The sequence below is a fragment of the Daucus carota genome, chromosome 4 (genome assembly GCF_001625215.2).
Source record: "Daucus carota subsp. sativus chromosome 4, DH1 v3.0, whole genome shotgun sequence".
In the NCBI taxonomy this organism is placed as follows: Eukaryota; Viridiplantae; Streptophyta; class Magnoliopsida; order Apiales; family Apiaceae; genus Daucus; species Daucus carota.
Window position 1 is genome coordinate 33,397,324 of NC_030384.2, and position 141,983 is coordinate 33,539,306.

Genomic DNA, 141,983 nt, shown 5'->3' on the forward strand with positions numbered 1-141,983 from the left:
GCAATTTTTTTTTTGACAAATAAATAATTTTATTAATACGAAGCGCAAACCCAGCCGTGACAAACTCCGAACAGTCAACTACAATCTTATTGTGAAACAAACCCCAAACTGTCAATTACAATCTGATTGTGAAACAAAAAACGAACTAACCAAATAGTCGTTTTGTTTTCAGATCGCTTAACAAATAAAATATTCATATTATTTGATCTAAAAAGTATTACAATGATATCTCGAGCAATCCAACCTACATCAGTAGTATCGCAATTGACCTTCACATAAGTATCATCTGTAGCCCAATGTTCAGAAATATGAAATATCAGTCAAATCAACTGATCCTGGAGCACCAAACGTCCTCAAAACATGAACAATTATTTGTTGTGAAAAGTGAGCTCTTGCGGTATCTACCGTCGTTCCGAAATCGATGCGAGTCGTACCGATCTCCCAAAATACCGTATAAATCCTTTTCAGATTGATAATCAAACGACACATTAAGATATATAAAAATACAAAAACATAACACACTGACATCCTAAAAGGATGGGCACACACTAACATCCAAAAGATGGGAACACAACCTCGATAACAAGGTACTCAAACAATATTATATTTTGGTTTTATTGAAAAAATAGTAAAATAATAGAGAGGATGAGAGAGCGAAGGCGTAAACTAGAGAGGAAAGAATACCCGACATAATAAGTGATAACACGTTAAGAGAGTAATTTTGATTCAAAAGATTGCAAAAATATCTGTAACAACTTTGTAAAGTTTTACATAAGTTTGTACGCGTGAGGCTTGTGTTTGACGCATTGGTGTTACAAATACTTCATCAACTAACTACTTGCTACATCTGTCAGTTGTCACTTTGTCAGTGACATACGTACAGTGTGACTTAATAAGTCATCAATTCGGACCAGTAACTCAACCGGCCATCCGTTCCGACGAGTAGCATTTATACGAGCCTGGCTGTGTAAATATGGCTGAATGGTCCTGTATTCATTTCTAGAGGATTTACCTATCATCGGGATTCAGCAGAATATTCCATTCTAACGAGTATCTGACTATTTGTATTACTAGCAAATTTGACTACTCCCTCCATTTGAATTGTATACAGTTTCTTTTTGGTAATATTTAAGTATAAAAGAGATAATAGAATCTAGAGTATAAAGGGCTGCTTATAAAAATTATTTAGGGGCATTTGGAGTTTAAAATAAGTGTTTGTTGCTTAAATTAAAAGAATGAAGTAAAAGTTAAGAATAAATTAAAATTTATAAGTGATTTAAGTGTTTTGAAAATAAGTAGAAACCGTGAAACAAGCCAGTATTCTTAACTTTTTTTAAGTATTTACTGACTTTTTACAAAAACGGTACAAAGAGTACTTCTAATTTATAAATCGAGAAGCCGGGCTTTTAAACCCCAACCAAACACTTCCTTAACAATTAATACTAGCATATACTATTCGTAATTTTTATTTAAATTTTAACATCATTTTGGTTGTATTTTAGTATTAATGTTACAAATTTAAATTATATTATATTAACCAACTAACTATATTTTCTCACGAAAATTCATCTTTTACAATTTATTATCTTTTTTATAATTTTTATGCTATTAATATGTGATAATTTATTATTCAATTAATCTTAAATCATGTTTTTCATATTTCGTATATCATCATATATATATATAAAAGATATTTTTCGTGTAACAGATTCGAGTGAAAAGGTTACGCAATGATTCGTGTTTGTGTTGAAATAAAACACGTTACAGTTAAAAAGAGTGTATGAAGGTTCTTGTCATAAAAAAAATTCAAAATTGGATATTTATAAAATCATTTTTTATATTACTATAATTTTTTTATAATATATTATATGATAATGTGCTGTTTTTTTTATCTAAAACTATATAATAATATAAGAGTAATTAATCCCATAGACTTATAATTTTATGAGAAGAGTATCAAATTAAAAATTTAAATTAATTATAGTCATGTTGACTTATTTAGATATGGTAAATATTTTCCGAAAAAACATAGTACTAAGAAAGGAAGATAAACATGAATACTCTCTACCCAGCTGATAGTGACGTGAATTGTGGTCCGTACTAAAAATTTTGTCACTACTGATTTTCTTTAAATAGTTGTAATTAAAAACAACCAAGTTTGGCATCCTTAGGCCATCTCCAGCAGTTGTGATCCAAAAATCCAAATTTGGATCACCAACTGATCCAAATTCTGATCCAAATTTTTGACCAACTCCAGTAGCATGATCCAAATTCTGATCCAAATTATTTTTTGTATATTATATTACATAAATTTTACATTAAACTATATAATCTTAAATATAATTTTTATTCATTATTAACTACTTATATCATATTTCAATAATTAATTTAATTATTTTTTTAACATCGATCAAAGTATCTCAAAATCAAGGAAATGAATATAAAGCTCAAGGATCTCAAAATGATATTAATATTTAATTAATAAACTATTATTCATTAAATATTAATAATCACAAATTAATTTTAAGGCCGATAAACGAAAGATATAGAAATAATCATTATTTTATGATCAGTGAACCGTGGTGATCCAAATTTGGATCAGTACTATTCACTGATCCAAATTTGGATCACTTTTTGGATCACTGCTGGAGGAGAATTTGGGATAATCTGCCCCAAATTTGGATCTTTGATCACTGCTGGGTTTGACCTTAAATGAAACTAATTTCCTTTTTCTCGTTTCGATGGAACAATTTTTCTTGTGCTAATGTTAATTATAATTTGTGGAATTTCCTTTAATCATTTTGTGTATGTTTTGAGAGAAGTTCTGTTGATGTTATTCATGTTTTTCAGAAACTAATAATTTCTCTTTAGAACAAGGAAAACGCAAAGTGATCATAATTTGTTCTCAATTTTTTTTTATCAAAATTTATTTTGACAATGTGTGATTGGTTTCACACTAATAAATACTGAAATTCATGTATGCAAATAAATCACGCAACTAAAATTAATCATATATATGACATGTCATTTGCGAAAAGAATTTGGGACAAATTTTGATGTCAATAGCATCATATTAAAAGAATTTGCGGGTAAAGATCTTTTGATTCTCATTTTCACATTCACATTTTTAAAATGAAGACAAAATTTTGTCTATAAAATTATATTTAAAATATTCTATGAAAATACATATTTTTTTAAAGAATCATTTTGAATTGGAAACAAAATCTTGAAACTATTAGAATTAATAAAGATAAAGTTTAACCCTAATAAACATTTTTAAAAAATTATAAAATATAATTTTAGATTAGGGGTGAGTCAGTGTGGTCAGGTTTAACGAACGAAACGACTTAAGCCTAATTTTACTTATACTAAACAAACCCGTCCAAATTATAAAAAAATTGGTTTGGATTTTAAATCTTATACTTGTAAATAACCGATTCTTCACAATCGAACATGTATGTAATTATATATTATTATATATTTAGGTGGGTGAGTTATATTTTTCTGTTTAATAACACAGCCGAACTGAGAGATTAATTTTTAGTTTTTGAAAAATCAAATCCACACTAAAATGATATTCCCCGTCCTATACATTATTTTTTATCACTTTTAAGGACTCGTTTAAAGTATAATATCGTAATATTTTTAAATACTTTTTTTTCTGAATAAAAGTTTAAAATTTAAACTTTTATTCAAATTTTTTAGTAAAACATTACAAAATTATACTCCCTCTGTTTTTTTTTATATGTCATTTTTGATTTGAGCACGTACCTTTAGGTGTGTTGACTAGTAAAAATTATTATTTTTAATTGATTTTTTTTGTAAATTAAAATTTTGATTATATATTTTTATTCTGAATTTTTTTTTCAAAAATAATAATTTTAACCATCTGGTCAAACTAAAAAATTAAACTTCATGTATTAAAAACAGAGTACATTAGTGCGTAAACATATATAAATGGACGGAACCGTGGGAGCAGTAAATTTTAGTTTGGACAGTTTGAAATAAATGATCTAGATAGCCTTAGAATTTTTTTGATGAAATATAATTCGATGGAGGGGCAAAAATAAAAAGGAGTAAAAGTGCGAGTAGATGCCAGGAGAGTTCCATAAGAAAGAATTGTGTAGAGCGGACCAGGGATCGAACTCCCTCTCTCTCCTCTTTCTCTCTCCCATAATAAATAAACACAGACCGCTTCTCTCTCTCTCTCCCTCTGTATATATACATACAAGACTCTGCACCACCTAGCTTCATTACTTGTAGGGTTCTTGTAATAAACACCACCACCACCACAACCCCATACAAAAACACACACACACAATCTGCGTAGTGTGTGTTCCCCGGCCATGGGGATGTTCAAAGTCCCAGTCATGTGCGGAGACGAAGTCGAAAGAGAGATTGAACAACAAATTTCACGTGACGGAAGCCATTACAGTCTCACCACTACTATTCTCCCTTCTCTCGGCGCCCGCAGCAACCGCCGCGTTCATCTCCGCCACTTCATTATCTCCCCCTATGATCGCCGGTACAGGTATCCCTAATATACCTAAGCTTTTTTTTTTTCGTTACGTAAACATACCCGGTATATCCCGCTCGGTTAGGTTAGTACGCAGTGCAATAATTCTACATAATAATTGTGATGCATTGAATTGATGCTAGCTGTTTGATTATTGTATGTATTGCTTCTAATTTCTTGTGTATTGTAAACTACGGCTTTTATATTCATTCCTGCAATCTTCTTCTTTTGCTTCCCCTTGGCATTGTTATAAAAAGTCTATCATTATTTATAAACTTTGATTTTGACTGTTCACTCTAACCCTACCTCCCAATCTTTGGTAATAATGCATTAGAACTATTTATTCAATTTTTTGTTGGATTCTTGAATCTTTTCATCCTTAGTTTCGACTATTTGATTATTTATTTTTTCCTTTTGACTCTATACAGAAAGCTAGATTTTGCGCCTTTTGTCTTTCTCTGTTGTTTGCATATATAAAGCCACTCATATTTCTGTATACTACAGCAACGAATAATCCAGATGTTACTATGTTTAACTCGCTCTCCACACGGGGTATAGAAGTTTCCGGGCTTGCCTGCTAAAAGATGGTTCGGATGTTGGCTTCGTTTCAGTTGACTTCCTTTAAATCATTAGAATTTTTTAAGGTTTATACAGTGCAATAGTGCATGATTTTTCGAGATTTTATAGTCCTCCATCTGTATGTTTTTGATTGCTTACTTATCAATTGATTGGGGTCTCTTCTTTCCTCCTTTTCTTTTAGCTGCACTTTTTCCTTCTTGTTCAAGCTCACTTTCTTTGATGTATTATTACCTTTTTATTGACTGATAATTTTCCTGTTTTTTCATGCGGTTCTCGCCCTCTGTTGGCTTAAAGTCTCTTCCAACCTTGTTATACTTTTCATATTCCATAGAAATTTTATCTTTCACTATATCAGTTAATTATATTTTACCCGTCCGGTGCGTACTGGTATGTTTGGTTTGGTAATTGAGTTTTTTCCCTTGTCAATTCTTTATTAAGGCTTCTGTGGTATCCAAATACTTTTCAAGAGTCCTCATCACCGACCTTCCCCCCTGCAGTGTTATTGGGAGAGTTTTGTTTTCCTGTGCTGGAAAAAGAACCCTGAGTATAATAATGATAATTATTATACTTCTCACTTGTAATCAGAAAATGGAAGCGCTTTAAGACTATAATATAATCTGTTCCATCGACATATATTTCTTATGGAGGTAGAATACTACTGGACCAGATATACTGCGTCACTAATTCATCCAAAGACTGAAAGAATTGTATTGGTCTATGTCTCTATGATGTCCGCTTTTAATTTTTCCTGATTCGTGTATGCAAATTACATGTGTATTGAATTAAATTTTACAGGTCTTGGGAGACTTTTCTTGTTGTTCTGGTTATCTACACTGCTTGGGTGTCCCCATTTGAGTTTGGTTTCCTTCACAAAGCCAGACCACCACTTTCTATCCTCGATAATGTTGTCAATGGGTTCTTCGCTATTGATATCGTACTCACTTTCTTCGTAGCTTATGTTGATATAAATACCTACCTTCTTGTTGATGATCGGAAGCTAATTGCGTGGAAGTATGCAAGTACTTGGTTGGCATTTGATGTCATATCCACAATTCCTTCTGAATTTGTTCAGCAGATTTCCCCTTCACCGCTCAGGACATATGGTTTATTTAATATGCTCAGACTCTGGCGTCTCCGCAGAGTTAGTTCTCTATTTGCCAGGTACATTATAGTTCTTCTTCTGAATAATGTTAACCCCCCCCCCCCCCCCCATCTCTCGTGTGTGTGATCCTACCTGCTTTTGAATTCATACAGACTAGAGAAAGATAGGAACTTCAACTATTTCTGGGTTCGATGTGCAAAGCTTATCTGTGTAAGTGCATATACTTTTGCATTTAAAATGCCAAATCAGCTGTTTCAGAATAATCTAGTTGTAAAGATCAACCGAGTATTTTTTTTCTCCTTGCAGGTTACCCTTTTTGCAGTTCATTGCTCTGCCTGCTTCTATTATCTTATAGCAGCTCGCTATCATAATGCTGCAAAGACTTGGATTGGGGATTCCAACCCTGACTTCAAGACTCAGAGCTTATGGATTCGCTATGTGACTTCAATGTACTGGTCCATTACGACCCTCACGACAGTTGGTTATGGTGACTTGCATGCTCAAAATACAGGGGAAATGATATATGCCATATTCTACATGCTGTTCAATCTTGGGCTGACTGCGTATTTGATAGGAAATATGACCAACTTGGTTGTCCATGGTACCAGTAAAACTAGACAATTTGTAAGTAAATTTTTGATAATCATATATACTACACAAGATCACAAACTAAAGTCTATTGTACTAGTATTGACATCTAATGCACCATAATGAGATGTGCATCTTATTGTTATGTTTTTTACCAGCGGGATACCATTCAAGCTGCATCTAGTTTCGCTCAGAGGAATCAGCTACCTGTTCGACTGCAAGATCAGATGCTTGCACATTTATGCTTAAAGTTTAGAACAGATTCTGAGGGGCTGCAGCAGCAAGAGACTCTTGAAACTCTCCCAAAAGCCATCCGCTCGAGCATTTCACATTTTCTTTTCTACTCCCTTGTGGATAAGGTGTACCTATTTCGAGGGGTGTCTAATGATTTGCTCTTCCAGCTGGTAATGATATTAAAAGATATCATTGTGTTTGTGTTCATGTGCATGTTTTTTATAGTCCCTTCATCCATTAATAAAAGAAGTTTCTTCTCTAATTAATACCATGTCTATGCTAAAGGTTTCAGAGATGAAAGCGGAATACTTTCCACCCAAGGAGGATGTCATCTTGCAAAATGAAGCACCCACAGATTTTTACATTCTTGTAACTGGAGCAGTAGTGAGTTCTGAATCCTGGAGGTTAAAATATCTTATTTCAATGCTTGTCAAACAATGGAAGCTAATTTTTTTTATTATTATGCAGGATTTGGTTGTTCTTAAAAATGGTGTTGAACAGGCAAGCATACTTTGATATTATGGCATGATTTCTAGTTCTTAATTCTGACATTATGTAATTAGCTGATAGGTGTGGTGTATCATGGTAGGTTGTTGGTGAAGCTACGAATGGTGATCTTTGTGGTGAGATTGGAGTACTTTGTTATAGGCCTCAGCTTTTCACAGCACGAACCAAAAGATTGAGCCAGCTATTACGTCTAAATCGTACCACGTTTTTTAATATCATTCAGGCCAATGTTGGTGATGGGACAATTATAATGAATAATCTTCTTCAGGTCTGTGTGTAGTATACATGGCACATGCATTAAGAATTAACTCTTTCAATTTCAGAAGCAGTACCATCTCACTGGAAAACGTTTTGAAAGACTATTAACTTCATTTTGGTGCCCGACAGCATCTAAAGGAGGAAAAGGATCCCATAATGGAGGGGATTTTACTAGAGACAGAGCATATGCTAGCTCGAGGTAGAATGGATTTGCCGCTCAGCTTATGCTTTGCTGCCCTTAGAGGAGATGACCAATTATTACATCAACTGCTTAAACGTGGCCTAGATCCAAACGAGTCAGACAACAATGGAAGGACAGCTTTGGTAATTTGTGTTCCTTCTTTTGCAGAAAACATTCCATTTCCCATTACTTGATTAGTTAAATGTAAGTTAAATTTAATTAAACACATTTCAGCACATAGCTGCGTCCAAAGGAAATGAGAACTGTGTGTTACTCTTACTGGATTATGGAGCAGATCCCAATAGTAGAGGTATTTATTTATTCTCCATTACTTAATTTCTAAGCCAATTAAATTAGCTTTTAAGAGTAACTTTGGTAGTATAGCTTCTTTTTGCTTCATTATCGAAATTGCCTCTAGTCTCGTTATCTTATGCATGTCCACCCATTTGACAATTTCCTAGGATTTTATTTTTTATGCTAATTAAAATCTTATCAATGATTCCAATGAACCTGATTTCTTTTCCCCCAACCTACATGCAGATTCAGAAGGCAACGTACCACTTTGGGAGGCCATGTTGTCTAATCATAAACAAGTGATCAAACTATTGGCAGACAATGGTGCTCTATTATCATACGGTGACGTTGGACAATTTGCTTGCACTGCTGTCGAACAAAATAATTTGGAACTGTTAAGGGAAATTCTCCAGCATGGAGGCGATATCACTTGTCCCAGGAGCAATGGATTGACAGCCCTGCATGGTGCAGTTTGTGAGGGTAACATCGACATTGTCAAATTCCTGTTGGACCAAGGCTGTTCTGTTGACAAAACTGATGACCATGGTTGGACACCAATGGCCTTAGCTGAGCAACAGGGACACGAAGATATAAAACTTCTTTTTCAATCTTATAAACCGGCAACAACTAAATCTGCTGACAGTTGTCTGCCTAAGGAAAAGCAGGGAGTTCGTTTTCTAGGGAGATTTAAAAGTGAGCCAACAATACGACCCATCACTCATGAGGGGGATGGAGAAGGCGGATCACTAGGACGTTCAAGTACTAGACGTCGCCGTGGTGACAACTTCCACAATTCATTATTTGGGATCATGTCATCTGCTAATGACGAGGATAATGACTTGCTTTTATCTGTAAATCAAAACAGAAGTGCATTAAATGTTAGATATGTAGCTAGAGTGACAGTTAGTTGCCCCCAGGCGGGAGACTTTACAGGAAAGCTTGTGTCACTCCCACAGAGCTTTCAGCAGTTGGGTGAGATCTGTATGAAGAAATACGGTTTCTTGCCTACTCAGGTTCTAATCAAAGACGGAGCAGAGATTGAAGAAATAGAGTTAGTTAGGGATGGTGATCATCTAGTTTTTGTTGGTGACCTCAGGAAGAATGAACAAGAACCACAAAATGGTGGATCCATGAGATGACAGGTACACAAATTGCTGCATCACTCTCAAATCTGTAATACTTCCACTTTTAATGAAAGTTGATTATACAACATAATTGGATACTGATCTTAATCTTACAGCAGAAGAAATATTCGATAAATGAACCAACAACAATGTTCTTTTAACCTTAAGAATGAATAACCAAGTTATCGAGGTTTAAACGCAGTAATGAAATTTTATACACGATTACAATTAAAACCGAGTCCATTTAGTTTAGTAATGCATCTACAACATATTACCTGTTAAAGAACAACACATGATGAGTCTATATTAATTTGAATTCTCTAATTATGTTACATGAGAATATTTTCTATTTCAACTATCAAACTACAAGTTGGTACCAGATATTCGGATAACAGATCAGTAGATTCAGAATCCAGCTTTCACATACTGCACTCTGTTTCTATTTCAATTCCCTCGGGTTTATAGAAGTTTCAGCATTTTCAATCGCTTTTCATGTTCCGAGTCCAGTGTCGGTGAAGTGTAAGTGCCATGAAGATTCTCCACTATGTATTCCTGAAAGATTGTAAAGTATCTTATGATTCAAATTTCAGACATTGACAAAAAGGAGAAGTGAAACAGAGAAAAACAATGCTTAGACTTCTAATCTGGTTTCATGAATAGTATATATTCAAGTTTCTGATGATGTCGTATGATACCAGATGCTCAAATACATTGCTTTTATCCATATGCGTGTGTAAATAGATTCTATAAAGATGCAGATTAATATTATCACCTGAGTAAGTTCCCTCTTGGCGAGGATGTGGTAGTGTCTCTGCCAGATTCTTTGAATTGCCATTGTGGCAGCAAGGAAGCCATATGCAATGCCAAGAATGGCAAAGATGACGACAAAAACAAGAACCAGTGCAAAGCATGCTTCCAGAGATGCAGGAAAAGAATCTAAGATACCCCAACCGTAAAAGCAGTTCTGGCAGCCAGCCATGCGAGGGTCACTGCTATGAAAAGAAGAGCAATGCAGTATGAGCCCAAAGAATCCAAGTAGCACAAGGAATCCCAGCACTCCTGAGAGTTGCATAATCATGGTCAGATTGCAGTAGTAGTTATGGAAGAGGGAAATAACGCTCACCAGTCACGAAACAACTCACAATAGGAGATCACTAGTACGGCACATCAGGTCTTAGTTTCATAACAGAAATCACCCTAGCCTTGTCTTAACAGATAATTCCCTAAAAACGTATTGGGACATATATGCTTCTAACCTTACGCGGTAGGGATAAATGTGTTTCGCTGATGAACTGTTGATAAAATCCTATAAGAAACGAGGAATATGATCAATTTCTTACCAAAGTTTATTGTCAGAGGAGGCTCTAAAAGTAGCTTCCTTCCTCTTTTCCTTTTCCTGTATTACAAAAGCTTTCTTACAAAAAACTACATTTAATTTCGGCACCCTGCCTATTCACCCCGACAATCATATAAATCAAACACAACTAGCATGTCGGACGGCTTTTTCTAAGAATGGTCTATAGAGAGCAGAGACAAAGTTGTAGCACATATTGCATTTTTTTTTCACACACAGAATGACTACTTATTTCAGCTTTGCTGAAGCTATATCACATTTGTCCAATAATATCCGAAAGCATCAACAATAAAGCAATAGGCGTCGCCCTTATAATAATATCATTCTCGATCAATTTTCTATCTATCCATGGGCAATATGTTTCGATGTAGGAAGAGGATGAAATTAACCTATAGTGTAGTAGAATGTTATAGGATGCTTTGAAAGCTTATGATCCCAACAATCATCAAATGAGTTCCTAAAGGCTCCATCCTTATCCAATAGGTAGGCAATACCAGCATTCACTGCAATCAACTGCAAAAAAAAAAAAAAACATTGTTATGGGATCTACGGGAATTGGTTCATTTGGTTGTATAACTTCATCAAATTTTACATTATGAACTATTAGAAGAAACACAGCATGTATGCTTACAGTTTGTACAGCAAAAAACACAAGGCACACATCTCTGGCCACAAAGAGTCGGAATTTTGTTTTACGCCACGAGCCGTCCTCGAACTTCACTACTTGGAGATGAAATTGAGCTTTACAAGTTGTACAGTGTGAGAATGCAAAACCTTCCTGTAAATAAATTGAAAAATAAGTGGGCAAGTTTCAATTAAATGATCGGTATCAAGTAGAAGCTATGAGCGCTCACCTTAACTGAGCGCCAGTGATCCAGGCACATCCGGTGCACAAACTGCTGGGTGCCTTTGCACATGCACGGAGATATCAGTTCATCATCTGAGGAGGAAACAACAGATGCAATGTTAATATTATTAGTCTGATATGACGGAAGAGTAAGTGCAAATAATGTATTAACATAAAAAGCCGCTGTCTGAGTTCTGTACATGTTTCCACCATAACAATAGCAGAAGATTAACAATCATATTTTTCTTCAGACGTGGAACAGAGCAAAGTAAACTAAGCCCCCAGAATCCTTATGATGAACTAATTTAGAAAGCATAACACTTGATGCATATGATAGGGCAATCATCTGCCTGAGTTTGTAAGTACTCATCGATACATGAGATTATTTATCCACGGGGTAGAAACCAAATTAAAAGTTTTAGGGTCTGTTTGGGAGTGCTGTTAAAAATTGCTGTGCTGTCAGAAAAAGTGCTGGTAAAATAAGTGCTGTTGTAGAAATCAGATAACTGTTTGGTAATTTTTTGATATTTGCTTATTTTGAGTTATAATATTAAAAAAATAATGTTTTTGATGAGATTTGATAATGAAATCTGTAACAGCTTTCTGCAAAAGCTGAAAAGCAGCTTTTTCCAAAAGCATGGGAGGACCTGCTTTCTCCAACAGCAGCTTTTCAGCTAAAAGCTGCTGTTCGGAAAAGCTGCTTTTAGATTTACCAAACAGTTTTTCACCTGCTTTTCAGCAAAAAGCTGCTGTTGCTGTCTGCAACAGCAACCCCAAACGGTACCTTAGAAGTCTATCATGAATTGAACATTATCGTTAGTATTTTATAGGAAGATCATTAGCGGGTATCACAAATTGATATTAGAACTGATCTCAAATTTGCACCACTTCCTATAGCCTGAAAATCATTTGCAGCGTAGACTGAGATTTACATTACGACTGCCCAGTACTCCATTCCTGTACTTAAAAAGCACACTTCATTAATATTTCTTCTCTTAACCAGATCAGAGATAATGTCATGCGCAGCAAGATATTCATATAGGATAAAGTCTGGGATATAATGTAGTTCATCCTTCCCTCTGCACTCTGTCTTCCATGAAGCTAACTAACCTCTAAAGGGTAAGAAAACATGAGGAATTTTCCAGATACCACTAACTAAAAGATGGCAGAAACATTTCCAAAAAAAAAAAGGATGGCAGAAAGTAGTGGCTAAAACCAGGAGTTCCAGAAAAGAGGTGAAAACTATATTGTTGGCCGAGACAAAAACTGGCACTGGCTCCGAAAAACTAAAACTGTTCTTAGTTTTCTAGCTTAATGTGCAAATATATATCTGGATGATTGTTCAGAGAGCAAACTGGAGATCCTCAAGAATGTCGAGTGCAACACAACTCTTCTCATGCCAACTCGCCCTTTCATAAACCTCACAGACGTGAATAACAACTGCACAAACCATCTAACCAGTTAAGAGGGACATAATTGTCATAGAGGGGCTTCCCTCCCCGAAGAGGGTTCACTTTTGAGCCGAACTTTGAGCCCTTGGATTTCTATTAGTTAAGCACACTTAAGCCAGCAAGTACATTCTGCAGCTGCTGCAGCGTCATGGATCTTCGATTACTAAATACAATAGAAAATACTATGCCATAGAAAATACTATGCCAGGGACAATTGTGAATACCATAACCTAAAACCCCAATATCAAAAGAATGGCATCAATTAAAAACCTAAAGCCCCAATTATACCTTTATCATCTAACATCAGTGGCCTCCCTCCTCTCCTCCTCTCATCTAGGGTTTGTGCATTTTCAAGTAAATCAAGGGGCTTCCACTGGTTTTCTCCGGTGGAAAGCCCCAACCCCTTCATTTTTTCTTTATTCTCGTTAATTTCCTTTCAATAAAACCCAATCTTTTGGGTGTTTGTGTGTCTCTCCTCTTGGAGTGTGTGTCTTGTCTCTCCTTTTGGAGTGTTTTGTTATGTTTTTGTCTGGTTGTGATTGGGTTCATTTGATGTTGGATCTATTGAAAACGAGTTTATTGATATTTTTGGTGATCTGCAAAGACTGTATTGATTCTGAGACGGTGGTGATTATTGCAAGAGCTCACCTTTCACAATCAAAGATTGTTCATTCTTTACGGGGTTACACTTTCGGCATGTCTATAGCTGGTATCCGGCATGTAGATAGCTGGGGTGCCTTCGGCATGTCTATAGCTGGTGTCCGGCATGTAGATAGCTGTGGTGTCGTTTCTCCAATCTCAATTCATACGATTGTTGTTTTTGAACATTGGGCTAACAATGGGTTTTACGTGATACGGTCAATTGCGATGGTACTATTTCCAGAGATGTTGGTGCAGTTTGGATCATTTGGGATGTCTTTGATTTCGTTTTTAGTTTCAAGAATTTTTAAATTCTATGTGTTAAACGATCAGGAAACAAATCATCTAATTGTTTTTAGTATGTTATTTGTTTTACCACCTGGTTGTATCGGCAGTTGGGGATTTGTCCCGGCTGTATTATATTCAAGTTAATGAAATCTTCTTGCATTTGTCAAAAAAAAAAAAACCTAAAGCCCCAGACAAATTTCAACTTGAAATATAAAGGTAATGCAGAAAATTATTCCCAAGGAACAAAAAAATTCAATAAAGATGCTAGACAAGTAATTCACCATTATCTCCCTCGCACTCGAGGCAAATTCGACAACACGGGACAGAACAATCTTTATCATCATCATCCTCATCATGAATACCATCTTTCAGTATTTGACTCCAACTAGGGGGTGCAGCGACATGGTAATCGCCAAGCAGAGGATCAGAGTAACTAGGGCTCTCATCATCAAATGCATCCAGCTGTAATTCACCATTCATCTTGTGCTCCTATAAACATATAAACAAAACACAGAATGAACTATATATTTATTTTAAAAAAATAAAAAGCATGCAAGCATAATAAATATATCATACCAGGTGTTTGCAAGCAGAGGGAAATGATGAAATGATCAATGGCGTCTACATAAACTAGTTTTGTTCGTTGGCACTGCTAAATTTGACGACAATGGAGAGACAAGAGTCAGAAGACGGGCATAAATTAATCTGATTAATTAAAAGCAATGAATTCTGCGGTTATTGTAAATTTACCCAAAAATAAACAGGATTAAACATATTAATAAATTCTTATTCTGGTTCGATTTTGATATATTTTTAGAATATGGGGAGAATGGTGTATCAATTGGGATTTCTAAAGGATTCTTTTTTAACTATGAAATCCAGAAATAATTTAATTCGGATTTTAAAAAATGTTATATATATACCTTTGATTTGTTTGAGTAAAAAAGAGTTTACCTTTTAATTAAAAAAAACAAAATTGTTCACAAAAAGAGTTTGATTCGAACTCAAATTGAGTTCGAACCTAAAACAACGCATTAAAAAGAGATGGAAATATGATCCATAGTTCCATGCTCAGCTTAGTTGAATAGTAGTTGAGGGTTTCAACTCTGTGATGCATTTTGTAAAAATATAAAATCATCTTGATGCATAAATGACAAATTCTTCAGCAGGGTACATAAATAAGCCTACATAAACCAACATATGAGATCTTGTGTTTTCATAAGGTGGCTACTTCCACAGCTTCCGCAGAGACATGTTCTTCTCGGTGTCTTTCTTCATTACCTTGGCCACAGCCATCTCAAAATCTTCCTGTGTCACATGAACCCTTCTCTCCCTCAAAGCAAACATACCAGCTTCAGTGCACACTGCCTGAAAACAAATGCAAAAAGGAAACTTTCTTTTAATCAACTGGCTAAAACTATTGCGTACATATGATGAGAGGTCAACAACATCATATAGAGATCAGATTCTACATATGCAAAGGTGAGAAAAATAAGCAAGAAAAATAGTACCTTCAGCTCTGCACCTGAAGCACCACCCATCTTTTCTGCTATCTTCTTCAAGTCAATTCCGCGCATCAAGTTCATTTTTCTTGAATGAATTTTCAAAATGTCCCACCGCGACTGTAAATTCCATTCACACAAATCAATACTAACAATAAGCTATCATTATGTTCACAACAAGAAGATAACTTTAAATATTATCAAACCAGGGTGTATTTGTCAGATAATTATAAGTTCATAACACAAATCAACCCTTCTCCTTATTATCTATCAACTAATAATGACATGACTGATGCTACAGCCTACAGATGATAAGACAGGACTGTGCTCTAGGGATGATAGAATTATTATGCACTTGGGCACTAGTTATATTAACTCATTGTTTAGGGCTCCAGTTGTAAGGGTCAGAGATTTTACGTATACTATACAATTGTTAATCTATAAAACTTGATATTATCTTTTCTGATATGTTGATAAAAATTCTCTCATCAAGTGATAACACAGAGTTTTTCAATAAAAATTCTCTAATCAAATAAAATGAAAGGTACACAATGCAATAGGGTACAGAAAGGGAAGGAACTTCCTTTACTTCTTGACCGTTAAGGTTGCTTGAGTTTTAGACATATTATGTTTTACGTTTTGCCATCTTTCAACAGTTGGGATTGCATGGAATAATTGTGGACTATGTGGTATCTGCACTACTTACATCTTCGTTGGGATTTGGAAATTCAATTTTCCTGTCAATTCGTCCAGGTCTGAGAAGGGCTTGATCCAGAATATCAATACGGTTTGTGGCCATCAAAACCTGTAAAAGTAATACTTAGAAGTTGTTGCAATAGAAACACAATAATATCCCAAAACTCAGTGTTCCTCCATTTATTATGTGCACAGAAATTACCTTGATCTTGTTTGATGCTTCGAACCCATCCAATTGGTTGAGAAGCTCCAGCATTGTCCGCTGCACCTCACTATCACCATTGCCACTACCAGATTCCATTCGAGCAGACCCGATACTGTCGATCTCATCCATAAATATAATAGATGGAGCATGCTCCCTGTTAAACAAAATTTCAAGAAAAATAGAAAATGAGGTGCTATGTAATGCCATCAGAAGATGAAAACATAAAACAATCCTTTTGTGTATATCCACTACAACCAAGGACAGATTTAGGTATTAATCTGGTGGGGGCGAAAAGAAAGGTTACTTATACGGGAACCGAACTCACAGTCATATTATAAAAGGTCATAAGCCAGAGAAGTGTTAAGGACTGTAAAAGCATTAAACAAACCAACTTGGTTGGTTTTGAACACAGATTATAAGAAGTGCTGATTGATTTTCCATGAGCAACAAATATTACAGTCTTCAGGAAGTGTATTACAAATATGTGCAATATTTGGAAGTCAATGGGAGCAAGTACCATCCATACACTAAATCTTTCCCCGACTAGAACCCTGTGTTTGATTTAAATTATTTATTTAATTTTGGTATTGCCAGAGCTCTTGGTTTGGTGTTGGGAGCTTTAGTATGTGAAACATCCCACGAAGAGCTGACGAGGAAAAAAAAAGAGATGAAATGAATAATTAAAGAGTGTCAAACTCAAACAGACCTGGCCATTACGAAAAGTTCTCTGACCATTCGAGAGCCTTCACCAATATATTTCTGGACCAATTCAGAACCAGAGACCCTTATAAATGTACAATCAGTATGATGTGCCACTGCCCTGGCCAATAGAGTCTTTCCAGTACCAGGTGGTCCATAGAGTAAGACCCCCTGCAGAATATTACAATACAAAGCAAGTTTATAAAGGAAAAACAAAGGATATAAATAATCTTAAGAATTCTGGTAAGAAAAAGTACTACCTTGGGCTGAGCAATCCCAAGACTCTCAAACAATTCAGGATGCTTAATTGGAAGTTCGATGACCTGTAAATGTAATAAAATGATTTTTTCTCCCAATACACACTTAATTTAAAAGAATAATAAACATTTTTATAGACTGTGCATTTAGATCCAGTAATTTATTGTGGACATCCTCAATGGAGCTACAGGTTGATTCCAACAGCAAAAAGTTCCAGGAGCATACCTCTTTTATCTCTTTAATTTGCTGGTCAAGGCCACCAATCATGTCATATGTAGAATCAGGAACTTTTTCAACTTTCATTAAATTGACCAAGGGATCTACTTTACTAGGCAACACCAAATGGAGAACATAGCTGTCATTGCGGAGTGCAACCCTGGTCGATGGAGTTATCTTTGTTATGTCAATGCTTTTGTCAATATCAACGACATATTTTCCCTCTGGATGGACCTGAGGTGAGGAGAACATAAGAGCAAGACAAATGAAGATATAATCAGTCTACCAAGATTTTAGTCAATGGTTGAATCTTGAATATGTCTGGATAAAGAAAAAAATCTAGGATAAATCGACTTCACGATCTTCTGGCATGGAGATTTTATGAAGAGATAGAGGTAATCATGTCTCTAATAAGAAGTAAACTTCAGCAAAAAATGTGAATGATGTTAAAATGCCACTTACTTTAACCAGGACTTTTGATTTACCCATCACTTTAACAACTTCACCAACATATGACCCTGGTTCTTGAAGAAGCTGCACCTCCTCCTTCAGCATTCTTACTGTCCAAATTGGTAACAGACATAATCAATAGAAATATCTATAATATAAAAATTCCGTTGCGACTCCTGTGAAAATGGTAGAAGACTGAATTAATATTTTTCTATATCCCAATTTTAAAACCCCTTGTGTGCATGCCCCTAACAGTACTTCATTCTTGGTCCCTAACTTAGTTTTCCCCAAACTCTATGTTCATCTCATCATAAAAAAAGAAAGGCGAACACGGTTAATGACAATTAAGCTCCTCTTAGCTAATATCCTTAATCAAGAGGCAGTTCATCTGATGTCAATTTTGTTATCCAAGTCCCTAGATTACCCCTTACAACTATTGTGTTCACCTCATACAAAGACTCGATAGACTTTTACATTGCACAGTGTTATCCCTCTCATATATATCAAAAGGCACCGGTTCATTATCGAGAACCAGATAAAAACACATGCATTTGGACATAATATAATTCCTAACTACCGGGAAAAAAAAAAAACAACTCAACCTTTACACAAAAAATTTACCAAATTTTCCACAAATAAAACCTTGAAGAACTCATCGTAACAATGAAACACTTAAAACTACTACGAATTTTACCAAAAAAACAACAATCATCTATCAATTTAGAGCAAAAAATTCTACAAGACACAGAAATATATACATACAAAATCAAGCCCCTGGTTCGAGTCTCAGCGAACAAATAGATTTTTTTTTCTTTTTCATTCTATAACATAGATATAGAACAAAACATATATCAACATTCAACAAGATATAACACACCATTGGACTAAGACGGGGAGTTAATGATACCTTTGGAATTGAGGTCGTTACGCTGGGCCTCAAGACGATTAAGATTGTGAGACTTGTTTCGCACATGAAGCTCAAGATCGTGGAAGTGATGTTGATAGTAGTGTGTTAATCCTTCTCCACGTTTCATCTTCTTCGCTGAGCATCTCTCTTCCTTGCCTAATTCACTTGAATGTATCTCAATCTCAATGCTCGCCATTTTTTATTTTTAAATCTTGATGATCTTGATGATTCAGATCAGAGAATGCTTAGAAATCTCTCTCTGGAGCTTGCTTGGGAAATAAGTTGTCCTTGCTTTTGTTTCTTGGTTCTCTGAGTCTTTCCCCAACCAACAAAACTGCTGCTCTTTTTAATTTGTTGATTTGGGCCTTTGGTAATATTGGGTTGAATTGAGACCCAGAGGATGGCCCAAACTCAAACCAGTTCTCTTCGCCTGCAGTATATGATACACTGTCAGCTAAAGTTTATTGGTCCAGCCCACTCTTTTTAACCCAGATTCTGAATCTACCGTTTGTAAAAACAAGGTTGGCGTGTGCTTGATGAGTTGATGGAAAGGAACGGATGCAATGGAACATGAGATAACGAGATAAATATTATAAAAAAGAATATGAAAAAGAGAGATGCCGAGAAATGATGATTAAATATTTTTTGTAAAAAATGAAGTTAAATGAGAATTATTTTTATATAAATCTTTATTTGATACTATCTCAAAATTAGAGTTTGCAGTTTTGATAGTGCATCTCCAATTAAAAATTTAATTAAAAATTTATTCAAACACACAAATCAATAAAAATTTATTTACAAATAATTTAACAGCCATAAACAATAAACATTTTTTAAACCTTAAGATAAATAATTCTTCATCGAAAACTTGTCTACATAATTTAATATCATATGATAATATGATAAAATATAATTAAAAAATTATATGAAAAACCTGCCCTATAATCATAGTATCATACAGCACACTACCCTGAGTCCTTGACACACTCTCGTTTCCAAATTGTAACAGCTGAAATTCCCCAGTTTCCAGAAGCCTCGTCCGAGAGATATAAAAACCTCAACTGTGTTTAACATCTGCCCCCTTCCAACACACACACACACACACACACAACCTCACTTATACATACAAATTACAAGCACAGACACACAGCAACACTAAACAAACCATTGTTTTATCTCTTTTTTCTTGACAAAAATTCGTTGTTTTAATTCTCTGATAAGTACTCTCTTGTTGGTTTAAGCTTAATTTGTGTTGGGTTGTGTTAAATTTAAAGTTCGAATTTTTAAGTTAGAAATTGAGGGTTGAAAAGAGAGATGGAGAGGATTGAGAAGAAGAAAGTAGCAGTGCCATTGGTTTGCCATGGGCATTCTCGACCAGTTGTTGATTTGTTTTATAGTCCAGTCACTAAAGATGGCTACTTTCTTATCAGTGCCAGCAAGGGTATGCTCAATTTTCCGATTTTTCTTCGTTTCACAGTTTTATTTTTATTCGTTAAAGCTTCGAGATTTTATCAGTTGATTTTAGCTCTATCTGTTTATTATCCCGTAAATGTATATGCTATGCTTTCATATGAGTTATAAATTTATGACTAGTTTGTGTTAATGTTGTCAATTTTGATTGTTCATATGAGTTAAATTTATGTCTAGTTTGTGTTAATGTTGTCAATTTTGATTTTGGAAGTTAATATTACCGCAAAATTTAAGTTTTACATAAACATTTTTTTTGGGAGTAGAATGCGTAATGGAATTTAATGGTGTTGACTAGGGTTTTTGTTCCTAGAAAAGTTTGTTTGGGAATTTAATACTCATTTAGTATAACTCGGTGGCTAATGTTTTGATTAGATAGTAAGCATCGTCGGATTGCTTTTTTTAATCAGATTCCAAGCCAATGCTCAGAAATGGGGAAGCTGGGGACTGGATTGGAACGTTCGAAGGGCATAAAGGTGCAGTTTGGAGTTGCTGCTTGGACACAAATGCTTTGCGTGCAGCGTCTGGTTCCGCTGACTTCACAGCGTATGTTCCTTTATTAACAAATTAACTAAACAAGATATCCACTAAAGAAATTAAATTTTATTGGAGTAAATTGTTTTTTAAATTGCTCAACATAACATATAATCTGTATCTTTTAAATGATTGTATGTTTCCTTCCACATGATCTTTTTGGTTTAGATTAGTCTGTAATCTATTGATGCAAACTCTGGTTTTACTTGAAGGATCTGACTCCAATGAATCAATTACATGTATAGCAACCAGCGAAAGAGGACTAATTGCTTCCTAATTAATATGTACTAGGTTTTCTAAATTACTCCGTACCGTAATTAAGCTATATAATGTTTTAGGCAGATACGATACTTTAGTAACTACAAATACTTCCATCAATGTTATGAGATAGATACCTATATAATATGATGTCTTCCGTTGAGTTGCGTCTATGACTATTATTACGAGCTGTTATATTAGGCTTTAAAGATGTACATTTTAATTGTAGTGAGGAACTTAGCCACACAGACTAGGTTTTTTAAAAACGGGGTGCAGTTGACCTGGTATAGCTTTATTTATATTAATCAACCGTGGGGCCCTCGGCCCTTTTGGCGTAATCTAGAACAAGTTACTTACATCACTTATTTTTTTTATCAATAATATAGAACTTCTAAGAAGTTAAAAACATAACAAATAACAAAAAAAAGTTAAAAAGTTACATTGAAAAATGATAATGTATCGCCTTTTTTTGTGTGTGTGTCAAGTCAGTGTTCAAATATCATGCAAGTACCTTTTTCTAATTTTCGGAGGTCGACATACTAGTTAATTATTAAGTTGCTTTTACAAACTAATCTAAAACTACCTTTTAACTTATTTCAGCAGTAGCTTACTTTCAAGGTAAAAGAAACAAGCAGTAATGAGTAATACAAACCTTTATCGTGCAATATAAGTATGGCCTTGTTATTTCTTGAATATAGAAGATATACAGTTGGCAATACTTCTATGTAATTTATTAAACAAATTTTATGCAGTGGGGTCACTAAATATATCTAAAACTATCCGTAGTCATGTTTAAAGTACCTGCCTAAACACAAATGCTTATCAGCTCATGAGCTATTTTTGTTGTAGTTTTTGCTTGTTAAGCATTGTTCTATTAGGATGGACTGACATATTTTGTGTACAAATGCAATGCAGAAAAATTTGGGATGCATTAACTGGAGAGGTAATTCGCTCTTTTGAGCACAAGCACATTGTTCGTGCCTGCGCTTTTTCGGAGGTAAGTGCCTAAGCTGACGTTCACTGTTATGGATTTTAACCAAGAAAATCAGAATTGTATATAATTTAAGACTTTGTTTGTACTCACTTAAAAAACTACTTCTGTTCTCGTATACTCGGCGAAATTGTAATGTAGTTGTCTGCACTTTCTAAAGTATTATATATGCTAGTACAATTTACTTGCACATTTCAATTGGGTTGGAAGGAGGATATTTTTCCTTATATTATGATGCTTGTAGAATATTGGAACTGCATATGCATGGAAGAATCAGTTTGCTGAGCTAAGATACAGACTAAAGAGTTCGCTTAATAATGTAAACAAGCACTGGTACCAATTAAGAATAAAACTAGTGGCGACTGGTTATCTCATGCTTTGATATTGCTCAGTTGGATTTGTATCTCATACAAAATTTTGTTTATGTTGTGTGTGAGTGGTAGGATTGGATGTGGTGAGAATAAAATGACTTGCCAACCCCTTTCATTGATAGAAAGATATCTCATCATAATCTTAGTCCATAACCTCATCAAGTCCGACATATCATGCTATAATTCATTCCCGGCAATTGACATGGATTATCTCATTCCATTTTTGTAACCAGTAATCTTCATGAATTTTATATCAAATTTTATGATCACTAACAATATCCTCGTTCAATGGGCGTAACGAGGTTTTATAGATCTAATTTCTAGTGATCTCTCCCGTTTCACTCAAATCTCCATTAAGGTTTCTGCAAAATCTTTGTGCATTCAAAGTCCTCGTTCCAATCTCCTTCCATGATCACTTTCATCCTTCTCTTCGTTTTTATCCTCATTATATTTCATTTAACTAAAGTTGAACTGTTATCTGCATTATCAAATTTTATCTTCCCAAGATTCTTTTTCCAAATAAAAGTGAAATATCAAATTTATTAGAATGTTCATAGTTTGTGTTATATTTCTGTATATGTAGCTCTCATTTATATTTCGATCTGTTACAGGATACTCAGTTTCTACTTACTGGAGGAGTTGAAAAGCTTCTTCGTATTTATGACTTGAATCGCCCTGATGCACCTCCTAGAGAATTGGACAAGTCTCCTGGATCTGTCAGAACTGCTACTTGGCTTCACAGTGATCAAACAATATTAAGCTCTTGTACTGATATGGGAGGAGTCAGGTAAGCTTACCTTATCATATAGGCTGCTTTATGTTGCAAAACTAGGTTGTTCATTGACTTTGACTCTCTTTTTCTCTGTTCTTTTTCCCATTTTAGTCAAGCTCACTTTCTGTCCAGTAATATTATGGTTTTCTTAATTAATCGGAAAATTTCAGTTTCTATCAAGTAATCCATTGTTCAATCCAGAAAGTAACTTGTGAACTATTAAAAGAACACTTCTGTTTGGAAATTTGTATATCAATCTATTGTATAGAATTTAGGAGTTTACCATCTATATATGGAATGCAAGTGGACAGACTCTCATTTATGGAACTGTTAATAAGACAGAAACCGTCAGATAGTAGGATTATGAAATAACAAGACACTGCTCTCATGATTGATCTCAAATCGGTAACACTAATGTAAGAATATAAGTATAATCAACACCTCTAGATTTTTTAGTTTTATAAATGATTACCTTTGAATGAGGTTTTGTAGATCTGATTGAAAGATTTGTTTTCCTCAATTCACTTATATAAGTGGTTACATTTTCCAGAAACCCAAACATTGGTATCATCTTTCTATCTTATATTTTAGAATTTAAATGCATAAAGTTAAGTGCGGGATAAGCCACTTTGGCATATTTCAAACTACAAGTCACTTGTTGTATGTGACCTAGTACTAGTACTAATATGATTTTCTCACATCCAAAATTAGGTCTATATTAAGTGATTAGTGATAGAGAACAAGGAATATTGATGTTATACTAAATTAGTACCTTGTTTCGGGGATTAAAGTCTAGAACACAGTTGCTTTTCACACCTTCTCACAAACAGAAATTTGCTATGAATTTGACATTTGGTGCTATTTTTTCTTTAAATTAGCAGGCAATTAGCATTATAGGCAATGTTCTTCTGCTTCATGACACAGCCACACGTTTTTTTTTGTCTTGGTGAATAATCTAGGTCTATTTCTGTTTTGTGCCTAAACATTGTTGCCTTTTTGCAGGTTGTGGGACATAAGAACTGGGAATATAGTTCGTACTCTGGAGACTAAATCTCCCGTGACTAGTACTGAAGTAAGCCAAGATGGTCGTTATATAACAACAGCTGATGGATTCAGTGTCAAGTTTTGGGATTCGAATTAGTAAGTTCAGTAACGTGCTTGTCTGCTGAAATTTTTGTGATTGTCACTCAACTAATTATTTACTTTATTCATTCCAGTTTTGGATTGGTCAGGAATTATAACATGCCGTGTACCATTGAATCTGCTTCATTGGAACCCAAGTACGGAGCCAAGTTTGTCGCTGGTGGAGAGGACATGTGGATTCATATATTTGATTTTTACACTGGTGAAGAAATTGGTAAGTACTGCTGAACAGTGTTCTGTTTTTGACATGCGAATCTTATTTGGTGTTGTTCTCTCATCTAAAATATAACTTTTTTGACTTAAAGAGTTACATCTAGTGTGTTCACGACAAAATTTGAAGATAAATTTGAAAGATAGAAATATAAAACTTGTGTCCACATGTCCTCAATTGGATGGAGAAAATATGAGTTGACATTTAGAATACGACTTAGGAGATGGGATCATTTACTTGTTACGGGATTTAGTAAGAAAATCACAATTGTATTCATCCTACTGTACATGCTTTAAATGAGAACTCCTGCAGGCTGAACCTCGGATACAACATTCATTATGCTTTCAAATGTTTATCAAAAGATAGTCAAATTGATTTCTCTTTTATTTTTGATTCCCATTCTTGTGGCTCTTCTAGAGTACTGATTGCTATAATTGTTTGTAGCATGTAACAAGGGTCACCATGGGCCAGTTCACTGTGTCAGATTTTCACCAGAAGGAGATTCGTATGCCTCTGGATCCGAGGATGGAACTATCAGAATATGGCAAACAGGATCGTTAACTCGCGAAGAAAACGATGTAGTCAAAACAAATAGCTCAACGGGGAAGGTGAGGGCTACAGTAGAAGCGATTCGCCGCAAGGTTGAGGGATTTAAAATTTCAGATGAAGGAAAAACTAAAGATGAGGAAGTCATAGGGAAAAACAAAGATAAGGAAGTCATAGGGAAAAACAAAGATAAGGAAGTAGCTTAAGTAGTTTGCTTTTCTTGTGAAGTTTACTGGAACAGAGTTCAGTTTCCTTTTTATCTTTTAGATTTATGGGGATGCTTGACCATGATGTTGTGTTCTCGGGGCACTGGGTACCGTAGATCCATCATTTAGATTTGTCATTTCATCTCTTTCTCTGGATATAATCATATAAGTGTCATCTTTCTTGAACTAATATATATCAACATGAATTAGGAAATTTTGGGTGATACTGCTTCCTAACCATATATGTTTAAATAATTTCTTGTCTTTAAGTTAGTGAATTTTAAAGTTTTTCATGATTAGGTTGCAAAGAACAAAACCGAAGGAACATAGTATAGAAACTCTGACACCTCGTCTGTTAGTTTTTAGAAAAGTGCTACTGTGCTAGTAGAAAAGGACTCAGACTTTGAATTAAACTGTGCCCAAATTTTATGGTGTTGTAGAGGCCCAAATCTACCACAAAGTGAGTGGATTGAGGCATAGATATATCGGTTTTTCTATGTGCTCATGGGCACACAATAACCGCTACCTCCTTTGCATTTACACCAATTTCACCGATAAAAATCCATTAAGCTCATCAAATTTAGTGTTTATTGTGTGTCTTTGGGCACATGTCAGAAAGACCCGTGTCTCATATACCCCTGTTTCTCAGCCTTTCAGAGTCTCCACAGCTAAACGCAGAAAATGCAGTCTCAAAGTTAATTAACTAGGAGTAGTGTAGTACTAATGTATAACTAAAATAAATATGAAACTAACTAATCTTAACCCTAAAACTTTAGAGTGATGTCACTTTCATTGCTCTCTTCACCATCTTCCCCAGGCACCAATGCCTCTTTGTCTGATTTTCTATCTTTCATTCTCTCGGACTGGTCAGTGGTGTTACCCCTCGCGTCAGACTCGGGGGAGCCATGAATTTGCGGAGAGGGCTGATTGTATATGTGGAGCTGGTGGTGCAAGGTATGGTTGTGTAACTGGTGGTGACCTTGTGCTTGTGGTGCAACTGCAGAATAGTATTCTTGGGGAACTATGTAGTGTTGAGATTTAACATGAGCAGGGTGCAGACCATACAAGGGGGGTGCGCCACCGTGATGGGCAGCAGCATACTCAGATGGGAGCCATATGCCTCCTAAAACGACTAGCTGAGAAGCTGCGGGTCCTGCTGATTGTGGATTCGGACTCGGTCTTCTTGTGTGGAGTCTGTACTTCTGCATGCATAATATATGGAGAAATAAAGTTAGGCAAAACCCAAAAGGCAAGTGCAACTCATCTGAACATGCAGAGTTCAGTCCTGTAGTTTTTTGTTCAAGTTTTGTTTGTGTGTTGCGGGGGTTTATGTATATAGGCAAATGCCCACACACTATATGTCATCACCCACAGCCACCTAGGGTCCACCCTAACCCTCACTCAATCAATCCCGGACCCATTAAAGACTCGTCAAGATTCTATATAAGTCTTGGACCCAGACAGTCCTAAAAGCCAAAACTTGGCTCCATCATGGTGCCACTAAACCCTACCACGACCCTACAAGCCCCACTTAGGCCCCGTCAACGCCTCCATCCCCGCCCCCAAAACTCTTCGCATTCTACTTAACTGTATTAGTCTGTGTTTAGTTTGTATTGGTTTGAGTTTGGTTTGTATTTTAGTGGTTTGTATTGGAGTATGACTCTATGTATATATATACAGAATGAGAGGATGGTGGGAAATTGTACCTGCAAATGGCTTTTAACTTCATCATTAGTTAAACCATCAACTTTCATCACTTCTCTAATTTGTTTTGGGGTAGCCACTACAATTATTAGCAAAAAACTTCACCTTAGATGAACATATATAGACGCTGAGAATCATGGTTGTAGAAAGTAAGTATGATTGACATCCTCTTTACTTTTTGCAGTAAGTCCTAATGTTCTGATTTCTTTACCTTGAGAGCCACCTAACATTTGAAGAGCATTGACAAAGCGGCGATGCAAGTCAGGTGACCAGCACCGCCTTGCCTTCCTGTGAGTCTGTGGACTTGTGGTTGACGTGAAACCATTATTGGTGCTAATGCTTTGTGGATCTTCAGATATTGCTCTCTTTCCTTGGTTACGTTCTACCCATTTCTTATCTTTTATCTCCTTATCAACTGATACTAGAGCTAGATCAGGAAGAGCTCCTATTGTGCAAGGACGTGAGATTCTTTCGTTTGAGAAGGGAAGAAAACCTCCACCATTCCTCTGTTTAGCATCTAACCTTAGCTTTGGAACATCATGAGTTTCTTTAGACGGTGTAGTTGGTTGTTTAGTTGTATCATTTGTTTGGCTCCATAGTTGAGCAGAATTCATCCAGTTAGATTTATTGTCCGACATGTTTGATGTCATCTCCGAGCAGTCTGAGCTTGATTGAACTTTCATGACTAATTCTTCTGCAACTGGACGCTGTCCTTGGCTCGCGCTGCATGTTTGTAGCTCCTGCCTGAAAGTTTCCATGGCTGATTCAACAAAGATGGTCAGCCTATTTATTTTGCACTTTCAAACTAATACCACTGTTAAAAAGAACATGAATATATACATCTGGTACTATCTGAGATCGGCATTAAGCCACTTAGTATAAATAAAAATTGTGCTAGAAAAATCAGGATATATACCGTTATTAAGAAGTTGCATGCAAAGAGGAAGTTCACGCTTGAATGCTTCGATCTCGTTGCATTCCTTTTCAAGGCAGGAAAGGAAGTCTTCAAGCTTTTGAGTTTGAGTTTGGTCGTTAGTTGCAGTAGCCTGTTCAGCTCCAGATGATTTGAGCAGCATAGAATAAGTGTTGTGGGGTTTGCAATGAAGGGTTAACTCTGAGGGCGAAGCCATCATAACTAGCTCGTGTGATGGAGAAATATCTAAGAATAAATGATGTTTAAAGGATTCCTTTAAGCTGGAGAAGAGCTGTGGTAGTTATATATGTGTATGTAGCTAGGGGGATGGTTCTGCTTAACCTTTGGGCTCTGTATGAATTCAAAATCACGATGTAGAAATCGGGTATCAGAACTAATCGGTTGATCCGTCGATTCGGGATTTATCGAAGATTTTTCTGATAAACCAGGAATTTTTAGTCATTCGAAGTGTAATCGATAAAATATCTTTTAAGGATTGATCGGGGATTTTTAGAACACCGATCAGAAGTAAAAAAGCTGATTCTTCCTAATTTACTTTCCTCCATACTTTCACTTTTGTACTCCTAAAGTACTTGTATGCAACAAGATTAACGTCAATATTCTCACAATTCTATTCGAACGAAAAGCCACTATCTGGCTTAGAGGTCATCCAATCCATCTCTTCTACAAGCTGATCAAGTCACCAGCAATGAGATCTGCAGCTTTAAATTAGATTCGTATTCAAATTTCAACGGTTCAAAATTAATATAATTTTATAATAAATATGCAACTTACGGAAAGCATAGCATATCCCCAATCAGTTCTGCTAGCATACTAATCGGTATCAATTGAAAACATAATCTGAATCAAAATTTTCTTTTTGGTTTCAAAAGTTGCATATTGGTTCTATAGTCAGAGTGTAGTGGATGGATGTGAGTTGAATGTGAGAATATCTAATCTAAAAACGACGAGACAGTTATTTCAAAGAAGATAATATTTGGCTTTAAAGGAAGGAATATCTGAGTCTTAATTTCACACTCGAAACTGAGGGCGAACACACAAAGTCACGAAAGCTGGAATCTATCTATACTATCTATACTATACTATAATAAGCCAACATAAGTATAATTTGTAATCGTACAAAATTTTGGTTTGGTCATCTCTTTTGTAACTACAAGTCTGTCACATGTAAACTTCTCTTACTCTTATAATATTAAAGAGTTTTATACCGTTTAAATTACAAACACTTGATATATTGTACAAGATAAAAACTCCACCATTATTCTTTTAAATATAATTTATATACAATATTATAATAAATCGACATTGGTATAATTTGTAGCCGTCAAAAATATATAATCAGTTGGTAAATATAATCGGGTTAAAATCCAATTCATCAATTCTAAAATACTATTAAGATGATGTTAAAATTTAAATTATAATTAATAAATTACGAATTTTATATCCGCCCGTGCTTCGCACGGGTTAAAGGCTAGTGTATAATTATAACAAAACCTCCTCTGATCTTGTTCCAACGCTGGCGAAACAGGGGAAAACACATGATACTAATAATAATTATTATTTTTCTAGTGTGTGCTCACCTTCATATACTAAAAAACAAAATTTTATATATTTGGTTTAGTTTGATTGATTTAGATGTTGTATATGTAGGTGGAAGTCCACCAAGCACTAGATAATTAAAATACATACAATTTCATACTAGCATGTGTTCATATTGAATTAGCAGTTTCTCGTAAAATTATTTCATAAATAATTGATTCATTAGTTTTTTCTGACACAAACCAAACCTTTAACTAAAAAGCTTGTGAAATTAGCTTTTTCAAAATTAGTTTTTTGAATCCCATACCTTTAGTGATCAAACCTCTAAAATATCTCAAACCTCTAGCTTTTTACAAAACCTCTAATTTTCAAACATGTCCATATCTTCCCGCATGGAGTGGAATTGTGTCTTTTTATTATTTGACGCTTTGATTTTTGACACACACTTTTAAGTGTTTTGACTGGATAGTTATATATAAGGGGTGTTTGGCTCAGGCTTTTGTTAGAGCCAAGTTTCTGCCGGATGCCGAGGCCTAGATGCGACCTGAAATAGAGAAGAATGCGAGGGATTGTCCCCCCGATTCACCTCCGGCGTGAGAATAAATTAGTGGCTCAAGAAAGGGTTTAGAGAACTGCAAGCGTAGTAAGTGTATGTGTGAGTGTATGAATGTGAATGATTTACCCTTGTTTTACTAGATATTTATAGGGGGGGGATCCCTGTGTGTAACCGTCCCGCCCGATTCGGAGGGAAGTAATGAACTTTTTAAGTGCAGCGCGATCCTTGCTCCCTGAACGTTACAGTGGTAACGTCTAAGTAATTCAAATGATGGGTTGGATCTCTCTTTGGGCCTCTCGGAGTTGGGCCTAAGTGCCTGTCCCCAAACAATTTTTAAGCCCAGATTTTGAAATTATAAGTTAGAAGCACTTATTTGTACCGTTTGTGTAAAAAGGTAAGAAATATTTATAAAAAACTAAAAATACTTAGTGGGTATTTGGGAATGGAACTTTTGGGGTTAAAAGCCCAGAAGTCCACCTCCTCTCTTTTCCCATACGTTTGGCAAGTGATGTTAAGTGCTTAAAAAAAAAGAAAAAGAAGTCGATAAAAGACGAATTGTAGCTTTTGTGGGTGTTTGGATGCAGCGCTTCTGAATTTAAAAAGAGACATAAGCTCAGTTCCACTTCTTTGCTTACGTTTGGCAAATTATATGAAGTGTTTAAATGTTGTAATAAAAGCCCGAGAAAAAAGTTAGGTTACCTAGCTTTTTTCCAGGACTCTAGCTTCTTTCTGATCTTCTTCCCTGTTGCTTAATGTACCGGATCCCAGGCAATTGTTTAGTCTCATGCTAAAGAAACATTGTAAAATCTGAAGTAAATAAATCTACACACGAGATCATATATACCAGAGATAATTTTTAAAAAAATTAATTAATTCATGACTCGAGATGCATAACAAATCTTAGATTTATTATCATAATTTATTTTAATAATAAAATTTTGTATTTATAAAATATTTCATGTATTAATAATAAAAGGTCTTATATTATTATAATTTATTTTTTAATAGAAACAAATTACTATATTATAAAAATACGAAACTATACCAACTTATAATTAAGTTATCCAAACACTTATAAAACTTTTGGTAACTTATAAGTCACGGTATCCAAACACTTCTGGTAACTTATAAGTTCACACCAACTTCTCACTTCTAATCCACTCCTTTACTTTAAGCAATAAGTCACTTATTTTAAGCTCAGCCAAACGGCCCCTTTGTTTCATGATTTTACTTATTTCTCAAATACTTTAATCACTTATATGTCTCAACTTGCTTCTAACTTCTACTTCATTTTTTTTTACTTTAAGTAAGAAGCACTTCCCAAACGGCCCCATGTTGTAGGGATGTACCGATTCGATACCAGAAGATTAAGTGTGCGTTTGGTTACGACTACTTCCAGCTTCTTTTTCTAAAAATCTAATTTCTACTTTTTTTGACCTATTTGTGTAAAAAGGCAGAAACACTTGTAATCAGCTGAGAATGCTAACTTTTGTTTCAGGACTAATACTTTTTTCTCAAACAATTTAATCACTTATGAGTTTAATTTACTTATTACTTGTAGACCATTTTTTTAATTTAAGTAAGACCTTTTTTTTGAAGTTGCCTAATTTGCCCCTAAGATTATTCGTCCATGGAAGTTTTTGAAGGTCTATTAGTTTTTTTACGTATTTTATAAGTCTTAATTTAATAACTGAAATTACAAATTTTAAAAAATTTTGAATGAGAGTTTGATATATATTTTTTGTTGAAAAATAATTTTAAAAACTAATTGCTATTATTAAGTCAAAACCTGTAAAAGGTCAAAAAGTTTTTAAAATGGATTAATCACATCTTTTTAAAAAATGAATAAACATATATAAAATGAATTAAAATTTATATTCCAAATTTGTTGTCACTCACCTGAAAATACATTAATAGAAAGATAACTCAAAGAGAGACGAGACCGTAATTCAGAAAAAACAGAGCACAAATTTAATCAATTTTCACCAAAATCTATAAAAAAAGCTAAAACTAAACTAATCATGGGATGATAGTGATAGGTGGGTCCCCGCTTCCGACAGTATCCTCAATCAACCTAACCACGTCCAACATCGCCGGTCGTTGATTGGGCACGGTGGCGACGCAAGTCATGGCTATCTGCAGCAGCTTCGCCATCTCTTCTTCCACATCCTCGTACTTCATTAACTCTATATCAAACACTTCTGAAGCCCAGTCCTCTTTAACCACTGACTGGACCCACCGTGGCAAGTCTATGCCTTCCTCCCCTGTTGATGTCTGCTGACAAGGCGATTTTCCTGTGATGAGTTCTAGCAGCAGCACTCCGAAACTGTATACATCTGATTTTAGCGTCGCTTTTCGGGTTTCCAGGACTTCTGGAGCCCGGTACCCTCCGGCTCGGTGGTGGTCGGGGTGGGGGGAGTCGTTGGAGAAGAATGTGCTGAGGCCGTAGTCGATGATTGTGGCTTCGGGGTCTTTGTCGCTGGTGAGGAGAATGTTGGAGGATTTTAAGTTGCCGTGGACTATTTTGCCGAAGGAGTGGAGATGAGCCAGCCCCCTTGCGGCGCCTGTTGCGATTCTTACACGGGTTTCCCAGTTCGGTGGTTCGTTGCCTGATCCTCTGCTTCCTGCAATTAATTGTGTAAGTTCGATATGAAGATACATAATTGACATGTGAGAAGATTGCGAGGTGTTTGTCTTCGTAAAAAAAATACAAGCAGGAGAAGTGAATGACAATGAGCCAACAAGAGCATCTCCAATGAGGGTGCTAACTAAGCTTGCTTAAAATGACACATCATCAAAATTACTATTATTTTAGGGAATTGATAAATAAGCTCCATATCTTACTATTTAAGCTCCAATTTTAAAATTTATACCATATTTTCCCATCATATTGTAGGTGTTAATGCAGGAAAAAAATACAATGGGAGCTTAAATAGTAAAGTTTGGAGCTTATTTATCAATTCCCTTATTTTATCTTCTCTCTATTTGTATTTTTGGCAACTCTTACATAAAATTTGCTTCAATGGTTGGCAACCAAAGTTGCCACATTAAATAAAACAAATATAAGTATAAAAAGATAGGGAACTATATGCTTTAGGATGATATACACACTTTTTTTACATTTTAAGAGGGTGCCAAAAGTTTTCAACTTTACTTGGCACCCCTTCCACTCCAATGGAGAACCAACAAGAGTGCCATGCCACGTCATGCCACATGGCACTTTGGCACTCTTTTTAGCACCCCCATTGGAGTTGCTCTAAGAGCAACTTCAATAATAAGAGTAGAGTTGCCCAGATGTTACAAACTCCTACATATCATGACAATCTTGGTTGCCCATCTATTGGAGTGGAGTTGTATGATTAACCAAAGTTGTTGAAAGTTGACAATTTCCTCATATAGTAAAATCATATATATTTTTTCAAAAATGTATAAATTTTTACCTTTTTTATATTCTTCATATTGTTATCACTTATAAATGGAACCACATTAGCAATTTTTGTAATTACCAGCTATTAGAATAGATCATTAACAGAGGTTGCCAATAGTGAGATAGATGACAGAGGAGATATAATAATAATATATTAGATGATGTGGTAAAGGTTGACAACTATCTTGACAACCTCCACACGAGATGTTCTAATTGATATATTTAAATCGAGAGAATGATGATTTTGATGTTTATCTTTTTAAATGATTATTTAACTATTTATAAGCTAAAACAAACACCCTCATCAAATACTCAGGTTAAAGAATGAAACATGCTAGCAGGCAATCAAATACTAAGGTTGAAGAATGAAACATGCTAGCAGGCAATCATCGATCCATATATGGTCAATTAAGCTGGACCCTAACTTTGTAGTAAGCTCTCCTACTATTGCCTTCAGAGCTATATGAAGAAGCAGACTCGATGTTTTTGCACATACAATCCTTCTATGTATCTGTATCTTACAAACTGAATAACTAATGTCAGTATGTCAATCTAATGTCAGTTAATCCACATATAATTCTGGTCACGATGAGAAGTATAAGATAAATGGTGATTAGTCAATGGCCAATACAGGCTAGCATGTAACAAAGGATCATTAAAGATAAAAGCAGAGAGAATTGACATACCATGAAGAAGCATAGAGCAGCTTCCAGCAGGCATATAATCATAAACAAGGAGCCTTTCATTTTGAGCATAGTAGAAGCCTCTGAGTGGCACTACATTCTCGTGACTTATTGTCCCCAAAACCTCAACTTGCTCTTCAAAATCTTTCTCACTCACCGTCGCATCTTTCAATCTCTTCACTGCCACCACCGTCTCATCATCTATCTCCGCTTTGTACGAGGCTCCATAGCTTCCTTTCCCCAACATCTCCGCAGAAGCCCTCAATAATTCATCCAACTCAAACTTGCGCACTGCTCCATCATTGTCAAAAAATATCAATTTATTCCTCTTTGACCCTCCATCCCCTGAAGTTCCCACAGCCTCCGCAGATAGCCTTGCGGAGGCTGCTTCGCGACGCTCCGTGGCTTCATCACTATCATGCTTTCTCTTCATCATACAAATAATCGAAACAAGTATAAAAAGAAGTATCACAACTACAGCTGAACCGCCTGCAATCGCAATTATCAAGCCTATGGACATCTTCTTCGGTTTAATTTCGGACTCCGGACTGTCATGTGTTGATGATGCGAAATCTGAAGGGGCCGAAATATTAGGTTTACATTTTGTTAACGGACCTCCACAAAGATCAATATTACCGGAAAATGCAGATTGAGGATATTTCTGTAATGTCGTTGGAATCGGACCATTGAATTTATTATTCGACACGTTCAAGTCGACTAAATTTTCTAATTTTAAGCTCGGTATCGCCCCCGAAAATTTATTGTTCGCCATGAACAATCCGGTCAATCTAGTGAGATTATTGATCGAGGGAGGGATTTCACCTGTAAAACTATTAGTAGAAAGGTCTAGACGAGTTAAACCAGTTAAATGAGGCAAACTCGGTGGGAACTCACCGGAGAGCTTGTTTTTTTGAACGTAAAGACTCCGAAGATTTTTGAGATTCGAGAAGTCGGAGGGGAGTGTACCGGAGAGGCCGTTGGATCGGATACTAATGACTCGGAGCTGAGTTAGGTTTCCGAGTGTGTTGGCTGGGATGGACCCCAGAAGGCCTATACCAGGGAGATGTAGTTCGGCCACGTAGGATTTGGTGGGGTCACAGTACACGCCGACCCAGTTGCACGGCGAGTCTGACTCGTTCCACTCGAGGCGATCGGCATGGGGGACTTGCGAGATAAAGGCGAGGAGAGCTTGCTTGTCTTGATGACTCGGCTCCGATTCGACTCGTCGGATCAGAAGCCATGCTGATAGGATAGCATGAATCAGGATTTGCAATCTTCCGTCGCTCCAAACTCCCATTGATTCATACGCCGTCGAGGAACACAGTACCACCTCAGGCCATTTCCATTTTACTTACGACTCCACCCCAGTGTAACTGGAACAATAACACGGACATGTAATTTGAGACGGAATATCAATACTGGACTGACACTCGTAGAGTTACACTAGTGTTAGTGTTATGGGGTAGTAGAGAATAAAAAAAATTATAATAATAATAATATTATTATTATTTATCAAAAAACTAATTAGTAGTTTCTATAATTAAATTTGCAATATGAGTCGTATGTAGTTGAGGGTGAACGATAATCACAAATCACTGAAAAGGTAGTGCTAAATTTATGTACATTCCCAACGAATTTCGCTTGAGATGTTTACCGTTCCCTTCATATCCTCCCCTCTAAACTTGGTCAACACTTAAATCCCGGCCAGCCTTGAATTATGCATTTGCTAACTCTAATTAATCTATATAAACATGTATGCGCGTAAAATATGTAACATCTCTTCTACACAAAAAGTCACATCTGTTCTTCATTTTCTGTAACGTTATTATTATCTGCCTTGATCAATCCCCAAAATGTCGACCTGCTGCGCTGGAAAATGTGGGTGTGGTTCTGGTTGCAAGTGCGGCACCAGCTGCACAGGGTCCGTCTCTTGTACTTGTCTAATTCCTCGAACGACGATTCGTGATAATATTTTTGATATTTGCATATTTACGTATAATAGATTGATTATTGCAGATGCAAAATGTATCCGGACATGATTAACGGCAACGCTTCTGAAACTCTCATTGATGGTCTTGCACCCCAAATGAAGTATGTCATATTTACACGTTTATTATAAAATTTCTTTTCTTTTTAAAAACTCAGTCGGGACTTTATCCTAGATTAACCAACCCGTGGTTGCTTCTACGTATGATATTTATAATGAAAAAATTCGAATTAATTATGTATGCGCAGTTACATGGAGGGATGGGAAAGTGATATGGGAGCTGAGAACGATGGTTGCAAATGCAAGTGTGGAGAGAAGTGCACCTGCAATCCATGCACCTGCAAATGAAATATGGACAACATTCCTCGATTGATATATAATCCTTTTTCACGTCATGAAATAAACTTCGAATTAATTGATATGGTTTTGGTATGGGGTAATTTTTCTTCTTTAATTCTCGCTTTTAGGACGGTGATGGAGTGACTATATATCACAGTCCTGTTAATAAAATTAGTTTTTTTGCTATTATTGTTGGTGTTTCTGTATAGAAGAAGCAGTAATAATGTAAATATCAACTGTTTCAATCGGAGAATTATGTGATTGTATATATAATTATATCCTTAGATATCATTTTGTTTCTATTTCTTGGTTTGAAATGCGAACTACTATGGTAAAGAGTTTACAGAGTGCTCCAACGTTTTTGATTAAAAAAAAGAAGAGAAGATAAATGAAAAAAATGATAAAGCTTTCATTTTTATCTTTAAGCTGGGAGGATGAGAGATAATTTTGAAAAAGAAGAAATGTATGAGAGTATCTCTTCTAATCATCTCATTTCTCGGAAGAAATTTTGTTGAAAAATTGTGAGAACTTTTATCTCTTCCTAGAAGATTTTGAAAATTTCTTGATGGCTCTGGTTTTCCTTGGCACAAGCCGTAGCTGCTCTATTTTACAATAATTCTGTAACCATCATTAGAAGATCATATAAATTTGTAGTTTAAAGCCAGAGATAGCATGTTTTTAAGTAGTATGTAATTTTATAAGATTATGATGCATGGTCCTTCTGAATCTATACCCATCACAAGGTGGATTGATTTTAGTGTTTTTTGTGTGTGTATGTCCGCCTCTTTCCCTTTTGTCGTCCCTCTTTCCTTTTATATCTTGATGGCTCCCTGTTTCTTTCTGACCACCCTGCTCTGGAACCACCTTCCTCTGGGCAGGTGTATAAGTAGGGTCTTGAGCCTACTGTGATTAATCTGGATCACAGTATGTGGCTATGATCTAGTGCATATTTTTATTGCTGCGACAGTTAAAAAGACATGTGATCTTTCCAACTGAACTGAAATAATAAGCTCCCTCAAGAGAAGTGCCTGTGCATCTAATCGGGCTAACCACAGTTGTATAAGAAAATCCCATCATCTAATGTTCGTATATCATGGTGAAAGACTGAAAGTTATATCACAATTATACAACAAGAGTCGGGGCAGATTAACTACAAATCAGATTATATGATCCAACATGTAGAAACTAGATTCTGCCACAAACCTGTGTTTCTGCCAATATGAGAAATCAATTTGTTGAAACTGACACAACGAATTCCTCAAGAGTTTCAACTATCAAGTATATGAGGTTCATAAATCCTATTATCATGAACTATGCGTTCATTTCTTGCTTCTTTTTTGGGAGGACTTGACAAGAGGTTCATAAATCCTGTTATCATGAACTATATATCTTCCGTTTGTTATTGTTGTTTTGGTGGGTGTTGTTGCCGCCCATGACTGCTGAACTCTTTACCTTGAAATTGCATCTCCTGTAAAAGTTGTTTATATTAAGTTCAGCCAGTATGCTAAATAGGTATATGATAGATCACACAGAATACTTCCAAACCGATGATCAATGGTTCCAAAGATAACTACAGCCAGTGTCTTTTGAATTACAATTACAACCGCTGACAAATGATTTCAAATGATTAAAAATTAAATGAGCCTTCCCCATAAAGGATATATAGGCTAACAAAGCTAATTAGAACCATATATATTGCAAAAAGGTTATAGTGCATGATGCCTACAGTATTATTGCAAAGGTTATTACTCCAGTAAAAGTACTAGGTCACCTGATAAGCCCAGGTGATTGCTGCGAGAAGGTAAATTTAAGATTCATTAAACATGCTATCTCTGGCTTTATAAATAAGTAAGAACTACAAATATATATATGATCTTTATGGAATTCTTAAGTAGAGCAGCTAAGACTTGTGTCAACGAAAACCAGAGCCATAATTTCTTTTCTCTTTTTTTACTCGTAAATTATTTGGCAGGAAGATTGACCCCTCACCCCTCATACCTTAGTAAAATCTTGACCCGTGACTGATAGTACCATTATTGAAGTTAAGCCGAGGACAAACAAATTTCACAACTGATCTAATGTATTATTAGTGGACTTCCGATATTTTTTCCAGTCAAATTTCTGATTATTTATAGTGATACTCTCATTTTTACGTTATGTATATAATCTCAAGTACACATACGATGCAATTTACAGACAGGAAGGAGTCATTTTTTCTTTTAATCATTTAAAGATAGAATCTTTTATTTTCTTAGTGATGAAATGTAATTGTGCAATGCATGAAATTTGAGTTCAAATCTTCTTACGAAAATTTTTTTGGGTGAGATGTGTTCAGTGTCTTGTCGTGTCCATTTTTTTTTGAGATATTAGGTTATGCTTTGAAGTTATTGTTTGTCTTCATACGAATCACTATTTCTCTGAAAATAATTTATATAATATTTTGGGTGATCTATAAGATTCGCATCGATTCGATTCTGAGATGGTGGTAGATGCCGCAAGAGCTCACTTTTCACAACAAAAATTTGTTCATATTTTGGTGATATTCGTTGCTTCAACATGAGTGATGTAATTGATAGTTTTGAACGGGCTACAAATGATATTCATGTGAAGGTCAATTATGATGTGAAATGTCATTTTAATACTTTTCAGATTAAAGAATTTCAATAATGTGTTAAGAAATCTGAAACCAATATATGTTTAACTCCTTTTTTGTTCCACCGTCACAGTCACATTGTACTTGATAGGGTTCTGTCCAATACTTGTTTTTTCTAAATGTTTTATATTAATAAAATTATTTATTTTCAAAAAAAATAAAAATTAGATTCACACATATGACTTGTTGACATATTGATACAGTAGTTTATGTTCAAAGACAGTGTTTTTTTTAAGAAAAAACCTAAAATAACTAGTATTCAAGTGGTGTATGTCCAAAATAACATATACCGGATTGTGTGTCCTTTTTAACCGATCAAACTCATATCTGTTGAATGTGTGTCGATAAGACGCTAATTCATTCATCCTTTCTGCACGAATTCTCACAGTACACGTTCAAGTCTTGCGTATATATTAATGACTGAATATTGACCCCACATATATATTTGATATTTATGAATTATAATTTTTAACACCAACGCACCATCCAAATGCGTATGCATGTGCAAGAAGTTTCAACACATGTAAATACCTCAAGTCAGGTTGGTCCCTTTTTTTTATCTATGAGGTACACATTTATGAGAATTGCAAATTGTTTAGAGGACAATGGACATACGCGTATCTTAAATGCGTATTCAGTTAGTGTGCATGCTCAACACGCATTATTAGAATGCGAGTCACTGTATATACGCAAATTCAATATGCGTGTTATTTGTTAAAAATATAAAACTTGACCACGCATGTGTGGCATGCGTATTTGATTTGATTGGTTATTCTGGGCAGCCTCTTTCGTATATAGATATTTTGGATATTCTTTTTTAAAATATGAATATTTCGGTAATTCACCCGTTTTTTTAATAGAAAAAACAAGACCGTGTTAATTTAACGAGAACCTCCGCAAGTTACAAACAGTAAAAAAATAAAAATTAAAATTCCCTTTTATTACCGAAAATAACTTTATTTTGAAAATATTTTCTTTGGAATTATTTACTTAATTTTCTTGGAATGTGTTTTTCCTATAAAATATTTTTCATTAAAAATATATATCGAAAACTTTATTTTATTTAAACAAATTTTTAGAGAAAAATTCCCGAGGAAATTTTAAAAAAACATTTCAAATTCTTGAGGAAATTTCTGAAAATTATTTATCCAGGATTTCCTCAGAAATTTTTCGTGAGAATTTTGTGTGAAAATGTTGTATGATTATTTTTGAGAAATTTCAAGACAAAGTTTTCCGACAAAGATTTCATGAATATGTTCTAAAGAAATGCGGTCAACATTTCTTTAGAAAATTTTTCTTAGAAATTTTCCAGAAAATAGTTTCAAAAATATTTCTATTCTTTGATAACTTTTTAATGAAATTCAAGATAGAAAATATTTTTGAAAAATATTTTCTTGTTCGTGAAGGGAGGAAAGTTTCATCATCGATTTTTTTTACATAAAATCAAATAAACACAAAAAAAATACAAAAAAATCTTAAAATATTTTTTATAAATTCAAATAAACTCACAAAAATTTTTTCTAAAAAATATTGTCTAAATTTCAAACAAACGCAGGAAAAGTCTAAAAAACCTTTTCTTTCAATATATTTTTTGACAGACAAACAAAGCCTAAATTATCTAAATTAATTTTAAAGAATTCCCAAAGGTGAGTCGATTTAATTTACTATGATTATTCTAGAGCAAATAAATTATGGAAGGAAAAAAATAAGATGAATAAAAAAAACAAAATTAGGGCCGTCATCTATTCATCAGTTACTAAACTCGTAACGTATCTTTCATCATCAAATCGGACGGTGCAGACTGACCCGGGAACCAAAGCAAACTTGGCCGATACACAAAAGGATAGCCATCGCAATAGTAAGCCGTTTGAGGTTCAAACCTATTCTATTTTAATCACCTAAAACTTAACGGCCTCCGTTTATCACCGTTAAGTTCCTCGCTACATATCCTCTCTAACTTAACGAAACGTAACGGAGCCGTCGGTGGTCTTTATATTCGTTAGATACAAAAAATTGTATCTACTATTTTCTCTCTTTCAACGGGCGAGTTTTTATTTTCTATGTATAAACCCCCTTCTATCAATCTCTTAACAAATTAGGTTTACATATGAGCGCTTCATCTCAATTAATAGGTTAGATTTCTCTTTCTATATTTGTGTTTTATTACTAATTATTATCATATGTGTTTCTGTGGAGTTAGTTATAATTAATTCAACAGTTTTGGATGATTAATTCGTGTTTAATTACGATTTAATATGCTTTTCTGATCTGTTTTATTGTTCTTCTGTGTGTGATTATTGGTGTTGTGATGTAATTATGATCTGATTGTGGCGTTATTGGAGATCTGAGTTTTCGTTTGTTAATTTTGTTGGAATTGAAGTATGAGTTGCGATTTGCGGCTTTGATTAGGGGGATTGGGGATTGTTGTAGCTGAAGCGGAACGATTTGATATCGGTTTTGTTGGAATTGTGTGTGTTGTGGAGTTTAATATTGGCTTTTGTGGTGTTGGATTGTGGCAGGTTGTTGATTTTGGATGACGGTTGGTCTTTAATGGATGAGCTTAAGTTAGAGGAGTGTTGTTTGGAGAATAAACAATCTGCGGCGGTGTCTAGCTCTTCGGTTTCGGAGACTAGTGAGAGTATTAACATTAAGTCGCCTGGGGTTTGTAGTCCAACGCCTGACTCATCCGTAGCTCAAAGGTAGTGATCTTTTACTCGGTGCTTTGTTGTTGATATAGATATGGATGTCTTGTATGCAGGATTATTTATTGCAAGGGAATTGCACAGTGCATTCAAAATTTCCTGAATTGAATGCTGCTTTGCTTTATTTAATTATGCTCTCCCAAATTTAGTATGTTATCTTAATCTAGCTAAACTATATCTGATTTGTGTATATTGACTAGAGGAATCTAAAGACAGGTTGGAAATAGTGTATTTTGCTATAAACATTAAATACATGAAATATGAATTTTCCCTGTTTCTGTAAAAGTAGAGTGTTTATATGATTTGCTTTGATTTGTGGTTCTGCATGCCCCTGATCATTAGCATATTTCATTACCCTAATACAAAATTTACAAAAGAAAGCCTCTATACTATGCTAATCATCAGCATAGTTCTTTACCTGAGTACAAGATTTAGAAAAGAATGATACTTTATGTTGAATAGTATGGTACTACGCTTCCACTCACAAACCATCTTTTGTGAGGCAAAGGTAATTTTCAACTATCTGTCTTGTTTGTAGTTCACTTCTAACAGCCAGTATGGTGTAGTGACTGTAGTCGTATGTCAATTTTATATGTAATCCACTAGTCAATGATTTTTCAGTCTCATATGGTGCCAGCTTACTTGCTAGCTGTTTGATAATTTGTCAAGAGGAGGAGAAAGATAAAAGTAGGAAAGTAATATTGACATTTGATCTGGATTCTGGACTTCACTGTTGGTATTTAAACCCATATGCATTTGGAGAAGTCAAATGCACACATTTTTTATAACCTTACTGCATTACTATTTTTAAAACCTTGTTTTCAATGTAAGTGACCTCTTGAGGAGTTGCACACTTGCACTCCAGATTAAAGAAATTTTGTAAAGTAGTCCATTGCAATCTAAATCTATTATGTAACCTTTAAAGCCACAAAATTGGTGATAACTTGATGGTTTAAATAAACCTCTTTTTCTGCTAATTTTAAGGTCGAAGCATCAGTATGTAGCATATAGCCCATGTCACTGGTTTTTTAAATACAATACTCATTTAGCTGTTATATCTGTCTCTTTGCAGTTGTCATGCTTGTATTGTATAATACTTTTCTCTCTATTTTTCTAATTTACTATTTTCTTCAGCACTCTACAAATCATGAGGCCATCTATATTAATGTGCTAACTTTTCTTGTAGGCGTATCAGTGGACCAATTCGTCGAGCGAAGGGGGGATGGACTCCAGAGGAGGTAACGCTTTTTTGTTTTGTTTTGCTTTACTTTATTAGGCTGTAATACTACTAAGAAATGGGAGTCTACATAAGTTTACTGTGTCTTATTTTAGTTATAACTGGGTGTGACCCATTCCTGTCACAGGAAATTAAATCAAAGTCATCTAAATAAAGTGATTCTTGCCATTGCATTTTACCAGCTTTACAGCACCATTGATGGTCATTAGTGCTGGTAGATATAACTCACTGAATTTTCGCAGGATGATACATTGAAGAGAGCTGTCACAATTTATAAAGGGAAGTGCTGGAAGAAAATAGGTTAGTCAGTTGTGTTTTGGTACCTGTGGTGATTACATTGTACATTTAAATTACAGGTTACATTACCTATTGTAACTAGACTAGATGTTTTAGAGCAAGTCCAGCAATGTCTTAAATTGATGTCCTAAACCAAAATTTAAGGCATTTGGAAGAAAGGAGTGCTCCAACAATGTCCTAGTGGTGCCTTAAAGCACTAGGATATCCAACAAGTGCCTTATTTTCAAGGCACTACAATGCTTGTCCTAAACCATTTTTATCAATAAAAAATTAGCTTCCCTCCATTTCAACACATCTCTCTCCTCTCATCTTTTCCCTTCCCTGCAATAGTACTTCAAATATGTCATTATTTTAAGAATAAGACATTATAAGGCATGTTGTTGGAGTTTATATACCAAAATAATGTCCTAGATCACTAGGACACTATTTTTTAATATATTTATGGGGCACTTGTCAAGACATTGTTGGCACTTGTAAATTAGTAGTGTATGCCCAAAACTTGTAATCACCGTTTTTCTATTTAACAGTTATTATGCTTATTCCATTTGCATAAAAGCTGTCAGCTGCTTGGTCTTTAGAATAATAGGTTGTATATTTATAAAATTGTGTTATTATCAACTTTGAACGTCAATAAATTGAACCCAGATGTCACAGAATGATGAGTAAGACCAAGGACCTAATACCTTTACTTCATGTCCCTTTCTTCTTTTGATTATGTTGAAATGCCTAACAAACACCAACAGATAATTTGTTAGGCATGGCACTGGGTGTCGCATTACCAGTTTGCCTGCCTATTTGCCTAATTGGTGAGTTTTAACTTTTAATCAATCTAGTTATGATGTACATAATTAAATATGTATGAAATGGACTAGTGCAACCAATCTGCCTTCACTTTCTCTCTAGAATCTGAACTCTGAGCTCTCATCTCTCCGGGTTCCTTCCTATGCTGTATATGTCTCTTATCTCTATTCCTCTGACTTAAGTCTTTATAATTCTGTGCAATGTTGGCCTCTGATCTGTCTTCTGACGACTCAATTTTATAACTCTATACAACTATTTAAGTCTGTTACTGACACATGTATAAATATACACTTTTCAAACAATTAAGACCTAATACTAATTGAAGCTGAAATTCTTACACTTAACAAAAGCTCTGAGTGATTTAATTTGTGAGAATGGTCTTTAAATTAGATTGTAACACCCGTAGAGCAGCAATTACTTGTTTGCTTGCACTTCTTAGTTGTCTCTGTCCCTGTCTCTTGAGAGAAATGAAAGTAAAGAAATGTTTGAAGTTTCTAACATATCTTTTGTATTGTTATTGTTTATAATAAAGGAACCCACAGGGTAAAGCAATGGGATTATTCTACAGTTGCTTGGTTCAGTTTCAATGTATAATAATATTTGATAGAACTCGTAAACTTACATGTTCCTTTTCCACTGAAGTTTATTTAGTTTAATTAAAATTCCACTCTAGTTACATGTATTACGATTATTGTATTCTCTAACATTTTTTTGGTGTTTCAAGTTCTTAGTTCTAATATATATATGTGTTTATATTTTTTGGCAGCGGAATTTTTTCCGGATCGATCAGAAGTGCAGTGTCTACATCGGTGGCAAAAGGTTCTCAATCCTGATTTAATTAAAGGACCTTGGACTCAAGAGGTTGAACCTAATTTCCGCACTCCTACCAATTTACGTCTGTAACTACTATGTTAGAATATTTTTAAAGGAATTAACAAGCTTTCATGGTTTGACATTTATCTATATTTTGTTATTTAAAGGAGGATGTGAAAATTACTGAACTCGTAGCAAAATACGGACCTACGAAGTGGTCACTTATTGCAAAATCTCTGCCTGGCCGCATAGGGAAACAATGTCGTGAGAGGTATATGACATTTGATCTTATTGCATCAAGTATAAAGAATTTGTTGGGAGTCTAATACTCCATAAGATAATAAAGTTTTTTGTTTATTTACGTAATGGTTGTGCATCTCTTTACGAAATTCTGTGTCTATGAATCGTGTTCCACTATAATTTATCATCAGTTATACTTGTTATTGTTCAGTTATACATTTGACTACACAGAGCATACATGGCTTTAAATTACCCCTGGTTGTTTTCTTTTCTACACATTTTTTTTAAATTCTAACAATTCCTGCATGTTGACATTATGGAGGTCATTGTAGTTATCTATAAGATTGATTGTGGAGGATAACATAGTTGCTTTTTTACAGATGGCACAATCACTTGAATCCATATATAAAAAAGGATGCTTGGACATTGGAGGAAGAATTAGCCCTTATGAATGCCCATCGATTATATGGGAACAAATGGGCTGAAATAGCTAAGGTTCTACCTGGAAGGTACTTAATAGCTAGTAGTAAATTTTGAGTTATTGTCTATAGTGTCTGATGCTAAACTAGGTTAGTTTTGATTCCAAGTAAAGCTTGTGCAAGTTAGCATTACAATACTAATGTCACTGAACCACACTCTGCATAACAAATCCTAGATTAGGATTTGGGGAGAGGGGCAGAGTTGGCATTTCTATGAATATAACTGTTTTGACATTCACAGAGACACTGAGAAAGTAGAAAGTACAGAAATTAGCAATTTATACAGAAGGCAAGGGACAGTAAATATTAAACTGTAAATATCAAGCACTTAAATTTAATAACAAGATGCATGCTGTACAATAATGAAAATTAGTTTAAAGGGACAAATTAGTTGAAGAATATATTGTAGTTCATTGGTCAGTTTCACATTCACATTAAGACTTTCATGCACACAGATAATACTACTTGTTTCCTTCAAATAACAGACTTTATTGTGGTTCATTGGTCAGTTTCACAGTCGCATTAAGACTCTCATGAACACAGATGTATACCACTACAGTAGCTTGTTTAAGTTTGTAGTAGCATCAGATATTAACAGATTATAAATCTGCATATCATCCATTTTCAGTTCAAATATTGTTTTTGGTGAAGGACGGATATCAAGTTTTCCGTGTTTTATATTTTGTCTTCCCTTCTTCATTCTTGGTTTTGTTTTATTGTCTCTGGAATTTTCTGTTTTCTTTTTCTTTTTCTTTCTTGCTTGATTGATTTGAGTCTGTAATTGTTTTTGTGATTTTAGTAGTGATAAGACTTTCAAGTAGGTTTCATATCCTTCAGGTAATACTTAAAATTCTTTCTATGAGATTGATTGATCAAAACTATCTAAAAATGCGAACTGCTTTCTTTTTAATAAAGCTCAAGATGAGGAGAAATCTTTTCTTTAATGTATAGGTTTGAGTTTACTGTTTGCAATTCTGACGACTATTTTCTTTTTGCTCCACATATACCTAGCTTCTGATCGTTACGAGACTTATCATAATCATCTTTGCTAGCTGTTCTAGCTGCCAATTTTTAGCCACGTTGTAACCTAGAGGCTACTGAAATCACCATAAATGCTGTATTGGCCAATTTAGTTTGTATTCCATATAGAATGTATTTATGATTACTCACTTCTGAATATTTTTTGCATCTGCAGGACCGACAATGCAATCAAGAATCACTGGAATAGTTCTTTGAAAAAGAAGTTAGAGTTTTATCTAGCTACTGGAAACCTTCCGCCGGCTGCTAAAAATGTCCTTCAAACTAGTGCCAAGGACTCGTATCTTGCAACATCTACTGGGAAAGTAGTCTGTTCTAATAATGTAGGGTCAGAGTCAACTATGCAAACTTCATCAGGAACCACAGAAGTATGCAAAATTGAAGAAGATGGCAACCAGTTAGGATTAATGACATCATCTCATGACATGGGGGTTTCTTTAGGTTTCCTCCATAATGAACCTACTGTGTCTGATCTTGCCAAGTCCAAGCCACAATCATTGAATATAGATGATAATCATGTCTATTCAGCTTCTGAAATCGAGAGCATCAGAACCAATGGTGTAGACAAAGCAATTGCAACATCATCGCCATGTAGGAGTCCGGTATATGGTTCCTTGTACTATCAGTCACCGCTGTTAGAGCATTACCTTGTATCCAACCCAAACAATGTGTTAGAGAGGCACCTTGAACCTGAACCAGTAGCATCGCCTATGAGTAATATCACTCCACCTTCCATGAAAAGCAGCAGTTTGTATGGGTTGACCCCAGAATCCATTCTTAAAATGGCTGCTAGGAGCTTTCCAAATACACCTTCTATCTTACGAAAAAGAAAAGCGGAAACCCCCAAACATTCCCCAGCTAATGAAAGCAGGACGGCGGACAACAGGGCAGTTGAAGGCAGTTCTTTAACTTCCGATAGATTGGGGCAAGGTACCAGCTGTCTGAAAGATGCTCAGTTGCATGACAAGATGTTGTTTGAAAGCCCAGCTTCTTCTATTCCTGTAAACAATGGCAAGTCATTTAATGCTTCACCACCATATCGGTTAAGATCCAAACGTACTTCTATTTTTAAGAGCGTGGAAAAGCAGCTTGATTTCACACCAAGCAAGGAGCAGCAAGACAGTGATGCTAAATCTAAGGAAAAGCCTGCTGTGAATGAAGATTGTTGTCATACGTCTGACATTGGTGTGACCTAGAGGTTAAGTGTAAGTTCCTATTTGACCTACAACTTTTTTACGATTATTATGTCCTGCATCTAACATGGATGTGTTTCGTTCATACCAGTCAAAGTGCACTTTCAGATGGTACTATGGTATGAGTGTTCTGGAGTTGGTCAACTATATTTAAGTTGCTGTTTTATTGAAAAAGAAGCAGAGTTTATTAAAAAATTTGTTTACTTTAAAAGTCCTTTGGTGTTAAACTAAATTTCAAGTTTACTTCAAATGACCTTTGGTTGTAGATGAAATGTTGATTTGCTAAGCTGTTGGCCTGTTAATAGTGGTTCTTGTGCTATTAATTTCTTGGCTATTGTTGTATTGAAGCGCTTGGTAATTGTTGAATCAGGAAGATGGTGGGAGCACTCTTGCAGGCCGTTTTCTCCTCCTGGTCAAAGGCTAAAGATCTGCGATTTAAAGGAGGTGGCTGATGTATCCCTAAGCATTGTCGAATTGCGTCAGACCCAAAACATCAAAAATCTTAAAGATACAAAGGGTCCTATTTTTTTTTTTCCCTCATTGTTAGATTTTAGGTAATAATAGTTCGTTTAAAATTATTTCTTCTGATTGTAATGTACAGATAGAAGCTAGAACCCTCTTGACAAGAAGGGGTTTGATAAATCTTGCTCTTAATAGCTAGCACCATTCAACTTGGATGTTTACATTTACAAACACCGAACATCACATCATAATAAATCCGGAGTTGTGATTCCGTTTGATTTTCCAGCGTTTGAAAATTTGAATTGGAAACTCCTGATAGAAAACATTTCACTGTCCATTGCGTCGCTGAAGTAATTTTAGTGATAACCAAAATTGAGACTTCACGTTTTAAAAATATTGATTAAAATTGATGACAGAAAGACCCAAATTATCTTGTCAATTCAAAACCTCTAATGTATTATTTGGATTTTAAACGCAAACCAATTGTTTAGTACTATGCTCTATGCATAAGGCCCATATTAAAAAAAAAGTTGAAAATATTTGGAAAAGTATTTGAAGTTGAAATATATTTGAATTTGTTTCTATTTTTTCTTGCAATGCGCGCCTACATTTCTTTCTCGCCTACACAATTGTGAACTCCCCAAACTCATATATAAAATCTCCACTCAACTCACCTCGCACATTCATCTTCTCCCCAAACTATTTCATAAACCTCAGGAAATCCTGTTTCAACAACATTTCACTTATCCATGGCTTCCCACACCGCAATTCAAAACGACAATTCTGCTGCTGCCGATGCTAACACCACCGCTTTAGTTCCATTCGAGGTAATATTTTAATCAATCGATATTCATCATCTATTTTTCTCCAATTTCTCGTTTCCGAGCTTCTTAAATCGTTTATATACAACCATTGTCTCCGCCGCAGCCGATGCTTTCGGACCCCGACGCTCCGATTTCGGCGACGCCCGTATCTTTCGTCTTGCCGGAGCACGTGAGTTGATTTCTAATTATTATCCTCTTCTTCGTGTTCGTCTATGCTAGTTTCGTTGTTTATTTGTGTTTAATTAGATTTGTTTATGACAATTAACGGTCTAGCGCCGATTATTCAGGCGGCAGCGAACTCAGCTTCGAGCTCGAGTAACAAAAGGCGAAAGAGAAGGGAAATCTCGGAATTGATGCAGGTATGTTTCGAAACTAAGCAATACATACATCTTCACTGTATCTATCTATGTATCTATCCTGTTACTTTCCCATTCGAGTTGCGAATTAATCGTTAGATCTGTGCAATTTTATTTAGATGATAATAACGAGGAGCTGTACAACATACCCGACCCGTTAGGCCCGCACCCCTATATTTTTGTGTGCAGTTACCAGAATTTTCTCAAAAATTAAAGTTCTAGTTCATTTTTACCGGATAAATGGCTTTATCTGTAAATTATAATTAATACATAATGTATGTTTTAGTAGTATTTAAATAGTATGTATTTTGGCAAAAAAAATAAAACAATAAATAGTATGCATTGGAATTTAATAATTTTATGCGTCACTAATACGACAGTGTATACATATTAGACATACTGTACTACCTTATGGGCTGCTCGTTATTTATTTTATTTTAATTTATTAATTACTTATATTTTTTCTTGTTAAATGCATGCATATGTATAAAAATATTATACTCCTATTATTGAATTAGTAGTGTGATTTTTTTTTCTTAATTCTATCTTTTATCGAATGAAAAAATTATAAACGTAAGACAACTCTCTTCGTCTTCCTCCTCCACCTTTGGAGGACAAGATTACAACTAGGCTTACCATATTTTTCTTCGGCTAATTGGTCTTATGAAAGTTCTCCACCATTTTTGGGACCAGGTTACAATTAGGCATGCCGTTTTTCTTAGGCTAATTGCGCCCGTAACAAATTGTATTATAAGGATATAATTAGCGTACGACTGCCTAAGAATATAAGATTTTATATCATATATTCTGTACAAACAATTTTTCATGAAGGTAAGTGTTTGAACTTGAAGAAAAGACCATATTAGTTGATACCATATTCTTGTTTACTGTCAAGTACAATTAGTCATTTTCACAACTGGTGCAAAAGCCTCTTCATAAATGCTATATTCTTGTTTATTGCCAAGTACGATTAGTCGAGTTTTGTATTTATGGAGTGAGCCATCAGACTTCAGTTTCACTCTGGAGACCACTTACTACCGATTAGCTTGATACTCGGAGGTAAGGAAACAATGTCCCCAGTATGATTTTCTGCAAGAGCTTGAAACTCTGTTTTCATTGCTTGTTGCCAACATTTCTGTGCCGTAACCTGTTTATAACAAGTGAGAATTGAAATAGGAGACAAAGTAGTGGACATGGCTACTGGATTTGAAAAACTATATGTGTATGAGGTTTTGAATTTATAGATCTTCTTCGAACCGGAGGTGGATCACTGGATACTGGTAAATTAGGATCAGATGCGTCGGAGAGAGTCGAATCACTGTAAATTAGGATCAGATGCGTCGGAAAGAGTCGGAGGAGCCGTAGTGGAAGCCTTACGTCTATTATAAACATGACCAAATTTAAATCTTTGTGTTGATGTTGATGACTTGGGAAAAACGAGGTAATATAGCTATAGATGGGGTTGTGGAGTCATTTGTGTGCTAAAAAATGGTTAATTTTCAAAGTAAATTACATTTCTAGACACACACACTCGACGTACATCAGGATCATAGCAAAGAAAACCTTTTTGGGTGCCACCATATCTTAAGAAAGCACATTTGACAGATTGTGCAGTAAGTTTATTCCTTTCATGTGGTTGAAGATGAACGAAGCAAACACATCCGAAAATATGTAGTTTAGACTTTGGAGTAATTTGGTGCCTCTTCAAAGAATCGAAGGTAGGGAGATTTATTGTTTAAGGTGGGAAATGGTAATCTATTAATCAAACAAATAGCGGTAAACAAAGCTTCACACAAAAAATGGGATGAACCACAAGAATCAATAAGAATGGTCCGAACGACATCAAGGATGATGATTATTTCTTCTGGCCAATACCATTTTGTTGTGGAGTTGATGGACAAGAACGTTGTGATATGATTCCCTGACTTTGAAGAATAGATTGGATCTAATTTGAGATATATTTACGCCTGGAATCTGACCGCAAGATTATGATTTTGCAGAAAATTGTGTTTCAATTGAAGCATGGAAATTTTAAACACATGAAAGATCTCGTTTTTAGAGCGAAGAAAATATACCCAAGTGAAACGAGTGAAATCCTTTATAAAGGTAACAAGATATTTGTACTGCTGATGAAAAATTACATGTGATATATATACATTAGCATGTACGAGGCCAAAAGTTTTAGTGGTGCGATTTATGCAATGGAAAATGAAGAGTTTTGCTTTTATCAAGTTTATAAGACGCACAGTCAATGGTATCTTTATTCGAATAATTTGAACCATTATTTACAAGCCGGCCAAATTTTAGGAAGACATCAAGAACATGAGAATTAGGGTGTCCTAACCGTTTATGCCACACTTATTTATTACATTCACCGACATTACATGAAACATAATTCAACACTCGAGAAGGTGATGGGAGTACATGAAAGAGACGTCCCACTTTAGGCCTCTTTGTGTTCATCTTCCCGGACAATTGATCCCGCACAAAGCAACCAGATTTTGAAAATTGAATTGTTGGCCAACATATTTGAGATTGGTGGACAACTTCGGGAACACAAAAACATTATTCAAAGAGGTTGATATATTACCAACTACAATTATAGGTAGAGGTAATGTGGTGCTATTCATGTGATTTGAAGCAGCAGAATCAAAATATCAAGGCTTATGAGAAGAAATTTTATTACCTGATATTCCTAAAGCTGAAAATGCATATTATTTGTTGGATTATACCACAAAAATACGGTGAGGTTTATACATTTAAAGTAAAAATATTTAGTTGAAATTATGAATAAAATTTTGGATATATGATGAATAAAATATTTGTCTTGTATGCCTTGTATCTTCACTCTTTGTCCCACGTAAGTTTTCTGGATTGTCTTCATCTTTGACTGTAATGCTTATCTTAATCCACTCTGCTTGCATGGATTTAGAATGTTTCTGTTTCTTCTTTAGTTTCCTAAATATACTTTCATGTCTAAGAATGTGTAATTTACCCATGTGATATGTCAGAATACATGATCACTCATTTTCAACGGATATTAAACTATACGTTGAAGTATTCTTCTCCGTTAGAATCTTGTTCATCCGTTGATTGATTTACAACCTTTATCAGTTGAAGTTTTATTTCTTATCCATGGATATCTGCTAGCTCTTCATCCATTAATCATCCTTCACTTAGATAAAATTATGTGGAATAAAATATTTACAATTATCCACCCTATTCTATATATCCGTTGATGATCATTGAACTCATATGCTGGTAAAATCAATGACTTATCCGTTGATAAGGATTCTAACTTGGACATGCTACAATGTACTTATCAATTGACAAGTATCCTATCAACGAATTATGCTATCCGTTGATAGTTCTAGAATTTAAACAAATTACATAAAATGCTAAGTGTTATGTTATCATCAAAATCAAGTGAATCCTAAAAGGATTACTATAAGTATATCACTAACATTCATAATAAGTACGTGGTCCCAAGCTTCTAGAAGCCTTAAATGATTTTAGAATCAATTTGATATATGATGAGTTGGTTTCCTAACGAATTATATATATGTCCATATATACAACTGAATACTATTGTACATAGTACGAAGTTTGTAGGGGCTTACAGTTAATTTTGAGGTACTTTGGAAAGTGAAAATCAAAATGTAATGTAATTCTTATGCTTTTAATGCAATTATTTCCACTTATCTTATATGCAAAGTTGTTAAACGCTTAAACTTATATATTGGGATATGATGCAGCAACAGATGGCCATAGAGTTGGAGACAGAACAACAAAAGCGGCCTAAATTAAGAACCATGCTAGCTGAACTTTTTCGGTTTAACTTTGTGCTGCCAAAAGATTATGTTCCGGTGATGGATGATGAGGTGAGTACAATTGGTGCTAGTCTCTAGGGTGCATATATTGAAGTTCATCTATCCATTGCGTTCATTCAAGTGATGGGTGAGAATATTTAGATTTATTGTTTAGCCAGGTCTTCAAATTTACAGAGTATATACAAGAACAAAAAGTCAAGCTGACACTAAAATTCACATATAGCCTTAGGCCATAACAGAATAATGCCAATTTAAAAAGTAAAAAGTACTTGCTCTAGCTACCTTCTTGCTTTATCTAAATTTATATTTTGAGAAAAGAGAGAAGGTAAAGGAAAGAGAAACCACAGCAATAGAATAATGCTTATTTTAGAGTTTGCATGTATTTTATATCTTATTCGAAAGCTATTATTATATTTCTTTTAAATGAATGTTGTGTAAATATATGATGAAATGAGAATGCTGTGTTGTCTCGACATCCATGTACAGATCACAAAGCTTGTATCGCTCGGCCATGAGAATTGGCTTCCTTTAGCTGAAAGGCTGACTGGCTGGACTAAAGAAGTCCGTGTTCGTACCAGCGGTATTCATGATACTGTAATATTTTCTACATCCGTGACGTGAAGTCTTCATTTTTGTGATTATTATTGTTATTGTCATTGTCTTGATATTATTGTTATAATTTATTATTTATGATGCTCTATATGTAAACAGTTTTATTACCATGGTGATAAGAAGTATAGAACTTTCAGAGATGTGAAAAGGTATATTTATCTGGGCTACCCGCCATGCTCGGAGAATGGGGATGATCCATTGGTGAGAGTTCTCACTTCTATCTGATGTCATAATTATATGTCAAATATTTTTGCTGATATGATGTAAAATATATGCATAAACAATTTTTTGCAGGAAAGGTTGGCCTTAAATCAACCTGATCCGAGGCAGGAGAAAAGTCCCTAGGGGTTCAGCATTTGAAATACTAACTGTCAGTTAGCCTCTTCGACTCATTCTCAGGTGGAAGACAGTACAGCTGCCCTCTCCAGCTTCTGAACATTGACTCTCATGATCAAACCTCTCTAGCTAGGAACATGTATACATATATATATAAATTTGTGATAAGCATCATACCGGTACTTGTTTCTGTGGCATGTGGTTAACAATCTTTGAAACATTTTCACCTTAGTTACTAGTATAAGCTGTTGTATTTGCAAAAAATTCTCCCCAGATGGTTCTATGTTTCTCGGTTGCTGCTTATTTAAGGATTGTTAGTGTTTGGAATTCTGTTTCTGTGGCACGTGGTTTAAAATCTGAAAAGACATTTTCACCTTAATTACTATAAGTTGTTGTATTTGCTAAAATTCTCCCTGGATGGTTCTTTGTTTCTCGTTTGCTGCTTATATAAAGGATTGGTTGCTGCTTATATAAGGATTGTTAGTGTTTGGAATTTAATCTGATATTATGTATCTACATATTCATACATAGATTCTATGTTACCCGGACTCGGCTGAAGTGTCCAAACTGGATACGTGTCCGAGTGTCGGACTCGGCAATATTTTGAAAATTTTACATGTTTTTGGCCTAAAATAAGTGTCAGAGTGTCCATATACCCATGTCCGAGTGTCGAGTGTCCGACACGGGTACTCGAGGCAAAATGAAGAGTCCGGGTAACGTAGCATAGATTCATATATAGGTGTTGATTTTTTTTCTCAGTATACCTTCAATTATATATCACTATATGAAGTTTAGGATACATGCAAAATTACTAGCAATGGACTTTTTTAAGTAGTTAAATCTTCCAAAATCTGGAGGCATTAGGAAAAAGCCTTAATTGAATCATAGGCATCCTATCAATGCCTATGATTGAAATTTGAATCATGTTTCTCTGTTAGCGATCTCATATATGCAAGGAACGCCTATAGAAGTTTCTCTGTACTGTGTGATAGGTATAAGTTTGAAATGCTCATGGACGTTCCCTTAATATATAAATTGTTTCAAGTGATAATTTTGTAGGTGCCTTAAAATATCAATCTTCTTAATGATTCACAGTAATCAAGCTGATGCAAATGTAGAGGGATCGTATTTAATGATTTATTTTCTTTGACATCAGATGTGAGGCGGAAACATGAGTCCGGTTCCGCATTTCTGGCAGGTTGAATAGTCTAACATGGCAAATCGAAGTAGAAGAAAAGTTGTTGATTGTGCAGTTTGTCATTTGAAATCAAGAACTGCAGTGAAACTGAATTAGTTCGTCATTTGAAATTTTTTATTGTTTGTGTAAAAAATTAAGAAGTACTTATAAAAAGTTAAGAATATTAGTTTTTGTTTCACAGCTTCCACTTCTTTCTCGAACACTTTAATCACTTATAAGTTTTAATTTGCTTCTAACTTGTGCTTCATTTTTGTTTTACTTTAAGAAGCACTTATTTTAAGCCTTATCCATAATTGAGTTTCTTTTATGTTCATGCGATGTTTCAGTTGGCTTTTGAAAAGATCACTTCACCTCTCGTGAATTATTTAGTTGTCCAAATCCGATTTTCACAAATTTATATGACCTAAATAATAATTCTAACGAGTGTAGTCTAATAAATATGAATCTTTATAATTTATCTCAAATTCTTTCTAATTTAGGATTTCTTATTTTTCTAAGATAAATACTAAAATATAGTTAATAAATATCTAATTAAGTGCAAAATATATTAGTATGAAAATAAATATCACACGGCACACACATACATACAAACATATATTACTTCACTACAAATTTCCTTAAAAACAAAAATAAAAATAAAAAGATTTTTATACCACATCAAAATATAGCATTAATGTCATGTAAATTGATCGTTGAAAGTAAAACAATGAGAAGTCACATCTCGGAAAAAAAAATCATCGATTGGCGGGAAAGATCAAACCAGAAATGAAGAGAATTATGTGGAATCATGTATGAGCTTGTATTTTAATTGTGTGGGCCGACTGCTAATGTTCATTAGATTTCATTTAAGGTTTAGAATAGCTTGTAGTTTTCATTTTAATTTTGGTTCGTATTATAAAGGATATTTGTTCTGATAAACATTTGTGTGATGACACTATAACTAATATTAAGGTGTTTAATCTAGATTAAGTTTATTGAACATGACTCCAGTAGTTGAGCAATTAATATAGTTCACTTATGTGTAAGTAGTTGTTCATATATTAATGATTATACAAGTGTCCTTAGGCTTGATATCATTATAAATTATAATAGCCAGAGACCTGAATGAATTTTCGTAAAAGTATAATGATGTGAATGAAATTTTTTTAAGTTGGATGATCCAATTGCAAGTTTCCGATCAGTTTGAGTGACCAAAACGCTAGTTAACCCTATACTTTACCCATTTTGAATGAAAAACTTTAAATTGGATGATGCAGTAACAAGTTTCAAGATTTTGTTTTTATACTCATTCAAGAACTTGATTATTTAAGTAACCGTATTCTCCATAGTCACAAGATGTGATATATTTATATAAGGGCAACTCCAACCATAAAAAATTTGTAATTAAAAAATGAGTTCTCATATCAAAAATAAAAAAAATATAGATCATCTCACGAAAATATCACAGCCCGATCATACTTTCATTTTATCTATAATTTTATCAAATCTCTAATGGATGACTATATTTGTCGAATCTCTACATATCTTAGCAAATGTTACATCATCAATTACCATATAAAAACAATGCATTCTCCTTATAACAACTTGAAATAATAACAACATGCTATTTTTAATAATATAGCCAATCAATATAGTATGTACCATCAAAACAAAATGTGTTAGAGGTTCAACAAATTTACAAAATATCTTACATCCATTTTAGTCAACCATTAGAATATCTCCAATGTGTTTGGTTATAATGGTTGGCTAAATTAGACATGTATAATATAATGTGAAATTTGCTGAGCAGTCATTTTACTTCGATGATATTGACTATATTGGTTGACTATAATTTAAAAATAGTATGTGATTAATATTTTAAAATGTTATAAATAGAATATATCACTTTAATATAGTAATAAGCATGGTTGTCACGTCGATGAGTCGAGGCGAGTCGATAGACCTCCTGCTAACCGACTAGTCGATAAAAATATAATATATTATTATAAATTATATATATATACACACACACACACACACACACATTTATATATTTGTATTATGTAGTTTAGATTTTTAAGTTCTAACACCTTCCACAATATTTTATTTCAGATTCTAAAAATTAAGAATGGGAAGCGAAAAGAGTTAACAACAAAGTAAACTACTTGCTATCTAAGGATCAGAAGACTTTGCTTTTCGAGTCGGGTCCTTGGATGGATTATAATCTTCATAGTTTGAGTTTCCTGCCATTAGCCTAAAACAAGCAAGTAGTTCTGTACAAGTTCATATAACACAAATTCAATCATACAATTATACAAGCGACAAACATACAATCACTCAATCAGTTTAAAGTTATAAGTTATCACATATATGTACACTTATATAATTATACATACATACAATATACATAGTAATAGTTAGACAGAGAAGAAGAAGAGAAGACGAATTGAAGAAGAGAAGGAGAAGAGAAGATGAATTACCTGTTAAAGAAGCAGTCGTCGTTGGAATAGAGTCGTCGTTGGAATAGAGTCGGCGTGGAATAGGGTTTTATTACACAGACCCTTTCCTTTTTATTTTTATTAAAGATTGACCGGGTTTGGACCGGGTTTGGACCGGGTTATAAACCAGTCGACGACCCGAACGACTTAGCGGCTCGACTAGTCGACTAGTCGACCGCTTAGTCGACCAGGCGGACGAAATATATACATTCATCTAGTCGGCATGTTGAGTCGACAGCCCTTTACCGCTCAGTCGATTAGTCGACGACTAGTCGCGACTAGTCGACCGACATGACAACCATGGTAATAAGTGACGTGTAACCTTCCTACAGATTTCTTATAAGCGTGTAGTGTATCAACAAATATAGAGTAGAACTGTTCATTGTTGGAGATGCTTTTATAGCCAATCCCATTGAATATCTTACGTCTATTTTAGCCAACCATAATTATAGCCAACACCATTTAAAATACTTTAGTCCACATTAAATCAATTTGTCTAAATAACTATACAATTATAAATTATACATCATGGTATTAAACACTAATATTTTATGGACCAACGAACTTGTAACTAAATTCCATTAGATTTAAAGGGAAACTGATACACAAGATTAGGGGTGAACATAACCGACCCAAACCAACCCTTTTTTGAACCGATTAAACCGAACCATTCAAACCCGACAATTAAATGGGTTCATTTTTGAAAAACCCGAATAAAATGAGTTGGGTCAGGTTTTAACATATTATAACCCTTAACCAACCCAACCCAACCCGTTTATATAAAAATAGATAAATTTAAGTCTGGTTTGTGTTAACCATTGTTTTATCTTCCTGTTGTTTCTTCCTCTTATCAAGTGAGCTAATATTTGCATGAAATGTTTATATTTGGTATTGATGACTGTTACTACACTTTGTCAAGTGATTATGTTCTGCTCAAATGAAGGGCCTAACAGTTATGTTATGTTCTTAAGGTGAGTGTTGTTAGTTGCTGTAATTTATTGTTTGTTCCAGTTTACCAAGTCTTGCATGGCCCAATAATTTATTCTCTTACTTTTACATTACATACAAATAGTCATATGCCAGTTCTAGCACATAGAAGTTAAAGCATACAGGGGATTACTGGATTTGATGCCTATTTGGAATCAAATTCAAGTTAAATTGTTCTGATTTGTCCAATGCTTTGTAGTCTGATTGTGCGCCTAGTGTTTTTACATACGTTTTCTGCATACATTTTGCTTATGGTACTAATTCTTAAAATAAGCAGAATATTTAGCATTTCCACATGCTTAACAAGAGCTTGTCTCTTCTGGTATACAGGAATTCAGGGAAGTTCGTGCACCAAAAAATGTTATTAACAACCCGAACCAACCCAACCCAAATTTTAATTAACAAAGTTGGGTTATGAATATTTTTTGTAGCTAATGGGTTAATTTTTTATAAACCGAACTAATTGAGTTGGGTCATTTTATTCTCCCTAACCCAACCGTCCCAACCCGTATTCACCCCTACACAAGATTATGTAATGGTATTGTACCTATGTGTATAAACCGAGCTAATGGGTTAATTTTTTATAAACCGAACTAATTGAGTTGGGTCATTTTATTCTCCATAACCCAACCGTCCCAACCGGTATTCACCCCTACACAAGATTATGTAATGGTATTGTACCTATGTGTATATATATGACATTATTTGGCGAAAACACAAAAAATTAGATTCGAAAAACACAAGAAAACAATGATATGAGTAAATCATATTCAAATTTTAAAATTCATTTACAAAAGAGTACACATCAAATAAACTATCTATTTATCTCCATCTAATACATTACGTATTATGTTATACTATGTTATATTGGGGTTGATTATAGTGATTATACTGTGTTCTATGTATTATGTTAGTTTTGCATATGAGTAATGGATTTTTAAATTATTTATATATCAATAATAGTCATTTAAAATTCAATTGTTCATATGTAGAATAATAATATAAATTAAATTGATTTTTTTATGCATATAAGAATTCCATTAAAAGATAGTGTTTCTATTCATGATCGTAAATATCTTGGTGTGGTATTATATTGAGATAATAGATATAATAATTTATATACGTAACAAATGAGTATATTAATTAATATTAAAAAAAAAATCATATTGAGTGTAATAAATAGTTAAAAATAATATCAGTTTGTATTGGAGAATATGGTGTGGTGTTGTATTGAATAGTAAGTACGAAAATCAGATATTTATATACAAAAATAATGGTTGCTACGCTAGGAAAACGGATTTGAGTAGAATTAAATTAGAAAAAGATAAATTTTTTAAAAAAACCTTACACATTATATTGGAATATGTGACCGATAAAATAATATAACATGTGAACTCTTAAATATATATTCATCGGTCTAGCATGTCTGTGTATATATACATTACATATATACATAATTACATTGCCATGTATCAAAGACATATTGGACTAAAACTGTTATTATATTTCATAATTTTTGGTGTGCTCGAAGATCATACATAGTAAAATATTAAAAATCGAAAATTTATGTTCACTAATTTAAGTTAAGATATTCACAACTTCACTATCCTAAAGATGTTAATGATATCCAAGGACCTTGGAAGAGGACATTTTTTTTAATAAGGGGTACCTTAAATATAAGAATATTAATGGATATTAGTAATCACAATAATAGCTCACATTTATTTTTAATGAGAAGCAAAATTTTCATATAAGAGAATTAAATTATTTAAGAGATGGCATGATTTGTGAAAAAAAGTTTAAATCTTAATATTAATTTTATTTACATAATAGATATTAATACAATAATGTAAAAGTTTGAATTTAAATTTATAATATCATCTATTAAGTTACTTACATTAATATAATTAATTTAAATATCATAGTATTGTGTTTAAGAAAAACCACGATCATGCTTTAGAGTAACTCAATACTCCCCTCATTGAATTAAGCGGAGGAAAGTAGTGTGTTTAATACTCCTCCGTCTAATTTTGCTTTTGACTTATTTACAAGTATTTTAAAGTGTTAAAAAAATTACATTTAAACATAAGTATTTTTTATAAAATTTATATCAAATAAAAATTTAGAATCTAAATTTTTATTTGATATAAGAACTGAATTTTTTTATTGTGCGTAGATATTATTTTTTATATTTAAACCTCATTTAAATTGAGATAGAGGGAGTTGTATTTTATATTATTTAAAAATGGAGAGAAAAAGTGTATAGAAATGAATGCCGCTAGATCGATCTACTATTTACTTTTGACCCATGGACCAACTTTTTCTCTCAACTGTTTCTCTTAATAACGTCCTCACTTTATATCTGTTACATCTTAATTTTGACGTTTCTCTCAACGGTTTTTGTCTGTAACGTACAAAATTTATGAGGCTTTTGTCGCTATATACACTCACATTACTTTCTCCGCCACGAAGTAATAGTTTATATATCCCCAAAACTCAACCCTTACAATTGATTTATCAACTATACAATCTAGCCAAAACTCATCTCCTCCCCTCGAGCTAGTTTATTACTGGTATTGAATCTTATTCATGGCCTGTAACAATACAATTCAACACACTAATGTTGCTGCTAATGTTAACGGCCCTAATTTGAATGATTTAGTTCCACCGGAGGTAATGATTAAGTATATATAACTATATATATATATTATCATTTCATTTTCATTTTCTCATTTGGTTAATTTATGAGGTTTGCTTAAGCTGTTCATAAAGTAAATTTATAAATTTTATATTAGCTTCATATATCATGTTTTTAATTTTTTTTAAGATTATGATTTATAGATTCCTCAACCTAGTCTCGGGAGAATGAAGAGAAGAAATCCATACTCAGAATTGATGGAGGTAAACAAAATATGATCAATATTTTACTCACTTTTATATGTTTCTTGTTGCGTTTTTAATTTTGATTTTGACATCTGACTGTTAGATGTAATTTCTCTATAGTTGTCATCTAATTTTCAGATCCAGTTGTTTTTGATCGAATTTCTTTATAGTTGCCATCAAATTGTTAGATTCAAAGAGATCTAGTTGTTAGATCCAATTATTTTTAATTGATGGGATTTCTTTATGGTTGCATCTAATTTTTAGATCTAATTATTTTTAATTGTGTTTCTTTAGAGGTATTATCAAATTGTTATATTCAAAGATTTAATTGTTTTTCATTGAATTTCTTTAAAGTTGCCATCAAATTGTTAGATTCAAAGAGATCTAATTGTTAGATCCAATTCTTTTTAATTGATTGGATTTCTTTATGGTTGTCATCTAATTTTTAGATCCAATTATTTTTGATTGAGTTTCTTTAGATGTACTATCAAATTATTATATTCAAAGATTTTAATTAGTTAAACTAATGTCATCAAATTGTTAGATAACTAGATAGTGGAATAAAGAATAATCTAAACTAGGACTTTGATTTTTTAATTGTATATATAATAATTTTTGTGGAAACAAAAATTATTTCTTTTGACCGGAAAAAGACAATTATTTAATTTACATAAAAATTGATTTATTTATATAATATATTGTGTGCATTTAATACGTATTAGTATTACTAATAATAAAATAATGCTACTTATTATAATAACAATTAGTTTTTGTGTGTATTATTATTTGAAATTATATTTTTTTTTGATAAGTTTGTGAGTTTTTTCTATTAAATAAGTCAATTAAACTTGTAATTAAAAAAACAAAAATTTCTATCAAATTTAATTTCCTGATAAAAGAATAACCAAAGTAAGTTTGATGAAATCTTACCGATTTAAATGTTAAATTATTATAAAAAAACAATAGATATATTATTTAAATCAATTAACACTCCTAGTGTTCAATTAACTTTCTTTAAATCAATAATACTAAACTAACAAAAAATATTATTTGGTCTGATTTGTTATCCTACACTATCTTATTACGTACATTATTACTTAACGGAGGTGTTCTCTCTGTACATGTCATAAGCAATTAGAGAACTTACATACATAGATGTACTTCAATTTATTATATAATGACCAGATCAATATCAATAGAGTTGGAAATTATTATTTCTTTTCCATAATAATTATATGATTGTCTCTTAGTATTTACTTATAACGCATATATATTTGTTGAAATATGTTGCAGGAACCATCCCCTCACCTAAACACTAGGTTAGAGCAATTGTATCAGTTCAATTTTGAGCTTCCTGAAGGTTATGTTCCAGACATGACAGATGAGGTAATTACACTGAGTATCAGTAATTTCTATAGCCTGTTGCATTCATTAGAGTAGAGTGAAAAATATGTATATATCTGATTTGTGGTCAGCTTACTTTTAATACTCCCTCGGTCCCAATTTAGATAAAATTAATTAGAAGATTTGCATATAATTTTGAATACTGTTTCTAAAAATAATAATTAAGCATCATATGTACAGTGAGAGAGACTATTCATTTAAATGTTTAATGTTGTCAAAATGTATTTAATTAAACAATTTATTGGAATAATGTACAATTTATTGGAGTACCTGTACAGGTATCAAAGCTTGTATCACTTGGTCATAAGGATTGGCTTCCCCTTGCTGAGAGGCTTGAGGGCTGGACCAGAGAAGTACGCGTTCGGATTAATAACGCCCATCGTGATCATGTAAAACTTTCTTAATTACCGATTTTAAATCTTAATCATTAATAAATCATTATTACCTTCTAATATATAATAACATATATATGTGTGTGGGTTGGTGGCTATACACAGTTTTATTATCATGGTGATAAGAAGTTCCGGACTTTTCAAGATGTCAAAAGGTACATCTACCTGGGATATCCCCCTAAAGAGGAGAATGCTGATGAGCCACTGGTGAGAACTATGACTGGACATTATTGTTACTAGTTAAGGAGCTAGACAGTTATGCAGTTTATATATATGTTAAGTAATTTCTCTACTGACATTAATAAATGAACATATTTCTTTTCAGGAAAGGTGGGCGTTGAAGCAACCGGAACCAAAGATGGTGAAGATCTATGGACCTAGGTATCCACCTGCTCGAAATACTGATTCTCAGGCAGGCCCTTCGTCTACTCGTTCTCTTGTGGGAGGCCACAGTGCAGGGGTATCAAGCTCATCCAGGCAGTGACTGGAATGATTAAACCTCGCCAATCCCTGGGAAGCACTTGTTTCCTTGTTTCTGTTGCATGTTTATGCATGGTTTCAGATCTGTGTTTCTTTTAATTAGTAACTTTGATGTTGTAGCCAGACATTTTTTTTTTAACTAGATGGTTTAATATATGTTGTTTGCTGCTGATATAATTGTAGTAATTACGTGGTGTTTGGTTGGGGTAAAATGGTGAATGATCTGGGGAAGAATGGAATGAAATGTTTAGAAATTTCATTCCTTCCTCGTTGCTTTCCCTACACCATGTACTAGAGATCAAGAAATGCTATATTCTCTCCTACCCCAAATTCTTTTCTAATCTCATCATGATAACAATTTTGCATTCACTTAATTCTTTTTCAAAACTTGTGTCCTGTCTCCATTTGTTTTAAGTAATTTTGTTCATTTCTTTCCATTCTCCCCAACCCAACACAACATTAGGATTCGGTGTTTACGTAAAGAGTATGGGTTTATGGATTTACACACACATATATAGGGAGTGATTCAAGTGAACACGTTTTGATCGCGAAAGCAATGAGAATAATGGTTATGCACTTTTCAAAAAGTGCAGAACAATTGTTTTGCAGTTATTTTACTTTTTTAATATTGTATTGTTTTGCAGCAGAACAATAATATTCTCAAGTGTTCTCACACTAAAATGTGTTCTCACAATTGTTTTGCAGTTATTTTACTTTTTTAATGTTGTATTGTTTTGCAGCTGAACAATAATATTCTCAAGTGTTCTCACACTAAAATGTGATATCCGTATAGCACGACCTTATATATATGTGTGTGTAGAGTAAAATTTCTTCGAGACCACAATTATCCTCGAGTTTTGGAGATCAACATCTTAACCCTTCATTTCACTTAATCTAACGGCTGACATTGTGTTAATTTTTTTAATTTCTAATTCCCATTATTCCCATTATACGTACATGCCGTATACTAAATTTGAATAAGGAGGTTACTAGTTTCTAGGAGCAGTTTCATGTATAACGAAAAATATGAATTTCAGTTATGTACTTCAGCCCTTATTTATCTCTTGAGTGTATGCAAACGTAAGCTACATTTTTCGTTCATCACATTTTCTTTCATCCTCCGGATAGACAAATTGTAGTGCTGCTAAAGCATCTGAGCAAATCAACCGAGCAAATCTTCCATCTTTTTTTTTTTCTGTACGAAGCCCGTCTTTTAAACTGTACAAGCCTGACTTTTTCTAATCCGCAACTTTCTTAAGAGCTCTCTTCATTGTATTTTTTGGCTTAATCCTGCACTCTTATGTAATTTAAATGATAGTCTTCGATCTGTAACTGATGATATATGTTTGAGAGATGTGCCGGATATTACTTAGCAGTATAGAAGAACATTGCTCAAAACAATCGTCGTCCTGGACTATTATGCAACTTAAATGATAGTCTCGGGTTTGTAATTGACTATATATGTTTGAGAGATGTGCCGGATAAAACTCAGCAGTAATTTAGTAGAAGAACATTGCTCAAAACAATCATAGTCCTGGACTATTATATATGCAACTTAAATAATAGTTTCCGATACTATATGTATGTATACGGTACAGAGTATTTTTAAAAAATGTTTAAATCATCGATTTAATCTTAGCCGTTGCTTTAACTTGTAATCCAATGGTTACTTCTTTGATCTCCAAAGTCTCCAGCAACCCTAAACTCTCATATCATGTTAAGTGACTAATTTTACTAAAACCTCAAGGTGTGAGGATGAGGGTTTACGAGGATCATATGTGATCAGGTGTGTAAAAACAGATAGTTATATAGCTACATCTTAAAAAGACAATACAGCATGTCTTAACATAATCCTTATTCATGAACATTGAATCTATACTTATAAGTTATTTAATTGATATTAAATTAATTATTAATATCAAAATTAAATTTTCACTCACATGTGCTTAGTCGGGAACCATGTGAGCTGATTGAGTCTGATGATCTAATTAGAGAAATAGAAAGAGAAGAAGTTGAGCAATAAGAAATTTAGGCAATTTAGATCAAAATAGCTAGTACAGAGAAGATTGTTTGTGATAAAGCAAACCCTGGCAAAAAAAAAATAAAACAACCTAATTTATAGTAGTGTAGAAACAGAAGAAGCAACAAACAAAAATTTAAGATAACTAATAAAACTTATAATAGTTAGAAAAGCTCATTACAAGTCAGACTAAAAGTTTTAGTGGTGCGATTTATGCAATGGAAAATGAAGAGTTTTGCTTTTATCAAGTTTATAAGACGCACAATCAATGGTATCTTTATTCGAATAATTTGAAACATCATTTACAAGCCGGCCAAATTTTAGGAAGACATCAAGAACATGAGAATTAGGGTGTCCTATCCGTTTATACCACACTTATTTATTACACTCAACGACATTACATGAAATATATTCAACACTGGAAGAAGGTGATGGGAGTACATGAAAGAGCCGTCCCAATTTAGGCCTCTTTGTGATCATCTTCCCGAACAATTGATCCTGCACAAAGCAACCAGATTTTGAAAATTGAACTGTTGGCCAACATATTTGAGATTGGTGGACAACTTCGGGAACACAAAAACATTATTCAAAGAGGTTGATATATCACCAACTACAATTATAGGTAAAGAGTTACCATCAGCGTTTTTGATATGAAGGCGTCATTTGTATTTTTGAACATTATTTAGAGGTAATGTGGTGCTAGTCATGTGATTTGAAGCAGCAGAATCAAAATATCAAGGCTTATGAGAAGAAATTTTATTACCTGATATTCCCATAGCTGAAAATGCATATTATTTGTTGAATTATACCACAAAAATACGTTGAGTTTTATACATTTAAAGTAAAAATATTTAGTTGAAATTATGAATAAAATTTTGGATATATGATGAATAAAATATTTGTCTTGTATGCCTTGCATCTTCACTCTTTGTCCCATGTAAGTTTTGTGGATTGTCTTCATCTTTGACTGTAATGTTGATCTTAATCCACTCTGCTTGCATGGATTTAGAATGTTTCTATTTTTTCTATGGTTTTCTAAATATACTTTCATGTCTAAGAATGTGTAATTAACCCATGTGATCTGTCAAAATACATGATCACTCATTTCCAACGGATATTAAACTATACGTTGAAGTATTCTTCTCCGTTGAAATCTTGTTCATCCGTTGATTGATTTACAACCTTTATCAGTTGAAGTTTTATTTCTTATCCATTGATATCTGCTAGCTCTTCATCTGTTAATCATCTTTCACTTAGATAAAATTACATGGAATAAAATATTTACAATTATCCACCCTATTCTATATATCCGTCGATGATCATTGAACTCATATGCTGGTAAAATCAATGACTTATCCGTTGATAAAGATTCTAACTTGGACATGCTACAATATACTTATCAATTGACAAGTATTCTATCAACGAATTATCCTATCCGTTGATAGTTACAGAATTTAAACAAATTACATAAAATGCTAAGTGTTATGTTATCATCAAAATCAAGTGAATCCTAACAGGATTACTATAAGTATATCACTAACATTCATAATAAGTACGTGGTCCCAAGCTTCTAGAAGCCTTAAATGATTTTAGAATCAATTTGATATTTGGTGAGTACAATTGGTGCTAGTCTCTAGGGCGCATATATTGAAGTTCATCTATCCATTGCGTTCATTCAAGTGATGGGTGAGAATATTTAGATTTATTGTTTAGCCAGGTCTTCAAATTTACAGAGTATATACAAGAACAAAAAGTCAAGCTGACACTAAAATTCACATATAGCCTTAGGCCATAACAGAATAATGCCAATTTAAAAAGTAAAAAGTACTTGCTCTAGCTACCTTCTTGCTTTATCTAAATTTATATTTTGAGAAAAGAGAGAAGGTAAAGGAAAGAGAAACCACAGCAATAGAATAATGCTTATTTTAGAGTTTGCATGTATTTTATATCTTATTCGAAAGCTATTATTATATTTCTTTTAAATGAATGTTGTGTAAATATATGATGAAATGAGAATGCTGTGTTGTCTCGACATCCATGTACAGATCACAAAGCTTGTATCGCTCGGCCATGAGAATTGGCTTCCTTTAGCTGAAAGGCTGACTGGCTGGACCAAAGAAGTCCGTGTTCGTACCAGCGGTATTCATGATACTGTAATATTTTCTACATCCGTGACGTGAAGTCTTCATTTTTGTGATTATTATTGTTATTGTCATTGTCTTGATATTATTGTTATAATTTATTATTTATGATGCTCTATATGTAAACAGTTTTATTACCATGGTGATAAGAAGTATAGAACTTTCAGAGATGTGAAAAGGTATATTTATCTGGGCTACCCGCCATGCTCGGAGAATGGGGATGATCCATTGGTGAGAGTTCTCACTTCTATCTGATGTCATAATTATATGTCAAATATTTTTGCTGATATGATGTAAAATATATGCATAAACAATTTTTTGCAGGAAAGGTTGGCCTTAAATCAACCTGATCCGAGGCAGGAGAAAAGTCCCTAGGGGTTCAGCATTTGAAATACTAACTGTCAGTTAGCCTCTTCGACTGATTCTCAGGTGGAAGACAGTACAGCTGCCCTCTCCAGCTTCTGAACATTGACTCTCATGATCAAACCTCTCTAGCTAGGAACATGTATACATATATATATAAATTTGTGATAAGCATCATACCGGTACTTGTTTCTGTGGCATGTGGTTAACAATCTTTGAAACATTTTCACCTTAGTTACTAGTATAAGCTGTTGTATTTGCAAAAAATTCTCCCCAGATGGTTCTATGTTTCTCGGTTGCTGCTTATTTAAGGATTGTTAGTGTTTGGAATTCTGTTTCTGTGGCACGTGGTTTAAAATCTGAAAAGACATTTTCACCTTAATTACTATAAGTTGTTGTATTTGCTAAAATTCTCCCTGGATGGTTCTTTGTTTCTCGTTTGCTGCTTATATAAAGGATTGGTTGCTGCTTATATAAGGATTGTTAGTGTTTGGAATTTAATCTGATATTATGTATCTACATATTCATACATAGATTCTATGTTACCCGGACTCGGCTGAAGTGTCCAAACTGGATACGTGTCCGAGTGTCGGACTCGGCAATATTTTGAAAATTTTACATGTTTTTGGCCTAAAATAAGTGTCAGAGTGTCCATATACCCATGTCCGAGTGTCGAGTGTCCGACACGGGTACTCGAGGCAAAATGAAGAGTCCGGGTAACGTAGCATAGATTCATATATAGGTGTTGATTTTTTTTTCTCAGTATACCTTCAATTATATATCACTATATGAAGTTTAGGATACATGCAAAATTACTAGCAATGGACTTTTTTAAGTAGTTAAATCTTCCAAAATCTGGAGGCATTAGGAAAAAGCCTTAATTGAATCATAGGCATCCTATCAATGCCTATGATTGAAATTTGAATCATGTTTCTCTGTTAGCGATCTCATATATGCAAGGAACGCCTATAGAAGTTTCTCTGTACTGTGTGATAGGTATAAGCTTGAAATGCTCATGGACGTTCCCTTAATATATAAATTGTTTCAAGTGATAATTTTGTAGGTGCCTTAAAATATCAATCTTCTTAATGATTCACAGTAATCAAGCTGATGCAAATGTAGAGGGATCGTATGTTATGATTTATTTTCTTTGACATCAGATGTGAGGCGGAAACATGAGTCCGGTTCCGCATTTCTGGCAGGTTGAATAGTCTAACATGGCAAATCGAAGTAGAAGAAAAGTTGTTGATTGTGCAGTTTGTCATTTGAAATCAAGAACTGCAGTGAAACTGAATTAGTTCGTCATTTGAAATTTTTTATTGTTTGTGTAAAAAATTAAGAAGTACTTATAAAAAGTTAAGAATATTAGTTTTTGTTTCACAGCTTCCACTTCTTTCTCGAACACTTTAATCACTTATAACTCTTAATTTGCTTTTAACTTCTGCTTCATTTTTGTTTTACTTTAAGAAGCACTTATTTTAAGCCTTATCCATAATTGAGTTTCTTTTATATTCATGTGATGTTTCAGCTGGCTTTTGAAAAGATCACTTCACCTCTCATGAATTATTTAGTTGCCCAAATCCGATTTTCGCAAATTTATATGACCTAAATAATAATTCTAACGAGTGTAGTCTAATAAATATGAATCTTTATAATTTATCTCAAATTCTTTCTAATTTAGGATTTCTTATTTTTTTAAGATAAATACTAAAATATAGTTAATAAATATCTAATTAAGTGCAAAATATATTAGTATGAAAATAAATATCACACGGCACACACATACATACAAACATATATTACTTCACTACAAATTTCCTTAAAACAAAATTAAAAATAAAAAGATTTTTATACCACATCAAAATATAGCATTAATGTCATGTAAATTGATCGTTGAAAGTAAAACAATGAGAAGTCACATCTCAGAAGAAAAAATCATCTATTGGCGGGAAAGATCAAACTAGAAATGAAGAGAATTATGTGGAATCATGTATGAGCTTGTATTTTAATTATGTGGGCCGACTGTTAATGTTCATTAGATTTCATTTAAAGTTTAGAATAGCTTGTAGTTTTAATTTTAATTTTGGTTCGTATTATGAAGGATATTTGTTCTGATAAACATTTGTGTGATGACACTATAACTAATATTAAGGTGTTTAATCTAGATTAAGTTTATTGAACATGACTCAAGTAGTTGAGCAATTAATATAGTTCACTTATGTGTAAGTAGTTGTTCATATATTAATGATTATACAAGTGTCCTTAGGCTTGATATCATTATAAATTATAATAGTCAGAGACCTGAATGAATTTTCGTAAAAGTATAATGATGTGACTGAAAACTTTTTAAGTTGGATGATCCAATTGCAAGTTTCCGGTCAGTTTGAGTGACCAAAACGCTATTTAACCCTATACTTTACCCATTTTGATTGAAAAACTTTAAATTGGATGATGCAGTAACAAGTTTCAAGATTTTGTTTTTATACTCATTCAAGAACTTGAATATTTAAGTAACCGTATTCTCCATAGTCACAAGATGTGATATATTTATATAAGGGCAACTCCAATCATAAAAAATTCGTAATTAAAAAATGAGTTCTCGTATCAAAAATAAAAAAAAAATAGATTATCTCACGAAAATATCATAGCCCGATCATACTTTCCTTTTATCTATAATTTTATCAAATCTCTAATGGATGACTATATTTGTCGAATCTCTACATATCTTAGTAAATGTTACATCATCAATTACCAGATAAAAACAATGCATTCTCTTTATAACAACTTGAAATAATAACAACATGCTATTTTTAAAATATAGCCAATCAATATAGTATGTGCCATCGAAACAAAATGTGTTAGAGGTTCAACAAATTTACAAAATATCTTACATCCATTTTAGTCAACCATTAGAGTATCTCCAATGTGTTTGGTTATAATGGTTGGCTAAATTGGACATGTATAATATTATGTGAAATTTGCTGAGGAGTCATTTTACTTCGATGATATTGACTATATTGATTGACTATAATTTAAAAATAGTATGTGATTAATATTTTAAATTGTTATAAATAGAATATATCACTTTAATATAGTAATAAGCATGGTTGTCACGTCGATGAGTCGAGGCGAGTCGATAGACCTCCTACTAACCGACTAGTCGTCGACTAGTCGTAGACTAGTCGATAAAAATATAATATATTATACATTTATATATTTTTATTATGTAGTTTAGATTTTTAAATTCTAACACCTTCCACAATATTTTATTTCAGATTCTAAAAATTAAGAATGGGAAGCGAAAAGAGTTAACAACAAAGTAAACTACTTGCTATCTAAGGATCAGAAGAATTTGCTTTTCGAGTCGGGTCCTTGGATGGATTATAATCTTCAGAGTTTGAGTTTCCTGCCAAACCAAGCAAGTAGTTCTGTACAAGTTCATATAACACAAATTCAATCATACAATTATACAAGCGACAGACATACAATCACTCAATCAGTTTAAAGTTATAAGTTATCACATATATGTACACATATATAATTATACATACATACAATATACATAGTAATAGTTAGACAGAGAAGAAGAAGAGAAGACGAATTGAAGAAGAGAAGAAGAAGAGAAGATGAATTACCTGTTAAAGAAGCAGTCGTCGTTGGAATAGAGTCGGCGTGGAATAGGGTTTTATTACACAGACCCTTTCCTTTTTATTTTTATTAAAGATTGACCGGGTTTGGACCGGGTTATAAATTGGGTTATAAACCAGTCAACGACCCGAACGACTTAGCGGCTCGACTAGTCGACCGCTTAGTCGACCAGGCGGACGAAATATATACATTCATCTGGTCGGCATGTTGAATCGACAGCCCTTTACCGCTCAGTCGATTAGTCGACGACTAGTCGACTAGTCGACCGACATGACAACCACGGTAATAAGTGACGTGTAACCTTCCTACAGATTTCTTATAAGCGTGTAGTGTATCAACAAATATAGAGTAGAACTGTTCATGGTTGGAGATGCTTTTATAGCCAATCCCATTGAATATCTTACGTCTATTTTAGCCAACCATAATTTTAGCCAACACAATTTAAAATACTTTAGTCCACATTAAATCAATTTGTCTAAATAACTATACAATTATAAATTATACATCATGGTATTTAACACTAATATTTTATGGACCAACGAACTTGTAACTAAATTCCCTTCGATTTAAAGGAAACTGTTACACAAGATTATGTAATGGTATTGTACCTATATGTATATATATGACATTATTTGGCGAGAACACAAAAAATTAGATTCGAAAAACACAAAAAAACAATGACATGAGTAAATCATATTCAAATTTTAAAATTCATTTACAAAAGAGTACACATCAAATAAACTATCTATTTATCTCCATCTAATACATGACGTATTATGTTATACTATGTTATATTGGGGTTAAATATAGTGATTATACTGTGTTCTACGTATTATGTAAATTTATGTTAGTTTTGCATATGAGTAATGGATTTTTAAATTATTTATATATCAATAATAGTCATTTAAAATTCAATTGTTCATATGTAGAATAATAATATAAATTAAATTGATTTTTTTATGCATATAAGAATTCCATTAAAAGATAGCGTTTCTATTCATGATTGTAAATATCTTAGTGTGGTATTATATTCAGATATTAGGTATAATAATTTATATACGTAACAAATGAGTATATTAATTAATATTCAAAAAAAAAATATCATATTGAGTGTAATAAATAGTTAAAAATAATATCATTTTGTATTGGAGAATATGGTGTGGTGTTGTATTGAATAGTAAGTACGAAAATCAGATATTTATATACAAAAATAATGGTTGCTACCCTGGGATAACGGATTTGAGTAGAATTAAATTAGAAAAAGATAATTTTTTTTTAAAAAAAACCGTACACATTATATTGGAATATGTGACTGATAAAATAATATAACATGTGAACTCTTTAATATATATTCATCGGTCTAGCATGTCTGTGTATATATACACTAGATATATACATAATTACATTGCTCGATATCAAAGACATATTGGACTAAAGCTGTTATTATATTTCATAACTTTTGGTGTGCTCGAAGATTATACATAGTAAAATATTAAAAAATCGAAAATTTATGTTCACTAATTTAAGTTAAGATATTCATGACTTCATTATCCTAAATATATTAATGATATCCAAGGACCTGGAAGAGGACATTTTTTTTAATAAGGGGTACCTTAAATATAAGAAAATTAATGGATATCAGTAATCACAATAATAGCTCACATTTATTTTTAATGAGATGCTTGTTGAAAGAAAATGCCCAAATTTTCATATAAGAGAATTAAATTATTTAAGAGATGGCATGATTTCTGCAAAAATTTTAAATCTTAATATTAATTTTATTTACATAATAGATATTAATACAATAATGTAAATTTTTTTAGTTTGAATTTAAATTTATAATATCATCTATTCAGTTACTTACATTAATATAAATAATTTAAATATTATAGTATTGTGTTTAAGAAAAATCACAATCATGCTTAAGAGTAACTAAATAATCCCATCATTGAATTAAGCGGAGGAAAGTAGTGTGTTTAATACTTCTCCGTCTAATTTTGCTTTTGACTTATTTACAAGTATTTTAAAGTGTTAAAAAAATTACATTTAAACATAACTATTTTTTATAAAATTTATATCAAATAAAATTTTAGAATCCAAATTTTTATTTGATATAAGAATTGAATATTTTTTATTGTGCGTAGATATTATTTTTTACATCTAAATCTCATTTAAAATGAGATAGAGGGAGTTGTATTTTATATTATTTAAAAATGGAGAGAAAAAGTGTATAGAAATGAATACCTCTAGATCGATCTACTATTTACTTTTGACCCATGGACCAACTTTTTCTCTTAATAACGTCCTCAGTTTATATCTGTTATATCTTAATTTTGACGTTTCTCTCAACGGTTTTTGTCTGTACAAAATTTATGAAGCCTTTGTCGGTATATACACTCACATTTCTTTCTCCGCCACGAAGTAATAGTTTATATATCCCCAAAACTCAACCTTTACAATTGATTTATCAACTATACAATCTCGCCAAAACTCATCTCCTCCCCTCGACCTAGTTTATTACTGTTATTGAGTCTTATTCATGGCCGGTAACAATACAATTCAACACACTAATGTTGCTACTAATGTTAACGGCCCTAATTTGAATGCTTTAGTTCCACCGGAGGTAATGATTAAGTATATATAACTATATATATATTATCATTTCATTTTCATTTTCTCATTTGGTTAATTTATGAGGTTTGCTTAAGCTGCTCATAAAGTAAATTTATAAATTTTATATTAGCTTCATATATCATGTTTTTAACTTTTTTTAAGATTATGATTTATAGATTCCTCAACCTAGTCTCGGGAGAATGAAGAGAAAAAATCCATACTCAGAACTGATGGAGGTAAACAAAATATGATCAAGATTTTACTCACTTTTATATGTTTCTTGTTGCTTTTTTAATTTTAATTTTGACATCTGATTGTTAGATCTAGTTATTTTTTTGATTGAATTTCTCTATAGTTGTCATCTAATTTTCAGATCCACTTGTTTTTGATCGAATTTCTTTGTAGTTGCCATCAAATTGTTAGATTCAAAGAGATCTAGTTGTTAGATCCAATTATTTTTAATTGATCGGATTTCTTTATGGTTGTCATCTAATTTTTCGATCTAATTATTTTTAATTGTGTTTCTTTAGAGGTATTATCAAATTGTTATATTCAAAGATTTAATTGTTTTTCATTGAATTTCTTTATAGTTGCCATCAAATTGTTAGATTCAAAGAGACCTGATTGTTAGATCCAATTGTTTTTAATTGATTGGATTTCTTTATGGTTGTCATCTAATTTTTAGATCCAATTATTTTTGATTAAGTTTCTTTAGAGGTCCTAACAAATTGTTACATTCAAAGATTTTAATTAGTTAAATTAATTCAAAATGTCATCAAATTATTAGATAACTAGATAGTGGAATAAAGAATAATCTAAACTAGGACTTTGATTATAATAACAATTAGTTTTTGTGTGTATTATTATTTGAAATTATAATTTTTTTTGATAAGTTTGTGAGTTTTTTCTATTAATTAAGTCAATTAAACTTGTAATTAAAAAAACAAAAATTTCTATCAAATTTAATTTCCTGATAAAAGAATAACCAAAGTAAGTTTGATGAAATCTTACCGATTTAAATGTTAAATTATTATAAAAAAAACAATAGATATATTATTTGAATCAATTAACACTCCTAGTGTTCAATTAACTTTCTTTAAATCAATAATACTAAACTAACAAAAAAATATTATTTGGTCTGATTTGTTATCCTACACTATCTTATTACGTATGATTATTACTTAACGGAGGTGTTCTCTCTGTACATGTTATAAGCAATTTGAGAACTTACATACATAGATGTACTTCAATTTATTATATAATGACCAGATCAATATCAATAGAGTTGGAAATTATTATTTCTTTTACATAATAATTATATGATTGTCTCTTAGTATTTACTTATAACGCACAGTGTTGTAAAAAGCGGAAATCGGACTTAGTCGGTGAAGGGACCGTCCAGCGATTAATCGGATAATCGGGGATTAATCGGAATGATTAATCGGACCATTAATCGGAATCAATTTAATTTATTTTTTAATTAAATATATATATATAATAGAATTTCACTCTTATATTTTTAATCAAAATATCAATGAATTACCACAAGTCCACAAGTTACAAGTCCACAAGTTACAGAACAAACTATTTATATCATTTATATAATTAGATATAATAATCTATTAGATCATAATATACTTGTAATTAGTTTAAAATGCAGAATTACGTTGTAAAGCTTTTGTATACAATCGCTGATTCAATTAAACATTACCAAAGTGCAAAAAGATGCGATTAAATTAGAGACAAAGTCGTTACTTTCTGAGATTCAGTGCTTGAACTTGGTTGATTACGTGGAATGAGATGATCAGAACTTTAGGACTACTACTCAAAGACAACTACAGCTGCTTTTTGATCTCCGTTTGTTTGCTTTTTCAAAATATTAATTAAGTTTATAACTTTTTTTCTTATGTTTTGATTTTTAACATTTATCTTTTAAATTTTTAAAAATTTCAAATTTGACCGCTTTTTGACCGATTTTTGCCGATTCACCGCTTTTTGACCGATTAATCCCGCTTTTTACTGATTTTTCAGAAAAACGCTTTTTTACCCGAAGAACGCTTAATCGAGACGGTGGCCGACCGAACAGCGATTAATCAGCGATTAATCCCGATTAATCGCCGACTTTTAGAACACTGATAACGCATATATATTTGTTGAAATATGTTGCAGGAACCATCCCCTCACCTAAACACTAGGTTAGAGCAATTGTATCAGTTCAATTTTGAGCTTCCTGAAGGTTATGTTCCAGACATGACAGATGAGGTAATTACACTGAGTATCAGTAATTTCTATAGCCTGTTGCATCCATTAGAGTAGAGTGAAAAATATGTATATATCTGATTTGTGGTCAGCTTACTTTTAATACTCCCTCGGTCCCAATTTAGATAAAATTAATTAGAAGATTTGCATATAATTTTGAATACTGTTTCTAAAAATAATAATTAAGCATCATATGTACATTGAGAGAGACTATTCATTTAAATGTTTAATGTTGTCAAAATGTATTTAATTAAACAATTTATTGGAATAATGTACAATTTATTGGAGTACCTGTACAGGTATCAAAGCTTGTATCACTTGGTCATAAGGATTGGCTTCCCCTTGCTGAGAGGCTTGAGGGCTGGACCAGAGAAGTACGCGTTCGGATTAATAACGCCCATCGTGATCATGTAAAACTTTCTTGATTACCGATTTTAAATCTTAATCATTAATAAATCATTATCACCTTATATAATAACATATATGTGTGTGGGTTGGTGGCTATACACAGTTTTATTATCATGGTGATAAGAAGTTCCGGACTTTTCAAGATGTCAAAAGGTACATCTACCTGGGATATCCCCCTAAAGAGGAGAATGCTGATGAGCCACTGGTGAGAACTATGAGTGGACATTATTGTTACTAGTTAAGGAGCTAGACAGTTATGCAGTATATATGTTAAGTAATTTATCTGCTGACATTAATAAAAATGAACATATTGTTTTTCAGGAAAGGTGGGCGTTAGATCAACCAGAACCAAAGCTGGTGAAGATCTATGGACCTAGGTATCCACCTGCTCGAAATACTGATTCTCAGGCAGGCCCTTCGTCTACTCGTTCTCTGGTGGGAGACCACAGTGCAGGGGTATCAAGCTCTTCCAGGCAGTGACTGGAATGATTAAACCTGGCCAATCCTTTGGAAGCAGTTGTTTCCTTGTTTCTGTTGCATGTTTATGCATGGTTTAAGATTTGTGTTTCTTTTAATTAGTAACTTTGATGTTGTAGCCAGACAATTTTTTTTTTAACTAGATGGTTTAATATATTTTGTTTGCTGCTGATATAAATATTGTAGTAATTACGTGGTGTTTGGTTGGGGTGAATGATCCCGGAAAGAATGGAATGAAATGTTTAGAAATTTCATTCCTTCCTCCGTTCCTTTCCCTACACCATGTACTAGAGATCAAGAAATGCTATATTCTGTCCTACCCCTAAATTCTTCTCATCAAATCTAACAATTTTACACTCGCTTAATTCTTTTTCAAAACTTGTGTTCTATCTCTATTAGTTTCAAGTAATTTTGCTCATTTCGTTCCATTCTCCCCAACCTAACATTAGGATTCGGTGTTTAGGTAAAGAGTATGGCTTTATGGATTTACACACACATATATAGCTAGGGAGTGATTCAAGTGAACACGTTTTGATCGTGAAAACAATGAGAATAATGGTCTACACTTTTCAAAAAGTGCAGAACAATTGTTTTGCAGTTATTTTACTTTTTTAATATTGTATCGTTTTGCAGCAGAACAATGATATTCTCAAGTGTTCTCACACTAAAATGTGTTATCCGTATAGCATGATCTTATATATGTGTCTCTGTGTAGAGTAAAATTTCTTGGAGACCACAATTATCCTCGAGTATTGGAGACCATCATCTTAACCCTTCATTTCACTTAATCTAACGGCTGACATTGTGTTAATTTTTTTTAATTTCAAATTCCCATTATACGTACATGCCGTAAACTAAATTTGAATAGGGAGGTTACTAGTTTTCTAGGAGCAGTTTCATGTATAACGAAAAATATGGATTTCAGTTATGTATTTCAGCCCTTATTTATCTCTCTAGTGTATGCAAACGTAAGCTACATTTTTCGTTCATCACATTTTCTTTCATTCTCCGGATAGACAAATTGTAGTGCTGCTAAATCAACTGAGCAGATCTTTCATCTTTTTTTTCTGTACAAAGCCCTTCTTTTCAACTGTACAAGCCCGACTTTTTCTAATCCGCAACTTTAATTCTTAAGAGCTCTCTTCATTGTATTTTTTTGGCTTATATGTCATCCTGCACTCTTATGTAATTTTAATGATAGTCTTCGATCTGTAACTGATGATATATGTTTGAGAGATGTGGCGGATAATACTCAGCAGTGTAGTAGAAAAACATTGCTCAAAACAATCATCGCCCTGGACTATAATGCAACTTAAATGATAGTCTCTGTATCTGCCTATATATATGTCTCCCGCAGCCTAAGCTCTCATATATTGTCAAGTGACTAAATCTCCTAAAATCAATGTTAGGAGGAGGGCTTACCAAGATCATATTCTAACACACACATATATGAGTGTGTAGGGGTGTGTTAAATAGTGGCTGTTTTTTAATATTTTTAAAAAATAATTATAGACAATCTAGGACTATGATACTGCTAAATTATTTGAAATGACACTATCTTTAAATTTAAATCATAATATGTAATTTATTTAGTTGTTGGGATAATAATAATTTTCTGCAAAATAAATCAAAGATGCCTGTAATTATACATGTCATTGGTTTGTGAGCTGTGTAAAAACAGATAGTTAGCTACTGATGACAAGTATACTAGGATCGATTTATTCGAAGAAGTGACTGATTCATAACTAAGAAGGCATAATAGAGAGCAAAGCTTTCACAAAGATGTGATATTCATAATACTTGTCTTGCTTAAAACTGAAGATAACAAACACCTTATAGAGGTCTTAATCTACTACATGCCAAAAGATAATAACGGTAGAGATGCTTGCCATGTCTTTCCAACTGAAACAAAGCTAATAGTACTAGGGTGGCTACTAGACAAAAGTGCACCTGGTGCTCTAACAGAATTGGAAAGGAGACAAAATAGATAAAGCTGATATGAGAGCACTGTTTTAACAAGTATCCCTTCAATACGCCCCCTCAAGCTGGAGATGCTGAATTTTTGAAGGATCCCAGCTTGCTGACATGTTGTAGATGAGACTTGACAGGGAGAATTTTGGTTAACAGGTCTGCTACCTGCTCAGTGGAAGGAGTGTACTCAGTTGTAATGGTGACAGCTTTCAAGTGATCTCGAATAAAATGACAGTCAATATCCACATGTTTGGTCTTTTCATGTTGAATTGGATTTGCTGCAATAGCTATAGCTGCTCTGTTATCACACTTGAGAGTGGTTGGTGGAATGTTTTTGAGTCCAAGATCTTTGAGGAGAGCGGTTAACCAAGTAACTTCACAAGTTGTTAATGCCATGGATCTGTACTCTGCTTCTGCAGATGATCTTGCCACAACATTCTATTTTTTAGCTTTCCATGAAATAGGAGAGTCTCCAAGAAAAATGCAGTATCCCGATGTAGACCTCCTTGTGATGGCACAACTTGCCCAATCACTGTCACAAAATGCTGTGAGCTTGGCTGCAGATTCTGATGCCAGAAGTATCCCTTGAGAGATAGTGCCACTTAAATATCTGAGAACTCTTTTGGCCGATTGGAGATGAACAGTTGTAGGCTTTTGCATGAATTGAGACAACAGTTGCACTGAAAAACAAATATCAGGTCTTGTGATTGTTAAGTAAATCAGTTTACCTATAAGTCTTTAGTAAACAGTAGAATCGGGTAAATGATCCCCCTTTTCTGGGGTGAGTTTCAGATGAGTATCCTAAGGCAACTGAAGGGGTTTGCAGTTATTCATGCCAAATTCAGATAATATGTCAGAGGTGTATTTCTTTTGACAAAGAAAAATACCATCATTGTTTCTGTCAATCTCTATGCCAAGGAAGTATCTTAGATCTCCCAAGTCTTTCATGTGGAAGGTCTGAGATAATTTCGACTTGAGATTGTTGATTGCATGCATAGAATTTCCACACAAAAGAAGGTCATCAACATATATAGACCAGTATAAAAGTCAAACAATCATCTTGATGGAGAAAGAACAAGCTATAATCTGCTTTGGATTGCACATATCCAATAGATAATAGAAAGTTGGAGAGCTTGGAAAACCACAGTCTAGGAGATTGTCTAAGACCATAAAGTGACTTGTGAAGCTTGCAAACAAGTGTACAGCTACCACTTTTGTTGCTAGGAATAGTGTAGCTAGAGGTTTGACTTACTCTACAACCCATGTGAATGTATCCTGAAGGCAGTTTCATGGATATAGTGTGGGTGTTTGGGCCCCCTTTTAAGTCGGACTTCTCGACTTATAAGTTAGAAGCACTTATTTCGTACCGTTTGTGTAAGAAGTCAAGAAGCACTTAAAAAAAGTTAGTAATACTAGCTTTTGTTTCAGGAATTCTACTTATTTTTCAAACACTTTAATCACTTATAAGTCTTATTTTGCTTCTAACTTCTACTCCACTTATTTATTTTAAGCAATAAGCACTTATTTTATGCTCACCCAAACGGCCCCAGTGTCTACCAAATCCCCATGCAAAAAGGCATTCCTCACATCCATTTGACAAGTGTGCCATTTTTCCATAGCAGCAACTGCTAATAGAGTTCTAACAGTGGTTAACTTTGCTACTGGAGCAAAAGTTTCTGAGTAGTCTATGCCATACTGTTGTCTGTTACCCAACACAACTAGCCTTGCCTTGTATTTTTCTATAGTCCCATCTGGGTTAACAGGAATACTCCCCTCATTGAATTAAGTGGAGGAAAGTAGTGCGTTTAATACTCCTCCGTCTGATTTTGTTTTTGACTTATTTACAAGTATTTTAAAGTGTTAAAAAAATTACATCTAAACATAACTATTTTTTATAAAATTTATATCAAATAAAAATTTAGAATCTAAACTTTTATTTGATATAAGGATTGAATTTTTTTATTGAGCGTAGATATTATTTTTTTACATCTCAACCTCAGTTAAAATGAGATAGAGGGAGCTGTATTTTATATTATTTAAAAATAGAGAGAGAAAGTGTATAGAAATGAATGGCGCTCGATCGATCTACTACTTACTTTTGACTCATGGACCAACTTTTCTCTCAACTGTTTCTCTTAATAACGTCCTTAGTTTATATGTTTCTCTTAATAACGTCCTTAGTTTATATCTGTTATCTTAGTTTTGGCGTTTCTCTCAACAGTTTCTCTCTGTAACGTACAAAATTTATGAGGCCTTTGTCGGTATACACACTCACATTTCTTTCTCCGCCATGAAGTAATAGTTTATATATCCCCAAAACTCAACCCTTTAAAAATAGAGAGAGAAAGTGTATAGAAATGAATGGCGCTCGATCGATCTACTATTTACTTTTGACTCATGGACCAACTTTTCTCTCAACTGTTTCTCTTAATAACGTCCTTAGTTTATATGTTTCTCTTAATAACGTCCTTAGTTTATATCTGTTATCTTAGTTTTGGCGTTTCTCTCAACAGTTTCTCTCTGTAACGTACAAAATTTATGAGGCCTTTGTCGGTATACACACTCACATTTCTTTCTCCGCCATGAAGTAATAGTTTATATATCCCCAAAACTCAACCCTTACAATTGATTTATCAACTATATACAATCTCGCCAAAACTCATCTCCTCCCCTCGACCTAGTTTAGTACTGTTATTGAATCTTATTCATGGCCTGTAACAACACAATTCAACACACTAATGTTGCTACTAATGTTAACGGCCCTAATTTGAATGCTTTACTTCCACCGGAGGTAATGATTAATTATATTATATATAAATATATATATTATCATTTCATTTTCATTTTCTCATTTGGTTAATTTATGAGGTTTGCTTAAGCTGCTCATAAAGTAAATTTATGATTTTTATATTAGCTTCATATATCATGTTGTTTTTAATTTTTTTTAAAATTATGATTTATAGATTCCTCAACCTAGTCTCAGGAGAATGAAGAGAAAAAATCCATACTCAGAATTGATGGAGGTAAACAAAATATGATCACGATGTTACTCAGTTTTATATTTCTTGTTGGTTTTTTAGTTTTTGATTTTGACATCTAATTTTTAGGTTCCATTATTTTTTTAATTGAATTTTTTTATGGTTGTCATCTAATTTTCAGATCCAGTTGTTTTTGATGGAATTTCTTTATAGTTGCCATCAAATTGTTAGATTCAAAGAGATCTAGTTGTTAGATCCGATAATTTTTAATTGATCGAATTTCTTTATGTTTGTCATCTAATTTTTATATCCAATTATTTTTAATTGAGTTTCTTTAGAGGTACTATCAAATTGTTATATTCAAAGATTTTAATTGTTTTTTATTGAATTACTTTATAGTTGCAATCAAATTGATAGATTCAAAGAGATCTAACTGTTAGATCCAATTGTTTTTTATTGTTCGGATTTCTTTATGGTTGTCATCTAATTTTTAGATCCAATTACTTTTGATTGAGTTTCTTTAGAGGTACTATCAAAATGTTATATCTAAATATTTTAATTAGTTAAATTAATTCAAAATGTCATCAAATTGTTAGATAACTAGATATTGGAATAATTAAAGAATAATCTAAACTAGGACTTTGATTTTTTAATTGTATATATAATAATTTTTGTGAAATCAAACAATATTTCTTTTGACTGTAAAAATACAATTGATTACTTTACATAAAAATTAATTTATTTATATAATATTTTGTGTGCATGTACTACGTATTAATATTACTAATAATAAAATAATGCTACTTATTATAATAACAATTAGTTTGTGTGTGTAATATTATTATTTGAAATTATAAATTTTTTTGATAAGTTTGTGACTTTTTTCTATTAAATGAGTCAATTAAACTTGTAATTAAAAAACAAAAATTTCTATCAAATTTTAATTTCCTGATAAAAGAATAACCAAAAAAGAAAGTATGAAGAAATCTCACCGATTTAAATGTTAAATTATTATTAAAAAAAAACAATAGATGTGTGTGTTGTCATGCATTTCACCAACACTCCTAGCTAGTGTTCAATTAACTTTCTTTAAATCAATAATACTAAACTAACAAAAAATATTATTTGGTTTCATTTGTTATCCTACACTATTGCTTAATGGTGGTGTTCTCTCTGTATATGCTATAAGCAATTTGATAACTTACATACATAGATGTACTCCAATTTATTATATAATGATTAGATCGATAGAGTTGGAAATTATTATTTCTTTTACATTAAAATTAAATGATTGTCTCTTAGTATTTACTTATATGACGCATATATATTTGTTGAAATATGTCGCAGGAAGGAAGACCATCCCGTCACCTAAACACTAGGTTAGAGCAATTGTATCAGTTCAATTTTGAGCTTCCTGAAGGTTATGTTCCAGACATGACAGATGAGGTAATTACACTGAGTATCAGTAATTTCTATAGTCTGTTGCATTCATTAGAGAGAATGGTGAAAAATATGTATATATCTGATTTGTGGTCAGCTTATTATTAATACTCCCTTGGTCCCAATTTAGATAAATTAATTAGATGATTTGCATATAATTTTGAATACTGTTTCTAATTAAAAAAATAATTAAGCATCATATGTACAGTGACTCAGTGAGAGAGAATATTCATTTAAATGTTTAATGTTGTCAAAATGTATTTAAACAATTTATTGGAATAATGTACAATTTATTGGAGTACTTGTACAGGTATCAAAGCTTGTATCTCTTGGTCATAAGGATTGGCTTCCCCTTGCTGAGAGGCTTGAGGGCTGGACCAGAGAAGTACGCGTTCGGATTAATAACGCCCATCGTGATCATGTAAAACTTTCTTGATTACCGATTTTAAATCTTAATCATTAATAAATCATTATCACCTTATATAATAACATATATGTGTGTGGGTTGGTGGCTATACACAGTTTTATTATCATGGTGATAAGAAGTTCCGGACTTTTCAAGATGTCAAAAGGTACATCTACCTGGGATATCCCCCTAAAGAGGAGAATGCTGATGAGCCACTGGTGAGAACTATGAGTGGACATTATTGTTACTAGTTAAGGAGCTAGACAGTTATGCAGTATATATATGTTAAGTAATTTATCTGCTGACATTAATAAAAATGAACATATTGTTTTTCAGGAAAGGTGGGCGTTAGATCAACCAGAACCAAAGCTGGTGAAGATCTATGGACCTAGGTATCCACCTGCTCGAAATACTGATTCTCAGGCAGGCCCTTCGTCTACTCGTTCTCTGGTGGGAGACCACAGTGCAGGGGTATCAAGCTCTTCCAGGCAGTGACTGGAATGATTAAACCTGGCCAATCCTTTGGAAGCAGTTGTTTCCTTGTTTCTGTTGCATGTTTATGCATGGTTTAAGATTTGTGTTTCTTTTAATTAGTAACTTTGATGTTGTAGCCAGACAATTTTTTTTTAACTAGATGGTTTAATATATTTTGTTTGCTGCTGATATAAATATTGTAGTAATTACGTGGTGTTTGGTTGGGGTGAATGATCCCGGAAAGAATGGAATGAAATGTTTAGAAATTTCATTCCTTCCTCCGTTCCTTTCCCTACACCATGTACTAGAGATCAAGAAATGCTATATTCTGTCCTACCCCTAAATTCTTCTCATCAAATCTAACAATTTTACACTCGCTTAATTCTTTTTCAAAACTTGTGTTCTATCTCTATTAGTTTCAAGTAATTTTGCTCATTTCGTTCCATTCTCCCCAACCTAACATTAGGATTCGGTGTTTAGGTAAAGAGTATGGCTTTATGGATTTACACACACATATATAGCTAGGGAGTGATTCAAGTGAACACGTTTTGATCGTGAAAACAATGAGAATAATGGTCTACACTTTTCAAAAAGTGCAGAATAATTGTTTTGCAGTTATTTTACTTTTTTAATATTGTATCGTTTTGCAGCAGAACAATGATATTCTCAAGTGTTCTCACACTAAAATGTGTTATCCGTATAGCATGATCTTATATATGTGTCTCTGTGTAGAGTAAAATTTCTTGGAGACCACAATTATCCTCGAGTATTGGAGACCATCATCTTAACCCTTCATTTCACTTAATCTAACGGCTGACATTGTGTTAATTTTTTTTAATTTCAAATTCCCATTATACGTACATGCCGTAAACTAAATTTGAATAGGGAGGTTACTAGTTTTCTAGGAGCAGTTTCATGTATAACGAAAAATATGGATTTCAGTTATGTATTTCAGCCCTTATTTATCTCTCTAGTGTATGCAAACGTAAGCTACATTTTTCGTTCATCACATTTTCTTTCATTCTCCGGATAGACAAATTGTAGTGTTGCTAAATCAACTGAGCAGATCTTTCATCTTTTTTTTCTGTACAAAGCTCGTCTTTTCAACTGTACAAGCCCGACTTTTTCTAATCCGCAACTTTAATTCTTAAGAGCTCTCTTCATTGTATTTTTTTGGCTTTTATGTCATACTAGCTGTTTGCCCGTGCTCCGCACACGGAATTTTTCCTTTTTCTTTGATCCAAAATTATATATTATTAGCTATTGTTAGCGGTGATAAAAAGATATATTATTTCGAGAGGAGTAAGCGAATATTTTTGTCATGTATATATTTTATTATCGAACAGACATACATATAAGCCACATCACTTTGAGGTCAACAATAACTTTAAATACGATACATGAATTATATAGCAACGTAGAATATTGTTTTAGCTAGAAATAATGTTCAAACGAAACAAATATGCATAAGCAAATATTCAAACAGAATGTTGTGATCATCAAACTACAATAGGAATTTCAGAAAAACAATCTGGAGTTTATTAAAAAAAAGCTGATAAAAAAAAGCATCACAAAGAGATCCTTCCTCACAGATTCAATCAATGCATAGCTGGTGCGTGCGATTTTCTTCCTCAAGTTTCCTGCAGGATTAAAATTATATGATCAGGATATACTTTTGTGAATGAACGCAAGCAAGAAAATATCATACTGCACAAAATAATTTAACCATTTTTATCTTCTTGCTGCACGATTTGGCTGAACCTGGTGTATTCCCATTGTCTGCAACATCTTCGTCCTTCTTCTGTAAAAGAAAGCATATAGTATTTGTACAATGATATAATAATATTAACGTGTGAGCAAGTGCCATATAGACCTACATCTTTGTAGCCAGTGATCTCCAAGTCTGAGGTACTTGCTTCTGACTTTGACGAAGCTGTGAATTCACGACCAAATGCATCTGTAGCATTGTACACGGTGCTCTTGATAAGGATATTGTCTTCATTGAGCTCAATCTTGAAAGTGAACTCCTTTCCATGAATAGCTTTCAGTTCACTCGGATAATCTTTAAGATTGCTTTCATCCTATGAACACAAAACATGTTAAAAATTCGCCTTAAATGAAGATGCAGTAAAATGTAACATTCAATTAAGGTAGTCAATACATCAATCCTCTCAGCGATCAGCTTTGTTGCTGTTTTGCCAACAATCCTCTTCACAGCTCGATCAAAGAGAACAAAGTTAAATGCCTCTGTTTCATCCTCAGCCAACACAATAATTCGAAACCTATTCAAACGGTATTATTTATAAGATTGTATGTGCAAATGATAAGAAATGAGCAATGGATGGCATTTAGTTTATATACCTCTTCTGTGGAATTGGGTAGTTTCTGTGACACTTGAGGCACCTAAATTTTCCATCAACTTTAGAAAGCTCTTCACTGCAGTTGCTTTTGTGACAACAGTCAATCCACCACTTTTCATTTTCCTCAATGTTCTTAACAATTGCTTTGCATAGAAACATTCTCTACACACCAAAATTCACAAGAGATAAACTCAAGCTATCAGCACAAACATATGTGAAGCTCGTCTGGGATAACGTAAATGCGGCATGTATTCTGCAATGAACAAAGCTAAAGGTCTATTTGAATGCAAGCAGAGGCAAAGAAATGATACGCACCTTGATAAACTCCGACTTATTCTTTTCACTCAATTCTTTCAAAGTAATGGTTTCAATGGCTGGTGCAGAAACCATACCCAATGAAGAAGGGTCTGAAAAACTTTTTTCAGAAGGCACATAGCCTTCTTCATCAAGCCTGTTGCAATCGAACTATGAGTTTATGCGGGTTTGTCTACAAAAATGCAATAATTGGTGAAAACTCAATATGCCATATGGGTAGCATCTTATATTTCACCTTTGCCTCATTGCATGGACGACTTCATTGTCCAGGTTGAGATAAATCTTGGTCGATGGACATGTGTTCATCTGGATATATTCATCTGAAAAACAAATCAACATAAATACGGGAATATTCAACAAACATGAAACTTTGCAAGAGAATGATTCTGCAAAAGCTTCGGAAGACTACCTTTAAAGGTCTTCATCTTAACACTTGCCATAATTATTATGATTGGTCGTGTAGTAATGGATTTGTATCGAGCATCAGTTGCCAGAGCAATTTGTTCCCAAGCTGTGACTTTTGCCGAATGCCTGCATATTGTACGTAGATTTACGTATGAAACAATTAATGGAAATATTCTATCAACGTCAATAAAAAGCTCATGACACTGAATATAATGTTAGCTTAGGACCTGCCATCGGTGATTCTAAACCTCGAAATGTCCTTCTGTCCATATACGGTGCCTAGCTTTGACAAACCTTGATAATCTTCCAACACACCAATCACATCTGACACACAAATTGACAGATAAATACATAAGTTCAACCATGGTCTTGGACACTGGTTTCTGCATGCAGAATATAGGTCACAGGAAGCAAAAGAAAAAAATGGAGGTTGTTTTGATAAGGTACAAACCTGTCGTGAACTCCGGATATTCCACGTTTTTGTTGGCACTTGCAATGGTAAGCATGTCGCTAAAATCCACAAATTCAAATTTGTGTCTCGGAATCATAAAGTCATCCTCCTCTACCTTCTCCACTGATGTTGAATTTGAAAAGTTAATCAAAACAGGAGAAGACACAGGTTTAAGATTTCCGGTTGGTTTCTTTGTGTAGAAATTTGATATCACATAAACGCATCCCTCATCAATTTTATCAGCCACTGACCTCCACTTATCCGCGTACACGAATGCATGTACATGGCAGTCCTGCGGATTGTAACAAAATATTATCAGAAAAAACCAAAAGAAAGGGAGCAAGTGTTTCATGCTGCAATACAAACATACTCACATTATCATCAAGCAAGATGAGATTGTAGCCTCTTAGTCCATCGTTTCCGGTAGTTGTGTTTGACACCGAAGGCCACATTCTCGTCACTCTAGCCTTAACTCTCCATGTTGTTTTCGAACAATCGAGATCAGACAGTTGATTAAACATGTTGCAGAGATTTTTTACGCTCAAAGTGGTAAACAAAGGAAGAGGTAGTGGGGAGATAGATTTATGCTCTGTGTGGGATATGGTATATATAACACAACTGTCCACTCTTCCTGCATTATCTTTCCCACAAAAACTGCTACGGAGCGTGATCAGTGAAGGCTATCGTGGCTAAAAGAGTGGAGTGGATTGATTTAGTAGTAGTAGGAAAAAATTTGAAAAGGATCCTACCGCTCAAGAATTCTTTATAATCAAGGATAAAACAACTAATACTGATCCATATCCATAATTTGATGTGTATTGAAGTTTTTTTTTAATTTCCTGCCATGATATGAATGTGTTGTGTATGCCATGGTTTTTTTCCTCGCTTATCACAATAACAGAGGCAACACAAACAAACCTGTAGCCTGGAGACCAAGTAGTTTCCTCTGTGACGGAGACAGAAGGGAGGGCTCATTTGTAAGAGAACTTCCAGTTCCTACCAAATGCAATCAAAAGAGAATGAGCTTCTGAAATGCATGCATCAGACTCCATACAGCAGACTTTAAAGGATGGAAAAATAAAATTTATTCAGAACCAACTATAAAAAAATGAATGATAATATATTTTCTGTCCACCTTGAACTATGTGCAAAATATCTAAATTAAAATTTAGAAAGGATGGAAAAATAGAATTTATTATTTATTATTAATAAAAGATGAAAATTATAATTTGGGAAGGTTCTCAATATTTTTGTTACTCTGCGGGTTTTACGATTTATGAAAAGACCTAACTATAATCCTTTTTAGGGATGGACCTTATTTGAGATATTTAGATATGCACCTTAGCACAACTGGACGGCATATGAGGAAGCTCTAAAAACAAACCCAGCATTGGCAAAAATGATGATAAGTGGTGTGGTTTATTATCTAGGAGATTGGATTGCAGAGGATATTTTACAATAAGAATAAAAACTCTTTTATTGCATCAGACACCATACACCACACTTTAAAGGAATACAGTGACCTTGCAAATTTCAAATTCTCGATGGTAAAATGAGACACATAGTATCAGGCAGAGCAAATAAAGGTTGATCGTAAAACCTGACATTTGAATGTTTGGATCAGAGTTCTCTGAAATTGTACCTCTGTTTTGCATGTCGGAGTTGATTGGACAGTGAAGCCGACGCTTCTCTGACAACACAATACAAACACATAACATAATTAGAAGGTTAACATACAATTATATTCGATGCGAAGGAGAATGTCAGAGAATACCAGTTTGTTTGGAATTAGGAGAAAAAGGCCCCAGAGGAACACGCTTACGCCCTACGGGAAGGAAGACATCAGTCAAAAATGCTTATAATAACCACGGTATACTTAGATCGCACATAGGAGCCATACCATTACTACCGGAAGGGGGAGACAGAGGACCGGTCGGAGTACGTTCGCTGCCTGCAGAACACATCTATCAGCACGTGGAGGAATAAGACATGTTTCAGAAGCGGCAATGACAAAAAACTTACCGGACATGCCGACGAAGAAGCCAGAAGAGACCTGTATTCGATAGCGTGAGCCTCCGGAATGCTATGCAACCGAGTATAAGATCAAAACCACGTAAAATGCAGGCCTCCAAGAATGAAGGGATTTGAAATTCAAACTTACAGAGAAGATAATATTATGGGGAGCAAAAGTAGGTAGTTAGAGACATCGGTTTAAACAATCGTGGCTTCATAAAACCGGTGGAGTCCGAATAGCATGGATCATCCAGAAATGATCCAAAAATACACATGAAATGCATATAGGGTCGACCCGTTTACAGACGGATGATCTAGGAGAAAGTAAAATGGCCAATATGTACATGCAGCGTAAAAGGGAGTTTAAAAAAAGAGGGCTGAAGTAGTAATTTGCCGCAGGAGGAATGCAGGTTAGTACTAAGACAATTTTAGAATATGTTGATGTTGATGTTGATTGCACTCTTATGTAATTTTAATGATAGTCTTCGATCTGTAACTGATGATATATGTTTGAGAGATGTGGCGGATAATACTCAGCAGTGTAGTAGAAGAACATTGCTCAAAACAATCGTCGCCCTGGACTATTATGCAACTTAAATGATAGTCTCTGTATCTGCCTATATATATGTCTCCCGCAGCCCAAGCTCTCATATAATGTCAAGTGACCAATTGTTAGGAGAAGGGTTTATCAGGATCATATTCTAACATACACATATATGAGTGTGTAGGGGTGTGTTAAATAGTGGCTGTTTTTTAATATTTTCAAATTATAATTATAGACAATCTAGGACTATGATACTGCTAAATTATTTGAAATGACACTATCTTTAAATTTAAATCATAATATGTATTTTATTTAGTTGTTGGGATAATAATAATTTTCTGCAAAATAAATCAAAGATGCGTGTAATATGTATGTCATTAGTTTGTGAGCTGTGTAAAAACAGATAGTTAGCTACACTTTTTTTTTTGCCAAAATTTAGAGCAGATTTCATTAATACGAAAGAGACTCAATTGGGACAAACCCCCAATTGATCATGCAACCAGGTTGAAAAACAAATAAACAGGCTAAAAAACAAATAAACGAGCTAAATAATTAGCCGCTTTGTTTCCAGATTGCTTAACTAACTGAATACAAATATTCTGAAAATTAAAAATGAAGATGATGGTTTCTTGTGCAATCAAACCTGCATCTCCTCCGAAATCAGTAGCTTCACAATTGACCCTCATAGTAATTTCATGAATAGTACAATGTTCAGAGGACTCGGTTGGATTCATGTTATGAACAAATATATTTTGTGAGAGGTGAGCACATGCGATTTTCACTACCGTTCTAAACGCAATCCAGCTATCTACCTGCCGGATACCAGATATAGACCTGTCGAAAGTGTTGTTGATGCGAGTTGTCCGGGTCTCCCAATACACCGTAAAATTCATTTTCAATACAAACACGTCGCATAAAGTGAGACACATAGCTACACTTTAAAAAAACAATACAGCTTGTCTTAACAAAATCCTTATTCATGAACATGAAATCTATACTTATAAGTTATTTAATTAATATTAAATTAATTATTAATATCAAAATTAAATTTTCACTCATGTGTTAGTGAAACATGTGAGCTGATTGCGTCTGATGATAAGAAAATAGAAAGAGAAGAAGTTGAGCAATAAGAAATTAAGACAATTTAGATCAAAATAGCTGGTATAGAAGATTGTTCGTGATAAATTAAACCCTGAAAACAAAAAAACCTAATTTATAGTAGTGTAGAAACAGAAGAAGCAACGAACAAAATTTTAAGATAACTAATTAAACTTACTAGCCTTTAACCCGTGCGAAGCACGGGCGGGTATATAGTTCGTAATTTAATATTTATAATTTAAATTTTAACATCATTTTACTAATATTTTAGTATTAACGGATTGAATTTTAATTGAATTATATTATTCAACTGACTATATTTTCACCCGATTACTTGAAAATGGATAAACCCTAATACACACACACAGGATTTTAGTACATTTAATCCGAATTTAGTAACGTAGATTTAAAAATAAAAAAATCAGAAAATTCAAATCTTTTCCAAACATAGCCGATCGTGTAACACCTTTGAAAGATTTAGTAAATCAATCAAATTTCAACATAATTTTGTAATTTTGGTTTTTTGACAACAATAACTTTTAAGATTAGAGTTGGAAAGGGTTATATAATAGTTTGTGTTTATATTGAGATAGAATACGTTAAAGTTAAAAAGAGTTATATGAAGGTTCTTGTTAAAAGAAGATGTTCAAAATTGTATATTTATATTTTTATTCATAACATCATTATAATTTTTTTTATAACATCATTATAATTTTTTTAATGAAATATTATATGATAATGGATTGTTATGAGTGTTTTTAGGATTTGAAACTGTTTAACAATATAATACTAATAGACTCCACATTTGTAGACTTGTAGTACCAAGGAGAGTACCAAACCAAAAAATATAACTAAAACCTTGAACTACAAATTATACCCATGTTGGCTTATTATGGTATAGTATAGATAACAGTATATTTTATATTGAAATAAAATATAAAAAAATGAGTATTGGGGCAATAATTTTATTTTTCTAATAGTGCTAGTTCTGTAAAGTAAGATATAAGATATAAAAGGTGGCAGAGTAAGTTTGGGGTATTCTGTGTGTGATAGAACTGTCGAAATAGAAAGCTAGCAATTTCGTATGATTAAAACATATTTTATGAAAAGGGGATATAATATTGTTATATATACTTGCAATTTTGTAATTTGTAATATTTGGAGTATTTATTTATCTATTCAAAGAGGTTGTGCATATCTTACTTAACTTTCATTGGCTAAGGGGCACTCCTGTCAAATAAACTTCTCTGCAAAGAAAAAGTCCTGTCAAATATACAAGTATAGAAACTTCTAGAATCGTCAGATATATCAATATATTCTTAAAGCTTACTAGCATTCACTTTTACCAAATTACCGTAATTGTCCCTCAGCCTTTTCTACTAGCAGTTTCCTTCCTGTACATTATAGTCTTTTCACCCAAAACATGGAGCTCCATCATCGTTCGGGTCTGATCCATGTCATTCTAAACTGCTTTTCCATTAGATTTGATATAACCCTGTGCAAATGGGTATTAGGTATTACCCGACTGAAAATTCTAAAATGACAGCAGTTACATAACCATGATTTCAAAAATGGGTGCAGTTACATATCCATGATTACAGGCACCGTATAATGCTGCGATTGTGCCATGATTTCAGACTCTGCAACGACTTTGCTATCTTCCCTGCTCTTTCTCAAGTACTTTTTATGGACGAAAAATGCATGATCTATGTTCTTTCATCCTGCCTTGCTTCGGGACGATTACTGGAGTTGTTTTCATCAGGTATAGATATGTTTGTTACTATATTTTTTTTACAGAACAATGAAACTGAGAAAAAAGAGAAGTTGCGAAACTGGGAAAAGAGAAGTTTGGAATATGTTACTATAATGTGATTCTTATTAGTGTTTTATTGTCAAACAGGTCATAAGCGGTACACATTAGGGATCAGTTTCATCTTCATCTTGATCGATTGCTTTTCATATGGATCAGACAAGTTAGTAACTCAACTGTCACTTAGCAACTTCGTATTTTAATCCAACATTGTATCAAATTTTAAAACACTCTGTTTACACAATTAGCAGTGTAATTAGCCATGGCAGCTCTGCAATACCTAGATTCTTTAAGAAATTCACACCCAGAGCTTTCTGATTGGTCCAACACGCTAGCAGATCTGTATCAACGCAAGCTATGGCACCAGGTTTCTCTCAAGCTTAATCAATTTGTAGGCCTGGCTATTTTTCAGGTTTATTTTTACCATTTCTTGAATTTGTTTTGTTAAAGTTTGTATCTTTATGTTTAGTTGATTGTAAAGTTGTTATCTTTACTGCAATTAGGGCTTTTGTATTTTCAGACTTTGATTATTTAGGTGGGAAATACAGAGTCGATGATAAAGAGAAACAAAGCTTGGACTTTTAATGAGTTTTTTGTCGTAGAGGATCATTTCTGAGTTCAGTGTGATTTGGGCTTCCAAAACTAACATTTGGTCGGGAACTAAGAAAGCTATAGATAAATGGTAAGTAGCATTGTTCGGTTGGTATTACACAGAAGATTAGCATACTGAAGGTGCATCTATATCATTTTAGGCATGTATGCATTTCATATATGGTCAATTCAGTGACCGTGGACCGTGGTGATATACTGGGTGTTTAGCTCTTCATGTGGTCACAAATTTTTCTATTATTTTTAAGGCAGATTCTTTGCTATCTACTATGAACTAAACATTAATTTATAGTGTTTGTTTTATGTAATGTGTTTAGAGGATTTCCAGTTCGGCTGAAGTATGTTCCGGGGATTAGCTACAGGACATACAATGAGCCACTTAACGTTACAGGGAGTCTGAAGTAATGTCGTTATTGTTGAAATGTCTTGGTGTTTTGTTATAAAATTATATATAACTTATTTCTCACTTTAATAGCAGATTAATAAATGTAATGGATTCTATAAACCTACAATCTGGACAAAAGCTTGGAGTGGATGGTACGTGTCTGTGTGATTTTGTACTCCTTTGGATGATATATGAATATTAATAAGGGTTAAGAGTGGTTAGGTGGGATGATTAATTTTGTTTTGGTACGAATGTGGCAGAGCTTATTAGTCATTCATTTGGGTCTTCCAGAATTCCGCCAGCTCCTTATTTCCTCAACCATTATATAAAAGCAAAATTTATTAAAACAAAGAATCATCAAAGAATACAAGGAGGAGTAAGGTGAATTTGCTTAGTAACCATTTGCGTCAAAATAAGATGCCTGCACATCTGGTCCCCTAAAAATTAATACATTTTTTTATACTTTCAGCATGTAGCAAGACAGTGCCAGTTTCGCGTTTTGAAACTCAAACTCGTGCTGATAAGATTTGCCAACAACTCTCCCACTCCACAGTCCACACAAGGATCAGGTACAAATATTGTTAGCTCGGTACATTTCCTCGCTTTAACATTCTGAACATATGACTGTAATGTTAGGTTCTGCAATTACACATGGTACACCAAGCATACCCTTTGATCAGATTGATGGATTTAAGCAACCATCTCAAACACATGGTATTCTTCAGAGTCTGTAGTGAATGTTGCCTGACATGCCTTTATTTTCTCACACATCATAATTTTTCTACAGGAGAGTGCAGGAAACACAGTTCAAATCAGACACGTCAACCTGCAAGTTGTATGGCTGTCATTAGTTTTGGGGTGTCAACTTTTAATTAAGTTGAGTTACTTGCAGTATTCATTTTGAAAACATCTGTCTGTGAATTGAAAGGAAATTTGAATTAATCTTTTATTTGAAAGTTAATAGCCATAGTCATTGAATTACTTGATTTACAAAAGCTGCTAATACCTCACGTAGCTAGATATCCAATTTACAAATTCTTTAATATCCAGTATAGATTATTAGTTGAAATAATTTTTTCCTGTATCACATGATTATTACCAGTATAGTTCTATGCTCAGCTGCATAATTTTATATGAATTTATTATTGTGTGCTGCAGTTTGTATGTTTGGATGGTAATTCTTGGACATCCTGGTTGAGCAGCTATAAATATATCAAAGTTGAATTGTCTGACTGGATTTCAGAGCAGTGGCTGATGGTGTTATGCGAGGTTAGTACTAGACGATGTTGTTTGGATGTGGCTATATAATTATTAAATGCACACATGTGCTCGCACTGCCACACCACTTTAAATATTAATGGAATGCAATAACATATGTATCTGAATAATGCTCTCCATTTCCTTCCGCCTCAGTTGTGCTAGCTGTGGATCTGTTTGCAAAAATCAGAAGTAGATATTCCCACCTCCGGTAAGGGAAAGAAGATTCCGGCTCAAGATAAGTGACAAACGTCTTAGTCGCAGAGTTTGTGCAATTTTGGCTTTAGTAAAAAGGACGTAAAAAAAATGTTCTCAAGCACTTCTTGCACACCCACATTTTGTAAGGACTGCATAGACAGAAAATTTAGAAAAATTGTTGGCTGATTGAGTACTCTACAGCAAGTACTAAAAGTTTTCTGTTCCTCTGGGACACTTAAATTTTGCCATCAAATACAAATACTACTTTGTTCTTTCTATTGTTACTTTTACCAACAATGTTATGAAAGTTTGCATCTTCATCCTTTAATCGATTGTATTCACCCTAAACACAATAGTATTGACAAATCTTAACTCACATCCAGTACTATTTGGAACCCTGATGTAATTTACTCCTCCCTCTCCCTGTTTGCTAATATTTTTTGAGCATATCACTATTGCAGTTCCATTTATTTATTTTTTGGCTAAATAAAATATTTTGCCTAATATTTTTACAAATAATTTATTTCACGATTATCATAGTTTTAATTATTTGTATTATTTTAATTTTTCAATATGCCACTCTAATATTTTATTAACTTCAAATCCTTGAAGAAACAAAACAAATTTATTAATTGAAAAACAGGATATTATTTGATTTTATATAGCTTTGATTTGTGACTCAAAATTGAAGACTAATGCTCGGACTTTGTCCGTAGCATCTAATATTCATTTTGTACTAACAATTTAGCATCTAATATTCATTTTGTACTAACAATTTATACATGAGTGCGTTAAGTTCTGAAAGTATAGTTCATGAAAGTATAGAGCGGCAAAATTAAAAACGCATTACAATCGATTATTTAAATATTAAAAGGATAAGTATGCCCCGTGTGCGAAGCACGGGCAAGATAGCTAGTACTAGAGTAGAATTTGAACGTAAACAGGATGTTAAATGCGAAGGAACGTAATGCTCTTAAACTAAAATACGTGTTATTCAATTGTTCAGTTCTTTACAGCACCTCTGATTACCCGGTTTACTCGCACGCCCAAGCCTATCATCACTTTGTTCTGTGTGTGCGTGTCAATATGTGTAAAAATGAATCATCTGAACCGATAGCGCTAGCTAGATCCTAAAATTCAGTGCAGGCCTGATCAATAATTAAAAAATTTGAGAGAATGTATTCTTCCTCTTCTAGTGAAAATACTCCCTCGAGGAGCGACAGGTCGTGTGTGCCAGGAACGCTTGTAGAAGTTCCGGTGCTTTACGATACGTCGTATAAGCCTGAAACGCTCTTCGACGTGCCCGTGTTTTATCAATTTGACAGCGACTCTGAAGAGGTAAATTCTAGAAATTGATGTTTTATCAATTTCTAGAGCGATTCTGATCTTTTGTATTGTTGCAGCCGGAGGCTGTATCGGAAGTAGATTTGGAATCCAGCCAAAGGCAGCGACAACAGAAAAGCGAGAGAGTGGAACTATCGGAACGATTTAACTTCGTGCTTCCAAAAGATTTTGTACCTCTTGTTGATGATGAGGTAAATTTTACATATTCTCTTTACTTCTCCTCTGGAAAGCAGAAATTCTCCACTCACCAACTGCCCACTCGATTCTAGAAATTGTTAGAGATTCTTGTTGATAATTAAATTATGTGATTAGTTGAATACTTTATCACTTAACTACCTTATAATGTAATAATTATGTTATTAAATAATTACATTGTAAATTGTTAAGGATATTGCACTTATTTATTTGATTATTTGGTTTAAATATAAATATAACTTTTGAAATACATGTATAATATATATTTTTAATATATTGATAGTTGCCGAATCCCTCGAACCCGAATCCCCTATTTTTTAAATTTGCCGAATTCTGGCATCCCCATATCACGCACTGTCTACCCGCACCCGCACTCATGCTTCGTAGCTTCTAGGGCATCTTGTACATATTTATTGTGAAGATATGACTTAAAGATAATACTATCACTATATACGTGCAGGATATACAGATGTTATCAGTTGAAGATAAGACGAGGCTTCCACTGCCTCAAAGACTTAAGGGCTGGATACGGGAAATACGTCGTCGCTCTAGTGGGAGGCTTGATATCGTAAATACATCTCCATCATCTACGTGCGTTTGTGTGTGCATATGTGTGTTTAAACTTGATATAGAACAACCTAGCTCGATGTTTAAAGAAACGTTAAATGAATGAATGTATATGCATTAGATAGACATGATGCATCAAATTTGTATATACCTTTGAGTATAAAGTGTGGGCGTGGAAATTTGCAGTTCTATTATCACGAAAAATCTGGAGAAAAACCATACCGATCATTTAGAGATGTAAAGCGCTTTATCTACTTGGGCTTCTTTCCATCGGCAGAAAACAAGAATAGCTATTTGGTGAGCTTCTCTACACACAAATTTCAGTGGTGGACATATATTTGTGGTTCAATAAAATTATTTAGATGTTCTTTTTGATGAATGTGCAGGAGCGGTGGGCTTTGGATCAACCTAATCCGCGGGAAGAGGGAACAGCATCTGCTTTGTCTGCTCCAAACACTAATTTGCAAGTACAAATTTGTTCTTCACCAGTTCCAGACAATAATGTGCAAATACAAGATGAAGGCAAGCAGCAGGAAAAGCGTCCTAGACTGAGAACCGAGATAGTGGAACTTTCTGAACCATTTAACTTCCTGCTGCCAACAGATTATGTTTCTCTAGTGGATGATGATGATGAGGTAATTCAATTTGAAGGTTAGGTCTAGTAAAGTTAAGTTTATACCGCGGAAAAAAGTAACTAAATTTACAAACTGTTAATAACTACTTTACTTGGAGAGTCTTAAATATTATATGAAGAGCATAACGAAAAAAGTAACTAAATTTACAAACTGTTAATAACTACTTTACTTGGAGAGTCTTAAATATTATATGAAGAGCATAACGTTGAACTGATTCAGTTTGAGCGGTAAATCTAATAGTCAATCTATACACGCACAGGAGATACAGAAACTCTCTAATGGGGATGTGATGTGGCTTCCCTTGGCTCAAAGGCTCAAGGGCTGGGTACGTGAGACACGCTGCCGCGCCAATGGGAGGCTTGATTTTGTAAGTTAATGTCCTGAAAAAGTCATGAATAATAGACCACTTCTCTCCTAGAGTATGCATAATGACAACATTTGTATGGGCGCAGTTCTATTATCACAAGGGTTCTGGAGAGAAGCAATACCGGTCATTTAGGGATGTGAAGCGCTATATCTACTTGGGTTTCTTTCCATCTGCTGAAAATGGGAATAAGTATTTGGTACACAATCTTATATGATAATTAATGTAACAGTGTTATATAAGCTCAAATGATCCATATCTGTAACATATATTTAGGTAACTTTTTTAGGTGCTGACCCATATATGATTCAATTATTTATTGTACTTTAATTGGTTTGGTTTTGATTGAGTTTGCAGGATCAGTGGGTTTTTGATCAACCTAATCCAAGGGAAGAAGGAGTCACTTCAGCTTCAGCTGCTTCAAACAGTACTTCTACTACTCAGATACAAGAAGAATCATTCCCTTTCGACATGTCCCAACACTATTGAGCTGAAGACAAACAAGAAACGTGATTACTTATCTTTGCAGTACTAGAATCCATTACTATATATTAAACGCGAGTTAATGAACTCTTTACCTTACTGTTAATGAATTTGAACCCATTCTATTGTTCTCTATATTCCATGATTTATTCATTTGTTATTTGAGTTCAGTTTGGCACTATAGGAGACTGTAACACTACAAGAAAACAGTGCATTTCTTACCAATATTGGTTCCATCAGAGGAAAATCTGAATGTTTGTGTATATTGGGTCGAGATATAAAGAAAATCACCAACAAAATTGAACTTTATGAAGTGACAAAAACAAGGTGATTGTCAAACAATCATCGATACATTTTTTTTTTCGTTGGATTTCGGTTCTTTACCGAAATTCAAGCTTTAAACTTAAATAGAGGTTGCCAGAGCCATTATTCTGCATCTTCTCATCTTCTGTGTATTTTAAATTGTTCTTTCTTCTACAGATGATTTTGTAACTTTTGTTCGTCAACTGAACGTCCCCGCCTTTCAATTATATCTTTGCACATTTTTAGGTTGTGGTGTATATAGTACGTTAAAATTGGTACTTATATTAGATCGTTTAGAGCAACTCCAATCATCAACAATCCTTAGTTAAAAGTAAGTTGACATATCAGAAATAAAAAATATAGATAATCTCTTAAAAATATCACATTCCAACCATACTCTCCCCTTATCTATAATTATAGTCAAGCTCATATGGATGGCTATATTTGTCGAACCTCTGTGAGTTTGCAAGAAATCTGTAGAAATTTGCTGAACCTGTAAGACATTGTGCTTCAATGGTATTGGCTATATTGGTTGGCTATAATTTAAAAATAGTATGTTATTAATATATTAGATTGTTAAAATAGAATATATCAGTTCGATATGCTAATAAATGATGTGTTATCTTCCTACATATTTCTTAAAAACCTGAAGAGGTTCGACAAATATATATAGTCATCCACAGTAGGTTGGCTAAAATTATCACTACAAAAAAACATGACAAAACTTACTGTATATTGTTCGGTGTAGTCTAAAAACGGTACGTTTTAGACCTAGTATCGACCAACTACGGTGGTCAGTTTTAACCTGGTCGATTTTGACAGATTGGTCGATTTTGTCACTTGCAGAAACTCAGGTCTGGGCCCTAGATTTGCCATTGTGCCACGTGGACGCAAGTGCATAATAAAACCGACCGCGTGTGGTCGGTTTAATTGAGCTGGTCGTGTTTATGACCAGAGAGGATGTGTTTTGTTGTATTAAAACCGAATGTCTCTTGGTCGGTTAAAAAAGTTGACCAAAACTGGTCAAATTTTTGGAGCATAACAAAACCAACTAAAAATCAAATTCAAAGAACTAAATTCAACTCATGCTTTGTTATTACACTTACAAAAATTGACTAAAAGTCGAATTCAAAGAACTAAATCAAAATCAAACTCAAAATCATATAGATAAACAAACAAATACCTAAACATATATATATACATATACAAACATATAAAGGGAAACTGAGGGAGAGATCGATATACCTGTAAATTGAGATTGAACCCTAATCGAGATTGAAATAAATCCAATCGAGACTGAACGAAGTTTAAAATCCGCGTTGTTGATGGGCATTTGTGTGTGTGTGTGTGTGTGTGTGTGTAGGCCAACATTCCAGGGAGGGACTCCTTATATAGAGTTACATAGTGCGCCACTATAAATCATCAATTTTATTATAAATTCTGTTATAGAATACATATAAAACGTGATTCTAATATAGAATATTATAAAATAAATCTATTTTAAGTAATTTAACACTTAAAATTTGATTAAAAAAGTATATTTTCGAAACTGATTCTACAACAGAATAATTCTGGATGATTATTATTCTGTTATAGAATCATGTTGAGATATTGCGTAATTTTAGATGATCTTTGGAATAAAAACATTGTATAACTTCGTTTTCGGTTTAATAATCAAATTTTATAATTATATTTCATAAAAAATATAATAAAATATATATTATGTATATATTTATAATGGTGTGCTACGTAACTCCATATAAGAGGGTATGCTATGGAGTGCTACCCTATATATATATATATATAGGGGGAGAGATGGAGAGGTTTGTTGGTTGAGAGAGATGGGAGTAGAGAGAAAGAGAGATTCTGGGAGGAGAGGGAGAGGAAGAAAATGAGATGGGGAAAAAGAAGGAAAGACTGGTTAGGGAGAAAGAGATTCATCAAAAATAACGGCTCAAAACCGACCGGCGCCGGTCAGTTAAGCTCTTTAACATAAAACGGTGTCGTAACCCCTTCTGTGACGGCAGTTTTAACCCTATCATTTAAGAGTAAAGCCATATTTCGTATACCAGGCCGACTGATCCGTTTTTTTGAAGCAAGTATCCCCCTTACTCTTAAAGGTTTAGATCAAACTAAGTACTAGTTGATGAGAGTTACTTCAGAAACAAAAAGAGTAAAGTCTAGGGTATTCTCTCAATTCCAATAAAACGAAATCGGATCAAGTATGAGTTGTCGATCAGAACATATATGGATACAACCTATAACGGGATCGCGAAAAACAAGTAATTTATGCTGGGCCATTATCCTTTTTCCATCAACTAGTACTTAATTTGATCTAAACCTTTAAGAGTAAGGGGGGATACTTGCTTCAAAAAAACGGATCAGTCGGCCTGGTCTACGAAATATGGCTTTACTCTTATATAATAGGGTTAAAACTGCCGTCGGTCGGTTTTGCCTTTATAGACAAAATGATATCGTCTCATCTAATAATTTATTAAAAAATTATTGATTAAATTTACACAAAAACATAATCGACCAACGGTGTGGTCGGTTATGATCTGGACACGTCAGCTCTAAAACTGACCAAGATGACAGCGGTCGGTAAAAATAAGTCGAAGTCTTGCCGGCAAGGCAGAATGACGTCGTGCTTGTCAAAACTGACCGACTTCTGTCGGGCGGTTGTATCCCGACACTTTTTTCGAGCCGGTCGGTTTTGCCCCGTTTTTTGTAGTGCATAGACAAGAGATAGGTATGGTTCTAGTGTCATTTTTTCAAGCGGTTGGCTTTTTTTTTGGTATGCCAACTCATTTTTTAGCTAAGGACTTTCTATGGTTGGAGATGCTCTAATATATTCTATTTATAACAAACTAAATATCAATAACATACTATTTTTAAATTATATTCAACAATTAATATAGCCAATACCATCGAAGCAAAATGTCTTATAGGTTCAATAAATTTTACATAATGTGTCCATAGGAGGTAGCTCAGGGGCTCATTCCTAAAGCCCCAATTTAGCCAACCAATTTTAGTCAACCCCGTTGGGAATGCTCTTAGATCATGTAATTTTTATTTACGTATTTTAGCTCATTTCATTTATATAACTTTTCGATATATACACATACATATGTAGAGAGAGAGAGAGTCATACTCCAATAAAACCAAATTAACCTTCAAACTAAAAATTCATTTTTTTAATCACTATTTTAAACTATAGTATTGACTATTTTGTACATTACAGATCACTATTATGTATTTAACGTATCTCTCAAATATAAATATATAAATACGTATTTATGCAATGTATATGACCATCATCTTCACCCGGACTGTAATAATGGACCTCTTACCATCATTAATTACCAGCCGTTTCTATGACTTGACACCATCGCTTACCATCACAAATAGTTACGGACATTTGCCATCATGACTTACCAAAACTAGCGACTACTTACTACCATCATACACTTCTCTTACGGCTTGTTACCATTAAGAACCTTCCTAAGATTGAAATTTATCATCTATAATCAATCATCAATAGTTTATTTAAGTAGATTTCTCAATTTTAAATATTAAAAAACGTTGTTTATATACTATATAAAACAATGATTAGTGCGGTATAAATTAGTGATACTTGTATTTATAAATAGTGGTTGAAAAACTGATTTTTAATTTGTATTTAAGAGTTGGTTTGTATTTGATCACTTGCCTCTGTATATATTATATGATTTGATATTACGTATAACTAAACTTTTGTCACTAGAACTAATATATCTAATAACAATAAGTATTATATATATTTTATAATTATTCAAATTATTGTTAAGAATTTAAGTGTTGAATTTAATTGAGACATTTATTATTATTTATATATTATTGGTTCCAGAGATGAGGGGGGAGATGGAGGTTGGGGATTAAAATCTTTTAGATTTTACAGATCAGATGTATAAGTTCTGTAGAAACAAATTGTGCTAGCTGCATTAATACCCTAGAGAGTGACATTAGAAATTGGTGTTGATAGCATGAGTGAAGTCTGTTGGAAGTTACAGAGAGAAGTTAGGGGTATACTCAATTCAGTTGTCTACTACCGGTTTCCTGTTACCTCATCCTTGCTGTGACTTTATAGCCATGTTGCTTGACTCCGCATAACACATATTAACATTATCAAATTATTAAAATAAACTTTTTACTTTTTATTTTTAATAAATGTTTAACACTTTCTACAAACAAATTACTTGATTAATTAACACATAAAATTATTAATATAATTAAATAATTATTTACAAAAGATGCATATTATTAATATAAATATATAATAAGGTTGTTTTAATTTAACAGCATAAAACCTTACAACCAAAAAATTACAAAGACATAACACTTATTTAAAATAGAGCATGTGTTGAGTTGTTCTTATAAAAAAATCAACTTATTGTTAAAATTTAATATTTAATTGAAGTTGCATATGTCAGAACTAAATTGTGTGGTGTGTAGCCCTTGGATTAATTAATAAGCAAGTCAACCAAACTATTTAGCGGAAAAATGACTCCAGATTTCACATATTATGGAAGTAATGCCCATAATAACAGAGTTGGAGAAAATAACCTCAAATACCAGTTAATTCGCCCGATAATCCAGCGTTTTCAATTTGAAATGAAAATGCTAGATAGTGTACCGTTTTGCTGTTTTAACCCGAGCAAAATGCTACACGATATATATAGCAGCGTTCTACTAGTGTTAACCTAATTAGACTGTTAGGTTAACTTAATATAACGTTACATGATTAGCGTTCTGTTAGGTTAATCTTAACAGAACGCTAGACGATGTAGTGTTTTTGGTAAATAATCAAAACCCTTCACGATTTAAAGTTACCAAATGGGTACATGGGTCTATTTTTTCGAATCCTTATATTTAGGGTAATAATGGTGGATATAGTGACAGTGAGGGGCAACTGATCCCCTATTTAGTGTTGTAGTCTCTATTGTAAAACTCGGTGAATAATCACGATTAATCACTGATTAATCCATGTTCTGTAGTTCACCGAACTGATTAAGAGGGGTGCATTGGATTGGTATTTTAAAGCATTTTTTTCATTCATGAAATTCGAGGGTATTCGATTGGGATAGTTTGAAATCCATTAAAATCTTGAGGTATTCAATTGGGATTTTAAATTATGCTACAAAATCTGGTGGTATTTAATTAAGATTTTAAGTTATGTTTTAAAATCTGGTGGTATTCAATTGGGATTGATAAAATCCATTAAAATCTACATGTATTCAAATGCTGATGAATTTTTTTGAATTTCATAAAATGATGGATTTTGTGACATTTTTTAGTGTATTTTAAATTTTTTAAAATCCCACCAAAATCTATGAGATTTTGAAACATTATGCTTAAATATTATCCACTCTGCGACATTTTATTAAGAATCCACACATAATCAAAATCACAAACAATCCATTAAAATCCATAAACTAAAAACAATCCATTAAAATCTCAATTGAATATACCCCGTAAATTTTTAATTAACTCCCCGATCAATCTGATTAAACCCCGATCAATTTAATTAATCTCTGATTAATCATTGTTCCGTGACTTCATCGATTAAGTTTGATTCCCACTTTTTACAACGTTGTTAAAAATATTAAATATTTATATATTGTGTTTAACACCAAATGCGTACAACTTTAACCTAAATGACCGGTTAAAACAGTATTAGTATTTTTAATCAATTTTTAACACATATATTATACATACAAAGAAATGCTTGCGTTGACAATGATCCACGCAATGAATCAAGCAATTAATCACCACCGAGCTATCTTAGTAATTATATGGTTATAACTAATACTACAATATCACTAACTGATTCACATTCATGGCATCAAGTTATTATTCATCTTTGCAATAAATTGCAGAATATATAAATAATAAAGTAATTCCTACCATTCTCCAAAAGTAGTAATCAACCACTCATGTTAAGTTAATTAGTTGAAAAATTAATTGATTATTGATCTATATATTCAATCAAACAATCTTCATTGCATAAAATAATATCTCCACAACTATCAGCAAATTCAAGACATGATATCTACATATAATAAAAGCTAGCTATTATAACAAAGATTTCACAATTATTATTATATTTATTCTTTCACCAATTAACCAACGTCAACCAATCATTTTGACAAAATACACCTGAAATATATTGCATTCACATAGTCAACTAACTGTCAACCAATAATGTTAAAATCTAGAGATACTACTCATCCGTCAACCAATAGTCAAAATCTCCAGAGATAAATATTTAGAAACAAAGTCAACCAGCTTCTTCAATTCACTGTCATTTATTTCTAGTATCCTCACCACACTATATATCCTGCTACAATCTTTCATTCACATCATCTCATATTCTCACTTCTCTGTTATATCAAAACAGTAAAATACATTGTGTAGTATGGGTAACGGGGTAGGAAAACTCGATCGGTGTTTCGCCGGAGATGTTTCGGGGAGACACCACAACATTTCAGACCCGCTCGATGAAGGCTTGGGCCACTCGTTCTGTTACATTCATCCGGATTCATCTAAGGCCTATTCGGATGAATTTTCGGTGCCGTTTCGAATGATCTCGGGTGCTTCCATCAGTGCTAATACTTTTACACCGCTCACCACCACACTCATTGATCCTTTCTCGACATGCACCAACTCTGGGAGTCTTGATAAGGCGTCTTCTTTCGAGAGCTCTCATTCGTTTGCTTCTGTTCCTCTCCAGCCCGTTCCTGGTAAATCTGGACCAATCGATGGAGGATTTTTATCGGGCCCCATTGAACGGAGTTCCATCTTGAGCCTGGAGAGAAATCATGGTGATGATCAGTTGTCGAAGCGCGGATGTAAATTTCATAAATGTTGTTTGATCTCCAAAAGCCTGAAGAAGGCTATGTTAAAATCAAATCTAAAATTGTCTAGGGGCAAGAAAGTCATTTGCTGGCCTGATGGTAACAGCAATGAGACTGTTATGGATGCCAGTGTTGGTGATCATGATGAAGGAGGCGAAGAATTTTCTGAAAATCGAAAGGTTGAATGGGCTCAAGGAAAGGCTGGCGAAGATCGTGTGCATGTGGTTGTGTCTGAGGAACATGGCTGGGTTTTTGTTGGGATTTATGACGGCTTCAATGGTCCTGATGCTACCGATTTTCTCCTCAGTAACCTTTATTCTAATGTTTACAAGGAGCTCAAAGGGTTACTATGGAATGACAAACCTGGATCCGCTGCTGATGGTGCCCCGAATGGATCGGTGAAACACTCGGATGTATTGAAAGCGCTTTCTGAGGCCTTGAGGAAAGCAGAAGAGTCGTTTTTGGAGATCACTGATACAATGGTCACCGACAATCCGGAGCTAGCTCTGATGGGTTCTTGTGTTCTGGTGATGTTAATGAAAGGTGACGATGTTTACTTGATGAATGTGGGGGATAGTAGGGCTGTTCTGGCTCAAAAGCAGCCTCATTTGGAACGCATTGTCGAGGAGGACTCGAATGATGGCGAGAACAACAAAATTGGTGCATTCAACAGAGTTTCGAGTTTGGCTGCTTCCCAGTTAACCTTTGATCATTGTACATCAGTGCAAGAGGTAACTTCATTTGTTTAAACTAACGACAATTTATTCGTTTACTATATATATATATAGACTATTTATTTAATTACAGAAGCTAATTTATATGAATTCTGTACATTTCAGGAAGTTGAGAGGATCAAAAGTGAACATATGGATGATTCTTCAGCCATAATGAAGAATCGGGTGAAAGGTTCTCTCAAGGTCACTCGTGCTTTCGGAGCTGGATTTCTGAAACAGGTACTTAATAGCTTATGTATATCTCAATTTTTAACATTGTGATCTGAGTCCAAAGTTTTCTAACTAGTTCTGCGGATGAACCCTGCAGCCTAAATGGAACAATGCACTTCTGGAAATGTTCAGGATCGACTACGTGGGAAATTCTCCTTACCTTAACTGTTCCCCGTGTCTTGGTCACCACAGACTCGGCCCAAAGGACAAATTCTTAATCTTATCTTCGGATGGACTATACCAGTACTTCACAAACGAAGAAGCTGTTGCCGAAGTTGAGGTCTTCAACTTCTTATTCCCCGAGGGAGACCCTGCGCAACATCTGGTCGAAGAAGTACTCATCCGCGCTGCTGAGAAAGCAGGTAACTAACTATCAGCAGCATTTTCAGAATTCGCTTCATATTTTACCAGTAGGAATAAGATTTCTAAGTGTGGTGAATGAACTTTTATGCAGGATTGAAGTTCCATGAGTTGCTTAACATCCCACAAGGCGAGAGAAGAAAGTACCATGATGATGTTTCGGTGGTGATCATTTCATTTGAGGGGAGGGTTTGGCGTTCATCGCTTTAAGTGGAGACACAGTGGAACAGTTTTGATACATGAAATACAGAAGAATTATTGAAAGCAATAGTTGATAGTGAATGAGTTACATATCAGTATAATTGAAGCTTAGCTCCATAGCCTTTTGTTTAGTTTTTGGTGGTAGTAATCTCCAATTTTGTAATCACAACACAAGAGTGTGTGAGATACAATTATTTGAATAAGAATTGTTGGACTAACTAGTGTATATATATTTGCTTCTGTGTGTGGCTAATTTTGTTAGATATTGTCACTTGAAATTTGCAGATTGGACTGCCTAATTTCTTTCCACTGTATGCCATTAACAGATTTGAAATATGTTTGGCTGAGTTTAAAATTAAATGTGATTTAATGTGATAATTTGGGAACCTAACACGTATGTTTATATAATTTTGATTTAATAATGATTTATGAATTATTAAAAATGTAATGATAAAAATTAGCAAAAAATATCTGATGATTAAAAAATAATTTATGAATAACTTATAACCTATGAATAATTTTTATCAAAGAAACAAATTTAAAAATTAAGTCAATGAAAAATTATCTCAAACTAACTTCTGCTTTTAAGTCAATTTTTTTTTCAGCTTATTTAAAAACAGTTTTGAACCCGGACTTAAAACCCACACAACCTACCTCTAAAGTTATGCATCCAAATGATTATCCAGTCGAGACAACCCTTCCAAATGTTTATATCTGGGTCGAGATTCAGCAAAACTTCTGAGATTTTGCTCATTAAAACTAGCTTATATAGGTTCGGCAAAAAAAAAAAAAACTAGCTTATATAGGTAGTGTTTTATTTGAAAGTAAGAAATCACTGTCAGATAGCACATGTGAGCAATTTCAACCATGGATTCGAATACTCGATTCTGTTAACAAAAACAAAACCACTGATGACTAGGGTTCCTTCAGATACGCAGTTTTGGCCGATGGAAATTTGTAAATTCATGTGATATTATAGATCTTTTGGATTTCCAGTCCTTGAAAATTTTACAGTAAAAAGCGAACTGCTGTGGTGTTGTGCAGAAATTAAAATTTTCGAACACTATAACAATAACACTGGGTAGCATCTAACTACCATATAAACCTTTGGATCCCAGCTTCATGGTGCCAACTAAATGGCTTAAACAAAAACATAGCCATTGTGAAGATGTTGATGACAGTATAGAGGATACCCATGAGCACCCAATTTCTGTCACTGTTGACATGGGAATGAAGAATTAGGAAAAAGAAAGGTATGGTGTAGTATCTGAACTCTATTAATGGAGAAGGAATTAGAACAGCGGCGCATGCCAGGAAATATACCAGCACCCATACTTTCTTTTGAAATTTAGCTGAAATGGCAATATAATCATGCGATGTATTACATTCCAAGATATTAAAATAAATAAACAAAAAAATATATAGGGATACTATTTTAATACTCACCTAGTACGCTCAAGATGGAAAACCATGAATAAACATAAAGCGGAACCATAAGGTACTTTGTTGACCAATGGACGTTGATGATCTTTCTCCATATATAAAAGGTATAGTGCCGATTGTCAGCAAGAAGATATGGATGAGCAATGCTGCAATAACCAACGATGGGGATCATAATATTGCCAATGGCCAATAGTATAGATACATTGTAATTCTAAAATTTATGAACAGCCAAGTGTCTCCCTCCGGTAGGTGTTTGGTGAGAAAAGAAATGATTTAACAAAAAAAAGGTCACAAAACAATATTCAAAGCATCTTGAACAGACAATCACAAACTGGTGTTACTTTGTTGGAAAATTTATTGTCCTTGCGTCAAGTGATTTTGACAATCCTACAGCTAACTATTATATAAATGCCCAACAGTGGAACAAAGTCGCATAACTTGTGCAATCTCGGTAGTGGTAAAGATAACTGTCGCATGTCATATCTCGTCCAATCATTTCAAAGCATATGCATCTCCAATGAATGGAGGGGAAGGGGGAAGGGTTGGAGAAATTTGGAACAACTACTCGGGATTTAAAATGGTCTAACCTGAAAAAATGCACTGAAAGGAATGCAGTAGTTAAACCCGTCAAGCACAGCACAATGCCCAGCACCCTTAACTTGCAGAATGATTGGAACAAGACTGCAGTTTGACTTAACGTGAAGTGAACAGGAACCATAAGCAAAGCAGAAATTAGGCTAAAGTACATAAGCTGTGCAAAATGTGGAGAAACGGCATGTGCTTCTTTTGCACCTGCAATGTCATAAGACAGAGCAATTTGAATCTGATACCAAATTTAAGAGAAACAACAACAAAACAGTTGAACTAGAATTCAAGATGGCAAGTACCAAGAACTATGCTCCCATTCCAGTAAACAAATCCAACAAAAGCCACCAACAGCACAGCGTAAGGGCTAAATAGAAGTAAGAGTCGCCATTTGATATACCAAGAAGTTATCAATATTTCCTTAATATCATCAATCAAATCTGCAATCAGCATAGCCAAGAGAATTTGAGGTTAGCATTTAGCTGATACACATATATATGTGGGGATTATTCTTGTCAACTGTCAAGACCAAGTCTAATTCAATTAAGAAATCCTTCATCGACTCAATTTGCGATAAACATATTAAACTAATAGATAATTTTGAAAAATTATATGATTGTTTAGTTCATATAATGTGAATCTGCAGTTTATCTTTGTGGTGCATGTCAATTTTGCTCTGAAACATATCACTCTAGGTCTTTGCCTACCGCAAGCTCTTTCCGCTCATCATCATTTTAAAGCCAAACACACATTGAACCACACTATATGAAGTTCAACAAATAATGTACAACCAAAGTAGGACAACTGCTTCCGTAAACTGTCAACTTCAGTTCGTAAATATTACATGAGCACCCTGCTACAAAATGGGGTCACCATAAAAACTTCATATGTTATTGATTCAAATGAATAAAATATACGTTTTATGTTTCATTTACTATGTTACTGTACTTGTACTACTAACGAGACAAAAAGAGTTATATGAAGGGAGACCTGAAGAATTAGACGAGGGAGAGAAATTTTTGGGAGATGAATGGTCAGAAGTATCTACAAAATTGCTCAACCTTCGCCTTCTCAAGTTTGACCCAGTAGCAGCAGTTTTGCCCAAAGATAACTGACCATCTTTCTGATCCAATTCACTGGAGTCATCTAGTTGCTCACAATGTTTATCTGTTTGAACTCCAATGGTATAATTAATAATGCCAGAGCATCCAACAAAAAGAATCCATACAATATTTGTTTGTCGTACAAGGACAGCCAAAGCACCAAGCTGCAGATATAAATTAACGAGCAGAAGTTAGCTCCTGGATAGCAGACAAACCCCAGCAGATTAATCCTGAAATAAATTTGACCGCCAGATGATAACTTTGTGTACGAAAAACTAGAAACGTATTCTACAGAAACCTACATATAAAATAAACAGCAATTTTTTGTTAATTAAAAGATAAACAGAATTTCTAGTGCTGAATTAAACAAATCGACACATTTAAAGTAGACCCTATATTCTCTTTAAAGCATTAGCAACCTAGCAGAAAAAATGATCCATTTCTTTTTTTGCTAACTATTGTCTGGACTCTGGAGTGACACTGGTCAGAAAACATATTGCAGTCCTTAGTAATGTACTTCTGCAAGCTAACTAAACTCGGCAGAAGTACATTACTAAGGACTGCAATATGTTTTCTGACCAGTGTCACTCCAGAGTCCAGACAATAGTTAGCAAAAAAAGAAATGGATCATTTTTGTCAACATTTATGACACTGGTCATTATGACTCTAATGTAAGCATTACGTCGTAACTTAAATAGTTATAATTTAGATAGTAATACCTTTCAGGTCTTTCTAATCTATTAGCTCGTTCTGAGGAACAGGTTGACAAAAATTTCTATAACAAAAGGGGAAAAAAAGTGATACATGGCTCACAGCTGACATCAACCTATCACATAAAAGTTAAGACATTAGACCCGTGTTTTTTTAAGGGATTTTTATCCCCAGACTATGACCTTGTTTTTTCTAACTTTGTGGGATCAATAATTCTTAGACTTAGATTTCAACCATCTCCTCGATTCATTTCTGTGGGATTGTAATACCTCCTATCACTAGGTATTAATATCCCATTAATATAAACTAAAAAGATGATCAATGTAGATTTATAGGATAATGGTCCTTTAAAATTAGAGAAAATAAGATAATACTCCTGGGATTACAATCCTGTAAAACAAGCATGGGTAGTTCACAGGCTACCACAATTAGATATTAGTAAGAGTACCCCATACCACTGCACTCAATGGGTAGTTCTTCTTCATGCACATAAGATATGAAGCGAGCACTGCAGTAAGTGATGCCACATCTGTGTAATAAAGATACGTGAAAAACCAGTGGAGGGGATATAGAGCTAGAACAACTGTATAAAGAGTGGCTCTTCTTTTATCTAGTTCTGGCCGCAATTGGGAAATTATCTCATAAACCACGATGCTGCAAATTACAGCCAGGACACCATTGGTGGAGCGCAGAGCTGCAGTTGAGCAGGCATCAAAGAATGATGATACTGCTTGTATGCATAGAATGCCTGGAAAAAAAGAAGCAACATGGGCAAGTGAAAGAAAATACCTGCAAAATATTGATTTAAGTAAATATCAACACTTCCCCCATAACATTTTATATTCTTTAGGGTTTTGGTGACGAGCTTTCCATTCCCAAAAAATGTGAAAGAACAATACAGTCTATTATCAGTAATAACTAATAAATAGTATGACAGTCCATCTCCTCTGTAGTCTGTCAAATAACATATATATTACTTTTAAAAAGCTAATGAACTCGTAAAATTCAGAAAATCCTCCATAAATTACTATTGGTAAGTCATAAATAATCCACTATGTAAAATTAATTAAGTTAGAGAAACCAAAGTAACCTGCAAGATAAAGACTAAGATATAACAACACTAAACCTGTAATAAAACAAAGATCTAGCAACCAGAACAAACAACTTCCACAAGAATGGAAACATATCTTAAAAAATGACGTCTCGATGTGCCTAATAATGACACTTGGATCACTTACCAAATATACAGATAGTTATATACTCCCTCCGTCCCATTTTAGTGGTCACATTTCTATTCTTGTTGGTCAAATTGACTAAGTTTTTACCAAAGATTACAAGTCATTCTTTCATTATTTTAAAAAACTGAAAATTACATCTTAAAGTAACATGTTTTTTTTTATTTTGTCAATTGATAAAATATTACTCCCTCTGTCCCATTTAATTGTATACGTTTCTTTTCAACTGTTCGACACGCATTTCAATGCTCTTATAAAATATAGTTCCGTAACTTATTTTTGAGATTTTCTTTTTCTGAATAAAAATATATCCAAACTTTAATTCAGAAAATTTTAAAAATAAATTACACAACTATACTTTACAGGAGCATTAAAGTCCGTGCCGCGTCCCCGTCCCCCAATGTATACTACTCAGGGGGACGGAGGGAGTAATAAATTTCAGCCAAACTTTAATCAATTTGACTGGCACAAAACCAAATGTGACAATTAAAAAGGGACGGGGGGAGTACTCAATTACAAATGTGTGTTGGTCATATTATCTAGCTAGTAGCTACTTGAATGACTTGAGAACATCTTCTCAATACAGGAAAATAATTTAACACATATCGTCTAAATGAGATCAGTTGGCAATGTAATGAATCATGATCCTGAAAGTTGCGACTAGCCGCATTCAATACAAGTTACAATTAGGTTAGTATACGCAATAAAAAGACTCACAGGCCAGGGGGAGTAGTAATCATGGGGTCCCAACTAGTGAAATTTCCTTTGCAGTAGTGTCGTGCTTGAGGAACATGAAATATCTCATCCTGCAGATATAACATACAATTCAATACATATTTCAGCTACACAAATTCTAAACATATACTATGTGAATGTTTGGGTTACCATGTAAGGGTCAGGGACGATTCGATTGACGAGGATGGAGATGGGAATCACCCAGCAGCTAACAATTACACCAACTGCAAGTCTGCCCATTATTGTTTCAACACAAACAACAATAGATCACTTTCTGTTTCAGGGAGGAAATGAGTGGAAAAAATGAATTAGTTATTCTTTAGTACGCCCCGACCCGACCCGCCGGACCCCGGCGAAGAGAAGACACGTAGACTAGACGCCGCCGATGGAAAGCAAGAGAATATTAGGCCTATTGCTTCTGATATGTGCCGAAAAATATAATTTTAATTTATTTATTATATAATCCATGAATTTTTAAGAAGTGTATCTAGGATTCTAGCTAAAACATTGCTGAATTGATATAAAATTTTTATTATTTAAGTTTATTGTTTCAAAATTTCATATAGTTTGGTGAAATTTTTAAAAAATTTATAATATACCGGACAAACCCACAAAATCGAAAAAAACTCCATCAACATGTGAGTACCATCATATTTTAATGGATCCTAAATAATTTTAGTTGATATCAATATTTTTAAGTATAGTTTAAAATCTTGATTAAAGACCTTCAGATTTTTTAGCATAATTTAAAATTGTAATTAAATATTACAGTACTCTAATACACTTTTTAAATTTGAGTTGAATATATCAGATTTTATATGAAAAAGAAATTTTTTTAATTCTAAATGAATACACCCAAAATGGTATTATTGCTGGAGGATAAAGTGTAATGTGTATAATACATCTCCATACCACCCATTTTATACAATTTTTTCATTACTTAACACATATTTTAAACTATCTAATGCAGCTCAATAACTTATTTTTTAAAAAAAAATTGTTTTTAAATAAAATTTCAAGTACTAGATTTTTATTTGGAAGAGAATAATGTTTTATGAAACTATATTTTATAAAAATCTTGTGAGCCGAGTTCTCATCCCAAACATATATAATTTAATAGATGAATGAGGTAATAATCACCTAATATTCCCACTACGGTATTGTGATAATAAACAGCTCTCGTGGATGGAGTTGGGAATTTAATACTGGGACCAAAATGAACAAAAATTGAAAAATGCTTTTTTTTAGAAGTGCTCATCCGATTAAATAACATGAGCCAATAATCTACAACATAAATGGTTTCCGCAATCTTCTTTTTTATGTGCATTGACAAGGAATATCAAGAAATTCATTTTCGATTCTAAAATGTTTGGAGACCAAAAATTCATTTTACACAAAATTCTAAAATTTGATATTTAATTTTGGGATTGACGAGGCTGGAGTCTGTTTGGTCTCCCAAATACAGCTGTCAATTTGGATTGATCAGCCCAAATCAATATTATATTCATTTATTTTATCGAATTCGGATTGGATTGGATTGGGATCAGAATTTTTATAAGGCGATCCATATCCAGATCCGTTGGGATTATGAATCATTGATCGAGTATCCGGATCCATTTAGTTTTTTTCTGATTTTTTGACTTGAATTTAAACATCTTTTATAAAAATTATGCCGGTGATTCTTCAAGTTGAGAAATGACAAGATTAAATGAGATATCGTGATACAAGTAGCTTGATAAATTTCGTAAAAAATCTCACATATTAAGTTAGTAATTAAAATGCACAAAATGATATAATTTCTGGGTTACCAATACTAATTGCTGCAATTTTACAACTCTATGCATACTACTTGATTAAATAGTTAATCAAATACAATCACAACCTAGGATTCGCATAAATAATATTTGGTGACTACTATAATTAGAATAACTATTGTAACTAAAAATATTTTGTATAATATATATATGTTACTCGATCGGATCATTAACGGATTGGGTCACCCTAAATCTATATTCATTTCATATATTATCTAAAAAAATTTGTTGATTTTAGTTTTGAATCAAATTTCAAAGGTTTTTCCTTCACTGAAATGGTAGAAAAATAGAAAACAAATAAAAAATTTCCAAAATTTTGATTTTCTTATATTAATTAGACTTCTGAAAAATAATTTCCACACGGTAACAAAATAAAAGGTGCGAATTGCGATTGTGCGAATATGGGGGATTCAAACCCGCCAAACGGCAAAACTGCGTCTCGTTTCTCAATTTGAAAATTGGCAACGAATCCAAATTTAAACTCTGAGTCTGAGCTAGCCCGCGCCTTCTCAAACACTCCAATCTCAGAACCAGTCCTCCACTTCAAGTTGATTCTAAAACCTAGCCAATTAGACGATGACCTCTCCGGTGACCTACGCAATCGACGACAAAGACCTTGACGACGCCGCTCTCTGGGCCCTCATCGACTCCGCCGCCGCCGCCGCCTCCAAATCTCTGGCCATCAGAAACACAATTCCCCGCCAATCTCCCAAACCTAAATTCATTTCACCATTGCCTCATCCGCAAATCAAAACCCCGAGGAATCATCGCATTTCCGATAGCGAGGTCTTGCAAGGCGATTCTAATCATATCAGGCCTCAGAAAATCGCGAGATCGAGTATCGCAATGCCTACTTATAAATCACCGGAGACTACTAATTCTCCTTTGGCTACGGAGAAGCACGTGTATCGAACACCGCCTACTTATACGTCTCCGGATGTGACTAATTCTGCTTTGGCTACGGTGAAGCGTACCTATCCAACGCCTACTTATACGACACCGGATACTAGAACAGTAAATGTGAATCAGTTCTCTTCGATTGGATCGGATTGTTCACCGAGGAGTTATGATCGTAAGGAGAGTGAAACTGCGAGGCATAGTTTGGCTGGTCAATTTCCCACTGTTTCTTTGTTCAAAGAGTACCAAAATGCTGCTATGGCTGTGAGTTTATTCATGACTTAATATTATATAAGCTTTTGTTTGTTGCTTCTGTCTTTGCAAGTAAAATTCTATAATTTCTACTCGGTCTTTGGCTCGATGATGTGTTGTGTTTTTGTACCAATTTTCATTGTTAGCTGATCAAGTGAGAAAATAGTAGTTTACAGTGTTAATGATTCCTTGAATTAAACCAAGTGATCACATTTGATGTTTAATAGTAGGCATTGTAGTATATATGTGATAGGGCTAATTATACCACCCTACCACGTGTCACTCCATTACAGCATCTCTTGATTCATAACAATGGCGGGCTCCTATGTGACATCCTGCCCGTCATCCGAAGCTACAAGGAACGGAAAGTAACACGTGCTGGGACACCTTTATGTCGACTATATATAGCCGAGTAAGAATAGCCGTAAGGGGTAAGCTCACTTTCCAATACATACACATCGATTAACTCATAATTGTGAGAGAACTGATTGTCACGCCGGAGGTGCTTATCGGACCTCACCCCCGATCGAGCATTGTTTTGCAGGAACCCTTTCCATACTAGCTACCAACACCACCGTGTAGCTGAGGCAACATCTGTGGAGTTATCATTTGGCGCGCCAGGAAGGGGTCAGGTAGAAGGAAATTCCTCCCCGAACCAGAGAAGGTACAACATGAACACAACTGAGATACCAAAAGAATCTCGCTCCAAAAAAGGACATGATCACGAAACAACAAGAACAGAAAGAACCAAACCACCTTCTCCAGGCAGAGATAAAGGAGAAGAAGAAAGCCAAGCCACCCCGTCAGAAAATCACCATTCGAAACACATCACGCTGACCGGATTGACACCTCGCCAAGCCAAAGATTTACGACAGACTGTAGCAGATCTCAAAGCCCAACGAAAACGTCGAGAAGAAGAAGGAGCCCACAGAAATGAAAGGAGCTCCTCAACCAAGAACAAAAGTCATAAGGAGGGAGATGACAGATCCATATTTTCCCGCCTAGGATCCTCCCGTAACCCGTCACATTCCAGACATGGGGGAGATCATCACAGGGATGAAACATGGAAACATCACCAAGAAAACCGGGAAGAAGCAAGGAAAAGAGAGGAGAGACGCAAACGAGAAGAAGAGTATGATCACCACAAGTCAGAAAGCAGGAAACGTGTCAGGGATGAAGAAACAGATCGGAAAAAGAAATCGACGTCAACCACGAGGGACGACCTGTTGAAAACCATCGAAGATCTAAAAAAAAGAGTAGAGGGGGAAGTCAACCCATTGGAAGGAGGATCACCATTCACGAAGAAGCTAGAAGAAGAAAAGAAGCAAAGACACCTGAAACATCCTAATCTGGATGCATATTGCGGGGAAGGCGACCCCGAAGATCACCTCAACCAGTTCGACCAGTTGAGTAAATTTTACGAGTACACAAACCTAACAAGCTGTCGTTTCTTCGCCACCAGTCTCAAAGGAAACGCACAAAGGTGGTTCAACAGAATTCCCTCACGAACAATCGACTCGTGGGCAGATTTTAAAAAGCTATTCTTGATCAGATTCCGCGCGAACAAACCACATGAAGTGCATACAGTTTCTTTGGAATCAATCCGTCAAGGGGACCATGAAGATCTGGAAAGCTACTTAAAACGATTCAAGCAGGCAGTGGATAAAGTTGAAGTGGTAAACGAGACAGAAGCCCTTATACACTTGCGAAGGGGACTGAACCCGTTTGAGTGTGAGAAGTACATCTGTGAACTGATGAACCAAAAACCTGACACCTTGTCAAAGGCATATCAGCTGGCATCACGGTTCATCACAGAGGGGGCAGCTATAAAAGTACTTAAGCAAACAAGGGCACCACCACCGCAGACGCAGCACCATTTCCAACAAGAACGGATCACCTATCAGCGGACACAAGAACCGGCCCATAGGTATACAGAACAACCACAAAGAGGCGATTCCGGAAGGCTATCGGAAAAGACCACGGTGCCTGTGATTGATAAAACCCGGTTGGCGCTCCCCCCCCCGGGACCACCGGGACGAGAGGACAAGCGCCCGGAGCCTACTTTTACAGTGTTCAGTATGCCCCGAGAAGACATACTCAAGGAAATACGAAATAAGCCATTTTTCTCATCACCACCCCCCATGTGGACTGCACCAGAAAAAAGGGACACATCGGAACACTGCGATTATCATGGTAGCCATGGACATTCTACAGAAAGTTGCAAATCCTTAAAATACTTCCTGGAGCGTTTGCTCCGACAAGGACACATCAACCAATACTTGCCAAGGCAGATCGTGAACCAAGAATACCCGAACGAAACCCACACCACTGCGAACACTTCGCAGGTTGACAAGGGTAAGAACATAGTCAACGTCGTTTTCGGAGGAAGCAATACGCCTCCACGGGTTGAAGAAACAAGGATTCATATGATCGATGATGGCCCCAGGACCGGCAACGCCATCTCCTTCTCAGACGAAGATTTTGAAGGGACTCACCCCGACCACAATCAAGCCCTGGTAGTCAGCATAGAAATCCAAGACAATATCGTCAGAAAAGTCTTGGTCGACAACGGATCATCAGTGGACGTCATGTTCGCGCATTGCTGGGAGAGGATGAAGTTGCAAGGGTACGAGCTAAAACCATGTTCCCAAGAGGCCCCGCTGTATGGCCTAGGGTATAACGTTGTACCCGTCATTGGAACGGTTCGCATACCCGTCCTGTTTGGCACATTCCCCAAAGCGTTGGTTAAAGAGGTCAAGCTGTATGTGGTGAACACGCCGTCGGCGTACAATATGATACTAGGACGACCCTCACAAATAGCCTTGCGTGCTATCGTATCCATGACGCATTTGAAAATAAAGTTCCCCACCCCGGAGGGAGCGGGCGAGATCAAGGGAGACACAGCGGCCGCGCAAACGTGCTATGGGTCATCTATTACCCTGGCACAGACAGACCCCAGCAATTGGCAGAGGCGCAAGTCGCAGAAGCGAAAAAACGATCACCACCCATGTGGCCAAGGAACAGATACCGCGAAACACACCAAGAAGAATGAGGTACAAGTCTTAGAAGAGGAAACGTCACCGGAACCTAACGATGAGGATGGAACGATAAATCCATTACTGAAAACCTGCTTGGAAAGAGACAACACCGGAGGAGCCATCGCAGCAGCAGCTACGGAAGGCATAGAACTTGTCCAGGGAAATAAGGAAAAGATAATCAACATAGGGGCCGGGCTCGATGCGGTGCTCAAGGAAGGATTGACAAGCCTGTTGAGAGAGTACGCAGATGTGTTTGCATGGACACCAGAAGAGATGCCGGGCCTCAAGGACTCGATAGCCATGCATAAACTAAATGTGCACCCTTCAGCAAAACCAAAAGTTCAAAAACGCCGCAACTTCGCTCCTGAGAGGCAAAAAGCAATTGATGAAGAAATCGACAAGATGTTAGACGCGGACCTTATTTGTGAAGTGACATATCCAGACTGGGTAGCAAACGTAGTACTAGTCAAAAAGGCAAATGGCAAATGGAGAGTATGCGTGGATTACACCGACTTAAACGCGTCGTGCCCGAAAGATCCCTACCCGTTGCCCACCATCGATCAATTAATTGACGCTACAGCGGGTCACCTGATGCTCAGTTTCATGGACGCGTTCTCCGGATACAATCAAATCAAGTTGGCACCAGAGGATAGGGAGAAAACTTCATTCATCACGCATAGAGGCGTATATTGTTACAAAGTCATGCCGTTTGGCTTGATCAATGCAGGAGCTACATACCAGAGAATGATGAACAAAATTTTCGCCGACCAATTGGGCAGAAATATGGAGGTATACGTCGATGACATGATAGTCAAATCAAAGGAAGCAACAGCTCACCTGACAGACCTGCGTGAATGCTTCAACAAACTAAGAGCCAGCAACATGAAGCTCAATCCCACCAAATGTACATTCGGCTTGGGCGCGGGAAAGTTCTTAGGATACCTGGTCAGTGCGCGCGGCATTGAGGCTAATCCGGAAAAAATCAAAGCTATTTTGGACATGCAACCTCCAAGAACCGCTAAGGAAATACAACGGCTTACAGGATGTCTAGCGGCACTCCGACGGTTCATTCCACGTTTAGCAGACCGCTGTCTCCCATTCTTTGCTACATTAAAAGGAGCGGCGAATACCAAAACAGTTCGTTGGACGGATGAATGCCAACAAGCATTTCAGGACCTGAAAAAATACCTAGCATCACCTCCTTTACTCACCACAGCATCCCCATCAGAAGACTTATCACTATACCTCGCTGCGTCCGATAGCGCAGTCGGAGCAGTACTCATCAAAGAAGCCGACGGGGAACAACAGCCAGTATATTATGTAAGTCAGATCCTCAAAGATGCAGAAACCCGATATCCACCAATTCAGAAGTTCGCGTTTGCACTGGTGATGGCCAGTAGGAAACTACGGCATTATTTCCAAGGTCGCGAAATCACCGTGGTGACGGACCAACCACTAAAGAAGCTTCTAAGCAAGTCAGACATGTCAGGACGCCTTATAAATTGGGCGGTGGAACTAAGTCAATACATCATCTCGTACACACCCCGGAAAGCAATCAAAGCACAGGCTCTCGCAGACTTTATTACAGAATGCTCATTTGCTACTACGGACGAAAATCAGCGGACGACGGCCACACCTACACCCAAGACTAATCCAAACCTATCCCAATGGAAGTTGTTTGTTGACGGCTCGTCAACAAAAACCCGTAGTGGAGCGGGCGTACTACTCGTAAGCCCAGAAGGATTCCAGGTCATGCAAGCGATCAGATTCAGTTTCAACGCCACCAATAACCAAGCGGAGTACGAAGCATTAATCGCTGGATTAAACCTCGCAGCCTCATTGCTAGTCAAAGACTTAGCCATTTTCAGCGACTCTCAGGTAATAGTCCGCCAAGTCAACGGGGAATACGCTGCCAACGACCCCACCTTGATAAGATACAACGTCATCTCCCGCAGTCTTTTAGCGGCAATCCCCAAATATGAGCTCAACGAAATCGATCGAACGGATAACACGGTAGCAGACTTACTCTCAAGGCTGGCAGAGGCAGAAAAGGAGCAGTTAGAAGCAGCAGTATACTTCGAAATATTGGCGACTCCGACCATCGAAGGTAGCCAGATCATGGAAATTCAACAGGGTGATAGTTCATGGATGACACCCGTCATCAACTACCTAAAAGACGACATACTGCCAGAGGATAAGTGCGCAGCAGCCAAAGTCCGAAGACAAGCAGCCCGTTACTTCCTGGAGAACAATTGCCTGTACAAGAAAAGCTTCGACGCCCCCATCTTGAAATGCATCGACGCAGAAGAGGCGAATTATTGCATGAGGGAGATCCATGAAGGTATTTGTGGTGATCACATGGGAGGAAAAGCTTTAGCACATAAGATACTCAGACAAGGATACTTTTGGCCAACGATGGCGGCGGATTGCAAAAACTTCGCAAGAAAGTGTGAAAATTGTCAAAAATTTGCCAATGTGCCACGACAGCCCCCGTCATTACCGTCATCAATTCTTTCTCCTATCCCATTCGCCATGTGGGGCATCGATATCATGGGACCATTTCCAAAGGCGAAGAATGAGTTGCAGTATGTTATGGTAGCAATTGACTACATGACCAAATGGGCCGAAGCCAAGGCAATGAGAAACATAACGCAAGAAGACGCTATCAAGTTCGTCAAGGAGCATATCGTCACCCGATTTGGAATCCCCGTCATCCTCATATCGGATAACGGCACGCAATTTGTGGGAAGAAAATTCACCAAATACTTATCAGACTTAGGAATCAAGCATCGCAAGGCATCGGTTTGCCACCCGCAGAGCAATGGTCAAGTAGAGGTGACAAACAGAATCATAGTAAGAGGCCTAGAGAAGCGTCTGCAAGGACACAAGAAAAGATGGCCCGAGGAACTACCAAGCGTCTTATGGTCATACAGAACCACGGCCCGAACTAGCACACAGGAAACCCCATTCAAGTTGTCTTTCGGAACAGAGGCATTACTTCCAGTAGAGGTGGGATCCCCGTCACATCGTCTCACACAATTCAACGAGGATACAAACGAAGTGGGATTGCAAACTAATTTAGCATTGCTAGAAGAAGTCCGGGAAGCCGCAGTTGATAAGATGACGGTGTATAAAGAAAAAACCAAGAAACACTTCGCAAAACGCACAAGGATCCGCACATTTGACGAGGGAGATTTGGTCCTGCGGGCTACAGAAGCCTCCGATCCACGAAACACAGGCAAGCTCATGCCTAAGTGGGAAGGACCATACAAAGTGAAAACCGTACTTCGCCCAGGTTCCTATAAGCTAGAGCGTCTGGATGGTTCAGAGGTCAACAACACATGGCATGGAGACAAGCTCAGAAAGTTCTACGCTTGAGCGGCAGGCTAACACCCCCCTTTTGATAATATCGACTGTAACCGAGTCTCGCATTATACCGAGATCTTATTAATGAAAATCTACCCTTTTGCGAATTCCTTAATGATCACGAACACATGGCTACATCATAATTGACGCAAACTCACATCAACACAAGGCTAAATCATACGAATTCATGCTCATATAAACACATGGCTAAATCATACAAGTTCATGCTCATATAAACACATGGCTAAATCATACACACATGGCTAAATCATATTTATCAAACACATGGCTAAATCATAAAGAGGCAAACCAACACCAACACAGGGCTAAAGGACAACGGATGGCGTTGGCCCATCACACGATACACCTCGCACACATACAACAAAAACGGTGCAAGAATATATCCTAATCATATATCGAAAACATTACATGGCTCACTACCCAAGAGAAAAATACAAAGAGGATAAGCAATATTCGCTAAGGCAGCCTCCATACATCATTCCACAAGCCCAAAAACATCATAATATTCTTGCAAACAAAAGTTATCTTATAAAGCAAAACACATGCGAAACCAAATGCATGACCCGCTGACAAAAGTACGCAACAAGTACGACATATAGTCTAAAGACATCAACAAAATATTTCTTGACTAAGATCACATCAGTCATTAGGTGGCGGATCCCAAAGAAGAAGATGTATTTCCCGCAGGACCCCGCCGTCGTTGCAGATATGACATAAAGAAACCCCCAAACTCTTGCCCAGCACGGTTGAGATCATCCTTAAAAAACTCACGGCAGCACTCCACTACATGCTTAGACATCTTCCCCGCCTCCAGGCCAACTGCTTTTCGAAAGGCTACACTCGCGGTGTACTCAGTAATCACACTAGCCTTCAACTTTTCAACCTCAGCCGCAAACTCAGCGCTACCTTTGTAACGGACAACAGCATTTTCCTCCAAGTCTTTAAGCTCCTCACTGAACTCTGCACTCGCTTTATATGCCGCAATCCCAGAAAGACGGGATGCAACCATCTCCCCCTTATACACATCACTTGCCTTGAAATCAGTTATCACGGACTCAGTAGAGGGTATTCGACTCAATTGGTTCAGAAGGCCCTCATTCCGGGTTTGTAGGTCAGCAATCACAGCGTTTGCATTCTCCACCTTCGCGAACATATCCGCCAACTTATCCTCGTAGTCACGTTTCATTTCTTGATGACCCATCAGGGCACGAATTGCATCATCCTTCGCTTTCTCCATATCTGTTGTCATCGTCTGGGCCGTTTCCACCAGTTTCCGCTGCTCAGCTAACTCGTTCTGCAAATCCAAGACCTGTTTCTCCCATTTTGTCACCTCAGCATCAGTTAGGGCTTTGGACTCCTCTTGTATCTTCTTCACATCCACTTCCAACCCTCGTTTCCGCTTCAGCAGCCGCAAGTTACGAGACCGTTCAGCCAGCAATGACGACGTCAGTCCAGAGATTTCCCCCACAACCTACGACAACAGTACCAGAAATAGTCACAATAAACTCTCATATTCCAACTAGTAATTAACACAAGAAATAAAGGCAAATCATGAAGGCGTACCAATCCTGCAACTCTCTCAGCTCGCTCAGCGCGACGCTGAAAGGTGCAGCCGTCGAGTTTCCATTGATCGTCAGCTGTTAAAAACCCCGGAAAAATAGGACGGGGGGCAGCTTTGAAGAGAAAGCCAACCCGCCTCCTCCTCTCACCCGTCTCCGGGTTCACCTCATACTCATCTTCAGATGAACTTACATAAATAACTTCTTCAGAACACACTTCCTGCACACGTGCCTGCTGGGCCTGACGTACGTCTTCACGATTCATTAAACCCAAGCGACGAGCGGGCACTAGTTTTTTCGGCCTGGCATGACCCCCGCCGGAAACCCCGACGAACCCACCAGAACCCACGATCGGTGTCGGTGTCTTTACGCTGCCACCGGAGCCACTCACACACCTTAAAGAAGATTTAGACTCACCCGCGGTATCAAGCATAGTCACATCCTCAAATAAATTCGCAACTGGTTCTTTCCTGTTAACATCGGATACACCCCCTGGCACTGGATCACCATCATTCTCCATTGGCTCTTTTCCCCTCCCCATAGGGCAGTCCACAACACCTTCTTCCACATCTGCCCTAGCACAACCCCCCTCGCTCCTGGTAATGGGAGGCAAATCCTTCGTAGGATCTATTTCACCAGATAAGCCCATAAAGAAGTCACCGGAGATATTTCCAATACTATCCCCGAGCTCAAACACATCAGGAGGAATAGGCTCAACCTACAAAAAAGAAAGTATCGCATCACAACTATGTCAAAACTCAACCCAATAACACCAATATATAATAACAACGCAAATAATCGAACTACCCAAGCTTACAGGAGTATTTAAAATATCGAAGCCAGATCCCGCCATATCCGCATCACCCGCCACGTTAGTAGCGCCCGCTGTACTTACACCAGTGACGGTAGACTTCTTGACTAAGCGACGACGGGGCCGTTCCCGATGCATGACAGGCGAGGCATCTACAACCCTCATTTTCCGCTCAGTTAAAGGCACATTATCATCAGGATCAGATTCCACTGGGTTCTCAACCTCAGTTGCCAGGACCTCGACACCACCTTCCACACCTGAATCTTGCTCCGCTTCTCCCACAGTATCCTCACTCTCCACGATGACGGATCCACGCTTACTTGCACGCTTTTTTCGCAGATGCTCCGGCCTTGGCGCATAGGTAGTCATAAAACTACGCAAAGAGACTTCATCCAAAGGCCATTGAAGCTCAGGGTCATCCATGGATGATGGAGGATACACTGCACACAAATAGCGCACAATTTTAACCCATAATACATATAAACACCAAAAAACTATCAACAACATAGTGCATAAGAGATGGGTAACAAACAATAGTCGCAACACAGAAATACCAAATTAGTCACATACAAACACATACCAAATACTCCACATAATCTAAAAAAAGCATACATGCAAGCTCGTACTCACAATTGTGCTCCTTCAGCGATTTAACACTGTAAAAAGCAGAAATATCCCAGGCTTTACCAAATACATTCACCAAACTTCGCAATCCTTCTAACACGGAACGAGTTTGAAGACCAGGATCAACCTTGTAAGTTACCAAACACTCAGAGGAAAACCCAGGCATATAAGACCATTCTCCACCGCGCAGCATGATAAATTCATTCCACCAGTTCTTCATACAACGGGGCATATTCACCGGCCGATGTCCCCCCACAGCAGCTCCTAACCTCGTATTGCGGGCATATTGAACAAGTTCATAAAACGGATCCTTCTTCGAACCCTTTACATAGAAAATAGAGAAGAATGCCTTGAAGGTAGGTTGACGCTTTAAACGGCTGCATGCAGCAATAAACCAGAGTATGAGGCGAATCGCGTTCGGCGAGAACTGAGCCGGAGAACAGCGAAATTCCTGCTTAAACAACGCGATGAGAAACCGATGCGGCCGGGTCCGAAGCCCCGCCTTAAAATGAGATAGAGGAATCGCAATCCAACCATCAGCGGGGCGGCTGTACAGCCGCTCATCATCACGAGGCATTCGCCACTCATACTCTCCCCCAATCTGAAAGGCAGTTGAAACCTTATCCCCATGCTCATTCATATTAAAACTGCTAGGATGCTGTAGACTGTCATATTGGTCAAATCGTTTAGACAACTCAGCATCATCAAAAGAAGGCGGTTCCACGTCATGTTCTTCATAATACACATGATAGCTACGAAACAAATCCTCTTTATCCATATGGGCGACTTCGGGTACTTGAAACCGAGGAGAATCAGCCCAGGACCCATCCTCATTCAGAAGACTCACCACTGACCGTATGTTCGACCCCGCTCCTGCAGCCATCTAATATCCCCAAAACACACGCATACATAGAAGAATTACAGGACAATCATCTTAACACAAACAAGACCTAACAAACACCCAAATCGACACACCCACCCCCATCACATAAAAACTAACTAGCATGAAAAAATCTGTAACTACACATACAACCCCAGACATTCATCCGACAACCCTAAGACACGAAAGAGACATTGAAGAAACACGTAAGCACCAAGCGCAATAACAAACACACGAAACAATCAAGAAAATGACTAGACAGGCCTCATAGACACACAAAAGCCACGCCGGCTTTAAGATAAAAATCTAACCAAAACCCTAAGTATGTATAAGAACCAGCGTATAGGGATACTTACAACGCAAACAGATATCGAAAGCCGAGTTGGGATCAACCAGACGCCTCAACAACAAATGTACACGCTGAGCGACGAAAAGAAAAGCAAGGAAAGAGTTCAGAAGTTAGTCCCCAGATAGTGACCTTTGATATGACCGGGAGAAAAAATCACCACAATGGCTTTTGGTTATCCACTGTCATACACCACCTACAAAAATATAAAAATACTTTCCACCATAATAGAAACGTAAGTACACTCTCCAGTCCCATAAAAATATTAAACTACACCAATCAAAGGTAACATAAAAATTTCTTACAGCTTTCCGAACACCACAATAACACAATACAAGCAGCATAATTTTTCAGAAAATACGAGCATAATAACCATATTAACAATATATTTCATAGATCACGTATATTATATACACAAACGTAATAACTTTTACTAATACACGTTTCTCCACACGTGACAACACCTACGAAAATAAATTTCAAAAGAAACCATATACACAATCACAGAAATTATAACCTTAAAGTAAGTTGTTACAAACAAAAATCTTCCACCAGTACATGCTCCTATTAAAATATAGAAGTGTATACGGAAGCATTACTTTTTCATGTACGCCGAGAAAAAACACACTTCGCAAGGGACACAGCGGTGACTGCAAATTCCATTCCACAAAAAATAAATTAAAAAGCTCAAAAACCACACCATAAAACAACCTTTTTTAAGTGATAAATGGGGGGCCTTTATCCCACAAATCCGCGATATTTACTTTTGTCAAAATATAACAACACCTCATCTCACCCTTTCGCCATTTTTGTCAAAAACACACCCCCCTCTATCACTGGGGGGCAACACCAGACTACATAACTAAAAATGATGGGGGGCAACTCGAATAGAGCAAACAAACAAAAGATGAAACGGAGAATAAAAGTAGAACGAGCATTAAAAGTAAAACAGACATTTACCATTGATATAGCAAAAGATACAACATTACAAGGGATCAAAAGAAGGTACTAATACACACTAAAGGTACTAATACATACTAAACGTTTTAAAAGAAACAAACAACATATGGCGGAACAACCGATGGATCAGCTGGAGAAAACTAGGGGAACTCGTCCAGATTCTCGAGTCCCTCTTCCAAATTACCACCCTCACCAGGAAAGAGAGGGGGATGAGAAACCTCAGAATCAGTAGCCTCATGGACCAAGTCTTTCACGACATCACACAGAATTGATAACCCGGCGAGAGCCTCTTTGAACTTGCGCTTTTCCTCCACCAAACGGTTGGTATACCACTCGATCAAAGCATCCCTACGATGAATCCACTCGTCCCTTTCCGCGGTATGGCGGTCCTGTAGCTCGCGAATGGCGTGACGAGAACGTGGGCAGAGGGGAGGATCAATCCATTTGTGGTAGCCGCAAACATCAGCCCCACACTCGCGGAAACGGCGGCCGACATTCACCCCATACCAACGGACCTTTTCCACACTCATGCGGTGGCAGTCACACATTAGGTCCAAGATGGCATCACAATCATCCAAGGATCGACTCATGGTTGACAGTGAAGAGAGATAAGAAGGAGTAAAAGTTAAACGAAAACGCAGACAATGTATAGAATGAAGCCTCTCCTTTAAATAGACCTCCTGCTTGAAGCCGTCAACATCTCGTGGCAGATACACGGTGGACTGACACAACGGGGAGAACACATTTGCTTCCACGGAACCTATCAATAGGCCCCGGGAAGCAGGGGGGCAATGATAGGGCTAATTATACCACCCTACCACGTGTCACTCCATTACAGCATCTCTTGATTCATAACAATGGCGGGCTCCTATGTGACATCCTGCCCGTCATCCGAAGCTACAAGGAACGGAAAGTAACACGTGCTGGGACACCTTTATGTCGACTATATATAGCCGAGTAAGAATAGCCGTAAGGGGTAAGCTCACTTTCCAATACATACACATCGATTAACTCATAATTGTGAGAGAACTGATTGTCACGCCGGAGGTGCTTATCGGACCTCACCCCCGATCGAGCATTGTTTTGCAGGAACCCTTTCCATACTAGCTACCAACACCACCGTGTAGCTGAGGCAACATCTGTGGAGTTATCAATATGTTCCTGCCGAGCTACTAGTATCAAGCAATTAGTTAAGCTGCACTAATACTGAGTTGTATTAGGTCATAGAATTGTTGAGACATGAGAGTACAAACCATTTTCCTTGTTTGCCAAGCACTTGAAAAAACAAGACATTTAATTTTAATAATGCCCTAACCAAACCAAGTTACCACTACTGATACTCAAAAGGCATTTACTGTACAAGTCCAGTGAGCTAGTATCAGAGCAATTATTTAAGCTGCATTGTACCAGCAGTATTGAGTTTTATTAGCTTATATATTTCTTGTGATTATGTGGCAGGTCTCTTCAATTGTTTTCCTTTTAGATCCTCATTTGCCTGCTGCGATTATAAACATGTCCATCCATTTGGGAATTGGGCGTCGACCACATTCTTTGGATTCTAGAATTGGTTCCAAATATCGGTGAACAACTAAGATTGCTAATTTTCAGGTTACTGGTTAAGTGACCAGGAAGAAACTAGTTAGTTATCCGGAGATTAATGAATGCAACTACATTCCCAACATATATGTAACGTTTAAAGTTTTAAGGCATCATGAGTAGTCAAAATCATCTTTATCTGCGGTAAAATCATTAATGACCTGTAATTTCTAAACCGAATTAGTTTACAGATGCTTAAATATCTTAAATAGTAAAAGTGTAGTTTTGGTAGCAATGGAGGCTTGCTCCATTTGTATCTTTTGATTATATGGAAAATTTAAAACTAATAGAAGCAAAGGTATATTTAATACAGAGATGTTGACGTTTATAGAACTAATATCTTACCAACTATTTGCTAATCAAACCTAAAGCCCTCATAAAGTATTTGTACTTTCATATTAAACACTTGCTGAGGTAACTTGAAGTTTTCAGCATCATGTGTCTTTTTTTAGTTCCCCTATGTTCAGGGATTGACATTTTTTATGAACAGATTCTGGAGAAAAGTGATTATACTATAATTTCTGGCAATCCTTTTATTAAAAAAGCAGGTAAGTAGACAAGTTCGACTTCTAAGCACACACGGACACAGAGTTAAGTATTTTAACACAAAGTGGTATTCTTTGGGTATAGGCTGGAGGAAAATATCATTTTACTTCAATGTATCCTATGAAATTAAAGATAAAACCATTGAATTTGATGGGAACCGTGATGTCCAGCGTGCTGAGTTCGTGGTTCGAGCACACATGCTGTATGTTCTTTGCCTCTTTGGTTTAATATTCTCAAGTCACAAAGCTCAGATTATTGTGTTGATTTTAATTCCTGTTATTTTAATAAATCTGGTCCCCTCTCTTGGTCTTAGCGGTGGGAGATTTTCTGATGGTTGGGGTTCATGTGAAAGGCGGGAAAAGAGATTTTTAAAGCCTAATCATGATATTCCCAGCACCGCAGAAACCAGGGCTAAGAATAAAGCATGCCAGGTAATAATTTCTCTTTTCTGGAAGTTTTAGAATCAGTTGTAGACTTGTAAATAATTTCTCATTAATTATTTTCTTTTTGGGGACAAAGTTCAAGTCTTAAATATATTAATAAAGTTACCTTTCAACTACCTGTACATGTTGTGCTCGATGTTATTACATGTAGCTAGTAATTCATGTCTCTTGTCATATTCTGTTCCCAGTGAGTAAAGTAGTCTTGGTTCTATCTTGCAGGACCTGCTAGGCATTGGAGAGTATCGACCTGGTTCAAGCAATCCACATAAATAATGTAATGATAATTCTTATATTCTAGCTTACATTCCATGCTCAATTTATCATATATAGCTAAAGACTTTTGTTTCATGTCATATTTTGTTACTAGCAAGTAATGTGTTGTTCTTGTTATAAATCGCAGGACTTGTTAGGGATCGGAGAGCATCAAGAGGTTCAAGCAATCCACAAAAGTAACTCTAATGATGGTTACAATAGTTCACTGTACTCCATTAAAACCAAGTGAACTGTTAAATGACATTGTTGTAGTTTTGAATATAACTCATACTACCATGTGAAAACCTATTTAGCAACCGAATTACAACGGCATATGTATAGTTCAGATGACTGTTCAGGTTGCTCTGTGTGCAGACACTTTACCTTGTAGTGCCAGAGCATTTACATTTCTTTCTGCTGACCCCAGTTATAAGTGTTTCTTCTAGATAAATGTTAATTACGTTATTGACAAGGGTGCCTGTCAAATTAGGAAATTTTAAACTGAAAGATCCTTCAACCAATAAAACACTGTGACTCGGGACCTGTACTTGAAGCTTGGGTCCAAATGGTCCACCTTTAGTTGAAGCTAGTACAGACCCACTTGTAGCTGCAGAAGTAGAATGGGACAATTATATGCTGATGTTGGCTCTTTGTTGAACCTGCTTTATGATTTACAACTGAACAGTGTGTAAAATGTTTCAAGCATGATATCAGTGACAAGAAAATCTTCATGTATCACTATCAGTGTTGATTTTTCAGACTGATAAGGAAACTTGTGATCGATTTCTGGTGATGGTTGGTGCTGCACTATGACCTTGTGGACCCGCCTGGCATGTAGAATTACTAGCCATTCTATTACTGGGTCAGAGGCCGTTGCATCCTTTTATCTCGACCCCATCGCCCCCAGTTTTATTTTTTAAATTCACCTTCTGAATGACTATTTTCACCGTCTTTAATATCCTATGCTGTGCTTCTGCAATCACTCAAATATATTAGTAGCATTCTTTTAACGGGTCCCTGACATACATATGTTTGTAACGGAAAATTAACTCATTCTAGAGTTTTTCACGTTCACGTTTTTTTTCCCGTAGGACATATACTACTACCATTCATCTTCTCGACCAGCTGACTTCTTTAAGTATATTGTCAGTGACATAGTGTTTGTATTATGCGCACACACATAAAAAAATAGTGCTGCCTCGTTAACATTGCAACATAAAAAGATGAACAAAGAAGCCCTTTTTCAGGGTTAATTATGTAAATAGTAAGCAATCCCCACCCCCCTTGCTCATTACTCTTGCACGGTTATGACTCATGTGTCCCCTTTACAACACTACTGTAGTTGCAGTACGATTTTGAGTGAATGGTAAGAGCTCTCTTTCTCTGTAAAGAGGAAATGTCTTGAGTTGCATGTGTTGAAAGGCCAGAGCACAATATTCCTGTTCTGTTCATTTCCCACCAAACTCTATAATTGCTTCTTTCTCCTGAATGCCTGAATATAGCAACTCAAACTTTTCTTGAAGACCTGAATACTTTGTAGAAGAGAGAAATAATCAATGGTTCGACAGCTTGCTTATAGATTTTTATCGTGTTATACATTACCATCGTTTCAATGCTGAAAATTCCCATCTATTATGTGTTTATTCTGTTTCTTGTCTTTACTGTTATGTGTTACTTGTTTCTTTGGTGATAAGTATTACATTACATTTTTGCATATACAGGGAGACGGATGGCCACTTGGGCTGCAGCCGTTCGTGAGAGTTGGGTTGGTCATGAACTCTGATCTGAATGGTTCAGTTTCCTCCAACACTTTGCTCACTGCCTCCACCTCCGCTGAATCCTACTCTTCTGATCTTGATACAGAGGTCAGTGCAAATTCTCCCTTTATGTTGTGGGATTGGGAGGGTTGTGTAAATCAATATGACATTTATTAACCTCGAAACTTTGTCAGATGTAAGAAGTTATCCGTAAATTTTAAGGTATATATATTTCTTAGACCTTAATTGGTCGATGAAATTGCTTCATATGCATCTTTAGATTCTTCAAATTGACATAGACATTTTTCATGACCACCAAGTGAGATTGGATGTTTTCTGAGAGCATGAAATAGTAAAACTAAAGTCCAATCTGCACAGATGTTCATATGTAAACTACATATCATCGCATGTTTTTAAATGAGTCGGAAATAGGACATTGCCTAAATTGCTAATAAGAAAGACAAGCTCAATTCAAAACTGGTAAATCTGGTAAAATAGGGCTGGTTACCGTTAGCTTTCTCTCCTTTTGCTTTCAGGTTTTGTATTAGAACCACTTGTTTTTGCCATTATCTTTTTCTCTTAAAATTCTGTAATGTATCTGCTCCAGTCCACCAGTTCTTTCTTCCATGACAAGACCATCAGCCTCGGGAGCCTCATCGGTGCCTCAAGCATCGTGGGGCTATCCAGGAGATCAGCCAAGGGAAGAGCATCTGAAACATTTAGGGACAAGAAGCAATACAAACCCAAACCTTGGTTATTCTCAATATGCTCAAAGCTTACCACTGATGCTGTAACCACGAACAGAACTCCTTCACTTGGACATTTCCTTGAAGTGGAAAGACGAACTGCCAACATTTATAAGAGGAATCAGAGTCTGATCACATATTGCCCAGGTGACTTCTCCTATACCTCGTCAAATCCGTCATTTCACAGTGGCTATGTTGATCCTCCTAATAGGCCAAGTCCGTGGACGTCTTCAGATGATGAAAGATCAAATGCAGGCTTATTTGAGGACAGTGCTAATGAGTACCGAACACCATTACTGTTCTCGTGTTTACGTAGATCTATGACTCAGTAATGTCATGTTTATCTTCAGAAAACAAGTAATGTCATCTCTAGTTAAAATAATTTCAATTCTTTTTCAAATTTGTAACTGATACTCTGATTTTTCAATTAACATTCTGATGGCTTGAGGGTGGAAATTGTTCCAGCATGGCATTTATCAGTTAATTTAGACTATTTTTGTTTTCCTTCTATCGCGTGTTTTTGGTTCTTTGATACAAGGAAGAGATTACTGCCAGAATCTTAATCTCAGCATGTGTTAGAGTGATACAGCCAGAGCAAGTGGATATTTCTTTCTCTTTTTTTGGCTGAATGCAGGAACATATACATTGTTAAACTTGAGATTACTGAATCACGGTCCGATATTTATTTTCAGTTTGCTCCTCTTATACTCCAGGATGCAGTTCCCCAAATATTCACTTGTGTATTCTTTTCTTTTTTTAGATGCTTGTGTTTTACTCAATACTTGTACCCCTTCATAAAACAACTAATTAATATTGGGATCAAAGAGCAAATATGTGTAGAGATTCAGCTGCAAAAGACAATCTCCAGTACAGCTTCTTATATACAATGTACCTGGTGAGTAAACATATTTTTGATCCACTTCAGTCCCAGTAACATTAATATTGTTATTGTTTTACAGGAAGAGAAACCTGTTTTTATTCCATATTGTTGACAAGTAAAAGTCCCAAAATTTTAGTTGTTAAGTGGTCCTTGTTAGAATATAAAATGATCCGGGTAAGTCCTCGACATTCTCATAATTTATTAAAGACATGACGGCAAGTTTATGCCCCAATGTGGACGCCCGGCGCCCGTGATCCACTCTCGAGTTTCGACCCAAAATTGAGCTTTTGAGCCCTCCTCTTAATATTTCGAGATTTTAGGAGAATTGGTTCCCTGATAAACCAGTACCAAGCTGCCTTCAAAGTTCTCCTAATTACAATTAGAATTGTAATTACTATTGGGATTACAATTGGAAATGAGAGAGAGAGATATGAGAATAGGATAAATTTTAACCGGGGGCAATGATCATTTTTCCTCTTATCCCAAGTGAATCCTGAAGTTTCGTAAATGTGATTAGGTTATTTGAAATTGAAAATAGTTTCATTCTTGACTCGTTTGAGTTCGGAATCAATTTTTAGTTTCATTATTGACTCGATTGAAGTTGGAAATAACTTGTAAATTCATTTCTAACTCGTGTGTAGTATAATATTAACTTTTTATACAATAATTAAATTATTACACATATCGGATATATTTTTTATATAACGATAATATGTAATAATAATTTAATTTTAAAAAAAAAGAATTACGAGCGAGCCGTGCCAGGCGGGCTGTGGGTTTCAATTTTTGGATTCGTACTCTGGTAGCGAGTTTTCGATTTTTTAATCTAAATTTAACTAGAGAAAAAAACGCGCTCCGCGCGAGTGAGAAAAAATATAATATAGACATTTCAAAAGATATTTATGATTTATAATTTTTTGAATCTTTTTATTCTGTAATTGTTGTTGAAATATAAGAAAATATAGCTTTTCTTTTACCGGAACAGAGATTGTGACTAAGATCAATGAACTGTGTAGGCAATGTATTTCGCATGCTATTTTGTCTTACAGATTGCTCACCCTTATTATTATATCACCAACAACATCTGCTTCTACTTCATTATTATCCACTTTCTGTTGCTGCTGCCTCATAAACGTGACTAAATGCTTCTGAAGATTGTTGTAACTGTTGGTCACCTCATCCACCATGTCCCTCAGTCTCTGATTCTCGGAGTTCATTCCTTCCAACTCAGCACGATGCACCACTAGCTGAAACACTTAAAACGTTGCACATGAAAGCAGATAACAATGTTAAGTTCAAGTGTACCTCAGGCTCATGGTGCCAGGCTTGATATGCCATGTTTGAGGTAGAGCGGTCCATGAGATATTGCCAAGGCCTATCCCATCCCTTTACATCTAAAAGATGCAACAGGTGTTCAAGATCATTCTTCGTGACAAGATCATGTTCTTTAGTTGGGTTTCCATTGATCAGCCTGCAGATATAAAAGCAATTAGAGAACGAAGTTCTGTTTTCATCCTATATAACTTTAAGCAAAGTCTCACCTTCTATTAAAAATCCGGACTCCTCTTTTATCCAGCTTGTACAGTTTTATTAAGCAATTCAATTATTCCAGCTTGTTTTCATAACAAAAAACTCTAAAATATTAAACAGTTCAAAAATAGAAGAGGACATGACTTGTTTTATTGATGCCTAGAAAGGCATGAACTCTTATTATTGAAACAATAGATATCTTCCAAAGAAGCACTAAGCTATGCTATACTTCCATTTCACAACTGCATCCAGATAGAAGGAAGACACTTTTCCTTGAGAGTAAAGTTACCGTTCCTCAGAACATATCCTCAAGATATTCCAGTTGGAATTCCTGCATTAATCTAGTTGCTACGTCTACAACCTGAAATAGTCTAGTCCACACGTCCTGCATATCAAATGTGTGTCATTGTTGTCATGGAATGCTAATTATGAAAACGGCCATTTGACTATTCTGTGCAATTAAAATTGGTTCAGTTACCAGACTTCCATCAGTAGAGCCAAATCATCACAATTACACATTCACGGCTAGCTTATCTGACTAATCATATTGGTACCAGCAAATAATCAGATATAACCAGTCTCCAACTTCATGTTAACAAAATCATTTGCAAGGAAAACTAAATAAGTATGTCGTAGCTGTAGTTTGCAGTTTGATTAATTTGAATCAATGACAAACATAAATCAGAGGACATCTATCAGACATGATATTCATATGTAAATTAGGTAATCTCCTTCTCTTTCTTGTTATTCCAGAAACTTCTGTTCTAACTGTTTAGCTAGTTAGAACATTGAATCAATCTACGTAGACAAATTATATAAAACTTATACAAGCAGCATCATGCTGCCAACACATAGATATACCACATTGAATCAATCTACATACAGAAATTATATAAAACTTATACAAGAATCAATAGTTGACGAAAAAAATAGAAACCTGGTAAAGGGCATGACTAAGCTCTTCCCTTGCCGTATGAAGTTGTTTCTCCAATGCCAAATTTGATAATATGAGACAGTCCCATTCCTAGTATTAGAAACAATATATACACACATATACTAAAATATACCATCAAAAATTGCAGGCTTTTGTAAAGTAAATTGATATCATAACCAATACTGTACAACCTAACATAACGCAAAATGGTTATTGCTTAGTAATGCAAGCCCGTGATGCTGGTTTAAAAATCTATAATAAGTTAATACTCTTGATCTAGCTAAATAATTGAAAGAAAGACTTATAGGCCGCAAAGGCAGTCCTTGGTCACTAAGAGTGACAGTCGTCTCTGGTTTTCTGGGGTGGTGGAACCTGCAACTTACCATTTGTGCAAAGGCAGCATGCAAGCTCGTAGTATACTAAAGCTGCGCCGACCAATCCTCTTTGTTCCATCTTCCCACACTCTAATTGTTTCTCCTTCAAAGGCTGAAAGATCGAAGAGCTCTGCAACAGCATAGAGAACCGATGATCTATTAATTGTAATAAAGAATAAGTCATAATAGGTTATAAACTTTAGCTTTCAAGCATACCAGGTGTGTTCCACGGGGCTTTTGTAGTTGCAGCCCCCTCACAATCAGGAACACCAGCAGCTTTTCTCTCTGTCCTAGGTTTAAGAGTTGAAAAAAGTAAGTTATACTTTAAACCAATGCCCCTAGGACGTAGACCGGAGTCATGCTAGGACGGCCTTCAATTGGTGCAAGAGTGCCATGGTGCTATTGATTTGGCCTGATCAGTGGCTAGCGTCAGAGTTTTGATGTGAAGAGGCAAAACTAAAGGGCGGGCACTAAAGAGACACAAATGTAATAAGCAGTCATTTATATTTACCTTTTTGAGCAGTTTCGGTTGCTCAAGCTTCTCCTCCAATTTTTTAGAATTCTTGTGCTTTCTAATCCCGCAATTCACAACTCCTCTGGGATCATCGCAAGTGACAAATGATCTGCATGCAATTGGACAAACAACACCTGTTCATTTGTTAGCCACTGGGATACTTGCAAATTAAGACAAAACTGCCGCCAGCAGGAAGTAAACATAAATTATGCAATCTTGTAAACAATACAATACATCACTAATCACTTCTGATAACATCATAGCAAACTTCTAAACCAAAAAGCTTCTGCAGATGAAGAAAGTCTCTAATCTTAAGATGGGTTCATCATCAAAGCATGAATTGCAACACAAATCCTTGTAAAGAAACATACAAAATTCGACTTTTTCATCGGAAATTTCATGCACATAATACAGAAATCAAGCACCTTATATTCATGGAACCAAATATCTGAAGCAGCACGGTCTCTTTCAACACTGATCACCCTCATCAGCCTCCCTAGAAGCCAAATTTCAGCCATAACAAAAAAAAAAGTCTAAAACATAAAAAAAATGAGAAGAACTAAATTTCAAGGACACAAAAAACTGACAAGAAGACCACAATCCAGAGACACCAAGAAACCCAAAAATCAAAAACACTAATCAAAGGATATCTCTAAGTTGAGAGACTTTAAATTGGGGAGTGCTCAGTTTTATAACACTTTTCATCCTCACGATGCCAGAAGCTTCCCTTAAAGTACCACCAAAGATGCTTAAGCAATTTTGAGCACAAGTATATATGCATGCATAAACATAGAAAGATCAAAGAAAAATTCAGTGAAGAAGTGATTCACCTGGTGCAAGGAAGGAAAGCGGAAGATTACCTGGTGCTCCAAACTGTAAGGCATGATGATGCGAGAAAGATTTAGATTGACAAGACAGCATTGCAGTTGTTACGGCGGGAGCCAAAACTGGCTCCTTACTAAAACAAAGACAACAAAAAGGCACGTCTCATCACCTGACCTTAGTTATCATGAATTTAAAACAAAATTCTAATTAATAATTAATAAAATATAAAAAGCTAGAAAATCAGAGATTCTGTTTAGAGAGATTTGAGACATGCCATGTCACCCTCTGAAGAACCTCCTTTATATAAATATAAGATTCAAATCTCTCTCGTTTCCTTTTTCTCAGTATGGGCCTCTTCAGCCCATTTTGCAAGCCATTCATATTTTAGGTTTAGTTCAAAGGCAGGCTGGGGGCGTCCTATGTTGTAAACGGCCCAAACTTTGACACAGCACTACACCACTCATAATATCAACGGTAAAAAGCAGGAGTCATCGAACATTGTTTCTTCGACTATACGAATCCAAAAAAGTCATCGAACATTTATCTAATTCTTATAAGAAATACATTATACTGATATTTTTTTATAATAATACAACAATTTTGAACAATACGTATAAGTAAAATTAACTTATAAATTGTGGTTACACCGTCCACAACTATACTGAGATTCTTGAAATTTGAAACTAAGGGTCTGTTTGGGAGTGCTGTTAAAAATTGCTGTGCTGTCAGAATAAGTGCTGGTAAAATAAGTGTTGTTGTAGAAATCAGATAACTGTTTGGTAATTTTTTGATATTTACTTATTTTGAGTTATAATATAAAAAATAATAATGTTTTTGGCGAGGTTTTATAATGAAATCTATAACATCATTCTGCAAAACCTGAAAAGCAGCTTTTTCCAAAAGCATGGGAGGACCTGCTTTTTCTAACAGCAGCTTTTCGCTGAAAAGCTGCTTTTCGATTTACCAAACAGTTTTTCACCTGTTTTTCAGCAAAAAGCTGTTGTTGCTGTCTGCAACAGCAACCCCAAACAGTACCTAAGTAAATTTTGTCGCTGGATATAATTTTTTGAATATTTTATCAATTTATACATATCATTATGCATAAACTTGTGAGTAAAAGATAACGACACAAATCTGATAGTTACCTGACCAAAATAAATGAATACCCAAATTCATTGTATTACAATACTGACAGAAATTAAACACTTAACGGAGCATATCAGGTGCGCCGAAAAATATGGTGCCTGTTTGGGAAGAAGAAGCCTTCTGTTTTTCTCGATCCGTTTGTGTAAATAAGTAGAAGCACTTTTAAGAAGTAAGAATATTAGCTTTTCTCTCACAGTTTCTACTTTTTTCCAAACACTTTATTAACTTATTTACTTCTAACTTCTGTTCAACTTCTTTAATATAAGAAAGCAAGAGTCACTTCTTTTAAGTTAACCCAAACGGCCCTACCTGCTCAATCACACGAACACACTGCAGAGACATCAATGATTGATGCGTAGATATACATGAGGTGTACGTGTGACGGGCGTAAAAAGAGCTTCGACCAAGAAAACAACAAAACCTTGAAACAATGAAGTGGAAAGAGCTGCCTCATCCATCAACCATGCACGTCGATAGTATATGCCTCAATTCTTATCCGTGTCATCCAAATGCAAAATATCTACCTCTAATCAATCAAATCACATGCATACACAATAGACAATACGAAAAAATTGTATTATTTGATCTACGAAAGCTACATATGTATATAGAGTGTCAATTTATCTTTTATAGTGATGAACCGATCAAAATGAATGAAGATAAATTATACATACACGACTGATGAGGTAGGTCTCAAATGCCAGATGCAATGCCACTAGATAGCTAGGTCCATATGTCCTCTGCGATGTTCAATTAACTTCCAAACAGATCGAATGATTTTAAGTTATATCATAGGATTTATTATGTACTTAACTTTTATCACTTATAAGTCTTAACTTATAAGTCTTAACTTTCCCAAACACTTTTATCA

The 141,983-nt window shown here is 35.0% G+C and overlaps 14 protein-coding genes across 31 annotated transcripts; 7 read left to right on the forward strand and 7 right to left on the reverse strand.

The window, feature by feature from the left end:
- The first annotated feature begins 3,875 nt into the window (after positions 1–3,875).
- On the forward strand, positions 3,876–10,324 carry LOC108219036 (potassium channel AKT1). Of its 2 annotated transcripts, XM_017392273.2 has the most exons (12): positions 3,876–4,531; positions 5,891–6,256; positions 6,350–6,407; positions 6,504–6,821; positions 6,944–7,189; positions 7,305–7,403; positions 7,488–7,520; positions 7,609–7,794; positions 7,914–8,108; positions 8,200–8,275; positions 8,506–9,401; positions 10,190–10,324. In XM_017392273.2, exons 1-11 carry the CDS (start codon positions 4,347–4,349, stop codon positions 9,396–9,398), a joined length of 2,655 nt encoding a protein of 884 aa, XP_017247762.1. In that variant the 5' UTR covers positions 3,876–4,346; the 3' UTR covers positions 9,399–9,401; positions 10,190–10,324. The 2 variants fall into 2 exon arrangements, with proteins under 2 accessions (XP_017247762.1, XP_017247761.1); XM_017392272.2 differs by lacking the exon at positions 10,190–10,324 and having other exon boundaries at positions 3,877–4,531; positions 8,506–9,519.
- On the reverse strand, positions 9,531–14,888 carry LOC108219037 (uncharacterized). 3 transcript variants are annotated; one of them, XM_017392276.2, is made up of 7 exons: positions 14,539–14,888; positions 14,244–14,451; positions 11,592–11,677; positions 11,369–11,515; positions 11,127–11,250; positions 10,156–10,442; positions 9,531–9,935 (listed from the first exon to the last, which is right to left on the reverse strand). In XM_017392276.2, exons 2-7 carry the CDS (start codon positions 14,440–14,442, stop codon positions 9,843–9,845), a joined length of 936 nt encoding a protein of 311 aa, XP_017247765.2. In that variant the 5' UTR covers positions 14,443–14,451; positions 14,539–14,888; the 3' UTR covers positions 9,531–9,842. The 3 variants fall into 3 exon arrangements, with proteins under 3 accessions (XP_017247765.2, XP_063947112.1, XP_063947113.1); XM_064091042.1 differs by having other exon boundaries at positions 9,531–10,442; XM_064091043.1 differs by lacking the exons at positions 14,244–14,451; positions 14,539–14,888 and adding an exon at positions 13,324–13,575 and having other exon boundaries at positions 9,531–10,442.
- A 150-nt stretch (positions 14,889–15,038) lies between these two features.
- Positions 15,039–19,221, reverse strand: LOC108216566 (26S proteasome regulatory subunit 8 homolog A-like). Its single transcript, XM_017389360.2, has 9 exons — positions 18,896–19,221; positions 18,001–18,098; positions 17,548–17,772; positions 17,325–17,387; positions 17,072–17,235; positions 16,363–16,519; positions 16,171–16,269; positions 15,474–15,584; positions 15,039–15,330 (listed from the first exon to the last, which is right to left on the reverse strand). Exons 1-9 carry the CDS (start codon positions 19,089–19,091, stop codon positions 15,190–15,192), a joined length of 1,254 nt encoding a protein of 417 aa, XP_017244849.1. The 5' UTR covers positions 19,092–19,221; the 3' UTR covers positions 15,039–15,189.
- Positions 19,222–19,856: 635 nt separating this feature from the next.
- LOC108216405 (uncharacterized) lies at positions 19,857–25,618 on the forward strand. The gene is made up of 7 exons (XM_017389157.2): positions 19,857–20,336; positions 20,773–20,908; positions 22,070–22,151; positions 23,128–23,303; positions 24,291–24,428; positions 24,506–24,645; positions 25,087–25,618. The coding sequence occupies exons 1-7, from the start codon at positions 20,210–20,212 to the stop codon at positions 25,392–25,394; spliced, it is 1,107 nt and encodes a 368-aa protein (XP_017244646.1). The 5' UTR covers positions 19,857–20,209; the 3' UTR covers positions 25,395–25,618.
- A 96-nt stretch (positions 25,619–25,714) lies between these two features.
- LOC108218036 (myb family transcription factor EFM) lies at positions 25,715–28,588 on the reverse strand. The gene is made up of 4 exons (XM_017390959.2): positions 28,015–28,588; positions 27,310–27,858; positions 27,101–27,177; positions 25,715–26,596 (listed from the first exon to the last, which is right to left on the reverse strand). Exons 1-4 carry the CDS (start codon positions 28,229–28,231, stop codon positions 26,159–26,161), a joined length of 1,281 nt encoding a protein of 426 aa, XP_017246448.1. The 5' UTR covers positions 28,232–28,588; the 3' UTR covers positions 25,715–26,158.
- A 3,404-nt stretch (positions 28,589–31,992) lies between these two features.
- On the reverse strand, positions 31,993–35,586 carry LOC108218135 (probable inactive receptor kinase At2g26730). Its single transcript, XM_017391057.2, has 2 exons — positions 34,241–35,586; positions 31,993–32,751 (listed from the first exon to the last, which is right to left on the reverse strand). The coding sequence occupies exons 1-2, from the start codon at positions 35,532–35,534 to the stop codon at positions 32,147–32,149; spliced, it is 1,899 nt and encodes a 632-aa protein (XP_017246546.1). The 5' UTR covers positions 35,535–35,586; the 3' UTR covers positions 31,993–32,146.
- A 5,605-nt stretch (positions 35,587–41,191) lies between these two features.
- On the forward strand, positions 41,192–48,763 carry LOC108215669 (transcription factor MYB3R-5). Its single transcript, XM_017388208.2, has 9 exons — positions 41,192–41,348; positions 41,736–41,915; positions 43,105–43,156; positions 43,398–43,455; positions 45,020–45,114; positions 45,234–45,337; positions 45,687–45,815; positions 46,981–48,028; positions 48,387–48,763. The coding sequence occupies exons 2-8, from the start codon at positions 41,767–41,769 to the stop codon at positions 48,017–48,019; spliced, it is 1,626 nt and encodes a 541-aa protein (XP_017243697.1). The 5' UTR covers positions 41,192–41,348; positions 41,736–41,766; the 3' UTR covers positions 48,020–48,028; positions 48,387–48,763.
- A 280-nt stretch (positions 48,764–49,043) lies between these two features.
- Positions 49,044–69,166, forward strand: LOC108216953 (uncharacterized). Of its 4 annotated transcripts, none has more exons than XM_064091664.1 (7): positions 49,044–49,305; positions 49,406–49,471; positions 49,590–49,661; positions 53,414–53,539; positions 68,323–68,430; positions 68,548–68,649; positions 68,743–69,166. In XM_064091664.1, the coding sequence occupies exons 1-7, from the start codon at positions 49,228–49,230 to the stop codon at positions 68,791–68,793; spliced, it is 603 nt and encodes a 200-aa protein (XP_063947734.1). In that variant the 5' UTR covers positions 49,044–49,227; the 3' UTR covers positions 68,794–69,166. The 4 variants fall into 4 exon arrangements, with proteins under 4 accessions (XP_063947734.1, XP_063947735.1, XP_017245302.1 ...); XM_064091665.1 differs by having other exon boundaries at positions 68,748–69,166; XM_017389813.2 differs by lacking the exons at positions 68,323–68,430; positions 68,548–68,649; positions 68,743–69,166 and adding exons at positions 53,975–54,082; positions 54,200–54,301; positions 54,400–54,815 and having other exon boundaries at positions 49,049–49,305.
- Positions 69,167–86,702: 17,536 nt separating this feature from the next.
- LOC108217271 (uncharacterized) lies at positions 86,703–89,664 on the reverse strand. Its single transcript, XM_017390109.2, has 11 exons — positions 89,361–89,664; positions 88,987–89,278; positions 88,763–88,859; positions 88,540–88,661; positions 88,366–88,450; positions 88,131–88,266; positions 87,817–87,977; positions 87,617–87,737; positions 87,333–87,536; positions 87,182–87,256; positions 86,703–87,095 (listed from the first exon to the last, which is right to left on the reverse strand). Exons 1-11 carry the CDS (start codon positions 89,505–89,507, stop codon positions 87,087–87,089), a joined length of 1,449 nt encoding a protein of 482 aa, XP_017245598.2. The 5' UTR covers positions 89,508–89,664; the 3' UTR covers positions 86,703–87,086.
- A 211-nt stretch (positions 89,665–89,875) lies between these two features.
- Positions 89,876–91,215, reverse strand: LOC135152296 (uncharacterized). The gene is made up of 5 exons (XM_064092176.1): positions 91,009–91,215; positions 90,887–90,937; positions 90,761–90,811; positions 90,587–90,676; positions 89,876–89,982 (listed from the first exon to the last, which is right to left on the reverse strand). The coding sequence occupies exons 1-5, from the start codon at positions 91,013–91,015 to the stop codon at positions 89,876–89,878; spliced, it is 306 nt and encodes a 101-aa protein (XP_063948246.1). The 5' UTR covers positions 91,016–91,215.
- A 2,735-nt stretch (positions 91,216–93,950) lies between these two features.
- LOC108216459 (uncharacterized) lies at positions 93,951–100,596 on the forward strand. Of its 11 annotated transcripts, none has more exons than XM_064091100.1 (17): positions 94,112–94,403; positions 94,542–94,614; positions 94,703–95,133; positions 95,378–95,461; positions 95,539–95,597; positions 95,706–95,826; positions 95,915–96,014; positions 96,082–96,159; positions 96,233–96,714; positions 96,859–98,238; positions 98,304–98,435; positions 98,900–99,007; positions 99,193–99,303; positions 99,393–99,641; positions 99,901–100,008; positions 100,094–100,204; positions 100,363–100,596. In XM_064091100.1, the coding sequence occupies exons 10-17, from the start codon at positions 98,077–98,079 to the stop codon at positions 100,492–100,494; spliced, it is 1,113 nt and encodes a 370-aa protein (XP_063947170.1). In that variant the 5' UTR covers positions 94,112–94,403; positions 94,542–94,614; positions 94,703–95,133; positions 95,378–95,461; positions 95,539–95,597; positions 95,706–95,826; positions 95,915–96,014; positions 96,082–96,159; positions 96,233–96,714; positions 96,859–98,076; the 3' UTR covers positions 100,495–100,596. The 11 variants fall into 11 exon arrangements, 10 of the variants coding, with proteins under 10 accessions (XP_063947174.1, XP_063947172.1, XP_063947175.1 ...); XM_064091099.1 differs by having other exon boundaries at positions 94,113–94,403; positions 94,703–94,818; positions 94,972–95,133; positions 95,378–95,597; XM_064091097.1 differs by having other exon boundaries at positions 94,117–94,403; positions 94,703–94,863; positions 94,972–95,133; positions 95,378–95,597.
- Positions 100,597–107,211: 6,615 nt separating this feature from the next.
- Positions 107,212–109,198, forward strand: LOC108217272 (probable protein phosphatase 2C 23). The gene is made up of 4 exons (XM_017390110.2): positions 107,212–108,415; positions 108,524–108,637; positions 108,726–108,990; positions 109,083–109,198. The coding sequence occupies exons 1-4, from the start codon at positions 107,246–107,248 to the stop codon at positions 109,196–109,198; spliced, it is 1,665 nt and encodes a 554-aa protein (XP_017245599.1). The 5' UTR covers positions 107,212–107,245.
- Positions 109,199–110,143: 945 nt separating this feature from the next.
- On the reverse strand, positions 110,144–115,440 carry LOC108215959 (dol-P-Glc:Glc(2)Man(9)GlcNAc(2)-PP-Dol alpha-1,2-glucosyltransferase). Its single transcript, XM_017388601.2, has 8 exons — positions 115,152–115,440; positions 114,984–115,072; positions 113,487–113,820; positions 112,208–112,484; positions 111,520–111,657; positions 111,220–111,424; positions 110,636–110,778; positions 110,144–110,541 (listed from the first exon to the last, which is right to left on the reverse strand). Exons 1-8 carry the CDS (start codon positions 115,239–115,241, stop codon positions 110,282–110,284), a joined length of 1,536 nt encoding a protein of 511 aa, XP_017244090.1. The 5' UTR covers positions 115,242–115,440; the 3' UTR covers positions 110,144–110,281.
- A 1,809-nt stretch (positions 115,441–117,249) lies between these two features.
- Positions 117,250–135,417, forward strand: LOC108216576 (uncharacterized). 2 transcript variants are annotated; one of them, XM_064092679.1, is made up of 8 exons: positions 117,250–117,976; positions 131,656–131,713; positions 131,796–131,913; positions 132,025–132,142; positions 132,374–132,428; positions 132,555–133,965; positions 134,128–134,271; positions 134,771–135,417. In XM_064092679.1, the coding sequence occupies exons 1-5, from the start codon at positions 117,392–117,394 to the stop codon at positions 132,425–132,427; spliced, it is 933 nt and encodes a 310-aa protein (XP_063948749.1). In that variant the 5' UTR covers positions 117,250–117,391; the 3' UTR covers position 132,428; positions 132,555–133,965; positions 134,128–134,271; positions 134,771–135,417. The 2 variants fall into 2 exon arrangements, with proteins under 2 accessions (XP_063948749.1, XP_017244860.1); XM_017389371.2 differs by having other exon boundaries at positions 132,555–133,772.
- The last annotated feature ends 6,566 nt before the right edge of the window (positions 135,418–141,983 follow it).

Excerpts from the sequence above, each read along its gene's own strand:
- LOC108217271 (XM_017390109.2), bottom strand. The coding sequence starts at position 89,507 with ATGTTTAATCAACTGTCTGATCTCGATTGTTCGAAAACAACATGGAGA. Across the intron at positions 88,451-88,539 it reads TAAGATGAAGACCTTTAAAG|ATGAATATATCCAGATGAAC; the intron begins GTAGTCTTCCGA and ends TTTGTTTTTCAG. Across the intron at positions 87,257-87,332 it reads AGATCACTGGCTACAAAGAT|AAGAAGGACGAAGATGTTGC; the intron begins GTAGGTCTATAT and ends TTTCTTTTACAG.
- LOC108216576 (XM_064092679.1), top strand. The coding sequence starts at position 117,392 with ATGACCTCTCCGGTGACCTACGCAATCGACGACAAAGACCTTGACGAC. Across the intron at positions 117,977-131,655 it reads ACCAAAATGCTGCTATGGCT|ATTCTGGAGAAAAGTGATTA; the intron begins GTGAGTTTATTC and ends TTTTATGAACAG. Across the intron at positions 131,914-132,024 it reads GTGGTTCGAGCACACATGCT|CGGTGGGAGATTTTCTGATG; the intron begins GTATGTTCTTTG and ends TCTTGGTCTTAG.
- LOC108216459 (XM_064091104.1), top strand. The coding sequence starts at position 98,077 with ATGTATTCTTCCTCTTCTAGTGAAAATACTCCCTCGAGGAGCGACAGG. Across the intron at positions 98,436-98,899 it reads TACCTCTTGTTGATGATGAG|GATATACAGATGTTATCAGT; the intron begins GTAAATTTTACA and ends ATATACGTGCAG. Across the intron at positions 99,304-99,392 it reads AAAACAAGAATAGCTATTTG|GAGCGGTGGGCTTTGGATCA; the intron begins GTGAGCTTCTCT and ends ATGAATGTGCAG.
- LOC108219036 (XM_017392273.2), top strand. The coding sequence starts at position 4,347 with ATGGGGATGTTCAAAGTCCCAGTCATGTGCGGAGACGAAGTCGAAAGA. Across the intron at positions 8,109-8,199 it reads ACAATGGAAGGACAGCTTTG|CACATAGCTGCGTCCAAAGG; the intron begins GTAATTTGTGTT and ends AACACATTTCAG. Across the intron at positions 8,276-8,505 it reads AGCAGATCCCAATAGTAGAG|ATTCAGAAGGCAACGTACCA; the intron begins GTATTTATTTAT and ends ACCTACATGCAG.
- LOC135152296 (XM_064092176.1), bottom strand. Across the intron at positions 90,812-90,886 it reads TCCCCCTTCCGGTAGTAATG|GGCGTAAGCGTGTTCCTCTG; the intron begins GTATGGCTCCTA and ends TCCTTCCCGTAG. Across the intron at positions 89,983-90,586 it reads TCCAAACATTCAAATGTCAG|GAACTGGAAGTTCTCTTACA; the intron begins GTTTTACGATCA and ends TGCATTTGGTAG.
- LOC108217272 (XM_017390110.2), top strand. The coding sequence starts at position 107,246 with ATGGGTAACGGGGTAGGAAAACTCGATCGGTGTTTCGCCGGAGATGTT. Across the intron at positions 108,638-108,725 it reads GAGCTGGATTTCTGAAACAG|CCTAAATGGAACAATGCACT; the intron begins GTACTTAATAGC and ends TGAACCCTGCAG. Across the intron at positions 108,991-109,082 it reads CCGCGCTGCTGAGAAAGCAG|GATTGAAGTTCCATGAGTTG; the intron begins GTAACTAACTAT and ends ACTTTTATGCAG.
- LOC108216953 (XM_064091664.1), top strand. The coding sequence starts at position 49,228 with ATGGCTTCCCACACCGCAATTCAAAACGACAATTCTGCTGCTGCCGAT. Across the intron at positions 49,472-49,589 it reads CTTTCGTCTTGCCGGAGCAC|GCGGCAGCGAACTCAGCTTC; the intron begins GTGAGTTGATTT and ends CCGATTATTCAG. Across the intron at positions 68,650-68,742 it reads AGAATGGGGATGATCCATTG|GAAAGGTTGGCCTTAAATCA; the intron begins GTGAGAGTTCTC and ends AATTTTTTGCAG.
- LOC108218135 (XM_017391057.2), bottom strand. The coding sequence starts at position 35,534 with ATGGGAGTTTGGAGCGACGGAAGATTGCAAATCCTGATTCATGCTATC. Across the intron at positions 32,752-34,240 it reads CTGCTCTATGCTTCTTCATG|GAAGCAGAGGATCAGGCAAC; the intron begins GTATGTCAATTC and ends AATTAATTGCAG.
- LOC108219037 (XM_064091042.1), bottom strand. The coding sequence starts at position 14,442 with ATGAATGGTGAATTACAGCTGGATGCATTTGATGATGAGAGCCCTAGT. Across the intron at positions 11,678-14,243 it reads CGAGTGCGAGGGAGATAATG|ATGATGAACTGATATCTCCG; the intron begins GTGAATTACTTG and ends TTTCCTCCTCAG. Across the intron at positions 11,251-11,368 it reads TGTTTTTTGCTGTACAAACT|TTGATTGCAGTGAATGCTGG; the intron begins GTAAGCATACAT and ends TTTTTTTTGCAG.
- LOC108215959 (XM_017388601.2), bottom strand. The coding sequence starts at position 115,241 with ATGGGCAGACTTGCAGTTGGTGTAATTGTTAGCTGCTGGGTGATTCCC. Across the intron at positions 115,073-115,151 it reads TCGTCCCTGACCCTTACATG|GATGAGATATTTCATGTTCC; the intron begins GTAACCCAAACA and ends TTATATCTGCAG. Across the intron at positions 111,425-111,519 it reads GAATGGGAGCATAGTTCTTG|GTGCAAAAGAAGCACATGCC; the intron begins GTACTTGCCATC and ends ATGACATTGCAG.
- LOC108216566 (XM_017389360.2), bottom strand. The coding sequence starts at position 19,091 with ATGGCGAGCATTGAGATTGAGATACATTCAAGTGAATTAGGCAAGGAA. Across the intron at positions 17,388-17,547 it reads AAATTAAAGAGATAAAAGAG|GTCATCGAACTTCCAATTAA; the intron begins GTATGCTCCTGG and ends TTACATTTACAG. Across the intron at positions 15,331-15,473 it reads CTTCAGGTGCAGAGCTGAAG|GCAGTGTGCACTGAAGCTGG; the intron begins GTACTATTTTTC and ends ATTTGTTTTCAG.
- LOC108216405 (XM_017389157.2), top strand. The coding sequence starts at position 20,210 with ATGGAGAGGATTGAGAAGAAGAAAGTAGCAGTGCCATTGGTTTGCCAT. Across the intron at positions 22,152-23,127 it reads GTGCCTGCGCTTTTTCGGAG|GATACTCAGTTTCTACTTAC; the intron begins GTAAGTGCCTAA and ends GATCTGTTACAG. Across the intron at positions 23,304-24,290 it reads ACTGATATGGGAGGAGTCAG|GTTGTGGGACATAAGAACTG; the intron begins GTAAGCTTACCT and ends GCCTTTTTGCAG.
- LOC108215669 (XM_017388208.2), top strand. The coding sequence starts at position 41,767 with ATGGATGAGCTTAAGTTAGAGGAGTGTTGTTTGGAGAATAAACAATCT. Across the intron at positions 41,916-43,104 it reads GACTCATCCGTAGCTCAAAG|GCGTATCAGTGGACCAATTC; the intron begins GTAGTGATCTTT and ends CTTTTCTTGTAG. Across the intron at positions 43,456-45,019 it reads GAAGTGCTGGAAGAAAATAG|CGGAATTTTTTCCGGATCGA; the intron begins GTTAGTCAGTTG and ends ATTTTTTGGCAG.
- LOC108218036 (XM_017390959.2), bottom strand. The coding sequence starts at position 28,231 with ATGATGGCTTCGCCCTCAGAGTTAACCCTTCATTGCAAACCCCACAAC. Across the intron at positions 27,859-28,014 it reads CATGCAACTTCTTAATAACG|CCATGGAAACTTTCAGGCAG; the intron begins GTATATATCCTG and ends TTGTTGAATCAG. Across the intron at positions 27,178-27,309 it reads AATGTTAGGTGGCTCTCAAG|TGGCTACCCCAAAACAAATT; the intron begins GTAAAGAAATCA and ends TAATAATTGTAG.